General features: G+C 46.1%; 5 protein-coding genes across 23 annotated transcripts in view; 2 read left to right on the top strand and 3 right to left on the bottom strand.

Moving 5' to 3' along the window:
* Positions 1–6,895: 6,895 nt before the first annotated feature.
* On the top strand, positions 6,896–56,266 carry fgfr3 (fibroblast growth factor receptor 3). 11 transcript variants are annotated; one of them, XM_028396325.1, is made up of 18 exons: positions 6,896–7,382; positions 10,751–10,958; positions 25,230–25,493; positions 27,725–27,778; positions 34,765–34,934; positions 40,861–40,984; positions 41,164–41,354; positions 46,225–46,369; positions 46,828–47,003; positions 48,975–49,123; positions 49,203–49,324; positions 49,400–49,510; positions 49,595–49,785; positions 49,889–50,011; positions 50,498–50,568; positions 52,849–52,986; positions 53,061–53,166; positions 53,340–56,266. In XM_028396325.1, the coding sequence occupies exons 2-18, from the start codon at positions 10,817–10,819 to the stop codon at positions 53,502–53,504; spliced, it is 2,442 nt and encodes an 813-aa protein (XP_028252126.1). In that variant the 5' UTR covers positions 6,896–7,382; positions 10,751–10,816; the 3' UTR covers positions 53,505–56,266. The 11 variants fall into 11 exon arrangements, with proteins under 11 accessions (XP_028252126.1, XP_028252125.1, XP_028252127.1 ...); XM_028396324.1 differs by having other exon boundaries at positions 46,828–47,009; positions 48,978–49,123; XM_028396326.1 differs by lacking the exon at positions 46,225–46,369 and adding an exon at positions 44,849–44,993 and having other exon boundaries at positions 46,831–47,003.
* Positions 56,267–82,634: 26,368 nt separating this feature from the next.
* letm1 (leucine zipper-EF-hand containing transmembrane protein 1) lies at positions 82,635–97,029 on the bottom strand. 3 transcript variants are annotated; one of them, XM_028395166.1, is made up of 15 exons: positions 96,696–97,029; positions 93,982–94,039; positions 93,416–93,905; positions 90,730–90,873; positions 90,508–90,645; positions 90,178–90,381; positions 89,977–90,096; positions 89,748–89,879; positions 89,517–89,675; positions 89,209–89,328; positions 88,201–88,335; positions 87,929–88,122; positions 87,275–87,307; positions 86,689–86,845; positions 82,635–86,492 (listed from the first exon to the last, which is right to left on the bottom strand). In XM_028395166.1, the coding sequence occupies exons 1-15, from the start codon at positions 96,778–96,780 to the stop codon at positions 86,340–86,342; spliced, it is 2,322 nt and encodes a 773-aa protein (XP_028250967.1). In that variant the 5' UTR covers positions 96,781–97,029; the 3' UTR covers positions 82,635–86,339. The 3 variants fall into 3 exon arrangements, with proteins under 3 accessions (XP_028250967.1, XP_028250968.1, XP_028250969.1); XM_028395167.1 differs by lacking the exon at positions 87,275–87,307; XM_028395168.1 differs by lacking the exon at positions 87,275–87,307 and having other exon boundaries at positions 86,689–86,827.
* A 1,272-nt stretch (positions 97,030–98,301) lies between these two features.
* Positions 98,302–109,432, top strand: nsd2 (nuclear receptor binding SET domain protein 2). 2 transcript variants are annotated; one of them, XM_028394797.1, is made up of 22 exons: positions 98,302–98,427; positions 99,760–100,409; positions 100,579–100,735; positions 100,859–101,025; positions 101,146–101,418; positions 101,534–101,747; positions 102,072–102,199; positions 102,289–102,463; positions 102,557–102,672; positions 102,777–102,866; positions 102,944–103,070; positions 103,172–103,372; positions 103,455–103,634; positions 104,311–104,467; positions 104,559–104,761; positions 104,837–104,940; positions 105,107–105,376; positions 105,573–105,689; positions 105,937–106,078; positions 106,167–106,273; positions 106,374–106,572; positions 106,716–109,432. In XM_028394797.1, exons 2-22 carry the CDS (start codon positions 99,789–99,791, stop codon positions 107,030–107,032), a joined length of 4,065 nt encoding a protein of 1,354 aa, XP_028250598.1. In that variant the 5' UTR covers positions 98,302–98,427; positions 99,760–99,788; the 3' UTR covers positions 107,033–109,432. The 2 variants fall into 2 exon arrangements, with proteins under 2 accessions (XP_028250598.1, XP_028250599.1); XM_028394798.1 differs by lacking the exon at positions 98,302–98,427 and adding an exon at positions 99,357–99,413.
* Positions 109,433–113,218: 3,786 nt separating this feature from the next.
* On the bottom strand, positions 113,219–120,514 carry jade1 (jade family PHD finger 1). Of its 6 annotated transcripts, none has more exons than XM_028394799.1 (12): positions 120,406–120,514; positions 118,996–119,084; positions 118,743–118,835; positions 118,378–118,445; positions 117,837–117,994; positions 117,544–117,728; positions 116,943–117,154; positions 116,660–116,827; positions 116,390–116,506; positions 115,356–115,970; positions 115,094–115,211; positions 113,219–114,863 (listed from the first exon to the last, which is right to left on the bottom strand). In XM_028394799.1, the coding sequence occupies exons 2-12, from the start codon at positions 119,045–119,047 to the stop codon at positions 113,887–113,889; spliced, it is 2,763 nt and encodes a 920-aa protein (XP_028250600.1). In that variant the 5' UTR covers positions 119,048–119,084; positions 120,406–120,514; the 3' UTR covers positions 113,219–113,886. The 6 variants fall into 6 exon arrangements, with proteins under 6 accessions (XP_028250600.1, XP_028250601.1, XP_028250605.1 ...); XM_028394800.1 differs by lacking the exon at positions 120,406–120,514 and adding an exon at positions 120,166–120,370; XM_028394804.1 differs by lacking the exon at positions 120,406–120,514 and adding an exon at positions 119,258–119,402.
* Positions 120,515–122,186: 1,672 nt separating this feature from the next.
* Positions 122,187–124,000, bottom strand: part of asmt2 (acetylserotonin O-methyltransferase 2) — a 2,780-nt gene continuing 966 nt past the window's right edge. Inside the window, exons 2-8 of the mRNA XM_028395584.1 lie at positions 123,785–123,959; positions 123,260–123,389; positions 123,103–123,171; positions 122,911–123,029; positions 122,693–122,830; positions 122,483–122,605; positions 122,187–122,398 (exon numbers count right to left, since the gene is read on the bottom strand). Of these exons, the coding sequence (XP_028251385.1) occupies positions 122,187–122,398; positions 122,483–122,605; positions 122,693–122,830; positions 122,911–123,029; positions 123,103–123,171; positions 123,260–123,389; positions 123,785–123,959 (966 nt within the window). The remainder of the gene's footprint in view (positions 122,399–122,482; positions 122,606–122,692; positions 122,831–122,910; positions 123,030–123,102; positions 123,172–123,259; positions 123,390–123,784; positions 123,960–124,000) is intronic.

Below are 124,000 nucleotides of genomic sequence, written 5' to 3'. Positions count from 1 at the left end.
TGACGAATTGTAGATAAGAAGGACAAACTTGTCCTCTGAAGCATCATCCATCACATTAGAGTTCATCAAGAACCATGAAATGATTTCTAATGTTCTAACAGGTCATCTGGTCTAACCAGCTTTTGATTCTGTGAGAATGAGTCGTCCTTTTGTGTCTTTGGATGCTGAGCACGTCCTCCAGGACAGGGATGCATTATGAGTCCATACAACAACAATATTGTTGAGAATACACACACAGCTGCCTGGTTGAGACCACGGAGGAGTAGTTCAACAGACCTGTAAGTCTCACGCTGTTTCTCTGAGCTGCAATTTGACACAGTTTGTGCTGAAATGGTTTCTCTGTCCGTCCTGCGGAGGACTCCTCCTCCTCCTACTGTTGCTGCTTCTGTGTGAAGAAAAGCACTAAACAGACATTTCGATCTGAAATGTTGTTTTTACCCGTGCTGATGAGTTTGTGTGTCATACTTTAATGCTACTTTCCTGTAGCTTCTCCTCCTCACCGCAGGCCCTCCGGCTCTCTGTCACTGGACCAGAAGTAGCCCCCAGGTGAACACACTACCCAGATGCCTCAGTGTCATTACCAATGTAGTGTGATCAGAGCGCTGCAGAGATAAATGTGAGACACTCTGATAATATGAGGCCGAGGCACTGCGAGGAGACGCGGCTGAGTTTGTGTAACCTCAATATAAAGAGCTTGTATGCGGTCCTGGCTGTGTGCCGGCGCGCCACTGGGTGCACTGTATGTTTGTGTAGAGAAATGTATAGTCTGCTGTCTGCTGTGCGTGTCTCGGATTGTGCTCTGGAACTGAATACACAGAGTCCTCCAGCCGAGAGGGAACTCAGATCAGTAACAGATTCACAAGAAACAAGATGTACATGCAAACAAAGGTGTGTTCAAAAGTGTGGGAATTTAAGCTGTCATTGCCTCATGTGTTAAAAACAGAAAGGCAACATACTTTATTTTGATTAAACCAAACCTGCACCGGCCTGACCCCCCTTGAGTCCCACCCGGCAGGTTTGAGGTCCTCTGGCTGTGCCGTGCCAGGTGCAGTTGATCACTTGTACACTACTCAATGCATGAGGTCCCACTGTAGCACGTCTGAGAAGTCTCAGAGCGACTCTCTGCTCTGCAAAACACACAGAGACAGAGGACGTGCAAAGGAGGCCTGAAGACCAAAGAAGGGGAGAACAAAGTAAAACTTTAGCTCTGATTTGGATCTAGGCTGCCGTCACTCTGTCATTTTAGCCTTATAGCTATCTGCATGCATTTTCAAGTTATGAATCCTGTAGTTCCTCAAATGGCCGCTTGGTGGCTGGTGCCAAAGGTGAGTCAAACCCATTGACAGTAAAAACTATGTCTGTTTCTGAGGAGCTGTTTTGAGTCTCGGTGGGAGGCTCCGGGACGCTCTGACCGCCGCCATGTTGGCAGCGTCACGTCCGCCAAAACTCCAAATATGGACAAAGAGGGGGAGCACGAGTGGAGTTTAGGGGGGTGCAAGGTCATGGAAGCAGGAAACTCGCGCTGTGACACGTCAACCATCTGTCGCTCAAGCAGCAACGCCCATAATTATGCATAATTTTAAGTCTGAATATAATTAAAACGAGTGAGTTGTAAAAAAATTCACCCCCTGTCCAATTGACACTAGAAGAGAACCTATCATCTGAGACCTGAATGGTTTTTTTGTACCAGGCTGTAAACATGTTCATTTCTGCTGTGAAGTCGGCCATTTTAACATGGGAGTCTATGGGAAATGACTCGCTGCTCAAGTTTGAGCCCTGAAGGTTGCCGCTTGGTCAAACCCCAGACTTTAGAACACATGTAGATCCGCATTCAGTCAGTGCCGAGACTTCAGAAGGAAAAGGACCTGTTTTATAAAAGATTCTCCACATTTCTGTGTCTCCACCGTCTCCACCTTGATCCAATAAAGTTCAATAAAGGCTTTCACACTGTCTGGCTGGCAGCGAGGAACTCTTGAAGCCACCCTGCAGCTGATACACAGCAGGCTGAGTTTTTTTGTTTTTTTTGGACGCTGCATGCTTCTTGCCAAACACTCACAGCTGCCTGCTTAAGCAAGATATCAGTTGACGTTCAGATCTAACAATTAGATAAGGCTGCTTTGTTTGATCAGCCTGAAGTGTTTCAGCCTGCGGCGGAATTAAAAACAACACACCGGGCTACCTGAAGATGTCGCCTCTTTAATCAGAGTCTGATTCAGCTCCCTGTCTGGTTCTCTGGGAGTGGACGGCCGGCTGGTAGAAATTAATCGAGCAGCTTTTTGACTCTTTTTTTTTTTTTTTTTTTAGGTGAGCACAAATGCAAACACAGCTGAGGGCTTGTTTTGTTTGCTCTGTTGACTCTCTGTTTTACACCTCAGCTCATAATCAGAGCAGAAGGGCGGTAAAGCCCGAGTTGGAAATGGAGACGGACAGAGGAGCGTGCCAAGGTCCGGACGTGGAACAACCAACCACTGTGTGCACGGCACAACAGAGAGCAGCTTTTTGTGCCAAACTAGCTTTGAATAGCAGCAAATAATCTTCAACGAGCTTCTTTTAATTTACTCAGAGGGCCATATCTGCAGCTCTTTAATGCAGCGTGATTAAATCTTCAAATTCAGATTCACAGCAGCCTCCTCTGTGATTTAAAAGGATAATTCAGCCTTTTAGAAATAAACTCATTCGCTTTCTTGCCAAGAGTCAGAGGAGAAGATCGATGTGGTAAACATGTCACAGCAACCAGTTAGCTTAGCTTAACATATTGTGAAAGGTTTATCTCCCTGCCAACTTGTCCAGGTTTATTGACAGCTGATAGGCTCCAGCTCCCTGTAGACCCTGTGTCACCATATCAGACATGTAGGAAGCAACATGTGACGAGCAGCTACAGCTCCGTCTGCCTCTCTGAGCAAACACCCCGGAGCTCAGAGTCGAACTGTCGAGCAGTTTTGTCAACAAGCCGTCCTCTCTCACAGCGAGGAAAACATCAAGCCGCAGCATGAAAATGACTCTGTGGTCTTCCAGAGAGGCGTGATGGGTAGTGAATGTGCCGCATGTGCAGGCGGACCGGCTCCCAAAACGCTCCCATTACCGAGGCCGCTGCGCTCAGCAGAGACACACAAACTGTGAGCCGGACACCCTGCTGAGAGCTGCACTCACAACACGAGGAGCTTCAAACCTGCTGCTCGCATTTTGTTCTGAGGTGTGGAGGCTCATCATGGTTATGAGGGAGTCACTGCACACACACACACACACACTGTCTTCAGGGTTTTTGGTGCACAGATCCGACGCTTGCTTACAAATGAGCGCATGTCGGGATGATTATGATGGAAAATATAGTTTCAAACATAATGCTGCCTCAGAACACACTTCTAGTACCTCAATAACTTCCTCTGATGATGCTCCATCGATCCATCTCGGTACTTTTCACATCTAACAGGCTGAATGTGGCTTTAGTGAAGCTTAAAGACGCATTTTTAAAGTGACTGTGTCCAGCAGACGTCTGTGGGTCAGACAGTAAACCATGCACAGGGTCATGTTGACACACAGAGATTTATGCTACAAACACAGCGTGACATGAGGACACACAGGAGGTGCTAAGAGGCTAACACATTTTAGGGTTTTCACACTCATCCATTCGTTCACTGCTCCTGAACTTCAGCATTTACTGGCTGAAAGTGATACCAGCACAGTGGGACAGAGTGAAAGTTTACAGCAGGTGAAAACGAAACAGACACAGTAACACATCAGTACACACCTGGCGGCATTGACAGGAACTTGAACGGCTCATTGAAAGCCGACAGAAACGGCGCCCATGACATCGTGACATGATGCGACAGGTACCTGACGTGACAGATGAGTGTGACACCGTGTTGTTGTCATGGAGGAGTGAACGTGTGTGGAGCTATTTCATGCCAGATTTATGGTTTCATTTGTCCTCTCTCTGTGTGTGTCTCATTGGGACCCTGGTTTACATTAACCTGTGTGTGTGTGTGATTGTGTGTGTGTGTGTGTGTGTGTGTGTTGCCGGTGTGTATACCTGGGTCAGCAGCACGGAGCGCTGGAGTGTGAAGTGGCCTCAGTGATCCTCTCCCTCCCTTTGTGCTGCATCTTTGTCCGGCCCTGGTCCTCGGTGTTAATGATTAGTCCTGCTGCTTTTGTCCACCTCTTGTGCACAAAGCCAGCGAGGAGTCAATTGGCTGTTGCCCACACACACACACACACACACACACACAAGTGGAGAAAACAGTCCGTGCTCCCAGCTCTGAGGGGTTATCAGTGAGAATATGAATGTGCTGCAGGTTTGTAGCGTTTCTGGATGTTTGGATAATCAAACTGTGAGGCTCCTCGTTTCATGTTAACTCATTTTAAATTAAAAGGCTTCACCTTCTATCTCCTGCTGATCTGTCCCCTGGGGGGGTGGGGCAGGAGGAATGTAAGTGGAGTGTGTGTGAATACATGTGTTTGTGTGGGTTCATTAGAAGTTGTGGGGGGTGCTGGGAGGAGTTTTGTTTTTCCTACTAACATGAGCAGTTGTGGAGCCTGTGTGTGTGTGTGTGTGTGTGTGTCTGTCTGACGGGGTCATTTGGTCAGGTTGCCCATCAGTACTGGAGCTGTCTGACTGAGCATTCTCACCATCTGTATGACCTCTCCTCCTGACCGACTGGCTTTTGTTCGGCGTTTCTCACAGAGCACTGTAGTCCAAAGGGTCAGTGAGCCCGGCCTTCATCATCACTCTACCCTCTTCTTCTTCTTCTTCTTCTTCTTCTTCTTTTCTTGGCTTACTTTAATGAGGACCGCTTGTTGTTTCACCGCTTGACTTTCCCATGAGGTCGATGCTTTATCACCTTTTTAAAAAGAGTGGAGACAAAACAAACAACACTTTGAGTTGACTCCCTGCTGAGTGCAGAGTGTTGAATTCTTGCAAAAGGCATTTTTTATTTTGTATATGTAATTAAATTTAGATGATTTTAAAGAAATCTGTCTCAGTCGAACTGTAAAGGAACCAAACGTGAAAACATCCAAGTAGAGGTATGAAAATATCTCGGCAAAGAAACTGACTCACACACAACAACAACAACAACAACAACAACAACAACAACAACAACAGTGACAGAGACAGTGCAAGCTGCAAGAAGAAGAAGAAGAATTCACATAAATCATCATCTGAAGCATCTCCTGCAACCTCTCACATCTGAGTAATACATGGGACTCAACAGTTGTCCTTCTTTGACATAAACACTGACCATGCATCCAAGGAGAATGACCCTCTAAACTGACCTTAAAGATGGAGATAATGTGATGGGATCACCTCACAATGCCTGTTCTAAGGCCAAAGATTTGCACTCGAAAGCATCACGAGGACAGCAGCTAATAACCAGCTAGCACGTACGATCTGCATCTATGTGAGAGGGACTAACTCCACACACCAGCAGGTGGCAGTAGTCTGTATTCGTCATCGTAAAAGTTAATGTTGTGAAAATGTTAAAGAAAGTTCTGAAATGTAGACCGACAGCACAACAGCCTACAGACGCTCGGCTTAGAGTGTCGCGGCTTTTTGTAAATGTCATGAAATGCTCCATGAAGGTTTATAAACCTCTTTTAAGTGTAACTGAATCCATTAGAAAAAAGGAGAGATGTGATATGATGAAGCACTGCTTCTCCTCTTGCTCTTATTTATGATGTGTTGACACAGATTGTCACAAATCACACAGAGGAGCACTCCTCTCCTGGACAAACGACAGCGGCACACTCCTCACAGCCACTTAGCAGAAGGCCGTTGCGCTTTATGGCGTCATAAAGCTGCCCTCTCAAAACGCAGTTGAAGACATGACAGTAATTGGCGTGTTGTTTAAAGCAGCGCTGGGTGCTATCACCTCTGTCCTGATGGCAGTAATTAGCCCGGTGTATGGTGGATTAGATGAGCAGTTAATGGTCATTTAGTCTTTACTCGGCACACTCTGGGTTGTGCAAACATGGCCACAGGCTGGTGTGTAATCTGCTGATGGCTGGAAGGCAGCTGTGACTGAAGAGTACATGATTTACAGTTTAAGGAAATGTATGAAACATAGTCAAACTAAAGATGACATAAAAAAACATATACATTCCTCATGGGCCGCCCTACAGCCTCTCCACGTCCCCCATGAGGCACCCGAGCCCCATATTGGAACCCACAGACTGTAACATGACTTCAGGCTTTTGATTCTGCACTAACGCCCTCGCTTGATTGAGTTTTTTGAACGAAAGGGGGAGAGAGAGAGGTAGGAGGCGCTTGGACCATCAGTGCCTCCAGCAGGCCCGGAGGGGCGGCGCGCCGAAATCTGATCGCCCTCCCCCCGCCGCTGCTGCTGCTGTTTGTCCCGGCGGCGCGCAGCCTGGCGAAGGCAGAGCAGCCAACCAGCCAGGAGGCATCGAAGAGGAGAGAGAGAGAGAGAGAGTGAAGCCTGCAACACACACACATACTGTGGTCCAGCCTTCAAAATAAAAGCATAATCCCTGCTGGTATCAGTGGGCTGGAATGGATTCTTTTGATGGCTTCATTGTGATTTAGCACACTTCTTCTCACTCATTCACCCTCACACTTTGTTTATATTTGGTGACATCATTTCACAACTGTTGCCAAAAATAATTTAAAAAATCAATAATTTTAATAGAGAAAGTCAGGATCAATCAAGCAGAATTAAAAGTTAAAAAAAACACAGTTTACGCATGCGCACAAACATCACGAACCGTGTGAAGCTGTGAGGGTTTAAGTAAGTTATTCTGTCTGTTCTTCACTGGTGTGGATTGGTGCGCAGATGTGAGCGCAGGATTCACAGGAGCATTGCGTCACCACTTCAGCGCCAAGTGGATTTTATTTTGAAAAGGAAACCACGGAAGTCCTCCCTCTTCCGAGCCGGACTGACTTGACGGCAGCACCTTGCAACTCCTACTTCACAGGCAGTCAGAGGAGGAGAGCCACCAGTCCGAGTTGGCTGATCCGAGGCGACGAAACAACAAAAGTGACACCCACGCCGGACGGAGGAGCGCGGAGCCACGGTCACTGCGACCACGCTGCGGCACTGGACACACAGGATGGATGAGCGCTGACTGTGGAGGTTCGGGGGGGGACTTTGGACTCTGGACTCTGTGGACAGCAGCGCGTAGGAACGGAGAACGGGATTTAGTGGAGAAGTTGCGGTGCCACAGTCCTCGGCGTCAGGTCGTGAGGAGGATTTCTGACTTTTTGTGTCTCAGAGCGGAGGACCGGAGGACCGGAGGACCGGAGGATTGTAAAGCGGCGCTGTGGGTTCTGTGAAGTTCACGGGAGAATAAAAGCTGCTTTTCTTCTAATGAATGGTGACATCTGAAATCTGAAGGCTGAGCTTTTCTGTCAAAACGGGACATTTTGGGTAAGAACATGAATTTATTTATGAGACCACATATTTAACATTTTATATTTATTGTAAAACAGTTTGTAAACATTCACAACTTTGAGGTATGAGCGGTGCAGCTTCACTTCCTTGTCGCCTAGATGTGAGTCGGACAGGTTGGAGCGTTCAGCGCTAAGCAGCCGTGTGTGTGTGTCCGTGTGTGTCTGTGTGTGTGTGTGTACAGTGTGTGTGGAGCTCTGGAACCAGCACCGCGCAGTCGTGCCATAGCACAGGTGGCGCAGCTATAGGCAAACGGCTGCCCGGTCGTTCTGTGCGCAATTGGTGCGTCCTGGCTGATGTGTGTGTGTCTCTCTCTTTCTGTGTGTGTGTGTGTGTGTGTTAGTCGAGAAAAGGACGCAGTGTTTTTATCGCCTTGGTTTGGAGCAGGAGCGCAGGCGGTTTCTATTATAGCTCATAAATGCGGTTTGCGCTGTGTGTGGCGCAGGTTTGTGTCTCTTGGTGAAATTACGCACGCTGGGGAAAAATAGCCATATACATATTTTGAGGCTGGAAAATGCGTGTTGCTTTTTACTGGAGCTGAGTCCTCTTGTTTTCAGTGAAAACCAAGTCTCCAAATTAGACGCCAGTCCTCTCATTCTGGCCAGATTTTAAATATTTACTCTTTGGTTTTTCAGAAAAAAAACCGTGAAAGATCTGAATCACAGGGTCTTTAAGACAGAAAAATGAATGAAATTACGCGCGCCTATCCATCCATCAGGTCCCGTTAATGACGCACATTTCTGGCCTTTGAGCTGCTCTCCTTTTCTATCTAATAATATTTTTATCATCACAAAGTAGAATATATACTTGTCACCCTGAGCCTTTTTGGATGAACACGCCTCGTCTCCTCACTGCATTGGTGACGTCTTCTCAGGTTAGAGGAGCTGAAATATGAATCACACGCATCAGCCTGTCGCTCCCTGATGCCTCCCATCATCTCTGAAGTTTCTCCAGAAAGCAGCTCAATCTTCTTCTTTATGATTCCTCCCGTTGAATGCAGGAACTGTGCGGTTCTCTCTCCCTCAGCAGCAGATCAGACACATGCGCTTCATTGGGATTCAGATGGTGATTTTTATTTTCGGGGAGGCCAGCTCTGACTCCCACCATGTCAAAATCACAATTATAGCATCCTATGAGAGAAGCAGGGGGGGCACTGCATTAGCCTGTTACATTTCACAGCGTGCGGATGATAATAGTTGCGCTAATGCTGCAAATTAATTGTATCTGTTGACCCGAGAAATGGCGCATGCCATGTTTTCAATCAGACACTCTCTGATTGCCTCTTTTCATCACTGCGCTCTGGTGTTCTTCTCCTTCTACTTCTTGCATTTATAAACAAGGAAAACACTCCAGAAACTGGCTTTAAGTTGTCTAATTTGGAGAGAGAGTGTGTTTATTTCATAAAAAAACACTAATTTGCTGTTTGTGCCATTAAAAAATGTAACTTAATGAGCTCTCATTCCTGAATGAGCTCATATCCAGGAGAAAAGAAAGCGCGTCTGTGTCTGTTCATATCCCTCTGAAGGTTATTGAATGTCTGAGGCAGTGGGAGCTGAGTTTATAATGATCTTTTTAAGATTTATGACTTTGAATTTTCCCCATATAATCTCAGAGAACGTGTTAAAGTCAGGTTGGGCTTCGTGCAGTGTGTCCTGTTGTCCCCCTGCAGAGGACACATGTATGTATGTATGTCCTACACGGGCGGAGGAGGACACATGATGAGACGCTGCCTGTCTGCCTGAGGTGAGCCGAGTCCAGGCACTTCACACCTGGAGTCTGACTGCTGCTCTGACAGCTTTGAAGTACTGAGCTGATCGATATCTCCTCACCTGAGGGAGCGTTTGTGTGAGGAGAGGGTGGCAGGCAGAAAGACAGAAGACGTCCTTTGATGCAGACTGATGCTGATTTGGATCCACTTGTCTGTGTTCCTCTTCACGGCCCATCGGCTGTTTGCACTTGTGCTCTTCCAAAAAAAAAAAAACTCTAATCCCCTTTTTCCCAAAATGACAAAGTCGATCCGGCCCCGGCTGTTGATTCAGAGGCTTAATTATTAAAGATTACTGACACTGCACGGAGAGGTGTGAGCAGCATGTGACTGCCTCGCATTGATCCCACTGTGGGGAGAGGGATGACAGGGATTTGAACCCTGGTTGAAGCACTTCTCTGCCTCCGAGCGATTACAACGTGAAGATAGTTCTGCATGATTAATGTTCATGTATTATTCACCGCTGTGCTTGTGTTTCCCTTTCATGCTTTAAGAAAATATTAGCATGAAAACACTGTGGAGGCTTTGAACTCCTCACTGGGATCCGCACAATCTCCTGATCTTCTTCTTCTTCTCTGCTTTTAATGAAGTGCTGTTAGCTCATCAGCGTGTCCACCTTGGTGGAAAGTTCTTCTAGTTTCTAGAGGAAATCAGATGCAGTTTAAAGGAAGACGGCGTAGAAACGGCCTCCTGCTCTCACACAGGAGTGTTGTTTGTTTTACTTTGACGCCTCCTCCTTGAATCCAAAGCTGCTGTTGTGTCCTTCACAAGTGGCTCTAGAAGCTGAAAAAAAGAGAGAAAGGAAACAAAGGTTTCAGCCCATAATGAGAAAACTCCAGGCCGGCAGAGCGAAGGCCTTATCATGACGTGTAAACAAACCACAGCAGCAAGGCAAGAGCTCCGATACAGAGCACATTAAAAAGTGTAGCGGCAGTGTGTGTGTGTGTGTGTGCTGCTTTATCTGTGTGTGTCTTGTGAAGCCTTCCTAGCTGGTGCTGAAGAGTGATAATGTGCAGAGCTTGTGCTGAGCAGGGAGCCGCTCACAGGTCCTCCACAGGGAGAGAAAAACAGAAAAGAACACCTCTGTGCGCTCTGAAAGGTTTGCACCTCACAGCCAATGATATTCTGAGGACGGCTGACGGGCGGCGGCGGAGGTTTGATTTTTCCGGCCTTTCTCCTCTCCCCCCTGATGCCACCTCATTCCTCATCCTGTGGGAAGATGAGCAAATCCGTGTCCACTGGTGGGTGAAGCAGAGAGGAGGAGTCCTGAGGAAGGCTGTTTATCACACAACAGTCTGATTTCTTTCTTAATTGACTGCGTCAGTCTACGTTTGGCGCGCTTGTTGTTTTAGCTGCTCCTCTGCTCATATTTCTAAGTGATCAGGTGCTGTGAGAAAGTTTCTGCGAAGAGGGATTTTCACCCTAATCCTTGAAATCTATGTGGAATGTCAGGTCAGAATATGGCTGCATGTGTCCAGACCCAGAGGCACTTCTCTCTCTCTCTCTCTCTCCCCCTCTCTCTCTCTCTGTTATTGCATGTTGGAGAATCTGATGGTGTGTCTCTCTCTTCTGATCCTTCCAGGACTTGTGGGACAGTTTCTCGCGGCGTCCGTGGCCGCCGTTCTGCAGGACAGCATGCGATCGGAGGATGTTGTCTGAGTTGGGCCTCGCTGCTCCACGTCCGGCCTCTCCGTCCAGAGGAATGACGGCCCTGTGGTGCTCACTCTGGCTTTCCTTCCTGCTGCCTGCGTGCGTCGCTCCGGCCAGGCTGCCCACGGCTCAGCCCACAGGTAGGACAGACTTCAAACAAGATCCCTTTAAAAGACACGTTTATTGTTTATGTGGTGTCTTTTCTTTTCTTTTTTTTGTTACCAGCAGTGTTTAATTGAACTCTTCTCAGTTCGCTGAGCTTAGTGTGATTTTCCCTCTTTGTTCTGGAGGCAGAGAAATTCCCAAAGATCAATCCAAAGTAAACGTTGACTGTGTTTGCTTTAATCTCTCCGTATTGTGCAAAAAAAACGAACACAGCAGAGTAATCTTTTTCTGAGGCGTTAGCCAAGAGTTGTTTTTATCCCCCCCCCCCCCCCTCTCTCTCTCTCTTTTCTTTTTTCATGTGAGAGTTATTTAAAATGAGTCTTTCACACACTTTACACGCTACAGTGCATTAAGAAAGACGAGGAGCTGCTTTCTGGAGAGGACCCAGCTGTCTTATGCAAGCTGAGATACACTCTGTGTGTGTGTGTGTGTGTGAGACTCTATATTCATCACATCACACTCCAGAGTCACAGAAGTGATGAAATGTTTTTAAATGTACACACCAGAAATTATGTTGTTTTTTTAAGATTTGGTTCCTAAAATATAAAAAAATACCAAAACGTCATCTTCACCATTCACACACTTTGACACCAGTTTGACCTGCGCTCGCCCCAAACCACTGAAAAACCAGCCCGAGGCTGATCTGACAGCCGTGTGTGTGAATTCCACTCCTCCTCCTCCTCCTCCTCCTCCTCCTGCCCCGCCTGCCCTCTCTCATGTAAAACCCCCTGTGTTAGTGATTCTGTGTGCCTGATTGCCCTCCCTGCTGGGAGCCATCACAGACGATCATGCTTGGCATCATCCAAAAAAAAAAAAAAAAAAGTGTGTTAAATGCTTGTGGGTGACGGCTGCTTCAGGTTGTGATCTACCTGCAGCCGGAGTGCACAGCTCTCAGGGGCTGATGTTTGTCGTGTCAGGGGGTGATGAGGAGGTTTGTAGCCATGACATGTGCAGCTGGAGACGTTGCCTGGTGAGATGGAAGAGATTATTTTTCACCTCTAAAGTTTGTTCTGTAGAAAGCAGCAGAAACAAGATTCACTGTTACCTCTCAGTGCTGAAACTCTTGCAGTTTTCTGCATGTGGTCCTTTGCGCCTGGTCGGCGTGTCCGGCCTGGGTCTCCGGCCTGCGTCCCGTCTCCCCCGTGGCCCTCTGGCCTCCAGCTCAGTTCCCCCACGTCCACAGATGGACGAGCCGTGGGGGTAAAATGACTGTCGTTTGCTGGCAGATGGCATGATTTCCCTTCAGCCGCCACAGTGCCGCGCTTCAAAGTTGTCACTGTGCAGACTGGTGTGTGTGTGTGTCTGTGTGTGTGCTGGTCAGTAATTAGCGGGTGCTAAGGACAGTAATGCCCTTGAAAGTTTACAGCAGGCATGTAAATATTAATTAAAGGTGATCGGTTGTTGGTAGAACTGACCCCTCCGCTTCTGTAGGTATGAAAGAAAGCTCATAGGAAAATCTGCTGTACACTGTCATGCCTCAGATGGAGGGCTTATTTCCCAGAATGCACTGCAAACAGATCATTTCACAGTTTATTAAAAGAACCAAAGTACAAAAACTAAACATGTAATGAAGCAAAAAATGTCACCTAGAATAAATGAAACCCTGCTCTGTGTTTATGCACGTGTGAGGTAAGAAGGCAGTGTGGTCTGTGTGTGTCTGTGTGTGTCTGTGTGTGTCTGTGTGTGTCTGTGTGTGTGTGTGAGAGAGAGAAGTGTAATTCTTGTTTCCATTAAGTCCACCATAATGTTGCCTCAGTGCACCGTGTTGTTTATTTCTCCAAAGGCTGGTGGCATTTCCAAATGTTTGAGAGGCCGAGCTGACTGATGACAAAGAGCAGAGGCTGTGTGTGTGTGTTATTCTTCACCCCTGTGTATTTACTGACCACTCACACACACACACACACAGAGACAGACACCCTGCTGGTACCCAGCACCCTGTGGAGCTCAGATGAAATATGTGGCAGACACACAAACTCAACATAGTCAGTTTCTGTGTGTGTGTGTGTGTGTGTGAGAAGTAGAGCAAGCTTATATGGAGTCTGCATTTAACTGAGTGTTATGTTGGAACAGAGGTGGATTATGAAGGAGAAGCTGAAAAAAGAGAGACTGAAATTAAAGGAGAGAGTGTGTGTGTGTGAGACACTGTGGGAGGAATCAAAGGTGTGTGTGTGGTGCTGTCAGAGTCTCACTGAGTGATGTGTGTGTGTGTGTGTGTGTGTGTGTGTGAGGTCACTGATCTGCAGAGCTGTGTTCGGACACTGCTGCACTAAATTCATCAGCCTGCCTGTGCAGAGTCTGATTGTGAGAGCAGAGCAGGAAACTTAAAAACACTCAGAAGAAAACATTAAAAACATCGATGTAAATCTAAAATCTCTGACCAGAGGCCACAAAGTTCAGGAAAACAACAGCTGACACCAAAACTTTAGATAAGTTAGCCGGGAGTCGATGCTTCAGGACCAAATTCCAGCTGCTTCTATTGGATTTTTCCTGAAAACATCTAAATATAGATCGGCCAGTATTGTTTAACTATAGCTGGAGTTATGTAGTTTTTACCTTTCCAGCTTTGTATTCCACAAAATATTAGAAACCATAAGTGTGAAGCTGTCATGATGTGTGTCATGTATGAAGCTCGTCACAGTGACAGAGAGAAAGCAGCTCGGGACTGTAAATGTCAGTGGGGGTTGTTTGGGTTGTTAAAAGTCTCGTTAAAACCACAGCACTTAGATTTACACTGACACAGTACACACACACACACACACACACACACACAGTGTCACTCTCTCCTCGTCTCTTTCTTCACACACACTTGTCTTTTGAAAACCTCTCGTGTGTTCTGTGAGCCTTTGATGATGGCAGCATTGTCCTGAAGGTGTAGGTGTGTGTGTCTGTGTGTGTGTGTGTGTGTGTCTGTGTGGACCACCAGCTTGTGTTTGAGGCTCTCCACCCTCTGCTATAAAAACATGTGAAGAAAAGTGTTTCATTTGTTCTTATAGTGACAGTAAAGATTTTTGAGCATGATGTGCTGACCTGACGTCTTTTTGGCACCGTCAGCTTGGTGTAGGTGGCCGGCTCCACAGCTGCTCCACCTCTGCCTGCCTGCCCACAGACGCTTCCAAAGGGCACGCTGCTGTTGTGCAGTCCTAGTCCAGCCTCCACCTTAAAGTCCCCTGCCTGGTGGCCTTTGGGCTGTAACGTCCATTAGCGCTGTGATGGAGCTGCACGCAGTGTTTGTGTCCATAAACAGATACTTGTGCCTCCGGTGTGCGTTTATAGGGTTTCCTTCATGGAGTACCGGAGCGGTGTCACTTATACCGCGCAGCACTCCACATCACTACCCTCTAATCATCCCATTATGTAAATGAGGTGCACGCTCCATGTGCGGGCTTAACGTGGCTCTCCCAGGATTGGACTGGAAGCGGCTCCGAGCCGGTTCCTCTGCGGCGTGGATGTTCATTTCCCTGGCAACTTTATCAAGACATCTTTTTTGGCAGGCGTGGGAAACGTGCGGGCCAAACGAGCTGCGTGTGGAGGATGACGATTTGTCGAACAATGGCCGTTCTATGCTCAGTCCATCAAGCACTTAATCCAGCAGACACTTTAGACACTTTTCTGGATGGGGAATTAAGCTCTAAGTGCAGCTCAGTGTCTCATTTAACAAGGATTTCACGATGAATTTGTAATTTGTGTGTATCTGACTTCACTTATTGAGAATCTATAAGAAGAAGTCACGTTTTCAGAGGCTCGTTGTGCTCCGTGTTGTTCTTCTAGGCCGTCTAGACGCACTGTTTATCCAAGGATAACATGCATTAGTGTGGAAAAAGTCTGTTTCTGGAGGTTTTCATATCTGATCACAGACAAAAGATTCTTTATGTTTCAGTGGCAGTGCTGCAGATTTGTCGCTATCTCTCCATCTGTGTGTAGGGAGCCGGAGGTCCAGGTTAAACCTGCTGTGTAGATCAGCGGGTCATTGTCAGGCGGCGGCCTTCATACGAAGCGGGTCTGCAGGCCTCAGCTATGTGTGTGTTAATACACCTCATTAATGCCCTTTGAAATCCTCTGTGCAATGAATTATGGATGAAATACGGACCTGTCTGTGCGCTCGGCTCACATCTTGCACCGACCTGCACACGATGTGACACACAAAAAGACATCCCATGTATTTCCAGTCCTTTGCTCTGCTTGGTGATGTCTCCACACACACACACACACACACACACACACCTGTACACAGCCCAGCTCTGGCTGCGGTTCAGGGCGGTTCTCAGCCCGCTGGCTGACAGTGGCGTTGACATACGGCAGGTTTTTAATTACAAAGCTCCCCTTAAGGAAATTGTTGAGATACTTAAGAGATAAGACAGACATGGAGAGGAACAAAAAGGCCCGTTGTGTTGTAACGCAGGAAGGGGGGGGGGGGGCTGCAGTCATACCTGACAAAATATCTCTGCACTCTGAAGTGACTGGTTGATGGCGCTTTATTGAAAGTTACTCCTCTCTCTCACTGACATGTGGATTTATGGCCGCCGTTGGTTTAACTGCATCTTTTTGGTTAGATTGTTTAGATGGATGAATTTACACCGTGCATGTAAAAACATGCTGTGTGTGTGTCTGTGTGTGTGTCTGTGTGTGTGCCTGTGTGTGTGTGCATGGAGCCAACACTCTATTGGAAGAGTGTGTTTTGTTGCTGGCAGAGGCAAACAGATGGCAGGTTGTGTGCTGTGCTGTCCAACACACACACACACACACACACACACACACACACACACACACACACAGGACCCAGAGAGACAATCCAGGCTTGATCTGTCCCCCCTTGACTCCCCCTCTAAACCTCAAATGGCTCTTCATCCACACGTTGTGCTCCTCCTCTTCCTCCTCCTCCTCTTCCTCCTCCTCCTCCTCCTCGTCTACTTTGTTGTCTCCAGTGTGTGCGCAGGATGCAAGAGTTAAGAGTTAAAAATATTACCATGTTGAATGTGGCTGCATATTAACCCTTTGACCCCCAAATGTATGCTGTCAGATTTTCAACTTTGAAGTGGTCCTTGAACGCATCACATTTGGTGGAAAAGAACCACATCTACGCATCAAATGTCTCAGTTCTAGATGTTACCATGCCAACATGAAGCCATGTTTGACTCGCATGCATCCAGCAGTCATGTTTTCTCACACCTGGATGCTGATTCTAGCTTATTTCTGATATGAATCATACGATTGATCCTGATGATTTCTGTCTTTCGGACAGCACAGAGACATGTTTGACTTCTCTCTGCTTGTAGCCATGATCGTGTTGTTTCGGTGAACGTGTCACAGCAGTAAGAACAGGGCTTAGAGGGTTAAATGACTTATTTAACAGCCGACTTGCTGATATCAGCACATCCTCCACAGTGTTACGATACTTTTGTATGACATCATCCTTTAATCCTTCCTTTTAATCCGACTCTTCCTCATCGGCCCTCCAATCATAATCATAGTTCCGTCTCTGTGTCACACACACACTGACCACTAACCAGGAGCAGAGTCGTCTGGCTCTGCTGCGCCCCATTTACATTTCTGTGAATGGAAGCAGGGAGCCAGCAGACAGTGTCAGAGTGTCTTTCATCTTCCTCTCCTCTCCCTTCTCTGTCTCTTTCACACATCTGCTCACTCTGTCTCTTCATCCTCCTCCTCCTCCTCCTCCTCCTCTTCACTTTACCAAATTCTCATTTGCTTCATCAGCATGGCTGTAATTAAATACAACACATCCATAACATAAAAGTTCACCTCTGTCTTTCTTCTCTCTGCTCTGAAAGCGATCCGAGGTCTCCACTCACGCCCTCACATGCGCTTCTGTTTAAAGCTCCCACACATCCAGGGCAGCTGACACATCTAATATTGAAACCAAACTCCCTCCCACGTCTCCCTCTCTCTCCCTGTCTCTCTGTCTCTCACCCCTCCACTCTCCCTTCATGTTATTTTGCCAGGAGAACTAAAATAATAAACCCTTGTACCGTCTGTGAGCGTAATGGAAGCCTTTTTCTCCCTGGAAAGAAGAGAAGGGGAGCCTTGGTGTTCAGCGGGGCAGTGACAGTAAAGCTGACTCCAGCTTTAGCTTTAGCTATAACCCACGTCAGAAATGTTTCAAAGCTCCCATGCAGTGTTATTTTGGAGCGCGGTATATCTGGTAATTGGCTGCATTTTTTCCACATGTGGCAACTTTCCCCTCGTCGCTTGCACTCGGATACGTATCTGCTGTGTATCATCACTAAAGCATGTCTGCTCTGTGTGAGCATCACCCCGCCTCGCCGCCTTCTTCGGGGTTCGCGCAGTCATTAGTGACCTTCATCGACCTGCATCGCTGACGAGGAGTAACTTTAACAACGCTGATAGAACTCAGTCCTGGCTTCAGTTTTCAGGCTCCCCGCTGACACACAGCAGCCTCTGCAGAGTCAGAGAGCACAGATACAAGAGAAAAATCAAAAAGTATATCATCAAATGCACAGTTATCTCACATGGAAGCTGCACAGTTACACATAACAACACTGACGAATCATGAGAAAAAGAAGTGAGTGATTATTAGTTTTATATTGAAAAGAATGGAAGGTCCACGCTCATCTTTCGTTTCGTTTTTTGACTATTGTGCACAAAAACCTGCAGATGAGCCTCAAACTCACAGAATTTTTGTCACATGACTGCTGCTGTTGAGATAAGGATCGTTGGCTTCATACTTGTGCAGAGTACTGCAGAATTTTTTGCTTTTTACAGAATCTTGTTGATGTAAATGCTTATTTTTTGGAGAATTTTCAAGAGAATTCCAAACTCTTTGCTCAGTATGACAACATTCATTTTTTTTACTGCTTTCCCGAATAGCATTTAAGGCTTTCTGAGAGCCTGCGGGGTCAGGCTACATTGTTAGCAATGCTAACAGTCTCAGCTTGTTTACACTGGGATATAAAAGGTCTTCATGAAGTGGGGTTATTATTTCAGCCTGCTTCCAGAGGCCACCGCGCTCGGGATGTGTTGCTATATAGACGTCTTTGGACAACTGTGCTCCAGTTGTTCTCTCTCCCAAACAGAGGCTCCTCTCTCTGGTCAGTTTTTATGCTCTGAGTGGATTCAGGTCCTGGAGGGGAGGGATGATGGGATTAGAGGCTTTCCTGCTCCTGCCCGGCTCTCATAAGCAAACACGCTTTAACAGTCCTTCATTCAGATGGAGAGCTGCAGGAGGGCTGTGATGCCGATACATACGCTCTGTGACATATTCCTCATTTTTCCTCATCAAGTAAAAAAAAAAAAAAAAAAAAAAATGGAAGGAGAGAGCAGAGGAGGGGAGGCGAGCAGCTCAGGAAGTCTTTGTGGGCGCTCCAGGTGATCAGAAGCACATGGCGGCTGAGACCCGACAGACTGGTGTAGTCCCACCTCACTAATAAACAGCATCATAAACAGAGCTGTAAACGCTTTTACATCCCGCTGATCCCAGCCCATGCACACACACACACACACACACACACCATCAGGTTGCAGAGTAATGCAGCGTTTAGATTTATTTCAGACTCCATGACACTGATGTCTCTGTCACCTCCCACACACCCACTGCCATCACCACGCTGGACATCATCTGTTGGTGGGAGGTCAGTATCACACACACACACATGCACACAGAGGTCGGGGCAACCTCCCTGGTCGGGGTCAGCAGAGGTCAAAGTTTAACGTTTCAATCAGGCGTCTCCTCGTGTGTTCAGAGACAGTTTTCATCAGCTGTTTCTGTTTGTTTGGATGAGGCGCCATCAGACGTCACTTTGAACTTTCTAATCAGGTGAGACTGCAGTTTGAATTCAGGATGGGGCCATGAATGTGCTGTTTGACAACACAGATGTGATGGTAATGTTGGGATGGTAATGTTGGGAATGCATTGGCCTTTCAGTCCCAGCTTAGACCTCCTTTTTTCCTCCAGAACTGGTGTCCAGATTTGTCAGCTGCACATGGATGAAATGAATCTCTGGTTCCACCATCAGAGACACGCCTAGAGACTGTTGGGGCCCAAGGCAAAAATTCACTGGGGGGCCCCCGTTGTGCTACAAATAATGACTCCAACAGTTGCCCGCCTGCCTCTGTCCACCTGAGATCTGGTGACTGTGGAGCACACTGAGCTCATTGTCATGTTCAGCCCATACAATGACTTGTGGTGTACCCCAGGGTTCTATTGTAGGTCCCGGTCTTTTCATTCTGTAGCTGTTGGTAACTTGGAAGATGTTTAGGAGTCCTTTTGTTCCACACTTTGGTAGCTAATCTGGCAAAACTCCTTTTTTACCTTCCCTAATTTCAGCTTTTTTTTTCAATCATTTCCCTGATTCAGCAGGTCTCTCAGGATACAGCAGTGCTGACCAAGTATCATTTTTTCCCTCCATAGTCTGCTGGAAGTCATTTCCCAAAAAAACAACGTGTTGTTGTAAAACCACCTCTGCACTCTTTGTCCAATACGACGCTGCGACGTCCATGTTCGCGGCTCCAAAAGCCACCTTGTAATCAGATTAGTTCCTCCTTGTTGTTTAGGGAAGTGTGATTATGTTGTATCATAGCCACACACACACACAAACACACACACACACACTTCGCAGACATCCTGTCTTTTGTGGGTCCGAGGCTTCTTACACTTGTCTGTTGAATTGAAACTAGGCCAGTTCGTCTTTGGAATGACAATTACTGTGGACCAAACCCAGGCCCTATTCTGAGGCTGGAGGGAGGGATGAGGGCGGAGGCGGGGGGGTGATGATGAGGGTATGAAAGGAGCAAAGACGATTGGCCGCTGCCAAGATGCTCTGCATGTACAGTAGCTTCCGATGCTCGTTAGTGCAGCCGAGCAGCGGGCCAGGCACCGACAGAGGGGGGGCGAGGGAGGCTGGCACAGGCCGGGGCGGGATGTTTAGAGGCAACGTCTATCTTTAACTTGATTTTTCGAGGCTCTTTTGATAGAGTGCGGCTCAGCTCGCTGAAGAATAGAGGCAACAAGCAGGGGGAAGGCCTCCCTCCCCTCCTCTCCTCCTTGATCTCCTTTGGAGCCATCCCTCTTTTCTCTCCATCTCCTGGCAGGCTTCTCTGCAACGGTGTGAGGTTGTCAGGCTGGCCCAGATTAAGGGCATTGTCCGAAAGTATTTACATCCGGCCAAACCATATTAAACAGAGATTAGGAGGGGGAGTTTCACTGCACATTTCAAAAAAAAAAGAGAGAGAGAAAGGGGCTAAAAAGAAGAGGGAGCTTTTCCAGGATGAGCAGGATTTACAATGTAAAATGGAGGAAGAGAAATGTGCTCTTCGTGGCCAGGAGGGTGGTGATGGTGGTGGTGGTTGTTGTTGGGGGGGGCGGGGGTTCCACAGATCCTGTTTGAAGGTCATGTGATGCTGGCTTGTCTGATGGGGTGTTGCCAAACGGTTGGCAGCCGGGGCAGTTTTTTTAGCATAGGAAGCAGAAGTAAAAGAATCTGTTGGCGGGACACAGCGAGCAGACGGGCTGCTGTGAAGGACATCACGGTCTGAACCAGGCTCTGTGTGTGTCTGTCTGTGTGTGAGTGTGTGTGTCTGTGTGTGTGTGTGTGTGTGGCAGTTCAGAAAATCTCTTTAAAGGACAGTTGTGTATTATTTACATCATTTCTATGAGATGCAGCACCATCAAATAAAATTTAATAGTGGCACAAAAGAATGAAAAGTTCACAGTGTGTCAGCTGCACACACACAGACACACACACACACACAGACACACACACACACTTTAATTAAGCACGAGTATTTGCTCTTCATCCTCAATGGGCAAATAGTTCACTTGCCTTCAGTAGTAGAAGCAAACAACAAAAAAACACCCAAAGTACACTGTTCACCATAAAGACGAGTGTAAAACCAAAGGAGGTCTTCACAGTTTAATACAGATTCATACAAAATATATAAAAATTTCATTGAAAACAAAAATGTCTACACCCCTCAAGAAGCCATAACTAAATCACATGACAAAAAAACTGCAGTCTGGTTTGGCTGGTCTGTGGGTTTAGGCTGCACACAGTAGAATATCTTCCTGCAGGGTGAGCTCCTTTTCTTCCATGATCAATGTGTAAAAATTCCAATTAATTGATTTACATTATTATAAAATGAATTGATGATTCATGCTGCACGAAGACATGTTGGAGTTTGCTCTGGTTGTTGCCATGATTGTGCTGTTTACTGCAAAAAAGAGATGAACCCAAATCTACACACCGTCCGTGCTCCCAGACGCACGCACATGCGCGCAGTTAGCCGTGAGTGATCACAATGTGGAAAGTATTTACTCCCCAAAGAAACAACACAGAAGAAGTCCACTCTCTTTCAGTAGCAGAAGCAAACAACTAATTACCTGCAATAAAAAAGGCCATTTGTCGCCGAGTTGTTTGCACATGTTGGAAACGTGGCCTTGTTGTATTATTAGCTAAGTGTAGTGAGGAGGAGGAGGAGGAGGAGGGGGAGGAAGAGGGGGAGGAGGAGGAGGGGGGAGCTTGATAAAGATAAATGTCTCCCCGGCCCATCTGGAATCCATCACTTTCAAAAGCGCTTTAAAGGCAGTATGAGAAGGTATGTGCTCCTGCTCCTTCTACCAGACTCAATAAAAGTACCTGTTAAGCCCCGCTAAAGACGGAGAGTCCTGTAATCTGTTCCTGTTTATAATCCGTCCCGTCAGCCTGCTCGAACCCGCTCGGATGCTGCTTCATGCAAAGCAGAAGACATCATCCGAGCGGCGTCATCAATCAGCCCGGAGGCCCGGCAGAAAAGCGAGAGGGACGCTTAATTCATTCAACTTTTTATTTAATTTCTTTTCTAAGAGAAAGATTTCAGCAGAGCAGAGATGGAACTCGCTGCTGTTTGTTTCCTGCAGAGTAGAAAACGAATTCATCAAACTGCCACAACACTGATGCTACAATTTAGTTGTTCAGTGACAGGTGGGGAAATTCAGAAAGAGGCTGAATTTTAAAAAGGAAACATCACACACACGCACGCAGATACAAAACAGCCTTTTAAACAACTTTTGTTGTGCGGTTTTCCTTTTTTCTTTTCAAACTTTGATGTCAGAAGCTCCGACAGCGATGATCAGAGTGAAAAATATGTTTGGTGACAGTCCAAGCTGGCAAATGTAGATTTGCTCTTAAAGGAAGGAAAACCCCCAAACAGCCAAAGTCACGTCTTTAACACTGCACGGAACATGTGTTCAAGGATCCGAGTAAAACCCCTGTTACAATACACACTTATGCTTTGAAACCAGGGATTTTCAGGATGATGGAACAAAGTAAAAATGTGCAAAAAAATAAAGTTTTTGAAGTAACAGAATTTTGCAAAAATCAAAAAATTCTTCAGTCTTCAGCGCAATCAGGAAGCCATCATTTGCACTCGTGTGACCAGCGGTCATGTGACAAAAAAATCAATGAGTTTTTGGCTGATCTGCAGGATTTAATGTGCAGAGTTGAGTAAACTGCTGTGTAAAGTGCAAATAGTTAAATAAGTGTGGAAACTTTCAGGGTTCAGACAAATTTGACTAAAATCCTTAAAGCGAGGTGAACGTCATCCCTCCTGTGACCTGATACGACGGCAGCCGTGGAGACGGCTCCTTCCTGTTCCTCCAGGATCCTTCGCTCAGTCCCCTGCTCTGGGTGTGTGTGTGGGTGTGTGTGTTTGAGAGGCAGGCGTGGAAAGGCTTCCCACATAAAGAGGCCTTTTCATCCCTGGGGCCGCAGCCTGCCCGCTGGCCCCTGGAGAAGTTTGTAGAGGATAAATAAACCTCTTCAGACGCACAGAAAAGATGGAGTCTGTGCGCTTTAACGGACGACGCGCCGCAGCATCTCAAAGACACACTTTATGTTATTCTGAAGGGCTATTTGTTATGATATGGAGCCGAGAGGCTAAGAAGGGCCAGGAGGGCAGGGGCCTCTTGATTTATGTCCAGCCTGTACACACACACACACACACACACAGTTTACAATCACATTACATATCAGACTCCACACACACACACACATACACACTCAGAAGTATATATCACACATTGCTTCCAGCTGGCTCCAGGTTCCGGCGACAGCTCTCCAACCTCCCCCTCCCACACACACACCCACTCCGGGCAGCTGATAGCACACACATGCTGCACCGGACGACGAAGCAGCGGGAATGTGTAGATGTTGATATCAGAGTGGACGCCACCAGAACGCCAGCGCAGGGCGAACACTTCCTGGATGTGGTTCAGGATCAGGATTTAAAGAACCAGATCTGCAGAAGAAGGTGGCTCCAATCAGGAAGTCTAGTCCACATATTAGCTGCTCAGACCGGGCCTGCCTCGTGTCAGCGTGATCAAACCTATGACCTCATGGTGCCGGGCGCCGCCTCAGTCCCTCCACCGAAGGGCAAATGTTTCAAAGCGCGGCGCGTTTTCTCTCGCTGACCAGCAGAGACACGTGTGGGTCTGTGCTCGTCTGTGGAGCACCTGAGGATTCTTTTTAATGCATCTTTGTTTTGTTCTTTCTGTAAATTGCATTTGTTTCGCCTCTGGCGGTGTAAACATGGGAGCAGAGCACCAATGTTCCTCCTATCTTGTATTTTCCCAGCATCAAAGGAGAAGCAGTGTTTTTGCAATAGGATCACACACACACACACACACACTGCTATTAACCAATCCTAATTATACAAACTGCAGTGTCTAATGTATGTATTCTCCACAGAGAGCACCAGCAGAGGTGTATAATGAGAAATGTATGCAAATGATGCAGATTCATGTAGAGAAAGTCTGTTTGTAGCCCGTGTTCAGATTTTGAGTGAATGAACCCTTTAAGAAGGAAGAAAAGCACTCAGTGCTGTATCAGAGCTGTCAGTGGAGGCTTAAGTGCTCCATAAAGCCACAGTGAGCTACGAGCCTCTGGAGATTATTACATCTACCTCATAAAGACCAAATGTTTGAGCTGCTCCGCGGCTCGTTCCCTGCCTGTCTATGCGCCTCTCCCAGGTAGCGCGCCGTTCACGCTGGGCTCGAATTTATGTTGCTTCTGTTTTTCTTTTTCTTCTGCTGAATGGGCCTTTTTGTTTGAACAAAAACTGCTGTAAATATGGCTGTCAAAGCCAGAGGCCGTGCACAGACCCTCACACTGACTGACTGACTCCACTCTGACTCCACTGCTTTTAATGGATGTAATAAGGCAGAGAAAACAATTCACAATTCATCTGCTCCATTCACAGAGAAAGGCTTCATGTCTAAGGACGGATTTCCTTCAGGTTCTTTTCATATTTCATTTGATTCTTTGGACGTTTGTCCAAACAGGGACAGTCCACCATAAACATATTTTAGATTGGACCACTTGTTTGTAGCTCTCCTCAGCCCTCTCAGTGGATGAATCCTCTGTCTTTACGTAACCTTTTCAGTCAATGGGTGCTTCATTTGTCCCTAAGACCGCCAGCCTCATATCTAAAGAACCCATTTATAATTTAGAGCACCTATTACGTATTCCCCGGGAAGACTGTCATTGTCTGGGCTCCGCTCCTTGCCTCTCAACTCTAATTTACTGATGTCGGTTTTGAGGCTGCGTTCATATTCGCCGCCGTCAGCGAGCCTCTGCAACGCCCCCTACAGCAAGATTGGGTGTGTTTGCAGCCATAAATCTCGCCTCGTCCTGCGCTTCCCATGGGTGGGTGTGTGCGTGCAAACAAGTGTCTGAGCAGCACAGACTTTTACGGTGTGCGTGTGTGTGTGTGTGTGTGTGTGTCAGGACGTTCCCTTGAATGGTTGCCAGAGCAACCAGAGTGATGTGCATGTGGCCGTCTCGCTCCCCTGTCTCTCCCTGATGGCCATGATGTGTAATTGAGGTCTGAATAACAGGACACCTCAGACGAAAAGACACAAGGAGAGCCAGTGTTTATTTATCCAGACGTGCCGCTCCATCTCGCCTCCATCCTCAGCGGAGGCCGGCATCCTTAGCCGAGTTAGTAAACATGTTGATTTTTCCTTGGCTCTAAGCGAGCTGGCACTGGGAGCTGCTGGAGTAAATGAGCTGGTGTTTGACAGGGAAGGAGGGGTTCGTTTCCACACAGCCCAGATCTGTCGTCTTCTCCATGCTGGGATAGAAAGCTGCAGTCCTCTGACGTTCAGATCAGCTGATAGCTGGCGGTGAACTCTGCATCGCTGCCTCTTCATTACAAAAAGGAACTCCTGATTCTTGCATGTCTTGTGTATTTTCTTTGTTTGTTAACGCTAACAGACCGTCTCCTCTTCCTGTGTGCAGACTCTGTATCCAGCGAGACAGCCTTCCTGGAGGACTATGTTCTGGGCGTAGGGGACCCCCTGGAAATGTCATGTGACCTCGAAGACCCCTCGGAGCCCGTGGTCTGGTTCAAAGATGGCATCGTGCTCGTGCCTAGCAACAGGACGCGGCTGGGCCAGAGGATGCTGCGCATCATCAACGTGTCGTACGAGGACTCCGGAGTCTACTCGTGCCGGCTCGCCCACAGCAACACGCTGCTCAGCAACTACACCATCAGGGTGACAGGTGAGAGCGCGCTTTCAATAAGACATTAAACCCAAAACACAACCGTTCTTAAGACGCCTGCGTCTGTAGCTAGAGATCCAGTAGAAGCAGGCGCCCCGCGGAGCGCTCTGAAATCCGACCCGTCTCGCTTTCCTTGCCTGTCTGACAGACTCGGAGTGTTTCCCATCAATAAACAGTTACACAAGTGACGTCTCAACATGACAGCTTTTTACAACACGTCATAGAAAACCTGTGAAAAGTTGTATCGTTTTCTCCTCCTGCTCACTTTCATTTCTGCCTGCCAAGCTACACACACACACACACACACACACACACAGCATCACACCGGTAGAGACTTGCATAGCCTAACACTCAGCCAAGTTTCACACAGATTCCTCCTCCTGATGCACAGTCAGAGGTGAAAGTCATTATCATATGAGGGGATGAATGCAAGCAGAGCTTTAATAGGAATGCAGAGTGTGTGTGTGTGTGTGTGTGTGTGTGTGTGTGTGTGTGTGTGTGTGTGTGTGTGTGTGTGTGTGTGTGTGTGTGTGTGTGTGTGTGTGTGTGTGTGTGTGTGTGTGTGTGTGTGTGTGTGTGTGTGTGTGTGTGTGTGTGTGTGTGTGTGTGTGTGTGTGTGTGTGTGTGTGTGTGTGTGTGTGTGTGTGTGTTGGGTCAAAAGGCAGCGAGCAGTAGCTTAAAAGCTGTGCTGGATTTTCCCATAAAACTCATGGACACCAGCTGAGCCTGTTATTGACAACTAATTAGAAAGCAATTAGCTCGAAACATTTCATCATTGAAAACAGATGGGGTGGCAAGAAATGAGAGCCACGCTCCCACCTCCTCACACACACACACACACACACACACACACACACACACACACACACACACACACACACACACACACACACACACATACACACACACACACACTCTCTCCCTACATCACTGATTTGAACTGGAGATTCTTGCTAAGTCACGCTCTGCTTCACACTGAGCTACATTCATAAAGTGAGTTAACTGACTTTGCGTCCAGCAGCTGTCGAAGCTACACAGGAGTCACACATTTCAATATCCAGGTCTCCTCCCTCTACTTTAAACACACACACTACCTAAAACACACACACACACGAACACACTATTGTGTTTTCCCTCAAATATTTGAGTAAGGTGTCAGATATTTAGGAGCGGTATCAGATTTAGCACCTGGATGGTGTCCAGACAGCAGAAAGCAGCCAAATCATACAGTACACACACACACACACACACACACACACATGTTGGAAGCAGACATGTGTGAAAGAATCTGAAGTGAATGGAAGTGTGAAAATGAGATGCAGCATAAATCTCCAGAGGGCTGTCTGAAGATCGCTACACCACAAAAAAAGTGTGTAAAGCTGTTAGCAGCAAGAAGCTAACAGTCTGCTAACAGAATGCAGTCACAAATGAGCGTCCTGTGTGGGAATACTGGCTGTTATGGCCACATTTCAGGTGTGACAGCAGTGAGAAACGACTCCCACTGGATTTTATTGTGAGCTTAATTTTGAAAACCACAATTTTTTTTTTTTTTTTTTTTTTGAAGCTTCGTGTTTACAATGACAGGACCCGTCCAGTCTGTTAACCAGAGTCAGAACTGCTCGTTCTGCTGAGCTGTGGACTGAGGTGTCGGATAAAACAAAAACCTGCTAGTCAGGACTTCCAGGAGCAGATTTAGCTCACCGTGGGTTGTGGAGGTAACAGCTGGCTCTCATTAACCAGACCTGTGGAGCTGAACCAGAAAACTTCAAGGTCAGATGGAAAATAATTACAGCGGCGCGGCGAGAATGTGTGATACAGCGAATCTAAACAGTCGTATCTGCGGCTGGAGAATAATTCAGCTGACACGCTAACTGTTAGCAAGAGTTGGTGTGTCAGTGTGTGTTGTTTGTGTGTGTGTGTCTGCACATGTGCACTCACTAATGACCCGCTCATTTGTAACGTCTGTGGAAATGTTTAGGTTGTGATATGTGAGCGAGCCGGCGCGCTGCAGAGAGTTCATTCAGGACTTTCTCAATGAAAACACATGTGTGTGTGTGTGTGTGTCTGAGAACACACACCATTTCATCTAAGAGTGTGTAACACGCACACAGTTCCAGATTCTTGGCTGCAAACCTCAGATGTGATTTCCTTCGTATCTGATCACATTTTATGTGTGAATAAACACAGTCCGCCATTTTGTTAATTTGTAGTTTTTTTCCCTTTTGTTTCAGATTCTCTGTCGTCTGGTGATGATGAAGACGACGATGAAGACCCAGAAGATGCAGGTAAAGGAAATGGTGAATCTTTTCTTTGACCACTTCATGTTTAATGCTGGAGGCTGTAAAATATAAAATATCATGAATCACATCTGTGAGTTTTACAAAGCCTGATTTTAAATTGAATGGAGGAAAGTGGGACCCTGAGCTTCAGGTGGTGGTCTCCAGTATTCCTGGTCCTCCTTGAACACACAGCGTTTGGTTTGGTTTGGTGTTCTTGTGTAAAAAGAACCTGATACTGATTAGAGCAGCTTGCGCAGCGTGGTTAAGCTTAACGAGCAGCACCTGCCACACAGAGCGGGCCCGGTGCTGGCGGGTCGTCACGGTGCAGCTCTGTTCAGCAGGATTGTTGTTTTGTTTCAGTTTCAAATTTGAGGTTTTTAAAGATCCTCAGCCGCTTGCTATGTGTCTCTTTTCTTGGATTTTGTTGATCTGATCGGTAACGTGAGCTCATGATAGGTGACGATTAACATCTGTTCAATCACCTGAGAGCAGCAGCTGCCCTCTCACAGGGCTGTGGCATCAATGGGCACCGGCTACACGTGTGACAGGCTGCAGATTTGATTTTAAAAAGTGCATTTTGATTAGAGTTAGAGCAAAAGATGCTACGGGGGAAACGAACATCACGTCATCTGTTATGTCTTAAAGGTTCGGTAGGAGATTTCATTCTGATGCACTTTGTGTTAAATTAGTGTAACTTCTCTTTACAATCCGATAGCAACCAATTAGTTCGGCAGTTTCGCTTTAAAATGAAGAATATGAATCATCTGTGGAAGCTATAAAACGCTAAAAACATCAGCCAATCCTCCGGGTGGACCCTGCGTGGAGTATTGGCTGGTTGTCACTCTCTTCCTGCTCTGTGCACCAGAGAGGTACGTGCATGATGGCCGAAGTCACAGACCGCAGCTCGTCTTCAGGTGATGCGCGTCCATGTGATTGGAGGCGTGGCTTCGGGGTGAGCTCCGAGAGAAAGGGCCGTGTGTTTACTTTCCTGCCCCACCTTTTATATAGTACACAAATTCTCACTTCTTATTATCAGGGCTGCACTGAGCTGCAGTTAATCTGTGTTCTGTAGTTCGGACTGCTTTCAGTTGTCACTCTGATGAAAGATTCTGTCCGCCACACTTCCTCAGAGAGCTGCTTTTATGGCCCGCTGTGTTCCGATCAGCAGATTTATGCAGGTGATTAGATTTCTGTGAGCACATTCTGACTTTTATATCAGTAATTGGAATTCTATGACTCTTATAAGCGCTCGCTGTCCCGCTGTGCTCGAATTAAACCTTCTCCCCGGAGCACTTAACTTAAATGCCACCGTCACGCAGATGGCAGGTAACTCCCCTCTGTTGTGATGTGAGCTGTTTTGGCATTCGGAGACGTGCCGAGTTCAGGTGTAGGTGAACGAGGGGGAGCGATGAGGGATGGCTTCTGCTGGCTGCGCACACTTTACACGCTCTGTTCTGTCAGCCGGCGCGACTCCGGGGAGACAGAAAGCGTCTCCACCCCTCGGCACGCTCGCCACCAGCCAGGCGCCGCACTGTGCTGCCTTTGTTGTGCCCATACGGTGGAGGAGAGGCGCAGAGAGAATCAGGAAAATAAGAGCGATGAAATGATGGAAACATTGTGAAGGTGGGGAGCCGAGGGGATTGGAAGTGACGGCAGGAAGGCGATAGAGCGCGGGACACGACTGAGAAACCATTCCTCGAAAAATTAGAAACAACCAGACGCAAAATATGATCTTTTTGTAAAATCCATCACACCCAGAGTAAGACGTCCTTTGTCTAAGGAAGAGATAGACACATGAAAAGATGGGGAACCTCAAAGGTTACAGTTGATGACATGTAGACATCAGTGGTTTGCTAAAATCTGCAGAGTTAAAGCAGTTCTAAAACATTTATTTACATTTTTAACATCTGTCAAAAGATGATTGTGGAAGTCTGGAATAAAAAAAACTTGGTTTTAAGGAGAGACAGCAACTTTTGTTCTGGAAAAGCTTTGGTGTAAAAACCTGTTTGAATGCACAGAGTGGCAGCAGCTTACTGCAGACATCCTGAATGCCAGTAAATAGCCTCAGACTGCCAGCCCTAATCTCTGGATCTAAGTCTACCTCATGACATATGAGGCTCCGATTTCCCGGCCAAAAGAAGGAGGATTAGCCCAGAAACATTAAACCCCTATCGCTGCTTAATGTCCGCTAAGCCACAGCTAATTAGCCGACTGTAGCAGGAAGGAACCATGTGACGAGCCACACAGCCAGACGGAGAGTCCCCGTCGGTGAGCGGAAGAACATCCGTGTCCACACGCGGAGAGGACGATAACAGAGGGATGAGGGGAACGAGTCAGGCTGGTAATGAGGAGGAGAGGGAACACAAATGTCTGCAGATTGACAGCGAGAGAGGGGAAATGATGGGACGAAAAGATGTGAAATAATGCTGCCGACAGCAGCCTGCTGTTCTCAGAGGAGACACAGGGAGACACTTCATCCTAAGTTCCTCAGACAGCAGACCAGTGTGGTCAAAATACGTCTGATACTTAATATTAAACCAGGAAAATGTGGATTTAATAGACGCGCTGCAAGCGTCTGACAGACTTTTCAGGTTTTTAAGATGGAACAAAAGTGTCAGTAAACAAAATATTTGGACTCTGTATGAGTATGAGAAGCTGCACTGATAGATGGTCCAGCTGTTACACACACACACACACACACACACACACACACACACACACACACACACACACACACAGTGAACATGAGTTATTAAAGTGTGACTTTCTCGCAGCAGTCCGAGCCTGTGCGAAGTGAAAGGGCAGAGTGTGTGTGTGTGTGTGTGTGTGTGTGTGTGTGTGTGTGAGTGTGTGTGTGAGTGTGTGTGTGTGAGTGTGTGGACTAAGGGGGGAGGAATGTTAACAGAGTCTAATCTGTGCTGTGCTGTGCTCCTGAGCTATGCAGCCTCCTTGTTTACCCTGGCAGGAGAGCAGAGAGCCGGACGCCGGGCCACGCTACGCTGCTCCACAGCCGCCGTTCCTCCAGCTCTGTTTGCCTTGAGTCCCTGCAGGCCCTCCGGGGCAGCGCGCCTTCAAAGAGCCCCAGTGTAATCTGTAATGAAATCTGCCTGTGTGCTCGCAGGCGTCAGTAAGGGCAAATTATACACAATTAGACCTCAACCCCCCCTTTCCCTCACTCACTCCCCCCCCCCCCCCCGCCGCCACCTCGTTCCCCCGATCGGTGTCTGAGCGCTGAAGGGCCGTGGGCCGTGTCGATCGGCACCGTGTCCTGCGCCAACTAATTGCTGTTGCGCTGAAGTTGGAGCCACAGTCACGCTTCTCCAGCCGGCAGCACAGTGAACATAAAGCTGCAGGGGTGTGTGTCTGTGTGTGTGCATACGACACTTGTAACAGCAGGACACAGTCCAAATACAGACAGAGCTACATATGCTCACAGATAACACAAAGTTTACACTGGATGGACAGAGCGGCACATCTGGACGTGTGGCCTGATGTCTGATGATGATCTGACCAAAGTCCACAGGTTGAATGTGTGGATGGCTTCGAACCCTGACCCTGAGCTGGACTTTCAGTCCCCTGTGGCACCGTTTGGGCGCTTCATTTTTTCTGGTTTACTACTTGAGATTAACACAAATCCCACAAAACGTGTCTCTTTGCACGGCAGCAGTAATTGTAAATCTGCAGAGTTTCTCCTCCTCGTTCACTCTGAAGGAGCAGATCGTGGAGTTTTGTCAACAGCTGTCTTGTTGGCTGCCTTCTGTTGTCAGGCTTTTGCATTGTGGAGACAAAATGGAATAAAAAACACAATTTAGAGCCTTTTTTACATTTAGATTGTGCCATTAAGACTGACTGATGTAATGCTGCTGCGTTCAACAGGACACAGACAGAGGTTTGCTTCCTGCAGGAATCTGCTTGAATCAAATAACATAGCACTTCTATTCTCTGCTTTTAATCTGTCTTTGTTGGTGTCAGACATTAGATCACTGCACAGTGGAGAGACAATCTGACCGTTTTAACGCATGAAAGAGCCAAAAGTTTTCTTTCTGCGCTTCAAAAATGTGACAGATGTGATCTGCTGGCTCTTAGCGGCTCACATTAGGCAGCAGATTCACTTGGTTTCCACTCAGAAAGTGAAAATTCGCAGCCTTTTCCAGCTCAGCAGCAGCCGTCAGTGTTTCTGATTTACTGTGCAGTCCTGCTCTGTATGCTCAGCAACGCGCAGGAATCCCATCCCATGTCTAATTGGCTGGATGGTATTTCCTCAGCAGAGGGAGGTGAGGCAGGCGACCGGAGCAGAAACCCCCCCCTCCACCTCCACCTCCACAGGGACGGACTCGCCGCAGATAGAGCCTGCCCTGTGGTGGAACGTGGTTTACCGTGACATCCTCCCTCCGCTCTGCAGTTACATGTCACGTCCACCTGTCAGCTGCGGAGGTTACCCGCCTAAAAATACCCGCCCCCTGTTCCTCCGCCGGGCTGTTTGTTTGCTTCATGCCTGATAACAGGTCAGTCGCAGAGCGCAGCGTGTCTCCTTCTCTGCTTCTACAGCAGCAGGATGTATACTTCAGGTTTTCATACAAGCACGAGCTCTGCATATTTCACAACACCTGCTGCTACTTAAACAGCTGTTTGATTTTCCTTTGACTCCTTCCAGTGTTTGGAGAGAAAAACCACAAGTGCTTGAAGTGGAGGAGGTGTTTTAGAAAGCATCTTAAAATCCTGGATAATTAAAATGAGATTTGTGTGATTTTCTACATAGTTAAAGGACATATTTTTGGTAAACATGATTAAATTAGATTAGATTCGATGTTTTCTGGGGAATCATCTGTGATATTTCAGAGTTTTGAAAATGATTGATGTGAATCTGCTGGTCTAACGTGAATGGTGCAGGCTGTTTGATATGAATTATGAATTATAAGCATGCTTTAACCACAGACTTCTAAATAACTTTGGACGAACCTTCTGAGACGTCACTGTCACCATGTGGGCATCCATCAAACTCCCAAATACATGCAAACAGGTGGAGCATTGGTGGAGATGAGCTGGTTAGAGTTAAAGCATGTATGCCCTTTATTATGACAGCTACAGGTTCCTATCTACTAAAAGCAGAATGATTAGCCATAGCTAAAATTAGCAGATATATATATGTAGGTAGAAAAAGGGGGACGGACTTCTCCTGGTGCAGCGTGAAGGCCTCTCAGAGCCACATGTTAGTGGGTCTAAGAGTGCAGTCGGTGTGAACTGAGCGGAGACTCTTCAGGGTGATGATGTTGTGTCTGAGGTGGAATGAGGAGAAACTCTTTGACAGACGGGGACCGTGCAGCAGCTACGAACCACCTCTCAGTGTGTTATGGGGACAAAACCATGGAGACACCTCAGCGTGTCTATTTTGGGTTAAAAACGTCACTGTGGCTGAAGGATCGACCACACAGTGTGTGTGTCTGTGTTTGTGTGTGTGAGAGAGAGAGAGAGAGAGAGAGAGATGCCAAGAAAACAATGTGTTCAGGCTCCTCAGAGGGTCCCGCGCTGCAGGAGTGTCGCTCCAAATATGCCGAGACAGATGAGAGATGGAGGGAGAGAAGTAATGAAATCTAACAGATATGTGTGTGTGTGTGTGTGTGTGTGTGTGTGGTGTGTCTCTGTGTGTGTGTGTGTGAGTGTGTGGCTGCACGTGGAGAGTGTTTGTCTGAGCAAGCTGGGGAGTCTTTAACTCAAGCAGCAAGCCGTGTGCTCCATTAACACACATACAGTTTACAGTCTGTTGAATACAGTTTGGTCTCACACACACACACACACACACACACACACTTGTTTGTTTGCTTTCTACACAGATACGTCTGTGTGTCTTTTATCATCTGTCTCTCTGTCTGGTTGTGATTACTTTTCTGAAGCTGAAGCCAGAGTATGATGGCAGGAGCCGAAGAAGTGTGTGTGTGTGTGTGTGTGTGTGTGTGTGTGTGTGTGTGTCAGAGTTACTGTAAATCACACACACACACACACACACACACACACACACACACATACAAGCAAAAACATGATTGACATCTCACCTGAGTCGTCCTGATGAGATAAAAACCTGCCTGTGTGCTGCCCAAGGGGGAGAATTACTTTTTAACTATGGATCTATCCTGATAACACACACACACTCACACACACACACACTCTTTCACACACAAACACACACAACCATTGAGATGGTAATTAGCTCCTCTCTCTCCTCCTGCATTTAGAGAAAGTAAAAAGAGACATCTGATGACCGGTCAGCCACCTCCCCGGCTTTTGTCCTTGGCAACACACACACACACACACACACACACACACACACACACACAGACACAGAGTGAGCCATGCCTCAGTGCTCTCCACCTCCACACCCACACAGCCGGAACAATGAGCCTCTCTGACCGGCTACACTCTCTTTGTCCACCGTCTCCTCAATACAACTCAATAAATCGCCCTGACAGGTTTCCAAACTCCGTCTGTGTCTAGCAGCAGCAGCAGAAGAAGAAGATGATGAGTTCAGTTTGTGCCGCTTCATGCGCCTTATTTTAGGATTCTTTCAGCGTATGTCAAACTGTGTTTTACAGCGTTTGGACAGCAGGGTGGGCTGGACGTCATTGTGTCTTTTTGTGCTCAGAGCTCAGGCTACATGCTGAAAGGTGTCACTGTAGTCCAAACGAAGCACAGAACAGTGCATGTGAGTGTGTGTAAACAGTGCAGGTACACGAGGGAAGACCTCTGCTCACACCACAAGCTCACATCTGTTCTGACAAAGTGCTTAACTCGTCCAACATGATCCACTTAAAGACAGGGCAGAGGAGCAAGTTGTCCCATCTGTGCCATCTTTTAGCAATTTTACAAACATGAAACTATAAATTCCTGGAGGGTTTTTCCTCTAAAAAATGTATGACCTCAGAATGCACCATGGAAAAAAAACGCTGCCTGTCCTCAGAGGACAACGTGACTGACCCTGTTCTGTTTTCTGCCAACAGACGCGCCACGTTGGACGCGGCCTGACCGGATGGACAAGAAGCTTTTGGCCGTTCCCGCCGCCAACACGGTCAAGTTCCGCTGCGCCGCAACCGGGAACCCGACACCGACCATCCACTGGCTGAAGAACGGGAAAGAGTTCAAGGGAGAGCAGAGGATGGGCGGCATCAAGGTGAGAGGAGTAACACGTTCACACCTCAAAGGTTAGAGGAGCAGAGCTGTGATTTATGGAGTCCGATCTTTATGCTAGTGCCAAAAAACTCACACTGGAGGTGTTCCGCTCCCTCTGAGCTACTATCAGCATGCCTTTTAGCAAGGCATTTTAATCCCTCCGCTGGAGCCGCTGTGTGTCCATCAGTGGACGAGTGCTGCGATGCTCCCCGGTGTGAGTTTCTATAACTGGAAGAGTGCTGAAAGAAACTCGTGCTCGCCGCATCTTCCCACAATAAGTAAAGGTCAGGAAGCAGCGCTCTCTGCCGACCTGTGCCAAACTGCGGCGCTGAAATCAGAGTGGCGCACGGATACGTGCTTGCTTGCGTGATAGTTCAGTGTTGACAGTAATGCAGCGCAGCAAACAGCTGTTGTGCTCAGTTTTGTCATCGGATTCTGTCTAAACACTGGGCTCTCGTGTGGAACGGCACCGCTTAAAGTAACAGGGCTGGGTTTACGTTTGTGCTCCTTTAATGGCCCCGAGCTGTGAGATTAAAAGACGAACTCGCTGGGTAAGAACATCGGAATTCAAACAGTCAAAATGTGTGTTTTGGTTCAATATAAACTTCAACTGAACGGCATATAAATTCTAACATTATGCCCAGAGGTGTAAATTCTTGGAGGATCCTTCAGTCTTTTCTCCTCTATTCAGTCACTGAGGGCTCAGTTTTTACAGTACTGTAAAGTCCTGCACCTCTATGGAGACAACACAGTCATGGCTACAAGTAGTGAGAACTAGTAACACAATTAGAAAGACGCAAACTTAATTTTTAGGATTGCAACAGAATAAAGCCTGCAGATCAAGCATACATGAGAGTTCAATCATTTCAGCAGAATAAACAAACATGTCAGGCAGTGAAGGACGAGCTCTCCCCCGTGGAGGTTTTGGCCTTTAAAGAGTTAAATGTAATGAGATCCTGCAGCTATTAACAGTTTACAGAGATCTCCAACATCTGCTCCCAGCAGACCAACAGCAGTTGTCTCCCTCCCTCTGTCCCCACTAACACACACACACACACACACACACACACACACGCACACCTGTCACCAGCCCTCAGGACGATCCGACTCGGATCCAGAGCGGAACTTTTAGCAAACTGTGCTGGTGATAACGTGTAGTTCTTGCGTATGGCTGGGTTGACTCGTGGTCTTCTTCACTTCCTGTTTTATCACATGTCCCCCTATGAGATGTTACATGTATAATTAGCGGGTGGTGTGTTAGCGGGCTCTTCACAGTAATCCTCTACAGAGTGTGTGAGATGCTGCTGACCTTGTGGCGGTGAAGTCATCAGAAAGCCACCAGGACAGAGACTCCTGCATGTTTTCAGCTCAGCGCCACCACTCGTGGTTAAATCCCAGACCGTGGCCGCTCATACAGGAAAACCTGGACGAGACACATGCCACACATCTGTAGTAGCATCGTGTCAGAAACACAAACTCGTCTCATCCATTTGTTTGTGGGTTAAAAGGTGTTTCTGTGCCGTGGCACCAGCTTTATTTCACTATTAACCCACGGTATGGACGTGTTGGATGATTATGAAGACGTTCCTCTGTGTGTCTTCATCACCCGCTCCTCCCCTCCTGTTCTGGAGCTTGTTTTAAAATCCAGTTAGCCAGTCACCATGTGGCCACTGTTGGCCTCAGAGGTCATCCTCTATAGAATCACTGACAGACAAGGCTGTGACACGGGCCGGCTTCAGGCAGGTCAGGGGCACCAGCGTCACTCCATCCTGATGTCAGAAACCTTTTCACTCCCTCTGCACGCTGAAAAAAATTATCATCATTAGCATCTCTTTAAAAAAAAAAAAAAAAAAAACAGCTTCACATAGTGGCTCATGTTAAGGTATTTACTCTGAAAATCACGTCGCATTATCGCCAATTAAGCTGAGTGATGTTCCTCACGCTGGTTGATAACGTGGTTACCTTTTCAGCCACATGTTTCTGCTGAGGTCAGATAACTGCTGGATCTATGGGACATGTTCTTTGTCCTCCTGGCTAATGCTAGCTAATGCTAACAGCTATATTTTATGACTTTTTGTTGCCATTGTGCAGAAGTTCCAGGAAGAGGAAAATGAGCCAAATTAAGGTATTTTTTTTTACCAAAAAAGTAGAGAGATTTAAGTCAGACTTAAGGATAAACAAAAGAATTAAAGTTTTTAATTAAAGTCAGAGGTGAGTGAGAGTGAAAAGTCACATTTTTGTAGAAAGAAAAACCGACAAACGTGGGAATAAAGTAATTTAAAAAAAAAAAGAAATTAAAATTGAAATGAAATTAATGAATTGAAATTAAAGTTGTTTCAAACATGACCTTGATCCTCTTCTGTGCATTTTTAAGCTACAGACTTTTAAAAATAAATGTTTGATTGACTCGTCAGTGACTTTTTGTCACGGGCCTCACATCTGTGATGCGCTCATCTGCAGGGTCAGAGGGCTGGGGGGATAGCCCTGACAGCCTGACAATGGCCTTCCAAAGACTCTATTCCACCATCGGGGTCCTGGAGGTGAAGCAGCCTTCTCGCTGCATCCGCCCTGAAATGACAAGATCATCTTAAGGTTTGACAGGCGTGCTGAATTTCGGCCAGTGTGACGGATCGGGACGGGCTTTTGTCACACGTCTCTCTGAAGGTTTGGGGGCATTTGTTGCTGACTTTTTCCAGCACTCTGCACTGCCGAGCAGCCGGCGTGTCACTCACTCCAAGTGCCCTCAGAGCGAACGTCACTGAGCGAGCCGACCATTAAGGTCCATTACACACCTCCAAAAACATCCCACCTGCCTTTATGCTGGAGGGGTCAGAAGTGGTCTTTGTGAAGATGCAGAGTGTTCCTGAAAGACGCCATTTTAACAAGACGATTCATCACGTTTCGTTTTGTAAAATATGAACAAAGAACATCTTTGTTCTTTCTGAGTAAAAATGTAAAATGCAGGAGGAGCTCATGGTGAAGAGATTCATGCTGTTGTCATGTAAGAAAAGGAGGCGTTTCATGTTCCTTTAAGGCAGCAAAGCTTCCTAAAAATGGCTCCTGTTGGTCTTTGGAATGTGTTTGTTCCTCCGACACGCAGCAACTAAACGCTGCGTTTGTTGAAACTAAATGAATCGGTAAATAGGATGTGTGGCTCATTTGTAAAATGAAAAGAAAATCAAATTCCAGCGGAGCGCCTTCCCAGACAAACTGTGGCGCTCCACTATGATTGGAGGGGCGAGGGCCTGGGGGGGTCAAAGTTCACCTCTCTATTGAGCCATCAGACGGAGGTGGTAAGACGTGGGCGTGTCGCCGGGGCTATTGAGACGGCCTGTGTGCTGCCACATATGGCGGAAGGGATTTTATTGTGTTGATGCTGAACTGTGGCGGCACAAGCGAGGCTAAATTTGACAATGTAATTATTGTGTTCCACTCGGCTCCGAACTGATTTCTCAATCCCTGTTTTGACATCTTTCCAAGGCTCTTAAACTGTTACTTTTTAAGACTTTAAGCACTTTAAATCCTTGTTTTTGTCCAGATTCTTAGTCCCTGTAGGCCACGAAGGAATGTTTGCACTTTGCAAGATTATTTTTGGATTTAATTTTAGACCTGCCACTCGGTTATTCTCTTTCCTCCCCTGTCGTTTTACACAAACACACCACATGTATGTCAAAATAGGATTATCCCATTTATTTTTTTGCTGCTTTGAACTTCCATACTTCCAATTTTACAGTCCTCTCCTCTGTGTTGATGCAACATGGTGCAGAGCCAAACTCGGGCAGCAGACCCACAGACTTGGCGGGCTTTAATAGCGCGCCCTCAGGGCCGCGTCTATCTGTTTCCGACTTCTCTGTGGGTCAAATTAGACGGTAGCAGAGATCCGGGCCGCTGGTCCGCTCTGACACAGTCATAAATTCTGGTAACTGGCCCCGGTGGTTCTGACAGGGCTATTTTGTGAGGTGAGGACGGAGGGTTTTGGACTATAAAGGGAACAGGGCTTCCTGTGTTTTCGCAGACAACTGCTACACTGTAAAAAATGTCTCTACAAGTCCTTTAACCCGGCAGTGTTAGTGTGGAGGCCCGAATGCTTGTTTTGATTGAATTAAGGGAAAGAATCAGCCAATATGATGAGGTCACTTTGCAGAAATACCTCCAAATAAAGACGATTACACTGTCCCGACATATTCCAACCCGTATGAAGAAGGTTTTTTTGCAGTGTAAAGCCGCCTGTCCATTCCCATGGCCTGTGGCGGTCTGTACATCCGCAGCCAAAGCCCTAAAACCTTTAAAGCCTCGTATGACTCTAACGTAAGCTGCTTAATAATTTAATTCTGCTTGGAATCTGCCGTGATTGGAATGGATGGGATTATCACGTTTGGGGACTAATGCTGCAGGTTCAACAGGGGTTAGCCAGTGTAACATGGTAATAAAAGCAAGCGGCCTGCATGTAGAGAAATAATGAAGTGTGCCGGGGGAGCGTCAGTCAAAGTTTAATAATAACCACAAACTAGATGCTCAATAAATGTCTGTGAAAATATCTAAAATGGACGTTTCCCTGGACCAAAATAAAGCTGATTATAGCCTCTCTCTCTGCTTCTGTTGGTGGTCTTGGCCTCTTCTGACTTCATCTCATATTTTACCACCTTTTAGTCTCCCTCCTCCTCCTCCTCCTCTCCACTCAGCTTCAGGCTCAGCGACCGCAGCACAAGGCGTCACTCATCTGCTCATGAGAGCAGCTATTGACTCCAGTTTGACTCTGAGATTTGGGTGGTGGTGGTGGTGGAGGGGGGTTTAGACGGGGTGGAGCCAGCCGCGCTGAAAAAGGATTTTGCCAGTGCAGAGCGGGCGGCCTGCTCTATGTTACCATGCAACTGCAAAAAGCACACTCAGGCATAATATTTATACTGTTACATTATTTTCCACGTGCGCCTCCAAGAGAGAGAGAGAGTGGAGAGGCGTGGAGGAGAGAAGCAGCAGGGCAGCGTGACGCTCATACATACATACATGCATACATGCTGTGTGAATGGCTGGCTGCGGCTCCAAACCTGTGGGGTTAAATGTTTGTCAAAGCCGCTCTGGGTCGGCACATTTTCCTACGCAGGTGATGTTAAGCGTTCCACCCTGAAAAGCCTCCTTGTTGACATCACTCACTGCCGTCGCTGGTAATTCTGACCTCTCTCTGAGGAGTTCACCGTGCTCGCCGCTGCAAGACGAGAGCGGCGGCGGTGGCGGCGCACATTTCCACTTAAACTGTGGAGGTCGTCCCTGTTGGCCCATGGAGGCACAGACCTATTGATGCGTAGCAGGTTCTCTGTTCTTACTTAGATACTTAGTATCTGTCTGCCGCAGCTGCACCTGGTTTGAATTACCACACAGAATTTACTCTACTACTCTTCAGGGACGGATCGCTCCTGAGTGCCACAGTGGAACCAATTTCAGAGGTGCAAAGAAATCCAGACAGGAGGGAGTTTAGGGAGAGCTCCACTCCACCACAGCTATGACTTTGCAGTGTTGTGTTTTTGTGTTTTGTCTGTAATCACACTCAGAGTCTGAGGTAGCGCTCACATCTTCAGACTCTTTGTCAGCATCTTGAAGATGGGCTTCGTCTAAAATATGATCATTGTGTTTTTCTCACCCGCTGCGTAATAAAAGGAGGTTAAAGTTGCATTTTCATTTTAAATGTTTCTCCAAAAGGTAAACAGTTCAGCAGCTCTCTGCTGTTGCATTTATATCCCAATTTTTCATACGTCTCCAGCAATTTTTCTTGCATTAGCAGCAGATGATCTGAACCCCTGTGAGAGCAGCCTGTAATTTCGGTTTGTCGTCTCGAACGGCGCCGCGAATATGATGCTGAATAACCCCCCTGTGAATTGTTAAAATAGTATCCTCATGATTTACATATCCTCTATTTTTTCTCTCCCCCTCAGCTGAGACACCAGCAGTGGAGCCTGGTGATGGAGAGCGCCGTGCCGTCGGACCGGGGAAACTACACCTGCGTGGTGCAGAACAAGTACGGCACCATCAGCCACACCTACCAGCTGGACGTGCTCGGTGAGCAGCGGGGAAACATTTACTCTGTGTAAACAAGGAATAAATTAACATGCACAAGTGGTTTAAAAACCCACAAGTGGAGGAGAGAAAAGATGTTTTAGCACCACCTTATTTCCTGAAGCACATCATCTCCATGCATAACTAATGACTCCATGTTTTTTTTTTTTTCTTATTCTCAGAGCGCTCCCCACACAGGCCCATCCTGCAGGCCGGCCTGCCGGCCAATCAGACGGTGGTTTTGGGCAGCGACGTGGAGTTTCACTGTAAGGTGTACAGCGACGCCCAGCCGCACATCCAGTGGCTCAAACACATCGAGGTGAACGGCAGCCGCTACGGCCCCGACGGCGTCCCCTACGTCAACATCCTGAAGGTGGGTCTGGCTGCCTGCAGTGGATGGTTTTACTCATAATTAATCTCTCCTAAACATCTTGTTTAATGAGCTTCTTACAGCAGGGGGGTCTGCGGGCCTGCAGGCTCCTTCCAGCACCTCCTCATTGTGAGGAAGAAAAACCTCATCTGCACTGCAGCAAATAGGAGCTCATTAACCCAATCACAGTACATCTAAAGTCAGTGCTGAACAATGATTGGCAGCTGGTGCAGGCAGATTTAATCCAATTATAATTAAAGGTGGAGTTTTCCTTCAAGGTGCTTCCACTGTAGCTCACTGTGGGGTTTTACCCAGTAATTGCCAACACTGTAAACCTCTGAATGTGCTCAGCACACTGCAGGTTGACAAAAACAACTTCATGAAACTTTGCTCCAAAAATATGCCACATTATTTCTATTTTATTGTTATGTATCTTTCAGCTCATCTATAATCCACAAAAATTGAGTCCCAGTTCAAGGTCTTAGTCCATGGAACACCAGGCTTCAGAGGTGTGTCACATCAGTAGTTGGTAAACAAGATGGACCGGTCTCTGGAGGACTTCCTGTTCAGTCACGACGCACCGCTCCTGTTACTTAGTAACCTGCAGTTGATGCATTCGGCCATTTTTGTTTAGTTTGTGGTTGCTGGGGGCGACAGGAGCCGCACATCAGGAGGTCGTGTACAGACTGGATATTTGAGCTCTGTGAAGGCCGCTGAAAGAGTCTTCCAGGCAGGTCTGTCACTTTTCAGGGTCCCCCTGCTGCAGCCAACCTAAAGGAGGCTGAAGACAACTTTAAAGCATTATTGAAGAGCTTAACTTGACCGTAAACACATTAAAGATCATAAAGTTGCCTCAATGAAAAACCAACTTCAAAATCATTATGCAGCTTGTGTAATCAAGGTTAAATAAACGCAGTAGGTGTCAGATAGTCCCCTCCCCAGGCAGCGTTGCTGTCAAGAGTAGAGTAGAAAACATTCCCCACCAGCAGAGGACAACACCCCAGACCCACTGTGAGGCTTTTTTTTTTTTAAGAGAGGAAGACTCCCATAGAAAAAACCAGGAGGGCTTTTTGCTTTCTCATTTGGCCTCCTATACTTTTTTCTGCCTCCAGAGAGAGAGGGGGGGGATAAAACAAACATCTGGTTTGGACTAAGTTAACTGCTGTGGTGGCGGCATTGCAGGGAGAGAGACGGGCTCTGTTAACCACCGCTGCCGTCAGATGTGCTGCGTCGCATGGTTTCAGGAGGAGGAGGAGGAGAGAGAGGGAAGAGGCACCCAAAAAAGCCATGGAAAAAATGAGTGGAGGAACACGAGGAAGGGCAAAGTCAGCAGGGAGAGAGAATGTGTGACAGAGCGGTGGGTTAAGATGGAGGGCGAGAGAGGAGAAGAAAGACAGAAATGAGACAAAAGAAAAGCGAGAGCGACTGGAGCTGAGAGGGAGGAGAGAGATGAGGAAGAGTGACGGCAGACGGGGCTCTAACTGAGCTGTCTGTCAGCCGCTGATGAATCTTTGACTTTAAAACTCAGGACTTGTGTATTCAGGGTCCTCAGGCTGCTGACACGATTTTTTTACAGCTGAAGCCATCATAACCTGTTCAGGGCCCAACTTCAGACCATCTTTATTTAATATGATTTTATATCAAATAAATAATTCTAAAATTATTATTATAAAATTTATTTATTTTATTGTTTAATATTATATACATTAAAAAATAGTACACTATATATATATATATATATATATATATATATATATATATATATATATATATATATATATATATATAATATTAATTAATTAATTAAATATAATATTAAAAAATATTACTATATATATATATAGTAATATTTTTTAATATATATATATTTATTTGTAATTTAAATTATATAAATAATTTAATATGTGTATTTTGTTTTCTATTTCTATTTATGAAAAAATATTTTAAATAATGCAATTATTTATATTATTTAAATTATTAATATTAAATAATGAATAAATTGTAAAATATATTTTTTAAATTATACATTAAAATGTCTACATAATTAATTAAAACATATTTTAATTAATTAATATATGATGTTTTTTCTTTCTTTTCATGTATTTTTAAGTGTAAAAAAACTGAAAACTGAGTTTAATCCATTTTAATGATTGATTTCTTGGTCTTGGACTTTTTGGATACATAGTACAGTGTTCTGTTGACAGAGTAAGTTTCTGTTTATTTAACCAGTTGTAGTTGCAAAACACTCTGCACTGTGTGTACATTGTCCTGCACGTTCGAAGATCTGAGAAATCAGTGGCAGACAGAAAAAGAGGATGACTGAGATAACCAGAGGAGAGAGAGGAGAGAGCGAGGAGAGAGCGAGGAGAGAGCGAGGCCTACCGAAACAGAGAGACAGAAAGGGAGAGAGGGTGGGGGTGAAGCCAGACCGCGGCTCCACGCTCTATTTTCGACTACCACATAATTGAAACAGTATTTACAGAGATTTGTGTGTGTGTATGTGTGTGTGTGTGTGTGTGTGTGTGTGTGTGTCCTGGCCCACCACAGTTCATTCAGACATAATATGCTCTTTCTCATGTGTGGTATATATTGCAGGAGTTAAACACAGATGAGGGGGGGGGTCATGCAAGCTTTTTTTTTTTTTTGCCTCAATCGCTCTTTTGATGCCTGGAAAAAGAGTTAACAACGAGCGACTCTCCCTGCATGGGGAGGGAGAGGGAGGCGTCTGGAGCCGAGCCCTGGATGTTCATTAAGCAACTATAAAACATGATATGTTTTCTCCTTTATGTGCTTTGCCCGTTTAATTATTCAGTTTCTCTGCTCAGGAGCCTGTCACAAGCAATGTGTGTGTGTGTGTGTGTGTGTGTATACATGCTTTAAGAAGACTGACACACTGCACACTGTAGTGCCTTTAATCTACCAGCAGACAGCATGTGGTCCTGTGACGATGTTGTGTACGGTGTGTGTGTTTATTCCTTTAATCTGAAGAAAAACAGACAGTATGTGCATGTGAACATTAAAGCTCTAATGTCCGTGCAGGATTAGCTTAGCTTAGCATAAGTATAGACATGTTCTAAAAGTCAATGGACTCAAATTTTCAGGTAAAAAAAATTGGTATTAGCACTGGAAAAATGTCTTTGGTTGGGGACCCAGGATAGATCCCTGAGGAACTCCTAGAAGTTAAAACTGATCGGAAGTTTTCCATGATTATTTCTGCAGATAAGACCCTGATTCTGAGATTAACAGTCAACTGTTTTGATTTAAACTAGATTTAAGACGAAGAATCCAGAAATTCCCTCATTTCGGCCTCAAAAAAACAGAAATGACTGATAAAACTAAAGATCTCTCAGTGATTGAGTGCATGGAGTCGGCCTGTTTAATGTATACTTTATATTTGTGCTAGCTTAGCTTAGCTTAGCATGCTCTAAGATGTGTGGAATGATGTGTTTTCACGAGGTGTGACTGTGCCCCTCTTGATTTCTTTTTCCCCTCTGCAGAGTGTGGTCAGTAAACACACTGAGGCCCACAGTAAGTTGAAACTGTCCAACGTGACAGAGAAAGATGCCGGGAAGTACTGGTGTCGCGCCTCAAACTTTGTAGGCAAGTCGGAAAACGGTTTCTGGCTTAAGATACACACACCAGGTAAATCCTGAGCTCGGAGCCAGATCACCACATCTGATCTCCTGCTGTGCCTCCTCCTCCTCCTCCTCCTCCTTTCTGCAGTCATGCTCTTGGTTATGGGTTTCATTGGTTTTACTATCCTGCTTCAGCAACAGGACACACACACACACACACACACATTTCTTTGCTCATATTTTGTTATCTGGTAGCTATCATCCATTCTAACTCCCAGCGCCACTTCTCTTCCTCCCCGATCAATATCAAACACACTATTGGCCCATTAATTACTGCTATGACTTCAGAAGTCTCACCCTCACACTCCTACAGTCCGTTACCCAGAAATACACACACACACACACACACACGCCCCTGACCAAATCTCCCAGAAAACACACAAACCCGTATTGATTTCCCCGAGAGTGCATTCTCCAGCGATATTAATGTGCTTTTGTATGAAAGCTTGCAGCAGGACTCTGATTCATAACTCGGTCTGGATGTCAGTGTTCATTACTGAGGCACGGGGAACCGGTCCTGCACCTCACCCTCTTCTACCAAACCACATCACACGCTGGCTTTGAAACACACACTCCCCCGCTGGTCATCACAGAAAACATTAGTGGAAAGAGAAAAACCACCAAGTGCAGTGCTGCTCTTTTATTTTTTAAAGCTTTATTTATAAGCAGCAGCTCTGCTTGGATAACATGCTGCAGTCAGTCTGAAGCCTGTGCAGCTGAAATGACATGTTAATGATATTTTGCATCAGTGAGCTCAGACTTGAAGTTTCTTCAAACAACAGTAGTGAAACGACTTTGAGAGTGGACCCAGAATGTTTCCCTGAGGCACTCCTGGAATAGAAACTGATGATAAAACATATTTCTGTGTATTTCCAGCAGATACTGTGGTATCTGTGGTTCCTTCATGTTAGCCGGCCTTTGTCTGCAGCTTTTGCGATGTGTTCAGGTACAATTCTATCGTGTTAGCACTTAAAAAAAAAAAAAATGTTTCCACACACAGACCCATCACAGCGCCTGCAGCTCCACTCTGAACTCTCCAGCTTTTCATTGCAGTGTGGTGAAGGTGCTGTGCTTGGGTGTTTTCAGGTGATGGTGGCGGCGCTGTCAGCAGAAACAAACCTTCAGTCCTGCTCTTTCCTCCAGGGTTTATTTCCTCTGAGAAGCTTTGGGCTCATGACACCTCTCTCTCTCTCTCTCTCTCTCTCTCTCTTCTCTCCATCCTATCCCTTCCTTCACAGACGGCCGGTATTAACACTACCGATAAGGAGCTAGAGGTTCTCCTCTTAACCAATGTGTCTTTTGAGGATGCGGGCGAGTACACTTGTCTGGCAGGGAACTCTATCGGCTATGCTTACCACTCTGCTTGGCTGACGGTGCTTCCAGGTAGATTCCTTTTCACTCTGAGGTTCTTCCACCTGTACTTGTTTCATGTTTTGCTCAGTAGCAGTAGCAGTAGTAGTGTTTTCTGATTATTATAGACTGTTAACACATTTGAAGTGCATTAAAACCTGTTATTGGCCCTTTAATTGAACATGGTGCGATCCCTCCTTCACAGAAAGACACTGTTTAATCAGAGCAGATCGTCTCAAGGCTACGAGGCAATTTAGAGACGACTCTGTGTTCAGCGTTGAAGACAATAATTACCTCCCCTGGGGAGATGCATAGCACAGGTGCAATTACCTGCTGCAGGATAAAACTACAAGCTGATTGCTTTGTCGTCTCAACCCTCAGAGCGGATGCAGTGGTTCATGTTTCAGAGACGCTACTGAACAAAACACATCTTCACTGTACAGTTTTGTGACCTGTGTGTTTTTCATGGTTTTTCTCCCTCCTTCCTGAAGCAGTGAGCCCAGAGAAAGAAGACGAATACGCCGACATCCTCATCTACGTCACAGGCTGCGTCCTCTTCATCCTCGCCGTGGTCATTGTGGTACTCTGCCGCACGAGGATGACGGCGCAGAAAACTCTTCCCACGCCGCCCGTGCAAAAGCTGTCCAAGTTCCCCCTCAAGAGACAGGTAACAGAAAGTAGATACAAGATTAGCACAAGCCTTTTCCCTTTCACGATCTCTCCTCGCGTCTTTATTTAGCATTTAAATTCTGCTGCAACGTATACAAAGTCTTATTGGTCCTCTGGTCTAAACGCTGCAGTGCGGACGCTGGAAGGCATCACACTGGTGACATGTGTTCACATTTATCTTGGAGCAGGTTCAGCTCGGGGATATTTATGCCCTCCTGTGACTGTCAGTGTTAGTTTTAGATTTCACTCTCTGTGTAACACACACTCGCCCCTCAACTGTTGGGAGAGAAACATAAAGTGGAGCAGCTGCTTCGCCACAGCCTGAAGATGTCCTCACGTCATTGTCTCTAAAGGGCTGCGTTCAAGACCGCCCCTCCGTCAAGTCCAAGATCCACTTTGGACACAAACAACAGGAAGGATATTTATGACTACATCTGAGCTGAAAACTGAAAACTGTTCTTGAGGACACAAGGGAAAGAAAGATTTGTAGCTTAGCTTAGCACTAAGACATGGAGGGCGAATGGCAAACCAGGCTTAAACCGGGTTCAAACAGATCTTTTCATAATGGTAAACAAGCCGAATAAACAGATTTTAGCATCCAGTGTCTATCATTTAATATCAGTCAGGAGTTAGCTGACATAAACACATTGGATGTATGAGGCCTCGCTCTGTTGGCTCCATTCTCTTGGGTCTCTTGGATTAATTATAATCCAGGCAGCGATGGTTTCCTCATTACAAATATTGTCTGAAGATGTAGATGAGGGTGTCGTTATCCGGCCGATCACGCCCTGTGCGGTTGTTCTGTGCAGATTCCAGCCTTTGGGTTCCATAATTGAAGGGTTGTGCTGCATTTTTTTTACATGAGATTACCTAAAAGTCAGAGTTCTGTTCCTTGGAACAACTCCTAAAAGCCAGGGAACCGTGTGTTTCTTGTTGCATAAAGAGGTCTAGAAAGCTCATTTTGTGAAAATGCTTTAATTGTGTTGCCTCGGAGTCCTTTCTTCTCCTGCTCCTTCATATAAATGCTCTTATAAGGCCGTGCTGGGAAGGTTCTTATTGCATTTTTTGTAATCTTTGCTTCGTTTTTGTAAAGCTAATCTCCAGCTTCTCTCCTTTCTTTTTCATAACTCTGAGTAAATCTCCTGTAAACCTTCTGGCATGTTCTATCAGATATTACTTTTCATGCCTCTGAAATTGTGGTGGGGTTGGGGCTTGTTTTTTTTCCACACAGCATTTTTCTCATTTTCCTGAAGTCAGAGAAGTCTGGTAAGTGGACATGTTTGTTTCAGGACCCCACCTGAAGGGGCTGAGCCGGCCGACACAAACAGATCCATCAAAAAGCAGCAGTCAGATAAATGGTGGGGGGGGGGACATGGAGCCCACGGGCTCAGCGGCGGCACCGCCGATCTGGAAATGGAGCTGGGTGATGGATAGAGATGTCCATCCCGCCTCTGCGTCCCAGCTTCATTCGTCTTTGTTACTTCCTGCTTCTTCCTGTGTGCTGCCACGGGCCAGCTGTTTGTAAAAGTCACTGCAGGTGTCACTGCTGAGAGAGCTCTGACATCGGCCCTGCTCAGAGTCAACAGCTGTTTTAAACTTCAAAGTTAACTCTGTCACCTTCATCAGACTTATTTTACTTTTCTGATAATTAAAGAAGTCTGTCGTCACGGCCTAAAAACAGAAGAACGATCAGACGTTGAACTTTCCGTTGGTCCTTGAATACATCATGTGGGATGTATAGTCCCATCAGAAATATAGTCATAGCTACATGCCTTTAAAATTCACCAAAAATAAAGCGTTTGCACTGAAAAGATTCTGTAAAAAACTAAAACTTACCTAGAAAGCAGTGTGATAAATCTGTTAGACCTTCCTGCATCAAACCTCTAACCTCTCTGTCAGGGCCCAGTCTTTTCTGTCTCCTCTCTCTTTGCAGAGACGATAACAGTTTTTTTTTTTTTTTGCACCCAAGCAGGTGTCCTTGGATTCCAACTCCTCCATGAACTCCAACACCCCGCTGGTCAGGATCGCCCGCCTGTCGTCCAGCGACGGGCCAATGCTGGCTAACGTCTCAGAGCTCGAGTTGCCCTCCGACCCCAAGTGGGAGTTCCCTCGGACGCGGTAAGAGAGCTGCACACGTGCAAATGTTGTTTTCAACGTGCAGGCAGATCATTCGTTTGCAATATCTTTTCTGTTTCAGGCTCACTCTGGGTAAACCTCTGGGTGAGGGCTGCTTCGGTCAGGTGGTTATGGCCGAGGCGGTTGGCATCGACAAGGAGAAGCCCAACAAGCCGCTGACCGTAGCTGTGAAAATGCTGAAAGGTAACGCATGACGCATGACGGCTTGTCTCCATATTCCACAAGAGAAGAGCCTCATGGAGTTTTGCTTCTTCTCAGATGACGCCACAGATAAAGATTTGTCCGACCTGGTGTCAGAAATGGAGATGATGAAGATGATCGGCAAACACAAAAACATTATCAACCTGCTCGGAGCTTGCACACAGGACGGTGAGTCCACATCATGAAGGAGGAGATGAATAAGACAGGAAGTGGCCGCATACTGACGGCGTCTCTGTGTGTGTGTGTCTGCAGGGCCGCTGTACGTGCTGGTGGAATACGCCTCCAAAGGAAACCTGAGGGAGTACCTGCGGGCGCGGCGGCCGCCCGGCATGGACTACTCCTTCGACACCTGCAAAATCCCCGACGAGCAGCTCACGTTCAAAGACCTGGTGTCCTGCGCCTACCAGGTCGCCCGAGGGATGGAGTACCTCGCCTCTCAGAAGGTCAGCACAGCGTTCCTTCAGCGCACAGCAAACGATGCCTCTGAAGTGTAAACGTGCGTTGTGTGGAGGATGGCGCTTAGTGTGTGTTCTCTGCTTCCCGTAGTGTATCCACAGAGACCTGGCTGCCAGAAATGTCCTTGTGACGGAGGACAACGTTATGAAGATCGCCGACTTCGGTCTCGCCAGAGATGTGCACAATATAGACTACTACAAAAAGACCACAAACGTGAGTCCCAGCCCATCTCTGTCAGGAAATCATTATTTATTTATCATTTATTTGAAGAATATCACATATTCAGTGCCTGTTCTGTCCCATTTAACCTTCTGTAGTGGTCCCTGAATGCATCATGTGTAATGTGGAGTTCTAGCTGAAAAACTTATGAAAGCGCAGCTTAAACAATGACATTTCACCACTGACAATTCTCCAAAAATAAGGCATTAGCACTGTAAAAAACAAAAAATTCCGCACACTTTAGGGCAGCTAGGAAGTCATGGTTGACTCACAGGCGATCGGCTGATCTGCAGAGTTGTTAAAAAGTTGAAAATGTTGCCATCAAACAACAAATAATTTCATGTTTCATGTTTGTTCTGATGCCACTCAGAGTTCAGGGAGTCAGGTGTTGAACTTCCGATTCCACGTTTTTTTGCCGTGTGTTCAGTACAGAATGGTTCTGCTGACCGATGCGGTTCTGCTGTGCCTCTTTTGTTCCAGGGTCGTCTCCCCGTGAAATGGATGGCTCCGGAGGCTCTGTTCGACCGGGTCTACACGCACCAGAGCGATGTGTGAGTTTGCACAATCTAACCGCCACATGCCGACTGTCCGCTCATGTGGAGATGCTGTACGCTGCAGGAATCCGGCTGTTGAAATATTATGACTGAGCACATTAGCATCAAGTGCAGAATTTGTGCGTGTGAATATGAAATCGTAGCGTTCCCTCTCCAAATATCTGCCGCTCGCTGTCGACCCCAACTCGCCAGATAATCCTGAGCTTCTTGTGTATCAGCAGCTCCGCATTCCTTGCTGCGTTTGTTCTTTAATCTCCCAACACGACATCAGAGGGAGACAGAAACTCAACATCTTACTGTTGTTTTATCAGCACAAATCCAACCTGCCCCAGAACAGAAGGAGATAAGGCGGCCAGTGGATTTATCACAAGGTCTTCCCTCGGGGTGTTTTTTTTTTTCCTGCAGCGGTTCAAAGGAGTCGGGGCGGCGGAGACAAACACACCTTTTACGACCTCTGATTGCTTCCGTGTTGGCTGCGATCAGCAGAAGAAAGACGAGTTTAGACGAAGAGGTCACAAAGTCAATCTGTCTCCCCACCCCCCACCCCCCACTAAACCACTTCTCAGCCCCCCCCCCCCCCCCCCCTCCCCCGCCCGCTGGCTTCAGCCAGACGCTGTGTCCCCAGCACAGCCATCCAAGCCAAACACGGGCCCCTGTCAACACTGGCTCGCCGTGTGATTACACCAGACTGGGAACGGGCCGAGGGGAGAATCAGCCCGCTCTGTTATTTCAGCAGGTCTGGATTACAGAGTCACTCCGCCCGCCGAACCTCCTCCTCCTCCTCCCTTCATACAGTAGTCGCTCTGAAGCCAGTTTACTCTCACACACCCTGAGGGACCGTGACGTCTGACCTGTGATGGTTTTTCCTCAAGTGCAGCAGAAAAACAATTAAAACACAACTAAACAGTAAAACCTAGCTGTCTGAAGAGAGGGAGGCCCGGCACAGATGACGTTCAGTAGCCGTTTTTATTGGATTGGATAATGGATAATTATGTATTTCAGGCCTGCGTCACTTTATCGCAGTTTTGAGTGCCGCTGCAGACCCCCTCCTTCCTCAGCCTGTACGTGTTTTTTTCTCCCAGTCAGGGTCATGAAGGTGAGGATTTTATTTTGAGCAGCTTCAGAGGTGTCACCTCATAAAAGCAGCAGTGAACAAATCTTACTGCACCTTCACAGTGACGCACAAACCTGGTGGACGAGGTGTGGGCCAAACACACAGTCAGAGGACGGGTTTATATCGGAGAGAACCTAATGTATCGGTTGATGACTCTGTGGGATGGCAGATTTTTATGCAGAGGGTTTGGGGAGGTGAGAAATCTCATGCTCAGGGGGACAAAAACACCTGATTGTTGCGTCTTCAGCTGCACCACTGACCGTTGATGTCTTTCTTTCACCGCCGTCCTCCCTCTGGCGTCCCTCCCTCTGTTCGGACCAGCCGGCTCGGGCCAGGACCAGCGGCTGTTTTCCAGCCTCTGGACCGGAGCGTGGATAATTCGATTAGAGCCCTCAGAGCGGCACTGTGGGACGAGGAGGAGGAGGAGGAGGGGGTCTGATTCTGAATTCACTGGACGAAGAGGCGGACAATAGTACGCTGGGTTAATAGACCGCCCATTATCTGATTACCTTTCCCTCGTTTCTTTAGACATTTAGGAATAATGCAGCCGTTGAGCCGAGCCGCTGCCACAGGGAGAGAAAGGACCAGAGATGATGGCTTGGTTTACAGGCTGCAAATGTGGATGCTGTATAATACGTTTTTCCATTCATGTCTGGAGCTCGCTTCAGGTCCGGGCGTGTTGCTGTTCTGGAGATTTCCATCCACACTGAGCCGTCAAAACAAGGAATCGATTACATTTCCTTTATTTGGCGTGCTGAAGAATCCCAGTGCAAAGTTTCTAAAGGATTGAAAGCAGCAAAAATAACAGACATACATACATCCTGGAGCAGTCGGACACTTTGAATTGTCCTTATTTATAATAAAACAGATACATAATGAGACCTGTGTTGGACATGTTCTCATGAGGACGAAGCGCCCGGCCCGAATCAATATTCAGCCTCTCCAAACAGGATAAAACCGGCTTCTCGTTGCTGTCTGTGTCGTCTCATTTCTGGCTTGATGGAAGAGTTGTTGATTTTTACAGATTGATTTTTAAATCGTCTGTTAGCCTGTTAGCATTATTTAAAGCCGATACCTCCCCTAAACAGATCGATTGATGCCTACAGCCTCCTGCTGCAGGCTGTGAGTGATGTGTTCATCGTGTGTGTGTGTGTGTGTTCAAGGTGGTCGTACGGCGTGCTGCTGTGGGAGATCTTCACCCTGGGAGGCTCGCCGTACCCGGGGATCCCCGTCGAAGAGCTCTTCAAACTGCTGAAGGAGGGACATCGGATGGACAAACCTGCCAACTGCACCCACGAGCTGTAGGTGTCAGAACATGAGTGATGTTAAAGTGATGGCGCTGCAGAGCGATGACAAGCTGACGCTGTGTTTACAGGTACATGATCATGAGGGAGTGCTGGCATGCGGTGCCGTCGCAGAGGCCGACCTTCAGACAGCTGGTAGAAGATCACGACCGGATTTTATCAATGACCTCCACAGATGTAAGTCCGACTGCACGGCTGCATATAAATGTTTTAGCCAAAGCAGCTACACAAGCTTAAACCAGAAAGCCCCGAAAACCAGAAAAAAACACACTATTTCTTCCTAAATATTCAACCACAGACGAGTTCTGACATTGACACCTGAGCTTGACCTCTGACCTCTCCTCTGACAGGAGTACCTGGACCTTTCGGTGCCCTTCGAGCAGTACTCGCCCACCTGTCAGGACTCCAACAGCACCTGCTCCTCAGGAGACGACTCGGTGTTCGCCCACGACCCTCTGCCTGACGAGCCCTGTCTTCCCAAACAGCTTCCCAGCAACGGCGTGATTAGGACATAAAAGGACCGAGGTCACGCCGCCTGTGACAAAACAATCACCTCTCAGTGACTCCTAAAAACAAACAACAAACTCAGCATGCAATACTTCCACAGCTCTTCGATTCGTCTTAAACTCCCCCAGACTCCTCCGGAACAGTGAAGGATTATTTTTTTGCCGTGTTTCTTCTTTTCACAAATGAAATTATATTTTTGTACTCGGGCCAGTCTTTTTTCTTACGGACAACCATTCCGTGCCTACTGGGATTAAAACCTCCTGAGACTGAGTTTAAAAAAAGGAAATAAGAGGAGGACGTGAAGGGCATTGACGAGCGACTGGTAGGCAAGAAACCGAAAGACAAGAAACCAGCAACGGATGTTGATGATGGAGATGATGATGATGATAATGATGATGATGGTGATGATGATGATGGTGATGGGACTCGTTCTTCCAGAGGAGGTGTTTCAGCAGCTGCAGCAACCATCGTCACAGTTTTGTGATAATCGTGGAACAAACTCAAAGTTTCAGGGCCATTCAGTAATAAGAACAATGAGGTTTGGAAGGTTTTTTATGTATCTTTAAAAAAAAAAGTGATTTATTGTAAATATATAAATGCAAATATGTATGATATTGGTGTCCACAGCCATGTACTTAAAAGACAAAAAATGACATTTTTTAAGATATTGTTTTAGGATGGAAGCGTCGCAAGACACTGTCACGAACGTGTAAAACATTTAATCAGAAAAGGTTTATTTGAATAATTAACGTGTATATTTGTAAAGATATTTATAGACTTAACATGTGGTTCTTACGTTCAAAAGGTTTAGTTTAGATTTTAGTACTGTACGCAAAGATTTTTATTTCTTTTTGTTTTGTTTTTGTAACTTATTTTATGATGTTTATTCTCACAGCTCCTCTGGTTTTGGATCCATCTTTTTTTTTTATTATTGGTTTGTTTACAGCTATGAAAAAAAACAAATACGAATGTATGATGTGTGGAGGAGGAGGAGGAGGAGGAGGAGGAGGAAGGGCTCTCCTGAGTCCTGAGAAAGCAGTGAAGAAGTCAAGAAAGCAGCGGCGTGCCAGAGAGACCGTTTAGGGCTTCGTTAGAAACAAGCAGCTGTGAATCGTACGATGCCTTCAGAGACCCTGATCAGCTTTTTAATGGAAACATCCTCCCGATGCTCAATGAAGGTTATTTATTGGTAAAAACAGTGAAGAAAAATCCACAGAATTATAGATTTTAAACTACATTTTATGAGTGAACTACATTTCCCAGCATGCTTCTGTTATTAAGAAATATGCTTGGAGTATTTGGAAAAATGTTTCTCCCAAACCTGCTTCCTGTTTTAGCTGCAATGCATGCTGGGATTTTGAGTTCCCTCTTAAATGATGGCCCATTAATCTGGTAGATTAAAAATTAAAGGAACCCACCTCCATCTTGGCAGCAACATATATGGGCTGCTGTGGGCGATGGCTGCATCAATTTAAGACCAGCTCCACCTGCCACTCAAATCACTTTAAACAGACATTTTAATCGACTCACTTTTGGAGCCACCCTCTAGTGGTCATTTGAGGAACTGCAGCCCCCAGCGTGGCCCTCCTCACTCGACTGTTTCCTCTTAAAGGTGCTCCTGAAGGCTTCACTCATTCTTAAAGGTCACAGGGTCGATGCTAACGGCGTCAAAATGTGCTACAAGTCTGCCCAGAGATTTTATCGCTGCTCTGTAGTATTAATACTGACATGAAGGCAAGCTGTGCAGCCTACGGGTCATACAGCAAAACAAAAAAGAATATATATATATATATATATATATATACAGTATATAAATATAAATGTGTGTTAAAGGAGACTCTGAGGTTTGTGGTGGGTCTTTCTGAGAAACGTGCCAAATTAGTCTTAAAAAATCTGTTTCACCGACATCTCGGCACCAAAGGCCTGCACGGTGGAATGTAGGCGGCGCGTGCAGCAAAGGATCATGGGATTGCCAAATGGATATCTCCACCTTTTCTTTTTTAATTGTCTCTCTAGCTGACCCCAAAAAGTACACGTTTACAGCGAAAGAGAAAAAAAGGGAAATTGACACGGAAGGGTTCAGAAACACTCGCTGCTACGAGGGCTCTCTGCAGAGGCCTGAGTCAGTGTGAGCTGAGTCAGCGCTTCATGAAACTCCCCCCACACAGTATTTAAAGTACTTAAAAGTGTTCAAATTGGTGTTTAAATGTGCACTGAAACAAGGCCTTTGTAAAGTCAATGTTTATGTTTTCCAGCTTTGGCCCGAGTCTATAAAGTGCCTGCAAACAAAACGGAGATTTATTCTGAATGTACGAGCAGTCGGGGTTCGAATCAGCATCGCTTCTCTAAATCAGACATAAAAAGGCACTTCTGTAAAGGTTGGCGGGATCTGATGGGTTTATTTATTCTTCCATGCTGGGTAAAAGCTTTCCCTATGGTGAGAGTATTTTTATTCATTCTGCTTTTCAGTGTTGTTTCCTCATTAAAGAGCCGGAGGGCGGTGCAGAGCGGCCATCTTTACGTCAGGCTCATCCTGGATGATCACTTCTCTAAATGTTTTTTTTTTTTTTTTAAACATCTTGTCTGGTTTTTCAGCAGCTTAAAAAAATGGAAGCTCAGTATCAAACTGGAGATCAATGTCAAAATATACATTTAATGTGTATTTTTAGTTCAAAGCTCAGCAGCTCTGATGTGAAATCCTCCGTTCCTGCCTCGAAACCTCGACACAGATGTTGAACGCGGCTTCAGAATCCGCTTCTTTTCTTTGTTTTTTATTTGATAAACAAACAGCACAGCCTCAGAGCAGGGGGAGGGACTACATTACTGTATGTACAGTCGCGCGCTGACCTCCACCCGCCTGCAGTCTTCTCCCATCGATCTTTATTTATTCTGCGTTCCCACCAGATAATCAGGATGTGGAGATGGCGCTCGCTTCCACAGACATCACATCTACTCTTACCTCCTCACGTTCGTGCATGTGTGTGTGTGTGTGTTTCTGTTTTCACACAGCTCTTCCTCGTCCCCACTGTGCCCCTTTTTAGTCCAGATTAATTTATAGTTGTGTAGTTTTGTGTAGCTGTGTGAGCTCTGAAATGATTTTCTTTATTTTGCATTCCACATCAGGTTTTTTTTTTTCAGCCCCTCATAATTTATTTTTCCTCCCCTTGTATTCATGTTTCTAACATAGAAAGGTGGAACTAACCATTTGGCATTATGTGATGATGTTTTGTTTTTGTAATTCACAGCTTGTTTGTTGCATTGTACCTGTTTTGATCATGATGAATCCTCTGTAACATTCCACCACAACATCCCCTCTGGGCAAACATCTCCCACTGGGAGGAAAAATACAGCTATTTCACAGCTCTCTCTCTCTCTCGCTCTCTCTCTCTCTCTCTCTCTGTGCCTGACAAACTATGCTGTCAAAAAAGGTTTTCAATAAACATGTTATAATGGCGTTTTCTGTCTGTCACTGGCAAAACAAACCAAAACAGGATTCTCTAAAGTTTTTATGTTAATGACATGGAACCCAAACACCACAGAGTACACATGTCAGCGTGTTTGTTTGCCCGCTGTCTCAGTCTGTGTCGTCTGAACGCTGTCAGTGCCGTCACAGTTATCGGAAGATGTTTTCTTTCTGCACAAACAAACCGAACTGAACACAAACAAGCAGCAGAGCGGCCGCGGTGTGACGCTCTGCCAGGCTGCAGACCGGTGACGACGCACCTACGTAATAATCGAGAAGAAAATAGGAACCAGGGTGCACACATGGACTTAGCCCTCAAGTGGCCATTTGAGGAACTGCAGCACCTCCTTGTTGACTTGTTGAGCATCCAGCATAGAGGCTCAACCTATCATTAAACTAATGCCCGCACTTAAACACAGTAAATGAGTCTTTAAATCTAGAGGCAACCTGCAGGGTCCATAAACGCAGCACACACAAACTGCAGTCCAGATAAACGCCAGGAAACCTGAGTCCACGTCAGAGTTTGCACATTTATTTGAGTGCAGAATCAAGGCTTCAGATTCAGCCCCCATCACTTATACTTCACTGCCACACCTCTTCCTCTCCAGCTCCTCCTCCTCCTCCTCCTGGTGAGAGGTGGTTTAAAGGACGTACAGAAGCCCAAAGTGGGAGTTTGATGAACTGCAGCTGAGAGGGTAGTTAGCAGAGGGCAGGGGGGAGGAGGGGGGGAGGAGATTAAGGGGGAATAAGAAGGAGGAGGAGAACAGGGGGAGCAATGGAAAGCGTCCACCAGCGCAAACACCTCTGAAACAGAAACATCCATTTAGCAGTGAAAACAAGCCCCCCTCACAAGACCTCCGTGAATGGACCACTTCAGCCGGCCGAGGAAGTTCCAACGAGGGGCAGGATGTTCCCCTCAGGACGCACTTGAGACGGGCTGAGGGCCAAAAGCCTGAATACATAGACCCCTCTCTCTCTCTCTCTCTCCCTCTCTCTCTCTCCCCTCTGTCACTGTCCAGCTTTGCCCTCCCACCTTGGCTGACTGGCTTCAGTACCCCTCCAGCCTCCCCTGCCTGCCTGGCCGCCTGCTTTCCCTCCTCAGCAGCCGTTTACTGAGCTGCAGCCAGCGAGGCGGCGAGGGAGGGCGTGGAACTGGAGCTCGACAAACAAAGACAGAGGGGCAAAGACTTTCCGTGATTAAACAGCAGTTAAGATGCTATGAGAGGCTAATTTGTTCACTGTGTGACAGAATCAACAGGAACTGGGGGCAGAACTCACAGCTGCCTGCGTCTCCTGCTGGAGAACACTGCTGCTGTCCAGAGGGTGACCTCCCTGCATCCCACAGACCACCAACAACTGCACTGAACTGTAAATAAAGGCGGACAGATCCATCCTGATGGTTTTAAAGCTCTTTGAAGGCTCCCGCCATCTTGGCAGTGCCTCAAAAAAGGCGACTAGTTCATGTTTCGGGACGGGCCTGGGCTCCCCCAGCTCAGACACCACTGCAGGGACGTTTCTGTTTTCCTACGAAGCCTGTCCTCTCTCTAGGTTATGGCTGACTTCCCCATATGATACAACATGAAATATGATGACAAAGAGAGCAGAGACTGACCACGGAGGGAAGTTTTCTGGATGATTCTCATGACTCCAGGCAGCAGGCCGCACTGAGAGACCTCGCCCGCGCTGAGGAGCCATTTTTATCGCCGTCTGGTTTCATCTGCTGCCAAAAAGCACTTTAATTGTTCCCCATTCAGTCAAAGCCACAAGGCGTCGAGCTTTCCAGTACATACACATTCTGCCCCCCCACCCCTCTTGTTTTTTTGCAGACAACTGAAAATAATTCTCTTTGAAAACACAGCCTTATGTGTTTTGCACAGTTTGAAGTTATTTTGGTGAGTCAACAGGAGGAAGAAAAAAATCAAAGATGGCTGCCGAGACTGTGTGTGTGTTACTGTAGCTCTAACACAACATGTTTAAGTGCAAGTGTGTTTGTCAGAGGCCTGAAGTGATACTATCTGTGTGTGTGTGTGCATACTAAGTTCCTGAAACTGGACCTTGGTATGTTGTCACTGTAAGTGTGCCAAATCAGCGATTAACTGCGCTCCCTCTGAGACAGGCGTGTAGCCGAGTGATGTTCAGCAACAGGTGTGTGTAAAACAATCCGGTTTCAGCGCTCCTTGGAGAACTGCGGTCCCACCGAGCGGCAGGAATAGACCTGATGATAGTCTGGGGACCGGCGTGGGTTTGTTTGTTGCTGAGGTCGTAGATGCAGGGTTCCTCTCGAGTGTCCGTCAGAGCAGCAACAATCACTCCTAAAGCTCTGTAAACATTGTGCATGATGGTGCAAATAAATGACGAGAGGAATTAAATCCTCAGCAAACATCGTCCTCCAAAATGGCGCCAAATAAGCTGTTGATTCACTCCGAACAACAAATAATGTAAATAACATAATGAGTGTTAGAGCCATGTGTGTGGTTCGTAGTGTTTATTTACTGGCTTTACACACATTAGGCTACATAGATACAAAAAAAGGTAATAAAGTCTTAACTGTGAAAACATTGTTATATTGTTATGCTTTAAAGAGGCCGTGCTCTAGTGTGCAGTTCCACTCCAAACCACATGGGGGCGCTGCACAAATCCTCACCATCCACAGACCAGACTGATTTGAGATTTAAGATGGCTGACCTGGACAGCATGTAAGTCTGTCTGTGAAGTATGTTGTGTTTGGATTGAACTGGTTTGACTTGGGGGACAGTCCTCACTCTTGGTGGACTAATATTTTGAAGTAAGAACGACCAGTAAGCCTTTTTTAAACTCTTCTTCTGTCACCTACCAGCCAGACTTGTTAGCTGTTAACATGGCTGCAGGTCCTCTTCTGTGTGTGTTTTTTTGTGTTGTGTAAGCTGCTGTGTAGAACATTTTTACATAAAAAAACAGATGTGTGTACATCTCTTTGTATCCCACGGTATGTTTGTGTTGGGATAGTTGTGTCTCTGGGATGCCTTGGCTTTGTAGAGAGACAATAATCCACTACCTATGTAGAGAGAGTGTGCATTTTGGCCACTAGGAAACATGATACATATTCATATTTCTTAGTGTTTCTCTTTGGTTGGATCCAACAGTCACTTTATTTGAAGCACTGTGACCCCTAAATAGTTAAACCCCACCCTTCTGCTTGAAACAAGCCCTATGAATTATTAGCAGAGCACCACCTGACCTCAGTCTGCGCTGCTGCAGCATGGCTGCTCTCTTCCCCTCCTCGGTCATCCTCCTTGGAGAGATTAGGAATACCATGGATGGCCAGGACTCCCTGTGCCATTCCCATTTATGGACCATCTGTTCCATCTCTCTGGCCTTTTCTCTAATTGCTGGATTAGAGGGTGACGGGAAGGGCCTGGTTCTCGGGAGTCGTCTCTGAGCTGTTTTGACATGTTCGTCCATGATGTGCGATCACGCCGTGTAGGTCATGGTGTCTCCGTGTTCAATAGCAGTTTTCAGAGTGAGTCAAGGCAGAGGAGGGCACGGTGTGTTTATGGATCCCCGTGGACGTTTTCTGAGAGTGTCCTTGGTGATTTGGAGAGAGAAAGGTTACGCAAACAAATCATTACTCGAGTGCAGTGTGGACTACAGGAGGCATATCCATCTGTAGCATCACTTCAGTGTTTACACACAGCACACCAGATACAACAAATACTCATCTGAAGTTAGCATGAGGCTCCCAGAATGCTAAAGCAGCAGTAGCAGTTCTTCTACGCTCTTCTGCCGGCCTTCTGGTCAATGAAGTTCACAATAAGAGAAGAAGCTGAAGGCTAGAGTGCAATGGTCAAAGTTCTTGAAGAGCAGGAATAATGGGAGTTCTGACTAGCTCTGGTTTGTTTTCAGCTGTTAGCACCTGGCCACTGGCTTCAGGTCACACTGAGGGCTGGAGGGGGCTGGAGGCCTGGTCCCCACAGCAACCATCAAACAGGTCGTCATGCTGGTCAGCTGTCAGAGTCTGAACGTTCTGATATTTATGTGGCGTAAAAATTTAAATCTAAGGCCTAAGAAACCAAAAATAAAAATCGCCAGACAGAATCCAGACAACAACAACATCACGGTGTGGCTCCAACAGCAGACCTTAGACTTAAACCTCAGTGCACTCTCAGGTCACTGACTAGATAAGAACGGAACATTAAGCTGCACTTTAACTGGAAAAGAATGTGATGTTGTCTTGTAGCAGTGCTCCACAAATGAAGCGAGGCTCAAAGGCATCATTGTTTCGTTTATTTGCCGTGAAATTAGGAGTCATTAGTGCCGAGGAAAATGGTTCCACATGCAAAAAACCTTCAAGGTAAACAACAAAGAAAGACCACTCTCTCTCTCTCTCTCTCTCTCGCTCGCTCTCGATCGACCCCACTTCTTTATCTTTATAACCCTCAGCTTGTTGCAGGTTGCCCCACTGTGAGCACCAATCACCCCCCCCCCCCCCCCCCCCCCCAGTCGTCTGACCTAGAAAGTAGCATCAATGACAAACTTAACAACTTCCAGCGCCGACGATTCATCTCGTCTTCTCGCCCACGCTCTTAGTGTGACCTTGCAGAGTGTTTTGATCATCCACAGCAACGCACACATACACAGAAACACTCACACACACTTCCTCCTGTTTCTTTTTTTGTCAGACAGAAATGAACATGACTGATGACACTGAGGCAACACAGTGCTACCAATGTGGAATTTAAAGTGGGCCTGTGAAACTTAGCCGCTACCGCCAAGACAGAGCTGAGGGAGCGAGTGCACAGCGCGATGGACGGGAGGGCGTGAACGGGACGTTTGTCTCCGGACGCTGATGGAGGATGTTTCCACCGAGTCTGACGCACGGTGAAATCATCAGGGTAAGTCGCAGCACACCTCGACGTGGTTGATCGTCATGTGGGGGTGCATTTTTGACACCAAAAGGTTAAAAGTGGAAAACCACACACATGTGGCGTCTTCTGCTTTATGACAGAAACTTTATGAACTCAGAAGTAACATGTGGTCAAAACTCACAGATCACAGCAGAAAAACAAATAGATGAGGTAAAGTCTCACACACTAATGAGGTCAAATCTGTGAAGCACAACTCGCAGACTAATGAGGAAAAACTCCTGAAGCAATGAGGTAAACATCACAGATCTCCAAGGAAATATCTTGCAAGTCTATGAGGTAAAAAGTCAGCAGTGAAAGAGGTCTGAAACTCACTGATTGATTAGGTAAAAATTAGATATGTCCCAATCTGATCACATGATCGGAAATCAGGCCCGATTACGTGGTTTCAAACTCGATCGGAATCGGACATTACCTCCCGATCAGGACTCGGATATATATATATTTATTAGGGCTGTCAACGTTAAGGAATTTCTGCGGATTAATCCAGTGTAGTGCTGCGCACCATGGCTCTCTGGCTTGTAGTGTAGGGGTGTGACTGTTGGTTCAGGTGTGAGAGGTTGCTTGCTGTTTTGCATTTTTGTAACATTTATATGCCTGGGGACAGCACGAATGCGCAGGACATAACAGCAATGTAACGCAAATGAGCGCAATGAGTGACCTGCCATTCGTCCTTTTTTTGTGGCGGATCAGGACTCTGTATCGGCAGATACTCAAGATCAAATGACTCGGACTCAGAAAAAACCTGATCGGGACATGCCTGGAAAAATGTCGCAAACCCTCACAAATCTACAAGCTAAAAGTAAAACTTACAAAAAACTCCACAAACCTACTTTAAATAATCTTCTTACATATGTGAGGTTAAAAAGTCACAAATGTATGAGTTAATAACTCAACTTTATGAGGTGAAAAGTAGGACAGAACTATCACAAGGTGCCACAACTAACATGGAATTCTTTATTAAATTTAACTTAAAATCTCAGAATGTCTGATTGTTTCCTTATACCCCATTCACACTGGGGAAAAAATGTGGCTTAAGCAGGATTCGGCCGCATCCAGATCAATCCAGATGTGTTTTTTTCCGAGTGTGAACACCTTGAATCCGGCTGTATCCAGTTTGATTTCAATGCGGAATGCGGATTGGCTCAAATGTGGCTCAGGTGGGAACGCAAATGTGGCAAGCGAATCCGGCTAGCGACATGCTACTTCCGGTTAGCGATGTGCTACTTCCGGTTCACGGGGCGCGACACGGGACAAAAAACTGCATGACGCATGTGCACACGCGGTCCTACTGCGGCGTGAACGGACTCTGTATATTACGAGGCGCCACCTAGTGGTTTGGAGGTCAGCAAACATGCTGGATGAAGCCGGATTGAGTGCGGACACAAGTGTGTGCTAGCCAGATTTGAAAATAGGTGTGAACGCATCCAGCTTAAAGGCTGTCTGGGCTCAATCCTACTCTAGCTGGAATGACTTTCTCCAGTGTGAACGGGGCCTTAAAGCCGTGCACCTCTAGTCATCTCTGTGCCAGGCCGGCCTCTGTATCTGTTGTTCACCTGAGCTGCTGTTTAATGTACCGTATGTATTATGTGCTGGCCTGCTTGGACCCACAGGTATCATCCAGGTTAAGCTGCCAGACCTTTGCATGACCCTTTGATACCGTGGGATTGAAAACACTTAATATTCCGTTCTTCTCTGCGCCCGCTGGTCCGGCGGCCGGCTCCCTCTGTGACTGAAGCTTCAGGGGAAATAAACAGAGGAGGATTCCCCTCGTAGGCAGGCTGCTGCTCACTTTCCATGCTGATTTATTGACGTCCAAAGCTGACCCACAATGAAGTTATAAAGCTGCATGGACACAAAGAGTCCCACAGATCCTATCTGCTTTTACTTTCACATATTTCTCACTAAAACCGTCCCTGAGACTCTGAATCGATCATGGTCGAGTAAGTAGGTTACTCAGGAGTGAATGCCATGTGCATGTAAACATAGCTGCTGTCTCCTGTGCTGTCAGGGTGTGATGGATGAGCTGTGGTGGAGATTAAACACTGTGCAGTGTGCAGTGACAGGTGAGTCCGGCGGCTCTGTGCTCCACCGACGCTCTCTGTTAAGAACCGGACTACAAAGGCCCCTCTGGGTCTCCATTGTTCTCCACGATCAATACAGAGGTGCAGCGTTGGAGAGCAACCACTGGCACTGTCTGGGAAGTTCAATTAAAGCGATGCTGGAATGTAGTGAACGGTGGCGGAGGGCGTTTGAGGTGTCTAATTTGGACTGCACAACAGAAAGATTAACAATAAATGTCATAGGACATGCTTTCCCTTCTTGTTTCCATGTCAGAATATCCCCAGAATGTGTCCTCTTCATGCGTTTGGAGGCTGCAGGTCTCATTGGATGCTTTGTTCAGTGTTTTAAACCCATTACCGTGCATGTTAACAGCTTCAGCTCTTGTGCAGTTTGTCCTTTTTTTTTTTCACGGCCGTTTGATGTGTTTTCCGTCATCGCCGACATTCTTCCAGAGCACGCCTAAATAAAAGCGTCAACAACAGAGGCAGCTACTGCGGTTTGTGGTGTAGATGCCGTATAGTGTTACATGCTTGCATATTATATTTGCACTGCAAGATAAACACACGGAGAAATGTTGACTTTTTCCTGTACAAATGACAGACGCAGCGCAGCCGGGTCGGGCCGGATATAATTATACAGTACGTGTATGTGTGTATACGCTTGCATTCTTAGATACGTTTACAGTGTGGTTTTCTACATTTACAACAGCTTCTGACCTACATAAGGTCTAAATATGTAATAATAAAAGAGATCTTAGGCGGAAGGTTCGATCAAACAGTGCCTGAATCGACTTATCTGCAGCCTCTGACCCCTCTGAATACACACACACACACAGTGTGTGCAGGCTAACTGTTTCCAGGGAAGGTGAGTGTGAGGCTCTCCTCCCTTCACAGCTGCATGCCAAAGAAGACCAAAGTCTTTTTTTTTCCCTCAACAACAGCCTCCGTTGTTGAAAGAAACCTCAGCCTGTGGTCGATGGTGTAATTACACTCTGTATGTACATTGTGTAATTATAGTATCACATGAGCTCAAACAGTTGCAGCGTGTTTTCCTACATCGAGCCAACGAATAGTCAAATAAAATCACAGAAACGTCCCGCCGCTCGCTTCGAGCAGCGCCGGCCACAGCTGCGGCTCACAGCACAGCTTCTGAAACATGTCATGAGCCGATCACATTTTATTTATAAAGCACATTTAAACATGATTTAATGGAATCTATAGGGGAAGCTTATAAAGAAAACACAATCGGGCTGAGGATGGAGCCCTGAGGGACGCCGTGTTAGCTCTGAGCCTGAGCCAAGACATGTGGACCCCCCCTTCCTGGAGCTTAGATCTGTGGACTCAGGGAGGACTGCCACACTTAAGGCCCTGTTCACACTGGAGAAAGCCAATCCAGCTAGAGTAGGATTGAATCCTGCTGGATACGTTCAGACCTATTTTCAAATCTAGCTATCACACACGTGTGTCCGCGCTCAATCCAGCTTAACCCGGCTTGTTTGTTGTCCTCCAAATCACTAGGTGGCACCTCGTAATATACAGAGTCCGTTCAGGCCGCAGTAGGACCACGTGCGAGCATGCATCGTGCATTTTTTTTTTGTCCCGTGTCGCTCGTGTCTGCTGAGCCAGATGTAAGCCAATCCGGCTAGATCCACTTCCGAGAGGTGTATCCGGCTAGTATCTGGATTTATCCGGATTGATTTCCCCAGTGTGTCCCCATTCGTTCTGTGGGTATTGTCTCATCCTATAATGTTGTAAATTTGACACAAACCATTTTGTGACAACACAACAACCTACAATTTTATGCCTTAAACCTTAAGCAGTAGAGTTTTAACCCTTAACTCATTATGGTCAAATTATGCGGTATATTCATCTTTTTATCTTGTCCACGGTCACTCAGGGAAGAAAATATGCCTCACGTGTGTACATTAAACATGTAATTATGGGATAGTCGGAGCAGAATCTGGTCGAGTTACAGAAGGTTTGGTTTCAGTTTAATGTGTTTTCTTCGTCGTATCGACCGTGCAGGAAAGAAGATGTCTTGTTGCTTCCTCTTGAAGGTTCTTTGTGCTCACACACACACATTCACTCATTTCCTCTACCAGCAGCTCCACCGCTGCTTCTGGATCATTCTGTTTTTGTGGGGGCGGCCCGGCAGCTCCAGGGCCCGGTGCCGGGTCCAAGAAGCGCAGTGGGAGGACGGCCAGCTCTGGCGGCCGCTGTCCCTCTCCAAGACAACTGTTGACAGGCCTGAGAGGCCCCAACTGGGCCTAAACCGGGCACGCTCAATAGTCCCTATTGACAAGGCACTTCCTGGAGGCAGCAGGGAAAAAGCAGAGAAGAAGAAGAAGACCGGAGAAGAGGAAGAGGATGAGAAGAAAGGCGGAGGAGAAGGCTGTCAGAAACAGGGGGAAGGACGGACGGAGGTCATCGGGAGTCGTCTCTTTCTTCTTGTTGTTTGTTTTTCCTCCTCCGTCCTTGTTTCTGTGAACGATTATCACATCTGGACCATTATCTCCCGACGTCCTCGTTCTTCTATCAACAAACATCCACCACCTGCTCCACCTTTCATCTGACCACCATTAAACAGCCACATCTGGAACTTTCAGATGCCGAAAAACTGGAGGTAATGGTTTGTTTATCGTCAGTTTAAAGGAGCAAACGTTGAGCTGCTGTTGCATCACTCCTGCAGCAACATGCACTCCGCTGTTAATTTAATCACATGTTGCTGCACATCACCCTCACACAAAGGAGGTTATTTATGATATGTAACAGAGTGTGTGGTGTAGCATGCAGGTGCAGGTAGATCCTGATTCAGCCTGCTCAGCTGTTCCCTGTCGGCTCATCAGGCTGAAGGCATGAAGGCGGCTCAGTGCTGCCGGGCTTCTTACCCCTCACCTGGCTGCTTTGTTGCTGCTTTACCTTGATTGTCTGTTTTAACATACACAAACTGCTGCTGGCTTTTTGAAATCAGGACTTATATTCTGCCTGAGACGCTGCGACATGAGTCGCTCGCAGTGTGAAGTGAAAAGCAGTTGTGGGTGTCTGCTTCAGTGAAAGACCAGCTCCATATCTTCCCCACTGTTTAGACTGAATTGCTTTTTGAATAATTCCATGCCTGATTTCTCATGGCTGTTAGCGCCTTGCTGTTCAACCCCTAAGAAAAGAGGCTGAGGGTGAGAGAGAGAGAGCGAGGGAGAGAAACACTTTGGTCCCAAACCTAGTTAGCCTCGGCGCTAAACTTTGTCCACGTGCACCGTGGCGGCGAACGCAGCACCCCTCCCCGCGGTAATGTGAAGCTCTTTGCTAAGCAGAGAGCTGTAGGTTCAGCTTTTTACTGTGTGTGTGTGAGAGAGCGAGGGAGAGAGAGAGGCAGAGAGGAAAAAAAATCAGGATCAGGAAAGTGGAGGAGAGGGGAGCTGTTGCCTAGCAACGGGCAGGCCTGATAGGTGCTTCTGTGGGCTGTTGAGTTCATCCAGTTGTTGTCGTTCCTCTGGTGCTCCACTCTTAAAGGAAACTCAAATACTGTAGAAACGTCAGAAGGAGGAGTTCAGGTGGAAACGACACCTTGACGTCATCCTAGTTTTAAGAACGGCCTGCAAAGGATTGTGTGAAACTTTCTGTGCTGTCAACATATTTCAGTAGCATTGATTTTCTTTCTGGAACTCCTGTGTTCTCTTTTGTTGCTGAGTTTGTTGTTTGTTTTTTATGCACATTCCGAAGTATGACAGCCACAGAGTGAGACGGAAATGCTAATTTACCATGCTAGCTTAAACTTCAAAAAGATTTCCTCCATGTTTAGATTGAAATCAGGCTGTTGTCGCTCATGTCTGTAGTTTGTGTTAAAACACATCATTTTCCAGCACTAAACAAACTTCTCTGCCTTTTTTTTAATTTACCGTACCTGCATGCACACATACAAGTGACCACAAGAGAGCGCTATATGCTTCAATATGCTTTCAGGTGAAAACCAGAATGCATTTATAGTCAGTATTTAAATGAAATTGATTATTTTAATGATTATTTGTCTTTTCTTCATCACAACGAGGGGTTAAAGTGCTGCCTAAATCTGCTGGAACACCTTTATAACATGTCCTGTGTCATTGTGGTCAAAGGCTCTTAGAAAAGTGCCCTGATAGACGGAGGTCAGTGTTTATCCACCGGTGAAATCACATCTCTTTGTGGGGCGCTGACACGCCTCCGTCTCATATCCATAATGCAGGTTTCCATTATTCCATCATGCTTACACTGCACACTGTCACTTCCCTGCGTGTATCCAAAGGTGACCGCAGGTTTTATTCAACCTTTTAGAAGCGCTGCTCCCCAGCCTCCCAATAATCTGATCCTCTTTCCTTATCAGCCAAAGGATAAAAGCTAAAATAAGACCTGTAACACTTAATATCCTCCTGTGATTAACCACACTGTACTGTGAGAGGGGGGCTGGCTGAACTGCTGGGACTCCCTCCGGAGTAAAAGCCGGAGAAAGATGGGATGATGGAGTTTTAGTCACCCCCCCCCCCTCCATCAAACTTCTCAATCCCACCCATAGACATGGAGGAGAGGTTTTGGGGCAGGGAGGGGGGAGCAGATGGGCATTAGGAAGGAGAGATGGAGGCTTTACAGGTGAAAAAGGTGGGAGGATGGGGATTAAAAAGTGCAGGGGAGAGAGGAGAAAAGCCTGGAGGTCAACTTGACTGCCAAGACTCTGCCTTTCATGCTCGCTCGGGCTTTCCTTTCATCTGCCGCTGCAGCCGGAGGACGGAGAGGACGGGTGGGGAGGGTGGAGTGGCACAATGCAGAGACAGAGAGGTATTAAATCGGCTTTAATGCAGTGTTTTTTTATTCACTAATTAATATTCACTGCAGATTGAACGTGTCAAAGTGCATTTTTATGACGTGAACCTCACATCACATGTCTGTACAGTAGCTGCTGTGATGTCAGGGCTTTGGTGAGAGGCTGGAGGGTGGTCAGGAGCAGTTGGAGGGCGGGTGGGTGGGTTTGGAGGGAGGTGGGGGGACAGTTGACAAGGGGCACAGCTGGGCAGCTGCTGGGGAGAGCCAAGGGTCCCTCAGGTCCTTTTTTAAATAGGCCTTTTCATACAACACCCACTCCAAGTACTCCAAGAAACAAAGAGGAGGGAGAAGAGCCGGCCTGAGAGGAGGTGGAGGTGGAGGTGGAGGACGGACGGGGATGGGGGGGGGGCGTATGTGCCATAAACAAACCTCGGCGTGTAGAAGCTGATCTGTTTGTTTATGGAGCGTGCACATAAACTGTAGATCCCCGTGTGTTCCCGGCGGTTTCATTTCAGTTACACGATTGTTATTTCAGGCTGTCAGCGCCGCTGGACGGGCGGGAAGAGAGAGCGGGACAATCAGGCTGTAAACAACTCAGTGCAAAGACATCATGTTTGGTTAAAGTTGAACAAAGTTGACCAGATTCAACATTTTAAAGCCTCACTACTGACCTCTAGAGGCTGCAGGGTGTATTACAGCCAGAATATGAGGCCAAACAAAGTCCATGGTTCACTTCAAATCAATATTCTGTGCAAAGTTATTGTTTCCTTCGGTCGTTAGCTGTGTGTGGGGATTATATGATGTTAACTGTCTAACTAAACACAATCACAACTGCAATTAAAGAACAGCTGTGAGTCCAGATCCATATGGTCAAATATGCGAAGCCAGCGGGGGGTGGTGGGAAACGGATCCAGGAGGTGAGCCTGTGCTGAAGGTGACATGGAGGGAAGAGGAAGGGGAAAAGGAAGCAGAGATTATGTTTATGAAGAGCCCTCATTATGTAACCTTATCGCACCGCGTTACAATCGCGGCTCATTCCAGGAATTTCTCACGAGTTCACATGGAGTAAAATGGCGTCCCTTGTTTTTCTGGCTCGGCAGCTGTCGCCCGCCCGGCCCTGCGGTCACTGAGGGATTGTGGCCTCGATGAGGCACGACATTGTTGAGGGGAGCATAAGTGCAGCAAAATGCAATACCCCAAGAATGTAAACCCCCAACCCTCACCCACCCTCACCCCCACCCCCACCCCTCAGTGCTGCTCCTACAATTATCACTCTCCCATGTTCATCTTATATATTTAGACGTGGTTTCCTAGTGATGGAAGACTTTTGGGAAGTGTTGAGACAATGAGTAATTGACAGACTCTACACTGTGCGATTTTTAGCGATCTTATAAGACCACTGCATGACACACTACACGACGTGAATCTAATAAACTTTGGTACGACGTCAAGTTTGATGCGTGCAGATTGTACGATGACCATTCACTGAATCGCAGGCGACCACAGGTTACGTCGTACGTCAACATGCGAGGAGGAGGAGGACGTGGAGTGACAGATCGTAGCAGCTGTCGCACTGTGAGACAGTCATCCTACATTTCTGACACCGCTAGAATATTATCTCAGCTCGTCTTTGCTCGCAAGATGCTGACAACGGCCGTCGTGGAACCTGCCTCACAGTGCGACCTAAGACCACCGATTTAGAGCCACGACCAACGATGTCTCCACGATTCTCCTACGATGGTCGTCTTTTGTCTGCGACAGCCCAAGATCGCACAGTGTAAACCGGGCATTAGAGTGGTCCTCCATTCACAACCAAGACTGAACTTAATGGAACCGTTTGTGGTCAAGTTAAAGAATATCCTTCTGAAGCTGGGGCACTATTAGTTTAAATAACAAATACACAGATACAAAGTCAAAACGAGTAGGACACACTGTCAGGAATATCATGCATCATGCACTCCCTTTATTTCAGGTGAATCAGTTTAGAAGTACACAAACCACTGCTCCACCAGTGACAGGAAGTAACTAGAAACTAGTCCAAAGGGTCATTACATCAGCGGAGAAGCCGACGAATGATCAGTGGAGTCGATCCACTATACTCACCAAACAACATGAATAAGTAACTAGAAACTTGGGCTGAGTTGATGTAAATATAGCAGCCACCACTTAAAGACCTGTGGGAGGGCTGATGTAGCTAGTATGCTAACTTTTATAGCACAATATAAAGATGTTTAGAGGCATCATTGAAGAAAACAAGCAGCTAATTCACCAGCAACAAGAAGCAAAACTACATGATAGCACAGAGGTGATGTAAACACACGAGCCACCACTGTGAGCTAACAGCTAACCAGATAAATGGAGACATCAGGATCAGTCTGACCTCAAACCTCTGAACGGTCCAGGTGATTCCAGGTGTCTCAGTCTGGCTGGTGGTCCTCCTCCTCAGACACCTCTGTGGTTGAAGCAGATCATGATTCAGGTTCATTTGTAGATGATCTCCATATAAAACTCTGATTCTTCCTCTCTGGTTGGATCGAGTTGCCACCAACTCCATCCAGTGGTCTAAAGTGGTATTGCACAAAGCTACAATCGGTGACTAGCTAGTTAGCATGATGCAGGCGTTGCTTGTCTACATATTCCTTCAGGTTTCTTCTAAATGCTACAAAGTGTGCACTTTGAGCTACCTGCACAATGATTTATTCCCTTTTTTACCATTTCTGGAAGCTGCTTCCATCATATGCAGACTTGTTTCTTTCATATTTTCTCATATGAGGTACACACTGCATCCAGTCCAAGTGATTTATGTGCCGACATCTTTACAAACTCAAAATTTGATCTCCAAAAATAAGTAGTTGTTAAAGACACCATTGAGCTTTTATCCGTGTGGTCTGCAGCCAAAGCAGCAACTTTTCATGTCGTAATGTGAAAACCACATTACCCTGAACCCGGGGCTTTGCTACGTCATTAATTTCCCTCCATCGACTGCATAAGCAAAGGCGAGCCTGTAATTTAGCCGTGAGTGATCCGTGAGTCGATGCAGAACGCATTAATGAGGCTCCTGTGAGAGGGATCGCCCGCTCAACACCACCCACAGCAAATGTTTACCCTGCTGGTTCATTTATCACGCTGCACTTTTAACCGCATCATTTGTCCACTGTGACGCCTCCAAACCCAGTTTTTGCTGTTTGGTTTATCTCCTGTAAATGAAAGGTTTATTTTCTTCCCTCTGTACTGCACAGTGTAGCAGAAGTTTTAAAGGAATATTCGACAAAAAAAAAAAAAGTTCTGGGTAAACCTTGTGTCTCTGTGGGATTTCACATGAAACCCTGAAACACTGGACATGAGAGCTGAATATATCCCACACCCCACCCACCCAAAAAGTCACAGCTAATCCTGCCCCTGCAGCCCCGCGTCAGCTGTCTGCACCCCCTTCCAGCTGTCTCCCTAATGATATAGCTAATGAGACATCTGGGGGGTCTCTCTCTCACACTGTGAGACAGTATGAGCTAACCGAAGTCGGAGCGCCGTCCACTTTCCCACATGTCCCAGTATAGCAGTGTGACTAACTCCTCGCTGCTCTTTCATGAAATTTCATCAACTGCTCCTTGAGCTTTTCCTGACCTGTAGTAGCACAATTCCTCAGAGGGAGATAAAGCTGAGCGTGACGTTGGAGCCGGAGTGTCGGGGTTATCCGTGAAATCAACCAATATTTGAGATTCATAAGTGCCCGCATACATGAAAGGATAAAGCCCGAGCCGATCAATCACGACCATTCCAGTAGTTCTGCAAAATGTCATGGCAAATAAGTTAAGCCTCGGGCTTTAATTCTTATTTCAGCTGAAATCTTTTCATTCTTGCCCCTCTGAGTATTTAAAGTCAGGCGGTAAGAGAATAATTCTACTGTACTGCTGTCCTGCTGAGCTGGGAGCAGGTTTAAATGCTCACAAGGCTTCAGCTGCATTAAACGTTCGCTGTAAATTCCCATCATGCTGATTGAGCAGCAGGAATCTCACGGTGTTTAAAATCCGAGGATGATTATGCACCGCTGCTAGCTGCTAGCTGCTAGCTGCCATCGATCGTCCAGCAGCGCCTGCTTTAAGAGACGCTGCAGTGACAGAGATGTAGCGTAGACATGGACAGAACCGCAGGTTTAAGCTGAGCTAGTTTAGCACATGATCATAATCTGTGACCAATCAGAGCACAGCTCAGCTTTATGCAAAGATGTCAAATTGGAAAGAGGCAGTCATGGCTTCCATAATCCAGAAATCGTATAACAAGGTGTTCCACTTTGTCCTGATTGCTGGTGTCATTGCTTGTTTGTGTGGATAATGGGAGGAGTGAGTGCTACCGTAACATCTTTTACAGCAATCATCTGAAAGAATTCAAGGATTTTAGATACACATCTATACAAGGCGTTACGGTATTATTCATAGAATAACTGTGTTAAACTGTCAGTAGATCACTGTTCCATATAGTCAGCCATTTTTGCACATTTGACTCGTCTCCACCCTCAGTTTCAGTTGTGGGCTGCTGCTGCACATCAGGGTCTAGTTGAAGTGTTTGACCCACAAATAGGTGAAACTTATTCTTGAAATAATGTTCAATTGATTCATTTGTATGTGTTTATGTAGTACTTTTCACAGCCAGAAGGGGGAGACAAAAGTCTTAGATTGTGCCTTTAAACATCCACGTCAGCAGCTGGTTACCAGAGCTGGTTAATTTGGATCTGGCACAGAAAAACTGAGCATTGTACTGTAAAATCTGCCACCGTTTGTGTTTTTGCACCAAATACTAATTAAAACGTACATTTAAATCTGTATTTCTGGCCTACTTGTTTTAAATGAAGGATAATTATAGCAACCCTCCGTCACTACAGGGCTGTTTTCAGTCTGACAGCATGTAAATGTGGCTCAAATCTGAGGCCTCATCCTGTTCATGTGTTTGAAGCTCTTGTCTGACACCTCAGGGGAATATTGTCTCAACATGCAGGTGAGGGCTTCTAAATCTTGTGTTTGTGTGTGAATAAAACAACTGTCACATTTTTCCACTCGAGTGTGTGTCTGCCCGAGGATAAGGAAAAGAAAACCCTCCTCCTGAGGCTTTAACTGCAAAACAGAGCCTGTCCACAGACAACAGAACACATTACTGTGAGGAGGACATGCGTCAGCCTGATGGCGGAGCGATCACACAGCTCTGTGTGGAGCGGACTCTCAGCTGTCATCCAGCCCAGTTTAACCTGCACGTCGGCGGCTTGGTGGCTCAATCCTTCATACATGTTTGGGTGAAACTTGTAGGGGACAGAGCACAGACACCCACACTGCGCCCGCCCACCGTCTCTCCATCCGGTGCTGGCTGCCTAATGAAAATAAATGGTGATGTATCCGCGCCGCAGCAGCTCGCCGCGCCGCCTCATCCATCCCCATCCCGCTGAGATCTATTCGCCATCACAGACGGAGGACGCAGAGTTCCCCCGAGCCGTCGCTGCAGTTACGCCTCCAGACCGGGCCCCGGCTTCCTAAATGTGTTTAATCCAATTGATGTGAAAAGTTTGCTCTAAACTCTGAACCTCAGGGCCGACTAATGCGATCTGACAGAGGGAGGCAGTGGGATCGATCAGGGGCGTTATTTTAAGACCCCTCAGCACACCGTGTTCAGATTTCTCACTTTATTTCCTGTAAGAGTTCCTGCTTTTTTTCTCCTCAGCCTTGAAATTCAAACAGCTGCATTCTGGACTGCAGAAAAGAGAAGTGTTATTAAAAAATGATCTTCGGGGACTCATGGAAGCTCCGACAACCTGTTCTGTGGAAGCCAGTCTCACACTCAGACAGAGAGCCCTCTCCAGAGGGGAGGCAATTAGACGCTAATTCACCCAGGCCGAAGCAATCTGATGCAAAGCGGCGTCTGCTGCAGCGAAAGATTCTGCACCTCACTCCCAGCTCATGAATCAAACAGGAAAGGAGGCAGAGATGTGTTCTAAGATCAGTCAGATCGTCTGGAACTGGGCTGTGTGGAAGAGGTCTGAAGGATCAGACTGATCCTGCTTATAGCCAGAAATAAACCCAGACTCTGTGGCAGCAGGTAGAAACCTGGTGCATGAAGGCCACACCTCATACATTCATGATAAGTCCAATCTGTCCTCACCAGAAATACTCTGGCCAAATCTCTGTGTCCATGGGGAAAAGGGGTTAATGTTCTGAATCTGTGTGTTTTAAGACAAACCTGGATCTTTAGCTAATCCCAACTAAGAGTGAAAACAAAATAACCCGCGGTGTCAGCGGGAGCCAAACCCTGGAACATGCAGAGGACCTGGGGCAACATGGTCGTATGTAGCTTGAGATATAGGACCCAAGTGCAGACCACAACCAAGGTATCCAAGGTTATTGAAAGTAAAGCCACAGACTAGTCCAAATAATATCAAACGAAAACTGCTAAACCAAGAAACTTGAAACACAAGAGCCAACAGAACAGGAATAAACCAGCAGAAGGAGACGAAAACCTGATAGGAAAACCACGAGGAGAGCACGGGGGTGCACGACATGTGACAAGGACAAGAGGAGCACAGGACTTAAATACACAAAGGGAACCAAGACACAGGTGCACACAATCAGGGCGGGGCAGGTCATCACAAAGAGGGAAACACAGAGAGACGTGAGGAAGTCCAACAGAACACCAGAATGAACTACAAAAACCACACATTAGCCGCACTAAAATGTGAACTTCTTCGTCTTTGTGTCACATTTCTGCAGTCCAAAAACACAACAGCAGAGTTTAATCAGTGAAACGTCAGTGCGGCTGTTTTGTGGCAGCATGTTTGCATCAGAATGCCCAACACAGCAGCAGAGACGGTTCACTGACGTGGTCCTCGTCCTCCGGTCTGGATCGGATATTGTCAGGGTCTCTGCGTACGCAGCTCTCGCCTGACTCCATCAGAGCCCGAGGAGGGCTGTAAATTGGTTCATTTTGCTGCTCACACTCAACGCTCACTTTAAAATGACCAATCAGCAACATGCAAAACAAAACATCAACACGAGAATGAGCACAGAACGCATGTGTTCATGTATTTATGTATATGTTTAGTATGCTGGCTGTCTGTATATGGCTGGAAACAAACAAAGAGCAGCAGCAGCATCAGTCAGTGTAAAGGCTTCTCATCAGCAGCAGCAGCAGCAGCCTGGCAGCACTCCATCGTGTGTGTGTGTGTGTGTGAGAATGCCCTTCAAACACACTGGTCTTGGCCATACAAATGAAAATGCAGTTACACTGAGAGGGGAGGGAGGAGGAGGCTCCACCTGTGTGTGTGTGTGTGTGTGTGTGTGTGTGTGTGTGTGTGTGTGTGTGTGTGTGTGTGGGTGTGTGTGTGTGTGTGTGTGTCTTCCTCACTCCTCTTCCTGCTTTTTAAATCAGCTCAGACTGAGGAGGTCTGAAGGGTGTGTTAAGGTGTTTTGCAAAGAAGACAGAGCTCCAGGTGTGATGGAGAGGATGGACACACACACACACACACACACTGAGGTCTGTCAGAGAATCAGCTGATCCCTCTGGTTTCCTTTACCTGTGAACACATGCTAGTAGCATGTTGGGATTGTGGTGTTTGATTGACGACCTGCTGGTGTGAAAGACTTTTATGGCCAAACGATCAGTAAAGTTTGTTTGTGTTTAACTTTGTCTTTTCACTAATGATGCATCTGTTTTTTGTTTGAGCCTGGTCTTTGTGTCAGACGCCCAATCAGCAGGGACCTCCTCCTGATCAGCTGCACCTGGTCATGTGATGAGGCTATAAGGATGCCCTTCCTCTCTGTTTCTCTGTTTCTCTGTTTCTCTCAGCCAGCAGGCGGTGCAGGAGCAGAGCTCCTGTTCTTTACTTCTGTTCTTTCCTTTTTTGTCATCTTTCTACCTCCTGAGTCAGAGTCTAACATGTGAGGGGCTTGTCTCGGGTATTTGGAGCTGGTGCTTGTTACTTCCTCAGACATGTGGTGTGTAGTTTGTCCCTCCCTCTGTCTGTTGTGGTAAACCCTGCTGATGTTAGGCACTTCCTCCGTCGGCTCACTGCTTTATTGTTTTGCTTTTTGTTAGTTAGTTTGTTTGTTCAGAGGTAATCCTGGGTGGGAGCACCAGCTCCTGTTGGGGGTATGCTGCGCAGAGCCCGGCTCGCTCGCTATCAGTCAGGATGGGCTGCTATATGAGAAATTTGAGAGAATGTTTAACTTGTTTCTGGAAAAGATTACATGTCTTGCTTCTCTTTTATGGGGGGAGGTGTTATGTCCACTGGGGTGTCGGTTTTTGTTTGAATCCTGGTCTTTGTTTCACATACCCAATCAGATGGGACCTGATCAGCTGCACCTGGTCATCTGATGAGGCTGTAAGGATGCTCTTCCTCCACAGCTCTGCAGGAGCAGAGCCACAGCACAGTGCCCATGTTCTTTAGTTGTGTTGTAGATAGACTTAGAATTAGGATCATAATACTAATTAAATCTCCTGTTTTGGATCTTTTGTGTGTGTGTGTGTTGCGTTTTTGATCACAACCTTTCAGAGAAAATGTTTTCACCATCAAAGCGACCTCACATTCTTCCTCAGCTTCTCACTCCTGCCGCTCTCTAATTTCAAAGTGATCGGGGGAGGACGGCCTCTCCTCGTCTTGCGTCTGTCGTCATCGCCGAAGTCAAACACATCAATCGCACATTTGTTTTCCATTTAACAGAGAGAGCGCTTTTAAGAAAGATGGAAATATCCTCTTGGCAGCGTGTCGGTGCACTCTTCCTCTTTCAAGCGGGTCTTATTGAGCTGGTTTTACTTTCACCCCCCCCTCCTCCTCAGCAGAGCTCCCGCCACATCTGTGCTGTGGTTTGGTTTGCAGAGGAGGGAGGTGTATGTGTCTGAGGCGACAAACAGTCCTCCAGCTCCATCACGTCTCCCCTGATAACCTGAGCAGCGGACTGCACTGAGCACGCTCCGTGAGAGATGATGAAACCCCCTCATTAGCATGAAGGAAGATACAGGCGTCTTATCACACCGGGAAACTGCAGAGAGGAGATCAGACTGTGTTTCTGAGGGCGATGTGGAGACACACTCGGCCAGCAGGAGGAGGAAGCGTTTGTTTCCTGGCCTGTCGGCTAAAGCACAGTTTAAAGCACCGTCTCATGTCCTACCTGCAAACTGCACACACACGTGTCACAGCAACTAAACTACCTGCTGTCCTAGGACCCCCAAAAATCCACTCCGGCTGTGAACCATCCATCTGATGCCAGCATTAATTGTGTCATTCCTGCTGCATGCATGCTGTCAGCAGTCAGGATGACCAGAGGCTCAGATCAGAAAGGATCAAATATCAGCCGATACGGGTGAAAACACAGGCCCGGCACATCCTCACAAATCCTACCTGGACACAGCCGGTCACCAGAGGAGTTTTCCTGTCAGCCCAGCAGCAGCAGCAGTTTGCTCATGAAGATGCCACCACACACCGGGACCTGCTGGAACTCCTAATGAGTCTCTGGGGAACAGCCAGCTGTGTGGCCGCCAGGGAAGCCCATTTAAACGCCATCTTTCCACCGCTCCAACCTGCATCAGGCTGCGACACCTGCTGCATGCTGCCTCCACGTCTCTAAACTCTGAACACGATCAGCCGGCCAGACGGCTGACCTGCAGTCACCTGAAATCATCATCTGCATATAAAGAGGAGTCTGGCTGTGTTTCTAATCTAAAGCAGCGCGTTTTCACTGCTCTCATTCCAGGGGCATTAAGCCACGCCTCCTGGTCACGCTGTATTCAGGCACTCCCGCTCCAGAACCTCCCACAGACTCCTGAAGCAAAGAGAAGTTTTATTGCATCTTTTAAAACCTCAAGCTCACGTTCATCATCTCCCTCTAACACTGATTCCTGTGAGTGACCACAGAGGCCAGTGGGCGGGTGGGTGGCCTCCCACGACGAGCCAGTTCATGGACGCCAGAGTGAAGGTTAACACGACGCCAGATCGCAGAGGTCACGGGCAGACCGGGAGACAGAGATGGATGTGTGTTTGGTCTGGAGGGGAGACAGGCCTGCAGTGTGTGTGTGTGTGTGTGTGTGTGTGTCTCTCTGTAGCTGAACCATCAACAAAGATGACGACTTAGAAATAATTTCTGGTCTGATCGTTCATCAGACTGATGTCTCTGTTTGTCTGCTTCTACATAAAGATCTAGGCAACGGTGCTGTGTGATGACCAAAGGAGGAGCAGTCAGGAGCACTTTCTAACTAAACTAGACTTTTCTTATCCCACATTTTGATAGTGTTTGTGTACTTCCTCTTACTGGTCACCAGGGGGCGATCCAGATGTTTTGGCTTCACTTTAGTGGAGCTGCTATGTCCTCTATCATTAAAGGTGCTATTGAAGTAGAACTAGTGTAATGGTCACTTTATATTTATTTACCAAAAGAGATGATTAAATGTTCAGCAGCTGATCCTGTGACTGGTTGTTTTATAATATGTGCTGGATTTCCATTTCTTAGACAAGGATCTGACCCTATTTTCAAAAAATCTAATTTGTGTATTAAACAGCTAACATCATGTATTAAATGTTTCCAGACCTTTAAAAAAATCCTCCTTCTAGTTCCATAAGGCTTTAAATGATTGTTTACTGATCCCTCAGTGAGAGCTGTTTATGCAGGCAGAGCATTAAAACACTGTCACACCCTGCCATCTAGTGGTGAGACTTGGAATGAGGGTCAAACATTCATTTTATATGATGGAAAAAAGTGACTTAATGTTGAGAAGAGGAGCCATCTGAAACAGAGACAGGACTGCAGAGAGAAGCTGTGTTTATTGTGAGTTGTTTCAAGCGTTGTGATCACAGAGTATCACTGTGTGTGTTAATACAGCAGCAGCAGACAACAGTGTGCTTTCACTAAACAGGTTTACAGAGGTTTACATCGATACTTCTATTTCTACGAGTGTGTAAATGTCCACATTTCCCCCCTTTGTGTGACTGAAACATTCAGCTGTGGAGAACAGTACTGACCATGAATGGCTTTGAACTGCAGACACCTGAAAGAATGACAACATGTACATTCTGTGCATCTTTATAATACTGCAACGGTGTAAGAAAAGGGTTTAAACCACCTCTGGGAGAGTTTAAAAATATCACCATTCAGCACCAGTGGTGTGTGTGTTTACAGTAATGTGACGTAAAAACACCATAAAGCTGCATTAATCAATAGTTCATCAACAGAATACTGCCACCTGCTGGCGTGGAGGTGTTACTTCATCTCACGCAAACCTATATGTTAAATTTTGTGATGCGTTCAAGTGCAATACGGACAGTGGGAGGCGATGCCAGTTCTTTAATTTTAATCAAATGTAGCCCGAAGTGCCAAACAAGAGCTGGAGGAGAACAAAACGGAGCTAAAAGGGACGAACGTTGGAGTGTTTTCAGCTCATCTCCACTGCCGCCAAGTGGCTAAAAGTATCAATTAATGCAGCTTTCTGTGGTGTGTAGAGTGTGTGACTGTTTTCACCGTCAGCCTGCTTACTGAAGGTCAAAGGTCAGCTGTCTACAATTTATTTATTCTATTTTATTTGCATTTATTTCTGTTTTAAATGTTCTGTTGACTCACAAAGTGATTTAAGTCTTGTGTGTGTGCGCATTGTGAAAGCCTTTGCTTGAGTTGTGGACTGTGCTCTAATTATTTCAAGAAATCATCCTTCTTCTCACAGTTGTTTTTAACAAGAGTCTGTCTAAACAGCTTCAAAGTACAAACATGATGAGTATAAAATGAGTTTTTTTATGAAACTGTAATTTCTAAAATGACATTTAATCCTCAAAACAAACATCATCTCCTGTTCTCTTCTGTTCTGGAGGAAATGAGTGATTAACATAAAAGTTACCACAATCTCCAAACAACAAGATGTTAACAATTAATGTGTTTACAACAATAAAAGCTGCTGAAATGAGCTCCAGGCACTGATGTTAGTGAGACGTTACAGTACAGCAGCATGAAGCACCACGGGTCTGATGAGAGGAGCCGGTCCGTGCAGATGCTGCTGCTGATGAGGAGACGGTGAGTGTTGTTGTTCAGCGGCAGAGGAGCATGTTGCATTTACAGGTGTTCAGAGTTGGGATTACGCTGCATGTCAGATTACACTGCATCTGTAATCTGACACGCAGCTCGATGAACTGGGATTGTTTCTTCTGCAGCATGCAGTCAGACCGCTGCACAAGATATTTACAGTTTATACAGCAGGTTCAACAGCCCATCAGCTGTCTGCGGGTCCAAAACTCTTAAAGGTGATTCAGTTAGAGCCAAACAGTGGATTAGATACCAGAGGGTTTTTTTTAAGAATTCATCTTAAACTCTGCACATATGTTCAGAAATTACTGAAAATCGATTCCTCTCAGAATCTTATCTTTCCTCAGAATTCAGACGTTTTCATGACTTTTTCCAGAATTCAGACTTTTTCACGACTTTTACCAGAATTCACTTTTTCACGACTTTTACCAGGATTCAGACTTTTTCACGACTTTTACCAGGATTCAGACTTTTTCACGACTTTTACCAGGATTCAGATTTTCTAGTTTAACGTTAATGTTTAATTCAGACATCTAAGAAGACCCACAGGAATTTTGTAGAAACATTTTGTGCAAACTGAGTTTAAACTCTTAACTTTAAGGGAATTAAGAAGTCTTAAAGGTTTTTTTCAGAATTCTGTCAAGATTGATATCTGAGCTTTTGTCAGTGTCAATAAACTTTATTATATTAATTTAATCGTGTGTGTTCTTAAATATTATTGGACATTGTAACAAATGTGACCTGTAACTTCGAACACACTGCTGTGAACATTTAAGTGACAGATTTCTATCCTGCAGATTTAATGTGGAGGAAGGTCTGGAGGGGCCAGCCGCGTTTTTTTTTTTTTTTTTTTTTTTATTAAACGTTGCCTTCTGTGCAGTGATTCTGTTGGCCGGTGTGCTCTGGTAGAAAATAGTTCCTACATGAAGCCGGTCACAACAAAGTCTGTGGATTTTCCGTCACAGCGCCTGTGTCAGCTGACAAGCGGCTCGTCTCAGACCTGAACAACCTGTCGCGCATCGACTGTTTCTGTCTCGGTGTGTGTGATGAGCAAATGGCTCCACATGTCCACCAGCCTGGCACTACATCCGAAATCTGTGAAGTATAAAACCTAAGAACCTGCAAACTTCTAAATCCTGCTCCTAATGGAGCTGATCAGTGATCAGAAATCTGTCCCTCTAACAGGAACACGCATTGATGGCGGTGCGATGGATGATGATAATGATGATGATGATGATGATGATGATGCCATCAAATAACAGCTTCATGATAAATAAACCCTCTCAGGAGATGGAGGCTATGAGCAACACACGATGAGATAAAACAAAACCAAACCAATCACGATGATTGATGATTGATTTATTCAACATGTATGATCCATTGATGTGAACTGACATAAATATTTGCGTTAAAAAGAAAATGTGATGCTGGTTATACATTTGAGATTCAATTTCAGCTAATGCAGACGTCCTGAACAACATCAACGTCTCCACATCCCAATGAAAAAAAAAAAAAAAAGATTAAATAAATAAATAAATAACATCAAAATTACTTCAAACAAACTCCAGCAGGCTAATTTTTTTTTAACTCTAAGTGAAGTCAATCAATACTATTAATATCTTTTTTTTATATAGCACAATGTCATCAAGTAAGATATTACACTGCAGCTGCACTGTTGGTTTGTTGGTTTGTTTGTTTGTTTGTGGGCTTTAATGTTTTTTTGTGTGTTCAGAAAGAAAAGAAAGTGTGTTTTTTTTTTTTTTTTAGTGGCGACAAAAGACAGCTTTAAGCTTAGATTTAGTGATATTCTCCACCACACATGATGCGTTTAATGACCATCAGAAATTTGATACCTTGACTCTTCCTGTTTTCACAATTTCTGGCCGAGATGAACAGAATTTGTTTATTTATTATCTAATCTACATCCTGTCATATAATACATGCACATGAACCTGCTGTGGTTTTTGGGGTTCAGAGGGAGTTAAATATGTGCATTTGATATGAGACAAAAAAAAACACTTTCATTTCCTTCATGAACACACTTTTTCATGTCATACTATGATGGTGGCTGCATTACTGTAATTCATATAAATGAGAACATCCTAACTGTTTCCAGCTGCCCCCTTTTCTCTCCGCAAATACAAAAAAACTCATCTTTTCATCTATATTCTACAAAAAGTAGCATCTGTCTATAGTGATAAAAAGGGCTGGTGCAAAAAATACTTAAAGAATAAAGAGTGGGTACATCTGTTCAGAAGAAACTGTACAACAATCACACACATCAACCTGATATCAAAGAGGAATCCACAGATCGCCTCTGTGGGTTTAGTCCCCCGTGGGTTCAGTCCCCCGTGGGTTTAGTCCCCTGTGGGTTCAGTCCCCCGTGGGTTCAGTCCCCCATGGGTTCAGTCCCCCGTGGGTTCAGTCCCCTGTGGGTTCAGTCCCCCGTGGGTTCAGTCCCCTGTGGGTTCAGTCCCCCGTGGGTTCAGTCCCCTGTGGGTTCAGTCCCCCGTGGGTTCAGTCCCCCATGGGTTCAGTCCCCCGTGGGTTCAGTCCCCTGTGGGTTCAGTCCCCCGTGGGTTCAGTCCCCGTGGGTTCAGTCCCCCGTGGGTTCAGTCCCCCATGGGTTCAGTCCCCCGTGGGTTCAGTCCCGTGCTTCGTTGCAGACAGCACGCAGACGTTCCTAAAGAATTTAATCTTAGAGTGTTGACGAGTTAAACTTGTTCCAAAAACTAAGCTCAGATATTGATGCATAACTGACTTATTGCTTTAAATACTTGTTCTTCTAGTAAAAAACTAAAATCCACAGCTCCTTTAACAGGAATCTTTCCGAGGACGGCTCGTTGATTGCAACACGCAGCTACCCTGCTGTGACCACATTCACCCCTGAGTCCATCACACAAAATGAATAGTGCATCTACACAGTGGCAATACTTCTCCACGGGATTACAGCTCACTGTCTACAGAATTTCCCTCTCCCTATAAGGTAGATTTATTTTTAAAGACAGCAGCTTAAACACACACACACACACACACAGCGACACTGATGAAGCTGTGAACTCCGCTCGACTCCACACACTGCAGCCAACGACGATGAGGACGCACAGTCAGCTGCGAGGCTGCAGGAACCCGTCAGTGATGGAAAAATGAGTGATTTCACCTTCTGAGGTGTGAGGATTGTCTGGTTTTCTCGGCTGTTTATTGTCCATTTTTGGACCATAAGTGGACACACAGCCATTTGAAGGTGTCCGTTTTATAACTGAGCTTTAGTTTTTGGACTTGGTTGCACAAAAAGAGATGATTCTCCAGACTCTGAAAAGACCTGCAGTCTTTACCTCAGCCAGTGTTGCCACCTGCTGCCTGTGCTTATTTGTCTTTTATTTTGAAAGGTAACAAACCTTAAAGTTACATGTGAGCTAACCTAAAGTCCCTAAGGAAGTTTTAAATGATTATTTATGTGCAGCAAAAAATCCCAAACATGCGGAGAAACACTTCAGATCCTCACACGGCTGAAGGAGGAACCTCACAATCGCTCTCAGCTCCTCCTGAACTGCACACTGAGCACTGATTTCAGTGCTGACCTTCGACCCCTCCTACACGGCTGATCCTGCCGGGCACAGCGGCGGCACAAACCCCGCTCTCTCTCTCTCTGCTGCCGAGTGTATTCGTGAAGCTGTCACAGCGTTCCTGCGGCCTGTTTACACTGACCGCTGATTAATGCAGCAGACGGCGTGCCGCGTCCCCGCCGGAGCGTCTCTAACCTAAACACAACCCTCCACCGGAGCTGGCTCTGGCCCATGTATGGGGCGAGTGTTTACCCAGCACCCATCATTCTTGACTGCTTCAAGAACCGAGCCGGTCCTGACTGGGTCTGAGTCAGGGGCTGCGCCTGATGGAGGGAAAGCTACATCATCTGCGTGTATGACAGCGCATTCCGGGAACGGGATTAAGTGGAGCGTCGTCCACTCAGCATCATCTCAAGGACTACTCTGTCACCCGGCCTCTCTGGTTACCGCGGAGGAACAGCAGCAGGTTCAACTGTGGGTTCACACTGCAACAAGCGACCAGTGATTCCACGTCTGGATTTTACTTGATGCTCATATGATAACCTATTTAATTTGGATTATTTCTGTATTTATTTTAATATTTTTACTTACTTGTATTATTTTTTTATTATTAAATTAAATTTTTTTTATCAATTTAAAGACTTTTGTGATTTTTTTTCATATCACTGAATTAAATTAATGACTAAAGTCCAAATGATGGCAGCTTTTGGCACTGATGATCTGTCCAAATTAGTTGCCACATTTTTTTTTACTGCATGTTTTCTGCCTCCTGTGCAACTTTATTTTTATTTTTCCTGCATTTGAAATGAAAATATTCACTGGAATATGCTGTCAGAGGCCATGATGTGACAGCTTGCAGTGTGGGGGGGGGAGAACAATCATTAGATCTAATCAGAACTCCTGAGGAATCCACATTTACACCCTGTCCACACACACACACACACACACACATTCATGGCTGCAGTGCAGAGAACAAAAGTTAAGAAAACAAAACCGAGGTCTCATCATGTACCTAAAATTAAATCTACCTGCTCTACACATAAATCCAAAACAAAATGATAAGAGATCTATTCTCTCCTTTATAATACTCAAATAATAAATATACAACAGTATATGAAGCATAATATCTGTGTCATGAGAAGGCCACTTTGCATTTAATTAATCCTCATGTGCACAAACATTCACGAAACGTCACGTTCGACCTCCAAACAGCTTCTTCTGTGAAGCATCTCTGTGGGTTGGTGGGCTGATAACATGTCAGCGTGCATCTGTTCTGTGTTTGCTCGTTTGTTTTGACTTTCAGGATTAACCTGGATTATTATTATTACAAGTGATTAAATGTGCCACAGTGCAACTTTTTGGCTTTTTAAATATCTATTTAAATGAGAAGCTGTAATAAATGCTGAACACTGTTTCAGAACCTGCACTAAACCACCTCTTTGGTTACAGCCTCCATTTTACCCACGCTGCCTCCAGCCACACGCTACTAATTTATCCGACTCGACATCATGACGGACGAACGAAGTGGAATGACGGTGATGACGACAATGTTTACTGTGCAAATTCTAGAAATGATCCCTCTCATTTTTTCTCTGAGATGATGACATGAATGAAATGAAAGGCAAGACGGTTCACTTCAAACTCTAAATATTACGTCTCCTAAATATATTCCTTTTTTTTTTTCCAACCACACTTCCACGTGTTCCCTGCATCAATAAATAATTAGTGTAAAATCAAAATGCAATATCAGTGCAGAAATATAATTAGCTAGGGTTCACCTTGAATTTGTGCATTTTTAATTGCGCTCATTTTTTGAGTTTGTTTTTAAATCATACTTTAGGAGCTCATTTTACATTTGGAGAAGGCCGCTGTTACCTTGTGATTTCCCCTCGACTCTTCCAGATCGAGCTGGTGTCCGATTAGTTTCCATCACAAACTTCTCTTCTCTTTTTTTTTTTTTCTTAGTACTCTCTCTCTCTCTCTCTCTCTCTCTCTCTCTGTCTGTCTCTGTTTGGGGAAACCAGTTAGCTGTTCAGAGTGGCTGCCTGCTCCTTCTCCACCTTCTCTTTGGCCTTCTCCTTCTCCATCAGCTTCTCCTCCTTCTGCAGCATCACCATGATGTCGGCCACCTGAGAGGTGGAGATGTCGATGTCCTCCTTGTCAATCAGCTCCACGACCTGGGAAGGACAGGACGGGATTCAGCTTGACTAACATGACAAAGGAATCTTTATTCTTGGGAACATTTTCAAACATATGTCCTACTATGCAGACCAGTCCCAACACCCCTGACCCTCCGCCCCTGTGTTGTGTGTGATGAGGAGTCACATGTCATACAGCCAATTGAAACACATCGTGTTCCTCCGGTGAACGTACTTTGATGACGTCGTCGATGTCGATCTTTCCGTCCTTGTTGTCGTCGAGGGCCTCGGCGATGCTCTGCAGCTTGTGCTCTGGAATGTTCTGGATCTGCCGCATGACGCCGATGAGCTCGTCGATGCTGATCAGGTTCTCCCTGAAGGCGTAGAACAGACTGCATACAGGAAACGGTTACCAGGTTTGACCGGACGTAAAATGTGGTGGAGAACATGCTGCAGTCAAGGTTCCCAGAGGCACACCAATCAAACTGAGTTCTCTGTTCACAGCTGGTTAAATCTGATGAACATGTTAGTTCATGCTGAAACACAATGCAGCCCACTTCGTTTGGAATGATTGTTTTTAAAACTGACTTTACACAGACAAATAAATTACTCATATTAGACGTGTGCATTGATACGTTCACAGAGAAATGTTCATTTTTCCCACTTTAGGTCGAGACGGTCCTTATTGAAGAAGTGATTGATTAAAGCTGAGCGGAGCAGCAGTGGGCAGCACTGAGGCGGAAATGAAAGCTCCAATTCTCAACAACCACGATGCAATGTTAGCAAGCAAGCAAATGGCGGTTTACCACAGCGGAGCTTACCTTGTGGCATCATTATATTTAGTAAAGAATAATCTGTAAAATTTTACATTAGTTAGGATTTAATTTTTTTTACAATTGCAAACTAAAAAAATGAAACATTTAAAATTTTGGGGGGGGAACCTTTTGTTTTGTTTTGTTTTGAATCTCCACCACCATTTTACAATGGAAGTAATGATGATGATGAAGATGAGGATGATGACGATAGTGATTGTTAATGATGATCTAAGAGGTGATGATGTCATGGAGAACTGAAGTAAATGTGAGAAAAATAACAACAGCTGTAGATGACGGCGCATTCTCCACCTGAAGTTAATCTGCCTGATTCGCTGCGCTAACGGCGATGATCCAGACGTTGCCTTTTCATTGTTAACTTTTAGAAGCTTCAGCTTGTTAAATGAAGCATGAGAGCCAAGTTTAAAGGAACAATTCAACATTTTTAGGAGGCATGAGAAGCTTAGCTTGTACGTTGTTGTGATGCTAAGCTAGCTTCAGGATAACTTTTTTGATTGATGATTATGTCGCCTGCACTCTGATGGGTCTATAATGTGGCATGTAGTTCTGCGTTTTACAGATCTGGAGCTGGTGTGTTTCGTCACTGTGACGTTTTTACTCATTGAAAATATGTTGTGCTAAAATGGCGTATCCGGCTCTTACCCTACAGGCGGGGTCACTCCACTGTCCACCTGTCCGTCCAGGATGACCTTGTCCTTCTCCAGCTCCAGGATGATCTTGTCGATGCGGCCGATCATGCGGTTCACTCTCTTAGACAGCCTCTTGCTGGCCTTTGATTCCTCTATGGCCTTCTCCTGACCAGTCTTAGAGAGCTCCTTCTTTATCTCCTCCAAATCCTGAAAACCATGACGATCATATTAAGATATATACCTTTAATTTGACTATCAATGAAGCGTGATTTAAAAGAACAGTACCTCGTTGTATTCCTGGACGTCATCCTTCAGATCTTCCAGCTCCTCCTTCTCCAGCGTCAGCAGTCTCTTCTGCTCCTTCAGCTTCGAGCAGGCGTCGCTTAACAGGTCGATCTCCTCTTTGGTGATCTCTTCGCCCTGGAACACACAATTACAAGTGAATAAATCTGCACGTCAAAGCTTTAAAACCCCTTAAATGTAGCTGTTTATGGCCTTGTTTTCCTTAAGGAGAAGTAGGTCACCATGTGCATTTAATATAAACCCACATAAGAGACCAACCCAACAACACTAAATTGGTAAAGGAGGGGAAGCTAAAGAGGAAACTCCCCTTAACCCAACAACACATTACCACATGATGGAAGGGGCTCTGCTGGGCTGCAAAGGTTAGTTAGTGGGGGAAGGAGAGGCTCAGTCGGTTACTCTGTTTGGAGGACTGACATGGGAATGAGAAGGAAAAGTCCAAATAGATGTGGGCCGAACAGAATCTGCACATCACGAGCATTTCTTTGACAAAAGCGGAGAAGAGAAAGTGAGGAAACGATGGAAAATGTCTCTCCTCAGTTTGGTCTTAACTGGACAACACGTCCCCTCGCTGTAATTCACTTTGTCTGCTTTTCATCCCAGAGCTGAATATGAGCATCTGTGGTGAGTGTTTGCCGACTGATGTCAACATCCATCTCCCCGTTCCCATAATCCCTCTTATTTCCTGTAATTCTGATTATGTTCTCACTACTGAAATGCTTAGAAGAAACCCCATAATTACATGCAAGTGCTGTTTAACCCACATCTGGGTCTGCTCAGAGGAAAAGGCCAGATAATACTGGTACGTGCTGGGATGAACCGAGGGAGTGAGGGGGGTCAGGAGCGGGAGGGTTATCGTTAAACCTGACCTGGAAGCGCAGAAAGGCCTGCCACTGTTCAAACTGTTGTGGTACAGCACAAAACAATCACTTATTACATTATTGCTGTGGTCAAAGAGGGAAGAGAACTCAGTAATCAGTTTATCGCTACCTTGACTCCCTCGATGACAGGTGCCGTGTCCCTTAGTGTCTCTGAGTGAGCAGCCATGTTAGCCTTCGCTAAAGCTGGATCCAGCTCGCTGTGCTTCGCCTCAAGCTCCAACTCTTCTTCCTGTGGATGGTGGTGAAACAAACGAGTTATATAAGTGTACTTATTGTGATCTGATTTAGGGAGCAACCTTGCCGTTGCCGTCTTTATTTGATTGACAATATTCGCTCCAATTGTAGTTTGTACTGTCAAATTCGGGTCCAGTAACAAAGTCCTTAAACCATGACAAAGACCTCAGAGGTGGTCATTACCCTGGCAGCCTTCTCTGCAGCGTCAGCCAACCTCTCCATCTCTCTGTCCTGGTTGTCCTGGCGTATGGCTGCCTCCTCCTTCAGCGTCGTCTCCAGTTTGGTCTTGTTGTCCACCTGGGAGAGCTCCATCTCTGCCACCATTAACTGGGCCTCTTTGGTCTGCAGAGGAAAGGAGAGAATGGTCAGCCAACCCATCTTACTGCATATCTCAGCACTGGCTCGGTCACGTACCATAATTTCAGGAAGTGTCTGCAGTGTAGTCTTCAGCTGGTCTGCAGGAGACAAGGTGTCGGGGAGGTACATGGCTCGGGACAGAAGCAGCAGAGAGGTGGGGATCTGCTGGTTCAGGTGCAGCTCCAACCACTGCAGCAGTCAAATATGACACAGAAACACACATACAGTTTGTGTTCGAGTCATTTCAAAGCAAATAAAATGATCCTCCGGATCTGTTTGTCGTTACCTGGCTCAGCTGCTCCCTCAGTCGCTCCTCTGTGACTCCGAGAGACCTCATCCCTCTGTGACGACAGGCTGCCTGCACTTCATTCACATTCAGGCTCTCCACCCCCTCCTCTGCTATCAGCTGCACAGACAGAGCACAGAACGAGTCTTAAAGCGCTTCTCATGACCAGATCATTTCCACCCTATCAGGTGTAGTTCCAACCTTGTCGTCAGCACGGATGGCCCTCAGCTTCATGATGAGCTGGAAGCGCAAGAAGTTGTTGGTCCCGATGGACTGGAGCTCCAGGAGACGGCACAGAGCCACCAGCTGCGGTCGGGTCAGGTTGTCCAAAGTCAGCTCGTCCTCGAACAGTTTGGAGAACTTTATGATCTGCTCGTTGCTGGGACGCTCCCCAGAGTCCCGAATCTACAGCAGAGAAGAAGACGAAGATTTTTACATTAAAGAACTAGAAAGCTGTTCCTGATTCTGCCAGCAGAGGGCAGTGCTTCGCCTGCTTTCATGCTGCCTCAGTCAGCACTCGCTGACACAAACCTTCTGGAAGAAGGTGGAGAACTCCTCGGTCACGTTGCCTTGGGCAGCTTTGTTCCTCAGAGCGATCTCCTCGATGGTGTCCTGCAAGAACTTGGCCATCTCCAGTTTGACCCTCAGCTCCTTTTTCAGTCTCTCCTCCTAAAAAAAACACAACAATTAGCTGAGAAAGCATTTAACTTGTCTGCACCATGCAGCCCACAGAAAATACTGCAGTCTGTGTACCTTCTTTGACTGTGTCTCAAAGGTGGACGGCAGCATGTTGGGAAAGAGTTTTAAAGCTACGGGAAGCAGGAACTCCATGAAGGGGACAATGATGAAGACCAGGAAGGGGAGAAGTCTGAAGACATCTGCGCACGTTCTGAGAAACTGGGGAGAAAAGTTTGAAAAATTCAGAACATCTGTGGAAACTCCGACTCCTTTTCTGACTTTAGACACAGGCTGCAGTTTGCTCTTTCCTCCAGCAGGGAGCAGCATAGGGGAGGACAAGCCACTGCTGAAATGTGTGAAAATGTTTACCTCATCTTCCTTTGTCTCTTTTGTACAATCGCCCCACTCTCCCTCTTATAACAGTTTCAACAGTCAGCGCTTTTTAACCCTGTGCCCATACATCCCCTCCTGATTCACGGACACATTATCTGAACAGACCAAAGTGAACATTCTGCCTCAGAAACCGTCCGCTTGCTCCAACAGGAAGCGCATTTGTTCAGCACACGGACCTGAACAATCCTCAGAGTACAGAAGCACCAGGCCAACACTGGTCGACTTTATTGTACAGCTGTCCGACTGTGGCTTACTGACCGTGCTGGGACACAATCCCAAACAGCCTTTCTACAGAAGCAGCTCTGAGGGGAGAAGGCCAAAACACGAGTCCTTCTTTCTCCGCCCTTTCCACCTGCATGTCACTGGGCCAGTAGGGTGAAGGATTTAAGCCAGCGTGAGTGAAAAGGCCTTTGTCCGCAGGCCCATTGACATGTATATCATCTCCCAGAGTTCCACATCAAAGAGGGGAGGAGGGGGGGGGGTGACACGTTAAAATAGAAGAAGCCTTAAACTGGAGGCCTGAGTATTGTAAGTGACTATGAAAGAAGGAGATTAAGGAGGCAAAGCCAGCCCAGGTTAGATGAATGGGGTGCAGATGGGTTGGGAACATGCACTCAGAGGGAGCCTGCTGCATTTGAAAAGGTGCAGATGAGGTCTTGGGGAGGGAGGCTGAGGCCATCGGGAGCCATCAGGACCTGCATCCACCAGCTCTGCAGTTAGGCTTCTGTATGTCCTGTGTTTTTAAGAGCTGCTTAAATGTGTAGAGTCTGTGCATGGTGCACGGGAGTGACAGGAGAGGTACCCGGCAGGTTGCATTTCTTTGCAAAGTTATAATAGGTCCCATTGTGAGTCACAATGACAGAAAGACACTGCACATAGCTAACATGCCTTTGCAGGGAGGTCTGCAGGAATAACACCCGTATACGCCCTATAGACTCCAGTGCATGATCATATAGATATAGATATAATCACAAGTCGGGATTGGAAGTAAAGTGGGAAAAACAAAACACACAGACTCCCAGCATGGGTCAGCCGAGGCCTGATCAACCACAACTACACCTCAGTGCATCACACATTAGCAACCTGCCATGTCAGCTAAATCTGTACTATCCTGTGTGATGTGGAAGGTAACCTGAGGTGACCTGCTCACCGTCCCTGAAGTAACACCTGTGTGCCAGAACCATCATCAGATTACTGCACTGGGAACTGGGCCTGAGTCCAGACGGACTGCTGGACAGTAAGACAGCAGGCCGCCATCATGAGGGGAAACAATACATGTTTATCTCTGTTAACTGTGAATAATTGTGTTTGAAGTGAGAAAAAAAACAGATTTCTTTCTCCTGTTTCTGAAGTTAAGTTTCAGTCAGGTGACATCATACAGAAGCCACTGTCACCAGCTGCTGCAGACATGTTAGAAAGGGAAGTGACATTGTTTCCAGGTCTGTTTTGCAACAACGACTGGAAGAAATGATGGGAAGCGTGTGTGTGAAGGCGGTGTTTATAAATGAGGAAATTTTCTGGTCACCGCTACGACACGTAAAGCTTCTTCCTGTAGAGCTTTAATCAAGCAGCTCAATCTGCTGAACGCCTGGTGAGTAAACACTCAGCGTGCAGCCAGTTTCTATAATTGATCCCATTAGGTTTGAGAGGATATGGATTAAACAGCATAGAACACGATGTCTGTCAGACCAATAGATCCTCACTCAGTCCTCCCTGATGCTCATGCTGGTTATCCACTGTGTAATCTCTGAGCCTGATTTGGACTGGGAGAAAAAATGGCTTCCTTTTTCTGGAAAGGATTCTGTCATGGTGCATACTGAGAATGTAGCCCTGCGGTTTGGCAGACATACTTGATGAGGTGGACAAAGACGTGTTAAACATTAACTAGCACCAAGCTAATTAACCTAATTCTAACCCAAGTGATTGGCCAAACGTCAGCTGACATGTTTTTCATCCAGAATGTTGTATAAAACATTTGAAAATCCATTTGATAGCTACTATCTACTACGAACTATCATGCTTAAGGCAAACAGGAGGCTAGGCCAGAAGTCTACTCACAGTAAAGTCGTAAATTTAGAAGAAAAACCACAGGAAATGAGGAAAAAACAGCTACTTTTAGACATTAATGGTGTAAAAAAGTGACCACATCACAGATTTCTGGCAATAAACTTGAATATTATCTGAAAATAAAGCTGTAATTTCTGGGAAAAATAAGTTAGGAGAAGAATAAGAAACTATTTTCTGACATTATAAAGTTCAAATTGCCATTTTTGCTATCCTTTATTTTCAATGTAAGTCTTTAAAGTTGTCAGTCTCTTACTGTGAGCAGAAATGTAGGCCAGCCCTGCATCTACATGTCGCTCCTCACCTGTCTCCTCTCACGCCGAGATAGCGGATTTCCATTGAGCACCCTCCACAGCATTCGGCCGGCAATGGTGGTGTCAATCCACAGCAGCCTAAAGCCGTGGTAGTAGTGCTTGATTTCATCTATAACCCGCTGCCGAATCGTCAGTCTGACAGGTTCTGCGTCCAGCGTTGGGCTGTACACCGGCCCTCCTTCCTCCAGCTTCTTCTTGTCCTTTATCGACCGCAGTGACTTCTCCACCTTCGAGTCGTCCCATCTCCTCCTCGAGGTGTGTATCCACCTGACGCCAGCGATGTCATGCGGCCGCGCTATCGTCCACTGCGGCCCTGCTCTGATCGCAGGGTACAGAGAGTTGGAGGAGCCCAACACGAAAGCGCAGTAGAGCCGCTGTGAGTCTGAGCTCTGACTGGGACCCACAAACTCATCTGACGACAGGAGGGAAGGAGCGAACGAGGAGACCGGGGACAAGCTGCCAAGACGGAGCCCATCAAGACTGAGGAGACAACCAGAGTAAGAGCCTCAGAACACCATATTTATTTCACACATTATTTTGTCCCACATTGACTTACTTCTGACTGGAGAGTCTGAGGGTTGTGCAGTTGAAACAGGGCCCGTCCTGTAGTTTCCCTGACAGGAAGAACAAAAACATGAGCATCTGTGTTCTGAGCCATTAGGCAAACAGGGCAGGGACACAAACATACACACTGATGGCACATCAGCAGCTATTCAGGCTCTGATGCAGCTTATTTCTTAGTGTTTCTGATCATACTGAAGCGCACAGTGCTGCAATAACTGAATATAAAGTGACATCAATCCCAGTGTCTTATATAATTGTTTGCTAACAGTCCGCTGAGACCTCGAGCTGTGTTTCTTCTCACTTTTGGGCTGAGCTCATCATTCATCTGATACGCACAGACACTTTTAAAAGACAGAAAACTATACTCTCTTTCTATAGTAATAGTAATATATTTTTTTTATTGCTTATCAACAAATACTAAGTGTTAATATGGTCACACTGGTCTCTCTGGGTGGCCGGGATATTCACACCCTTCAGAGAGGCCCACAGTGGGGGCTTACAAACATTAATGTGCATGCAGAGAGAAGGCGGAGTGGCGAGACACTTCCAACCAATCGCATCGGGGCTGACAGTTAAACTCCACCCTCCCTCTGGCTCTCACATGGCCTGCTGGAGTGAATCCAGTAAGGCCCAGTGGTTCAAAAACATGATGGACTAGGACACAGAGTTTACTGGAACAGTTTAACCTTTGTGGGTGAGTGGTCATGTACTGTAGCTGAGGGGCGGGAGGGGGGGGAAGCCCCTAGAAATACAGTAGGTTACTCACCTCTGCACCACCGGGGGTTGTTGTAGTTTTGGTTTAACATTTTCACTACTTTCAGTTCACGATAAGTCACGTGGAATAAAGACAAAGTGTAAACACAGTAACTCTTTCTACCAGTATGTAAATATAATATAGAAGTAAGCAGAGAGGTGTGCTCCACCAAAGTCTTTGTAATGTTTATTTTACACACAGACACTCCCTGACATGACAAACGAACTTTGCCTTACACAGCGTGTAACATATTGTGATTTTCCCATCTCCGACCAGATTACTCTAAATTACATGTAAATGCAAAACTGCTCTGTCTACAAAGCCGCTAACTAAATATGCACCCAGAAACCTGACTTAGTATTGTGGAATATCGCAGAGTTGGGATCCATGTGTGCACCCTATGACAAGAAAAAAACACCTTTTAGTGCAACAGCTAGCTCCTGTGTGACCCACAGCCTGCAGCTGTCTGGCTATAAAGTGCTAAAACTGCAGACTAACTAGTGGCATTTCTTTACAAGCTCTCCAGTTAGCATTCAATGTTGTTGTTATATAGTGACTACAGGCCAGTTCCTCCACTCTAACTGTGTGTAAACAAACTTGGAAGCTTGGAAACAGAGCTGACATGGATTCAAAATAAGCTTGTTTATTGGAAAGCGTGCTACCTTTTGGAATGACTGGTGCTCGTACTATGCGGCTCACTGTGTCATCACATCACCCATAAAACGAGACATTTCTAGGTCAGGTCTTCTGGAGTCATTCTGATAATAGTGCAGAGAAAACGGAGACCCACACACTCACGTGCCTCGGTGCAAACTAAGTTCAAATATCATCCAACCCCCCAGACACATGAAATAAATACACTGTGGGATATTTTGTTGCAGGAGTTTGCAGTTCAGTATCTGTGCACGTGTGAAACTTCTTTCTCATAGTATACTGATGCTGTGTTAGGTAACACACTAATCTTTACCACTTCAGGCAGCACACTGGTCAATGTTCAGTTGCCACAGTAGAAATGAAAGCTCAGTTCGGACACTGTTATGATGCATGCACAGTGTGCGTCTGTTGCAGTTATAAGAGGTACTGACCTTTCCTCATGGAAGCCCAGCAATTTGTCTGATAGTCTAGGCCTAAAGCCAAGAGCGCACTTTCAGTCTGTCCACAGCAGACAGACAAATCCCCATTATGACCCTCTCATCTATTTATAAGACCAGCCTCAATGCATTAAAGGAAACACAGCTCCTCAATGTACAGACGATCAATGCTGCTCACTGACATCTGTAATACACATATCATTAATTGAACTACCAAAGTACGGAGAGGCTTACCAGTAACGTCAAAGGCTTATCAAAAACACGCAGTGATATGGAGTTATTGTGTTGGCATTAAGCCACTTTCAACTTGAGAGCAGCTTGAGACCAGCTAGTGGGCAGATAACATTTTTAAAGAAACACATTCTGCTCAATGAGTCTCTGAATAGTCTTTAATTTGTTACATGTCTTTGCAAAGGGCTTACTGTCACCTTCCTTTGTGCTAAGGTAAAGATATCTGGTGGATGCTGGATAATCGGAGGGGAATCTGTGCGTCATGGCAACAGCATCCTCTCAGACTGCAGTGGAAGGGAAAACTAAACCAGGTTATCCACAGATAAGATAGATGCCTGGATCTTCACTTATGTCCAGCCCCTGTTTTAATTCTCGTTGAGGTGATGAACCTGTTGAAGTATTATAGAATCCTATGACATAGAAGTGACTTGAACTAAAGAATAATAAACTGTTTGAAATGTGATCCCTGATTACCTGATGTCACCTTGAGTATTCCTGAAACCAAAACCGGGAGGACCACCTACATGACTCCTCTAGATGCTAACAGGACTAAGCTAATCGCTAGTTTTATTACATCGGTATTAACCATAATAATAAACCGTAACCTAAGCAACAACGTATGTATCTTACCTTTGCTTTTCCGGAATTCGTTCTTTAGTGATCGAGACGTTTTCATTAAAGGTGCCCGGGACCTCGTAAACAGGATTAACGCCATGCTCTTAAAGTCGCTACCTTTAACAGTTATTGGAAGTTACACGCTAGCTAGCCGGTTAGCTAGGATTTGTTAATTTACGATGAGGAAACAGAAGAGCCGCGGTACGTGGTACATAGAAAAACCAAATCCCGGAAGGCTTTTCAACAATCTACGGCGCGTATATTACTGTACATCGGAAAATGTAGCTCCATGTCATGTCCTTCCCTATTGTGCGGATGACAGCTAGCCGGGCCAGGCTCCCCTCTGACGTCAAACCGAGGGTGGTTAAGCGGCTGGTTGTAGTGGGGCGAGGGGGGAACTTCCGCTTTACAAAATAAAAGCCGAATTTCATGTCACCGCGTCGATTCAATGCAATAACCGTGAATATATTAAACCAAGCCATCACTTAAAGAGTTAAAATACAATGACCAATAAAATTAGATTATTATTGATCCAACAATGGCTAAATTTGCAGCATCACTGCAGCAAAAATAATGAAGGGGAACATCCTATCCTTTATAATCAGTCAGATCAGATTATACAGATGTGTGTTCTAGTATGCAAACAGCTGTGTTGAGCTAGCTGTTTGACAATTTATATTTTATCATTAATATGAACCAAAGCCATGACCTATCAGCAACAAACAAACAAACAAAGTTTTAATTATGAAATAAAAGACTTAATTTTATGGATTAACACGTTATTTAAGTTAGATTAGTTTGTATCCTACGTTAAAGACCTTGTTGCTAAAATAATGTTTTTTATTTTGAAAGGAAAACGGTTGCCGGAAGTCAGTTTTATTACGGTATTAGGGAAAGTTCCACGCCCTCTAGCGACTACTGTAGGTACTGGATATATTTGAGCTTAATTTACTGTACAGTGTTTTATATAAAGAATGGGTCTTTGTCAGGTCCAATTAGGAACTGATAAATAATCATTTGAATCAGAGGTCACGTGACTAAAAACAACTTTACTTATTTTAAGGAAACCAGGTGGGATGTATATCATCCTGTAACTACAGTAAGTTATGCTTAAATTTAAATAAAAATGATATTAAATAACCGTGGACCTCGGTTGCTTTATTATCCTCTCAGGGAATATAGAGATTATTTTTATTTTTCAGTATTTTTTTTTATTAACTATAGCCTCATAACAAGCCCTTATACCTTAAAAAAAAAACCTTTGTGGTTGAATATTATGCAGAAAAACAATGTTTTTCCTTCACATACATAAGATAAGATAAAATAAGATAAAACTTTATTAATCCCGAAGGAACATACATATTTTAACCCCTTTTCCGACTGTACCAATAATGTATTAAAGGATATAAACTTCCAGATATGATTTTATTATAGTTGTGAAGAAAAAAACACACAAAGTAACTGTAGGCGCTAATGACTCCATAATAACACAGAAGAATGTGTGAAGTGGCGTGAGAGGACACGGGAGACACCGGGTCAGCCACTTCCTACGGTTGGTTTTTTGAAAGGACCGGTTGGATCCTCTCTCCGCTCCCGACCAATCGGAAGTGAGTATTTTTCGCGCTGATCGGCCGGAGAGTTTGAGTTTCCCGCAAGCTTTTTTTGATTCGACTTGAATGAAAACCTTCGCTCTACAGGATGAATACGGGCATCTTTTCCCTTTAACCACCGAGAGGCGATTCCACAGGTAACCGGACAGAAAGTCCCTTTCATGTTATTGTCAGTTCTGGGTTGAACTTGTTTTGTGAGGCACGACCATCCATTTTAGCAAGAGAGAGAGAGAGAGAGAGCTTGTTAGCTAGTTAGCAAGCCAGCTAACTATGCTATTTGCAATTTGACTTAGCTCCAATGGTACGGCTGGTTAGCTTTGGCTAGCACGGTTAGCTTACTTTTTCAAAACGAGCTGTCATGGCGCCTACAAATTGAATTTATCTGTGAAACAAAAGCAAAACAGTTTAAGGAAGCTACCACATCCGTTGAGTTGTTTATTCACCGGTGTGTTCGCATATTAGCTTTAGCTGGTTAGCTAGTATTTTAGCTGCATATAGCGCTTGGGTGGCGGCTTTGTCTATTTGCTGGAATCCGGCGTAATGGCTGACTGTACCGATGACAGAGATGATGCTGGATGGGGAAAGTGCTTGTCCCCCTGCCCGTGACTGGGATCCAGAGGATTCCCTTATCACGGCTTCCTCTTCAGATAATAGTCGGAGCCTCTTTTCTTGTGTGTGTCAAGATATGGAAACCACTTCCTAATGATGGTGTTGTTCTGTGTTAGCCGGCAGGAATACGCTGCAATGTGAATGTGAACGCGAAGCGGCTGCAACAACGTCACTTGGAACTATTTTGTTGAAGTGAAGTTGTTATGCTATAAATAAGCGAACTAACATTGCCTTATAAAACGCAGCGCGATGTGCACGTTCAGTCGGTAATTCCAGCAATTACTCGCACTCCAGTTGCATCGCTCCACTTGTCAGCTGCTTCCATTTCCGCGGCTTTTCTTACCCGGTAATGCGGTGGTTACGCGGCACAGCTAGCCACCCACTCATTGGGCATTCGCTGCATGCGGTGGAGCCTGCAGGCTGCCTTCTCCACACCGCCTTAAACCACACAATCTGCAGCTAGCAGCTAGCTCGTCCACTCCCAGAATTAAGGCAACTTATTAAAATTGTCGTGGTAAGACTTTTTTTTTCCTTGACCTCATTTACACGAGTTGTGCTCAGTGTGCAGGTCCAGATTTCACTACTGGCTATAGGTATTACTTGGTTATACAGATGTTTTGTGTGTGTGTTTCTTCCGACTTTTGGTGAAAAACATCCCAAACTACGCGGTTAGATCGGTCCATGACAGGTGCAGTGTTCAGTGTGGCTTGCAGGCAGTCGGGTGTTCGTGCTCCGCTGGAACTGAGTGCCATTTTGTAAAATGTGTGTAACGATATATCCTCACAGGATTCATATCCCAGAATACCAGTTTTGCAAATGTGTGTGGAGTGATAAGTTTCTCTGTGTTTCTTGTCCTGTAGCTCAGTGAGCCTGGAGGGGCTTAGATGGGATGGATAGCAAAGGGAGCTCCTTGCCTTCAATGCCTGAACCAGCCAACCCCATCAGCATGAAGCAGCCCCCGGAGTCCCTGAGTGTACGCAAAGGCCGGGGGGACATGAGCAGTGACCCAGCTCTGCTAATGGACAAAGCTGCTGCACAGCTGGCTGCCACACTACAAGACAGCGTTCTGCAGAAGATGGCTGGCCACAGTCATAATAACCACAACCACGAGAGACTCAAAGACCTCACCTCCCGTGTGCTAAACGGCGATCAAGACGCCCTGCCCAAGCTTTGTGCTCCGGAGCCACCCATGCTTAAAGGCGCTGAAGCCCCGGCGACGAATGGCACCCATCAGCACAACTGCACTCCTCACACTGAGCACGAACTGAAGGTGACCATACCACAGGCGGTCCAGCAGCAGCCGCCGTTTGAGCAATGCTGTGCCAACGGGACCAGTTTGGCCACAGCCACTGAAGGTACTATATCTGGGTCTGATGAGAGGCAGGACATGAAGAAGAGGAGGGGCAGAATTCACAAACCAAAACCTCAAGCAAGCTTCAGTTCCTCTGTGATCCCTGTGGAGCCACTTGACCACATGAATGCTGGAGAGGAAAGAGAAGCAGCCAATGAGGTTTGACTCCTATTCCTGTTTCTAACCTTTAATACAATTTAACTTGACAGATGTGACTTTGTTTATATGTGATTGTATTTAAAATGTTCATTAGGAAAAGACAAAAACACAAACGTGCACCTCTAGGAAAAATTAATCAGTTATTAATTATTCATTGATATTTTTTTAGCCTGATATTGTGCCAGAATCAAAGGAAGAGGCAGCAGCAAAGGTCCAATTCTCTGTGGGGGATATGGTTTGGACCAAGGTGTCAGGGTACCCCTGGTGGCCTTGTATGGTGACCACAGACCCAGAATACAGTATTCACTTCAAGCAGAAGCATAAAGGTGAAGATTTGTGGTCAATTCCATATTTTTAGTAACCACAGACTGCATGTTTGAGCTCATGTATGGATCATATTCTGTGTTTAAATGTTTTTATTTTTATTTTTTGGGCGGTGGTTTCTTTAGCAACCAACAGCAGGCTGGGCCTCCTTTACCATGTGCAGTATTTTGGGGATGCCCCAGAGAGAGGCTACATCTTTGAGAAGAACATGGTGTCCTTCACTGGCGAGGATCAGTACCAGGAACTGAGCCAGGGCAACAAACAGTCAACCTCTCGTGTCATCCATAGAAAGGTATGACTTGACATTTATTTAATGTTAAATGCAAGTTTTACTTTTTCTGTGCAGGCAGTATTTGTATTTGCACTCTCCTCCTAGTTGTTTTATAACATTTTTTCCCTCTTTGTCTTGCAGACGGCTCCCTCTGTACCCCGTAAACTCCAGGCCCAGTGGAACATGGGCATCATTCAGGCCAAGGAGGCACTTAACATGTCACTGGATAATCGCATCGCAAACTTCACGTTTCTGTACGACGATGACGGGCCACATCTGAACCCCCACATCTTGGAGAGGCTGAAGCCAGACCAGAGTAAAGAACAGGACCAGGAGACGGAGTCTCGGCTGGACCTCCCTTCTCTGTTGGTGGATGCAGTTGGTGCAGCTGTGCCTCAGTCCAGCACTTCAACAGTGAGAAAAGTTTAATATCTAGTAGTAGTTTTACAACCTTTGGCTGCCATCATTAAACACATCTGTTTTTGCATCTGTGTGTGTGTTTTGTCTCTCTTCCCCCCCCCCCCCCCAGAATCCCTCAACGTCTTCACCAGATCTACAAGCTTCTGTTGTACCTCAGAAGAAAAAGAGGAGACCCAAAGAGGCGAAGTCCCCCACGAAGACAGTGAGGAGAAGGAAGAAATCTGCAGCAGACAACACTGGTGACCCAGTGAGGAAAAGGAAAAAGAAGCTGCCTCCAGCAGATGACGTTGCTGAGGCAGCATCACTTCAAGTTTCACTTCCAGGTTGGTTGAAAGTGGATTTGTGCTCGCCTTCTAGTCAGCTGGTGGTTAAATCTGACCACATGTGTGGTACGTGTGGAGTCCCCTGCTCTGTATTTTTATAAGTGGATTTATTATCGCTCTTTTGTGGCCACTATATTTTATTTTCGCAGGAGAAAGTCGATTTTTCCACCTGTATTAACTCAGTAATTAGAGGTTGCAGGTTTATAGGCTCCGTTCTCATGTTTTCTTCACTATCCTGTTGGACTCAGTCAATCCTTGAGCTCCTCAAAAAGCTGTCGGCATGTCGGAAGTTTAAGCGTGTATCCTGTACTGTTTGTTTTTTAGTGAAAAGGGTGAAAAAGAAGGTGAATAAAAGGCCACTAACAGACACCCCGACAGACAAGGACCAGCAGCTTGATCAATACCAGTTATGTGTCAAAAGGCAAAAAACGAGCAAAAAGGCAGAAAACCAGGTGAGTGTCATTCTGACGTTATTTTCCTCAGGTTCACCCGATAGATGAGATTTAAGTGTTGTGTATATATACTATATGTTGTCATACAGGCCTCCACCTCAGAAGGAACAGAGAAAAAGCAGAGAAGAAGAAGAAGAAAGAAAACTGACCTAGAGGCCTCGGAGGGAACTGAGAAAAAGCAGAGGAGAAGAAGAAAGAAAATGGACGTACAAGAAGCAAAAGAAACCAAGAAATGGCCGAAGAAGTCAAAAGATCTTCTTACTGGTAAATGACCCAGTTCCACGTTGTTCTGTGCAGTTGTTTAGCTGCTTAATTGACGCTTGGAGATAATGGTCCACACATTCTGACTGTACACAGATGAGCCTGATGCAGAGAAACCAAAGCGTAGGAGGAAAAGGAAACAGGATGGAGAGAATCAGCCTGCAGCTTCCAAGGCAAAGAGGAGGCGGTCCTCCCCGTGTCCTGATACTGAGGTGATTTCTTTTTCTCTAATTCTCAGATGTGAAGGAAAGAGAAAGGATGTTTGTGCATTATTAAGCACTTGTTACTGAAGTTCATGACACACCGTTTGCTCCAGGGTTCTGGTAGTGAAGGGCGTCCTGAATCTCCCAGCGACAGCTTAGACGGGACAAAGAAGGGCGAACGGAAGAAGGAGTTCGTCTGTCAGGTATCATCTGTTGTGATCTGACGTTTTGTCCTTAATTAGAATTGTGGTTTGATCTGTGTGGTTGTGTGGGTCTGCAGAAGTGCGAGCAGGCCGGCGAGGACCTGGTGCCCTGCGAAGGCCAGTGTTGTGGGATGTTTCACCTCCACTGCTTCGGCCTGTCCTTCAACCCTGACGACAAGCTGCTGTGTCAGGAGTGCAGCACAGGTGCAGAACCCGACTGCCTTTTATAATAACGACAAAGGAAATGTTTAAATTGGAGACTTTAGCTAACGGAGGTTATCTTCTGACCTCGTTTGTCTTCCTAGGAATCCACTCGTGTTTCAGCTGTAAGCAGTCGGACGGTGAGGTCCGCCGCTGCCACGTCCCACACTGCGGGAAGTTTTACCACGAGGCGTGCGTCCGCCTCAACCCCCTCACAGTTTTTGACAACAAGGGCTTCCGCTGCCCCCTCCACTCCTGCCTGAGCTGCCACTATGGCTTACGAAACAACCTCAAGTCCACCAAAGGTGAGGCGATCCTTCACGAATGGTCTCCTTCCTCCTCTCTGCTTCATTTGATGTAATCCGGTGGTCATCGTTTGTGCTACAGGCAGGTTGATGCGCTGCTTGCGATGCCCGGTAGCGTACCACATCGGTGACCTGTGCGTGGCTGCAGGAAGCGAGATGATCACCAACACCGCCATTGTCTGCACCAATCACTTCAACGCCAAGAAGGGCTACAGCCACCACAGTCACGTCAATGTCAGCTGGTGCTTCGTCTGCTCCAAAGGTTTGTTACTAATCGCTATATATATGTTGACCTTGTTTGTTTTCTTCAGGTGAAGTCGGGGCTAGTTTAAATGGTTGGCGTTACAGCTTTAGTGCCTGTGTTGGTCTTTTTATTTGCATCTTTGCTGCTCATGCACGGTTTGGCTGGGTTGATTTACAATGAGGGAAATCACATTACAGTCTAAACTAGACGGCCTCTGTTTCCTGTTTGAAAAAACTGGTTATTTATCAGAGCTGCATCATTTATTCATGGTTTTAATGATGGCAATATGTTGTGTCCAGTTTCAGAGGTGTTAGGCCAAACTTTCTTCTAGGGTCTGAATATTATCTCAGTGATTTGTGCAAAGAAAATGTTTCATTTTTGGCACTGACGCTGGCTGAAGGCTGTTCACACACTCGATGCTGGAAATCGAAGTGCAGCAGTTCCTATTTTTCAGTTGAAATCAGAGTTGTGGAGACAGCTGTGATATAATGTGGGTGTGTGAGATGATACTGAAGCACAGAACGAAGGCTAGTCTTTGCCTGCTGTGTGGCGTTCTGCAGCATGTGTGAGCACTTTCTTTTTGGCTGTAAGTCAGATGCAACATTTATTGTGCGTTTTTTTATCACCCTCGTTCAGACTGGCTGCCAACTTTGTTGCCTCTGGGGTTTAATTAGATTCCCGTTTGTGTTTGCAGGAGGGCAGTTGCTCTGCTGCGAGTCTTGTCCTGCAGCTTTTCACCCCGACTGCCTGAACATCGCAATGCCTGATGGGAGCTGGTTCTGCAACGACTGCCGGGCCGGAAAGAAACCCAAATACAGAGACATCATATGGGTCAAACTGGGAACATACAGGTAGGAGGTTGTTCTGTTTAACTCCACCTGATGTGTCTATGAACTCAAGTCACTCAGTGTGTTCCTACTCGTTTTTTTTTTCCTCCTTTAGATGGTGGCCAGCGGAAATCCACCACCCGAGAAATATCCCCACCAACATTCAGCACCTTCGTCACGAGATTGGAGAGTTCCCAGTCTTCTTCTTTGGCTCCAAGGATTACTTCTGGACCCACCAGGGAAGAGTATTTCCCTACATGGAGGGCGACAGAGGCAGCAAACACCAGAGGACCGGCATCGGCAAAGTGTTTAAGAACGGTAAAGAGATCTCTGCGGTTATTTTAGATATTTTCCTGACACAAATAATCGCTCATTAAAATGTTCTGTTCTCAGCACTGCTGGAGGCTGAAGCTCGATTCAAGGAGATAAAAATGAAGCGAGAAGCCAAGGAAGCTCAAGAGAACAGCCGGAAACCTCCACCATACAAATTTATCAAGGTCAGATTTATCTCCACCACATTTTCAGTCACTGTATGCTCATTGTTCACTGTCGTACTTTATATCTGATGCTTTCAAGGACCATCAGAAAACGGAGAAATCTCACCATTACTGCCTTTTTAAAAAAAAGCAGGCCCTCAGTGACATGGAGTATTTTAACTTTCAGGTTAACAAACCTTTTGGCAAGGTTCAGGTCTACACTGCCGACGTTTCCGAGATCCCCAAATGCAACTGCAAGCCGACAGATGAGAGGCCGTGCAGCTTCGAGTCGGAGTGCCTGAACCGCATGCTGCTGTACGAGTGCCACCCTCAGGTGTGTCCCAGCGGGGAGCGCTGCTGCAACCAGGACTTCACCAAGCGTCTCTACCCAGAGACCAAGATTATCAAGACGCCCGGCAAAGGCTGGGGCCTCATCGCTCTGCGGGACATCAAGAAGGTAAGAGAGAGGGATCAATACAGAATGCCGGATTGACCCTTATTTTCAATAATCATCTAGCTTTAGCAGCTCATCTAGCCATCTTGTGTACGTTGCCTGTAACAGTTGTAAAAGTTTGTACTTTAACTTGTCACCAAAACTCAACCTGGTTTCCTGGGGAAACTTCACTGGTCTAATGACGGCATCTCTCCAACAGGGAGAGTTTGTCAATGAGTATATTGGTGAGCTGATTGACGAGGAGGAGTGCAGGGCGAGGATCAAGTACGCACAGGAAAACAACATTTCCAACTTCTACATGCTCACAATCGACAAGGTGAGTGCCAGCACTGTGTGGATGTCTTTGCTCCGCAGAGCGTTGGGGTGCTGCCTCCTCAGCAGCAGTCCCTTTTCTCCTGGGAGCTACATAAACAGAGTGGTATTGCATTGGGAATGTTGCACGAGGGGTAACTGTAACATTACAGTTGTCAATACTACAAATGCAAATGATTAATCATTTATAGAAATAAAAGCAGTTCTGAGTCTGAAGTGCTTCCTGTTTTTTTTTTTTTTTTGTCTTGAAGGACCGCATCATTGACGCCGGTCCAAAAGGAAACTACTCTCGCTTTATGAACCACAGCTGTCAGCCCAACTGTGAGACACAGAAGTGGACGGTGAACGGTGACACACGCGTTGGCCTGTTTGCCGTATGTGACATCCCCGCAGGTGAAAATAACTCACAGGTTTTTATTTCATATGTGGCAAAAATCATGTAGTAAAGAGTCTCACCTGTTTAACTCACTTTGAATTCCAGGAACCGAGTTGACCTTTAACTACAACCTCGACTGTCTCGGCAACGAGAAGACCGTCTGTCGCTGCGGGGCTCCAAACTGTAGCGGTTTCCTTGGTGATCGACCGAAGGTGAGCTGTCATTACGTCGCTTGTATCTTTTGGAGCGGTCGGGTTTGTCTTATGATACAAATCTTGTTTTTTTTTTTTTTTTTTTTTACATCCATCACAGAACTCAAATGGCCAAACAGCTGACCCGAAGGGAAAGAGGCTGAAGAGGAAATATAAGAGGAGGAAAACTGAGGGGAAGAAGAAGTCTGAGGACGACTGTTTCCGCTGCGGAGACGGGGGGCAGCTGGTGCTCTGTGACAAGAAGACCTGCACCAAAGCGTACCACCTGACCTGCCTGAACCTCACCAAGAGACCCTTCGGTAAGAAAAGACACAATCGGCAGCTGGCAGATCTTTAAATCAAGCTATTTAGTTGTTTTTAAGTAGAAATCCCCTTAAAATGCTGGTTCCCAACTCTCTGCTCATCTCTGATTCTAAACACGATTCGTCCTCGCCCCCTGCAGGCCGCTGGGACTGCCCCTGGCATCACTGTGACGTCTGTGGCAAAAACTCAGAGGCCTTCTGCCAGCTGTGTCCCAACTCCTTCTGCAAGGCTCACCAAGAGGGGGCGCTGCGGCCCTGGCCCCCCACGGGACAGCTCTGCTGCATGGAGCACGAGGAGCTGGAGGGAACAGACGCCAACAACCAGGAACAGCACGTCAGCTCGGAGGCAAGCGTGGACGTCCCCGCCGTCGCCGCTCGTCCCTCTAAAGGCTCCAAGAAGACGGAGGGGGCGGAGGCCAAAACGAAGGGCTCAAAGAGGAAAGCCGCAGAGGCCTGAAGTGACCTTTTAGAGAGCCAAAAAAGACCAAACCAGACTCTGACACCTCCTTCCCCATGTCAACACCATGTAGTGTTTTCAAGGCACTGTACATCTTCGTCATCAGGGAACGCTGCTGAGCTCTCACACGCTCGCCTTCAGCTCGCCGCTCTTTCATTGTTTTTTTGTTTGTTTTAAACTTCTGCACTGAGGCGAACCACCTGTGGTAAAGCACAAATCAGCAGAGCAAGCACAGGGCAGGAAACTTCAGCTACTGGGTTCATTCTTTCTCCAACCTAACTGCCTTTTTTTTAATCTGCTCTGTTGTTTTTTTGTTATTATTAGAATCACAAACTAAGCCGGTGAGTTCCTGCAGACAAACGGAGAAGCAGCACCGCCGTCTTAACTTGAATCTCAGTCAGCACCCCTTAACTCACTGCGGAATATCTTGAACAGCAGAGTTTTATACCTATATCTATATATGTTTATATCAAAGACCAAAACTATGATTACTGGAAGACATCAAACAGGTTGCCAAATGGATTTTTATTTTTATATATATATATATATAGTATATATATGCCAGATGTAATATCAAACACCAAGACACTATGGGTTAGGCTTCAGACGACCTTGTTTTCGTAGCCATAGATCACATTTAACCGTAGACATCTTTGCTATTTTACAACCTGTTACTTTGATTTAGCTTTTAGTTTTGTTTTAAACAGAGATGCTGATTGATGATGCTGCAAGATCATCTCCAGAAAACAAGGGATTACGTATGCTGTTTAAAAAAAAAAACGAGAGCACTCTGTAAATTGACGTGAAAACACTACTGGGAGGATCTTGCTGCTCCGCTTGGCGATAAATGACACAACAAATGAAGGAATGAGGGAGATTCTCTGAGGTGCTTTTTAACTGTCCACTGTAGTGTGTAAAATCTGAGGTGCTGGTCAGGCTGTTTGTTTTGTTTTTTTTTTTAATCCTCAGGAGGCTTGGTTTTTTTTTTTCTTCTCAGAACTGCATTCAGGTATGTTCAGTACTTTGACACTGGCTCAGCTTTATCGTCGTTTAACACAGGAGGATTACAGGGCGCGCGACTCGGCTCTGTCCGGTTAGATGCTTGTTCTTTAAATGTCATCGCCTGCCTGCGTCCTCGAGCTTCTAAACAACTTCCTCCAGGGAATCTGCAACAGCGCACACGTGCTTTCAGCTGCTGAACTAAGCAGATCTGGTGTACTAGTTTGTAACTCTGCCAAATGAATCATTAGTCATTAGCAAGACTCAGCTCTGTCAGGAGGACATAAATGTCATCACCTCCCCACATCCTCCAGCTTCCAAACGGCTTCCTGCCAGGAATTCATAACAGACCTTTGTGTCTGCGTTTTGAAAAGGTCCCTGTACTTCAGCTTGACTCATAGCAGAGCTAACCTGACACACACACACCTTTCTACCTCTGGTCTGTTTAGCTGCTTGGAATTTCCTCCGATGTTTTTATGGCTGCTGAGCTGAGCAGGATGCATTTTATTTGGAGCAGCAAGTCTTCAAGTCTACCACATTCTTCTGCCACCTCTTTAGCAAACATCCACTCAGGTTCTGTTGCTGTTGTCTGTACAGAAAGTAAACAAAGACAGCTGCATGTTTGTAAGTCCTGAGGAGGTTTAATTACAGCCGTTAGCATTTTAAAAGTGTGCTGGCATGCTGATGAGGTTCAGGCTTGTCAGTTATGAATATATTCATATGTTTACATGCAGAGTAAAAGGACTAAATAACAGCTTTACTATTGAAATCCTGGTGTGAAGCTCTCTCGTCCATCTCTGGGTGCAGGTGTGAAGTTTTGAAGTTTTCAGGTGATGGATTCATAGAATCATCTCCTGTTCCAAACGCTTCATATGGATATATTTCAAAGTGATGGTCTGTCCACACAGAGCTGAGTCTTGAAGTTCTAGCCGTTTTACTTTTAATCCCTGTTTTGTTTTCTGTTGTCTGAAACCAGATTTGATGTGTAGATGCAGCAGGAAGCGTTTTTTCTTTTAATATGTGCACATTGTTTCCCCTCGTGTAAGTGTCAGGAAGTGCAGCCAATCTCATATTTTTCTATCACCATCCTAACATTGTGTTGAGTGAATGTAGTCCAGCCAGTTTTGTGTTTTTTTTTTTCCTTTTTTAAAGCACTGTAATTCCCTGTAGAGCTGAAGTGTAACGTGCACGTAGGGGTTTCATTCTGTAACTACTGTCATAGTAAACCAGAGACTAATATGTACATACTGTATAAGTGGTAATAGTGATGCATCTATTGTAAATATCATACAATTTCTTAACATTGTATGTTGTTTTTTTCCCCTTGATGCAGTGCTGAAACACTTTTGTGCAGGATTTCACACCAGCTGTGTCATGCAATAAAAAGTGGTCAAACTTGCATCCACTGTCTGTGCTCTGCTGAGTTTTATTACTACCTGCAGTGACGTATGCATCTAAAGTACTGCTGTTAATAGACTTATATAGACTTCATATTTTTATCTAAATATTTTTCATGTTTCCATGAGAACTTTTTTTACTCCCAGCATTAAGTTTAAATAACTTTAGAATCATGTTATTTTCTGATTTCTAAATCTTCGTCTGTTTAAATGTATTTTTTGTTCAGTTTATTGTATAAAACGAATTAGATTTGGATTAAGTGGTGTATATGTTAAGATTTTTATGTTACTTTTCACTTTTTAAATTGATTTTAAAGCCTAAATACGATCACCAGAAGTATGGTAAAAAGCGTATGTTACGCCAATAGACCTGATAAAGCGCAGTCGCATAAATAAGACGTCATCAACACGTTTGTCGCTTTGATGACGTTTGAGGCATAGTACCGCTTGTTAGCCACCACGTTTTTTAAGACACGTTAAATAAATCATGACTGATTTACTGACTGAGTTGCTGGTGTATTATATGATAGAGGATAAAACACGAATGTCTCCCGTGCGTTTGTTAACTACAGACGTTTTTCTGCCATCTTGCCCAAAACCACGTTTTAAAGTTCGTCTTCGTGCCAAGGGAACCGGAAGTGCTAGCATGCTAACATGCTAGACCGCTTTCCCGAGTTGAAGGAGTCCTGCGGCACGTTGTCGGGGGAAGACTGCACAAAAACTCAGGTAACGTTATGTAAACTTTTAACATTTTAATGAAGTAACAAAGTGAAAAAGTGGAAATATAGACTTTGGAATGCAGCTTATGTGCATGATGATAACTCACGGAGACGCGGATGTTTATATGGTCAAAGACTGTCAAAATAAAAGCATTTTATGTTCAGTTGTAGCACATTGACTGAAATAGCAGCTTTGACCTGATTTAAAAAAAAATCGTTTTTCAAAATTTCCAAGAGTTTAAATCGAGGCAACTGGACTCAAGGATTGTTTTTTGAAGACGTTCTGCTACTATTCTGGTTGGGAATCTGAGTTTTATGTGTTCAGGACCTCTGTGGGTGGATCTTGCAGGACCTCACAAGACCCTATAGTTGGTTAATGGTCAGTTAACGACCAGAAGCTGTGTCCGGGCCTTGTGCAGGACCAGTCGACGGCCCTTCGTTAGAGTTTGTCTGTCCCTGGGAGTTTTGTCCTTGAGGTGGACCCGTTTCTGTCTCAGTGTAGAGCTGGGTTTAAAGTGTACTGGGATCTGATGTGCATTGAAAATCCTTCTGAGTTTCTCAGAAACTCCTGATATATATGGGATGACAATGTTTGTCCGGTGTGACTGGTCCTGTTCTGGTTGTGCTGTCCTTTTGCCAGCTTTCACCAGGGCCCAGTTTGGGTCGCCACAGGTTCTGAGTGCTGTGTTTACATGTTTTTGCTCCTTGGTTCTACCTCCTGTCTCTGTGGGGATTGTTTGTGCCCGGTGTTGTAGGGTCCTGATGACCCCCCGCTCATGCTCCAGTGGGTGGTGTGAGTCAAACAGTAGACATTGGTCTGTGTGGGTTGGTTTCCTGTAGACCTCGATGCTGAGGCCCCTGTCTGCTTCAGTGTGAACAAGGACTGTTGTCTTTGACATCCTCCCAAGTGAACTGGATGTTTCTGTCCACTGCATTTATGTGTCTGGTGAAGTGCTCCACTTCACTAGCTCGGATCTTCACCCATGTGTCATCCACATATCTAAACCAGTGGGATGGAGCTGTTCCTGGGAAGGAAGCTAGAGCTCTAGCCTCCACCACTTCCATGTAGAGGTTGGCCACAATTGGGGATACAGCTGACCCCATGGCTCAGCCAAGTTTCTGTCTGTAGAAGTTTTCATTGTACTTGAAATATGTGGTGTTTAGGCCGATGTCCAGTAGATCACATATGTGGACTGGTGTTAAGAGGGTTCTGTCTGTGTTGTCCCGGGCCAGCTGTTCTCTCACCAGTTCCCTCACATCTGTGGTGGGGATGCATGTGAAAAGCGAAGTCACATCATAAGAGACCATGGTGTCGTCTCTGTCCATTTTGATCTGTTTAAGTTTGTCTGCAAAGTCCTGTGAGTTGGATGGCTGCTAGATGTTTGGCCACATTATATGTGAACCGAATTAGTTCTGCTTATGATGGGTCTAAGAGGAACCCCGTCTTTGTGTATCTTAGGAAGTCCATAGATACATGGAATGGATTCTCCAGGGTAGAGCTGGTAGTACAGCTTCCTGTTAGTTACTTTCTCTTTTTCCAATGTCTGTAGACAGTTGACCAGTTTCTTCTTATATTGATTAGTTGGATCCCTCTAAGTGACTCATAGGTGTTTGTGTCATTGAGGAGGTCCGTGATTTTGGAGCGGTAGTCCTCTGTGTTTAATACCACTGTGCATCTGCCTTTGTCTGGATAGTGATGTCTTTGTCTCTTTTTAGGCTTGTTGCAGCTTTTCTTTTGCTCAAAAGTGAGATTTTTCAAAATTTCTATCACCACATTTTTTTATTCTTGTAATGATAAAATATTGAAACTCAATTATTTTTAAATCAGACATAAGTTCCTCCTCCTCACTTCCCCTCAATCGCTTAATAACACTTTGTGTCAGCCTGCATGCATTTATATACTCACTATGTCTGTAAAGCTGCATTCATTCTGACATCATTAGTTTAGAAACAATCAGAGATGAACATTAAAACAAATGTCTAAGTATTAAATTTGAAATTTCATTCTGTCGGTTTTTGTCTTACACTGATTTTTGTAGCTGTACATTAAATGTGTTCCAGGCCGCTGCTTCCTCAGAATATTCTGAATATTCTTGGAGGCGCTGTTGAGCCACTGAGAAGAAGAAGTATTTTTTATTTGATTCTCCTTTTTTTTTTATTTCTTGCCTTTTATAGTTAAAACAACACAATTTATAATTTTATTAAAAAAAATAAATATTTTACAGCATGTTCACTGTAGTTTTACTGTTTAACACAAAGCTGGCCTGTGTCTTTTGTTGAACTGCTGAGCTGAATGTCTGGGAACTGGTCAGGAGGCCCGGGTAGCACAGGTTAGAACCAGTGCTTGGTTGCAGTCTGTCACCTCTGGCATGTGCTTCTGGTTGTGAATCCTCAGTGTCATCAGGTCCGAGGTAGCTTAGACACTCATTTGTCAGCTTCTGATGCAGTTTCACTCCACAGACTTCTCCTGCTGCCATCACTGATGCTCCTCTCCCCTTTTCTTTTTAGCCGTTTGTCATCACGCAAGTCTGAAAGGCCGCCGAGCAGCAGTTCATCCATGCGGTTAATTGATGTGACGTAGCGGTTGAAGTACAGGTGACGTCCTGCAGGAACAGCTGCTGCAGCAACTCCCATCCTTTGACAAACATCAGACCATCTGAAGGGGCGAGTACAAGTACTTTAACCCTGCAGTGTCTGGAACAAAGCCCTTAAATTGAGTGTTTATCATTTTTAAATTCATACTCAAAACTGATAAAAGCTAAGTGTAGTTGCCCCGATTTTTTTCAACTGTATTTCGACTTTTTAAGATTTTTTTTTCTCTCAACTTTAAGCGAACATTTTCAAATTTTAGCATTAAGTTTTAAAAAGAAGCAACTTTTTTTTTTGAGTGCTAATTTGTCCTAAAAACATTTTTCATCTAAAAAGCATCTTTAAAAAAATCGGATATTTTTATTTGAGACACTTTGATTTAAAAGAAAAACCAAAATATGTGCCGTTAGTCTAATTAATAAAATTAGCATTTCCTTTATATATGTATAAAAGCTATAAATAAGATGAATGAGACCCAGACGTAACATAAGGAGAATTTTATTCCTCTTTAAGACAGCGACAAAGACACATTTTGCATAACAGTAGTACAGCAGCGGCCGAGGGTAAAAAACGCTTTGTCAGTGTAAAAATAACTCTACTCATACCTCACACCTGTGCCGTCCTCTCGTAGTGCAAACAAATAAAAGGTTAGGCACATGATGGATACGATAAGATCGCAGTCCGATTACACTTCGAAACATCATTCTGAGTCTGAACTCTCGGTTTATCTGGAACAATCGCAGCCTGAAGATAAATAGCCATTAAAAAGACGTCCTTTTTTGTAGCCGTTAACATCCAATAAAACGAAAAGAGCTTCATCAACTAAGTGCAACCAACTCATGGCCAAGTTTAATACTATCAAAACAAATGACATTGCAAGCTTATGGTCCCAAGCAACAATCGCAGCTTCTCCCTATTGATGCTTGTAAATGTCTGAGCAGGCGTTTAAGTGGCAACTTGACATCTTTCTACTCAAAGAAAAAAAAACTCTAGCTCAAAATAAAGTATTTCCCAGGTTTACATATGTTACAGATAAAAAATAAATATCAGCTCTGCCATTTTATGATTTAGTCAGAAAAATAAAAAGAGCGACTGTCGTTCTTTTCAGACTGACACAGTGCAGCTTATTTTCCCAGGTGTTGTTCTGCCATCAGGAGGCCAGCACGCCTCGGCGGATGATGTCAGACCCGTAGCGGCGGCTGAGTGACGAGTCGCCCCTCAGCTTGTGGGAGTGGCATCGCTTCAAGCACGGCTCCAGCTCGCCATCGCCTGCTTTGGTGTCGGGGGTGTAGTCGCCGTGGTCGGTCCCTGTGCGATGCCGCGTCCTCGGGTACGTTGTCTCTGGCGTGTTGGTAAGCGGGCGGAGCAGAGGCTTCCGCTGCCCCGCCTCCCCCTCTGGGACACTCGGGGGTTTCTCGTTCCGCCTGGGGATCTTGAACCTGCCCCAGGGCTTCAGGTGTCCGTTGGGCGTGTGCGCGCCGTTCACCTGGGCTTTCCTCAGCCAGCTGCTAGCTCTGTTAGTGTTGGCAGTGACGGCCACAGAGATTCGCTTCCTCGCCCCTTCTAAAAAGTAGTCGTCCGAGTCGGAGCTCCTGATGTCCACCAGCCTGATGGACACCGTCTTCTCCAGGTGTTTGGACACAAGCCTGTTGTTGGTCAGGCTGTCCGTGTCGTCTCTCTTCCTCTTCCGTCGCTCCTGATCAGGCTCGTTCTCTCGTCTCTGCTCTGCCAGCTCTTCCTGTCGGGGCCCCGGGGCCTCCCTCCAGGACCCTTTCCTGCAATCAATTCTGTGCAGCCTGATGGCAGCCGTGTCCTGAATGACCTCTGGCCTCTGAAGCTTTGGGACCGACGTCTGCTGGCTGATGACAGAGTTTTGGACCTTGGTGTCGCCTGTGGGCTCGGCCTCTTTGATTTGGGAGCTCCTGCCGTCCTTCGTCTCTGGCGTCCTGCTCAGACTGTCCCTCCTGTGCGGAGAGTCGGAGAGACTTCTTCTGGCGCTCTTCCTTTTTTCCAGCTTCAGAGACCCTCGTTTGGTCTTCGGTCCAGAGTGGCTGGAAGAGGGGTTTGACTGGGAGGACAACCAGCTGAGAGAGACGAGCTTCTCCAGGTCCTTGGCCAAGGGGTCACCTGAAAAACACACAGAAGGAATGTAGAGCCTCAGTCAGATGATCACTGTGCCCTCATTTACACAGGACAAAAATCAGTCTGCTAAGACTCCTGCACCTCTTTAATTAACTTCAGGTCAAACAGAGGAACGTAGTCACGTCCTGGGACTGAGGTGGAAACTGACTCCTGTTGACACTGTTCATGTCTTTTTGTCTGTTTTTAGGTGTTAAGCGAGAAGCTTTGTGACTCACCACTGAGCAGCTCATGGTCGAGCAGCTGGGCTTGGTGCTGGAAGATCTGTTCCTGGACTCTCCACAGAGACCGCTTCAACTTCTCCCTCCGGGTCACCATGTAGGTCAGGTTACGGACCTGAAGAACAACAGGTTAGATTAACATTTAAATCTACAAGTAGGCACACCTCTGTATTCCTATCAACATTTATTCAATGTTCCTCCTACAGCTGATCCCTCTGCTCCTCCTGTGTGTCTTGATGCAGGTGGCGTGAACACCTACCCTCTCCAAGTCCTGTCGGAGGTGAGTGAAGAGCTGGAGGCGTCGCAGCAGCACCTCCTGCTCGCGGCGTGCCAGACTCTCCTCCTCGTCCTTCTTTGGCGTGAGAAGTGGCTGGTTGAAGTTGGCTTTACGTTTTAGCTTCCAGTACTGGAACAGGAAGTCCGCCACGTCCGGCAGCAGCTTCAGGTGACCGGCCACCTCCTCTACCTCCACAAACTGGTAGAACTCCTCCTCCATCTCCTGCAGCTTCAGCTTGCGGAGGTTGACTCTCTTCTCCTGCCGGCTGCTGAGCTCCTCTGGACCGCCGGGTCCTCTGCCGAGAAGCTGAGGAGCGATGCAGGAAGATGAAGACGAAGAGGAGGAGACGCCGCCTTCGTCCCCTCTCAGCCTGCCTCTCCTCCGGCCCTTCTGGTCTCTGGCACTCTGCTGCTCCTTCTCCTCCTCCTCGCCGCCCGAGTCTCTGTCCCTGGACTCGGCTCCTTCGAGCCCGGAGTGTTTGGGGCAGTACGACTTGAATTTGACCTCGTCGTCCTCTGTGAGGAGAGTGTTCATTTCAAGGCTGGCGTGGAGGGCGCACGTCACATGGAAGGCAGTCCAGCAGTTTTTCGCTGAGCACTGCAGAAACAAACACGACAACGTCAGAAACGCTGACACAAATAATTCAGAGGTTTAGACCACTTCCTGGTCTTACAGTTGTGCTTTAAATATTTGATACATTTAGGAAAGGAGCTTTAGAAGAACTATTATGATTATTATGTATACCCATGTTTACATCCTGCATACTGTCTGCTTTCACACTGTCACCGTCTTTGCTCTGAGCATTATGTTTAATCCAACTTATGAAAAGACATTCCACTGACTGATCCTCTGCGTCTTCCTCCTCCTCCTCACCGAGCTGTGAAATCAATACGCTTCCACCTCCCACGTCTGTTTGGTTGAGAAGCAGCGGAAACAGACGCTCCGAGTGTTTCTAACAGACTGCTTTTTGCTTTTCACGTCTCATTAAGCGTGTGTAATGTGAGCGGCGTCTCTACCTGTATGCACGCTCCAGTTTTGTCTTTGCACAGGCAGCACATCAGAGCCCATCTGTTGCTGGGGATGTGGGACACGTTGGTGATTGGTTCCATCTTCTCCGGATTCCCGATGCTCACCTACACAGAAGGTGAAACGGAAAGCTTCACAGGCTGCTGATCGAATGCTAATAAAACCTTTTCCCACCAGGAGTTGTCTTTTTTTATTCAACTTGTGTGCAAAAAGAATGATGTGAGAAACAAAAATAAAAGCAGAATTGGGACTGAACTGACCTCTGGAATCCACAAGGCACAGCTGACGTGGACCCACTTGGTTCCACTCCGGGTCGGTTTCATGGCTCCGCCCTTCTTGGGGCACAACTGGCACTTTGGCAGGATGCCGAGGGCACAGATTCGGCACAGCCAGCTGCCCTCTGGAACTTTCTGGATGCCGTAACATGCCTGATGTGAGAAAGAAACCGAAAAAGGAGCTCAGCGGACAAGAAAGTGTGTGTGTGTGAGATTCATGAACGACAAATTAATTCTGGATAAAAGCTGGTGTGTTGTGACCTCTGACCTGGTGGACGCAGATGTTGCATTTGTCACAGAAGACCATCTCGTTGTTGTCCTCCCCGTCAGGCGACTGACAGACGTCACACACCACGTCCTCGTCGTACTCGATGCCCAGCCCCTCCTCCGTCTCCATGGCGTGCGTCATGTTTTCGTGGCAGCAGTGTTCGAACTCCTCCATCACACGCTCCATGGTCATCTCATCCAGAGGTGGCAGGGCTGGAGAAGTAAACAGATAAACGATTGTCTTTACAATTTAAGTATCAGTGCTCCTCTAAAAAAAAAAAAATGACAATAATTATCAGGTTTTTAAAATCACAGTAATCAAAGTGGAAGTGCTCACACACCCAGCAGAGACAGCTAGAGATGGACTCCTTTCAGCCCACAACAACCACAAAAAATGCATAATTACAGGTCCAACTATGACGTTTACTGTGTGAGTCATCCCCCCACAAACTGCAGCTAATGTTTCAAAGCAAAAATCTGGTGAAAGTGACACAAGCGTCCTGAAATAAATCCAGAGGGAAACAACCCGAGTCCTGAAAACTGAATACAAACAGATTCTGGAGGAGTTGGAGGGGCGGAAATACAAACAGGGAGAGACTCACCCATCTCTGCAAACTCCTTGTTTATGTTCTGCAGCCAGGCCACGTCCACCTCGTCCAGGTCGTATCGACACATCCCTTCTGCCAGTGTCCGGATGTCCACGTAGCCCAAAGCCTCGCTGCCTGACGTCCTGATCAGCTTTTTTGGTCTGACAAACGTGACCTCTTTCCCTTTATCCACCAACACCCTACAACACACACACACACACATTTAAATCTACTATCACAGTTCACACCTTATAACCAGTGTGATCTCATTGTTCTGTGTGTGAATGCTGTCCTCTCTGCAGTCCTACCTGGCCACAGGCTGTGGGATGGACTGTGGGCTGACAGGGACCTGGACGCCTTTCTCCCACTCCTGCCTCCATTGGTCAGCAAGGATGTAATAGTCCTCAGGGTTCAGCTGGTACGAGTCGTGCAGCTTCATGGCTGTGATCAGGTCCGTCCTGAACACCTGCAGCACATCATCAACAGAATGCTCAAGTGCCAAAGGACCAAGGATTCAGCTCTGAATAAACTGTGCTTATTATTTTTGTACAGACATTTTATTAAAATGCATTTTCTTCTAATAGCAAAGCTTGGATGGGTTAAAACATGAACAGCTGTGAAGCAGCCAATCAGGATCCTGCTTTGACTGGACTAATGTGATTGGCTCCCTGATAAAAGGGAGTGTACAGCGGTGCCTGCAGGGCACCAAGTCCACAGACTGTGCAGTAGATAACAGCTGAATGTTTGCATCTCAAGGACTCGCTGTTGACTGTGGTGGTTAGATAAAGGTGCATTTCACAGATTAACAAGCGACCTATACGTGTCAAAATACAACAAACACAGACATACCTCCGAGGGCTTCTGTCCCGTCCCCCTCCTGGCCTGTGACGAATGTTGTGACCAGCAGGTAGAGTTACCTGTAGGAGGAACACGACGGAGTGTTACGAGTCCCTGCATTTCTTCCAAGGCTCGTCTCTGCAGCTCTAATAATGTCACATCCTCGAAAATACCCACAGAGTGAAACTCATTTGTGTCGTCAAGCTGGTGCAACCGACACTTTCTGTCTTCTGTTTTCAGTTTAGTCACAAAAATCAACTTAATTAACTGGCCACCATTTCTCTTATGACGCCAAAGCAATGATCCAGCAAGTGAAGATGAAACAAGCCAAGGTCAGATTTGTTCCTGTCCAAAGGTCCAAATACACCTGTCCCTACCCTCTCTCAGACTGCAGGCATTCTTTTGCTTATCTTCCTTAACTTCTGTCCTTCTGCCTTCCTTCCCCCTCGTTCTCTTTCTTCGTTTACTTCCTGAACATGACATAAAAACGTATTCAAACCCACAATAACAAATCAACTGAAATGTACAGACTTCTTGTTAGGAAGGAGGCCTGGATTTACAGACCTCCTTTTTTTTCATGTCTATATTTAGAGCTGGTATGAGTGAGTCAGCACAGACTATTTTGCTTACTTCCATTGTCCGAGTCATCGCTGCTGCTGCTGGGGTGTCTGCGCCTCTTCATCTCTGTCGTCTGTCTGCGGGGCTCCAGCTTAGTGACACTTCACACACAAAGACAGAGAAAACAAACCGTTAAACCTTCACACCTTAATTAAGTTTCAAACATTTAGAAATACTATCATACAGTACAGTACTTGCTGCAAAAGCAATATACTAATACAACTTCTTCACAGTAAATATAAGATATAATATGCACAGAATATTTTCCTGTCACCTTTCCACCTCTTTCTCTGCTGATCTGACAGCCCTGTGTACACACACACACACACACACACACTGTTTCCAGCGATGACAACAAGAAGTTAACCACAAGCAGGAAACGCCGCCGCAGTGTTGTGATCTCTGCGGCGTGCACGAAAACACCAGCGTGGACTCTAAACTCTAAACTCTCAACAGGTGTAGAAATATCTCTGGGTCTTAACTGTCAGCATGCACAGAAAAAAAGAATTGCTAACCCAAACTTAGCAGGCTAAGCTAACAGCAGGCTAGTTCCTGTGACGCCCCTTGTATCCCAACAGAAAGTAGTAGCTAGTATCTTAGCATCCATTTCAAAACAAATACCAGGAAGTGTTGCTCTAGCAACTAACACATGAAAGAGAACAGTGGGCGTGATCACCACTCTTAAACAGACCATACAGTGTTGCCTTTTTTTTAAAAAAAACAAATTAGACTGTGTACTCTTGCTGGCTAATGTTAGCCCGGTTGCTAATCTCTCATTGCCGTTATGCAACAAGCAGGCCCACCCATACCCGGCGCCTCGAGTGGAAATGTTGTTTATGTTAACCATATTATTCGCTAGTTTTCACGACCATATGTCCGTCACAGTAAAAAAAAACACACACGATTGGACAAATGTGTCTCTCTAGTAACGAGTTTATAGCAGCCTTAAATCTATTAATCTAATTTAGCTGACGCTAGCAGTTAGCTAGCTCTAGCTAGCTGGAGCTACTGTTTGTGTTTAGCATTAGCCTACGCTGCTAACGTAACGTTGCGTTCTATGGAGCCCCCCGTGTACACACCACAGCCACAGCCAGCTAACTGTCAAAGGTTAGGGGTCAATTATTGATTCAAACAAACTACATCAAACCAACACAAACACGTGGATTAAAACGGCTACTTTACACCGGAGTGCAGCGGAGCTATCGCTGCGGCTAACCAGCAGGATGCAGAGCGGCAGCTTTAACCAGCGATCCGCTGGCTGAGGTTAATCTTTGGCGCCATTTTAAATGACGATGTCGCGTTTTCCTACCGCGTCCATACTAGAGACACAAACTCCCCCAAAATATCCCGTCAAGCGCATTTTTGTAGCCGCGCACAAGCTTGAACCCCGCGGAGAGTTTCCGTAAACTGCGCGGTACATACAGGGTGAATCAGGCCGATGGAAGCCGGTGTTTGAGTTTGATGAGAAGCGCAGTTTTTGCCGTGAGTTCCGCTTGACCCGCATTCCACATACACAAACACGGCGCGGAGGAGGGGGGGAGGAGGGAGCCCAGCCCGGGCTGCAGCGGCGCCTGTCCGCCGCTGGGGGGCAGCACCGTCCTCCTTTAATCACCACCAAAAACACCGCGGATGTTTTTTTTTTACTTTCTGCCAGGATCAATGCAGGAAATAAAGTTCCCAATAACTTATTGATAACTTACGTTACTTACCCACGTTTCCCGATTGATGATTCAAGTGTCAGAATATAATAATATAAACATTAATCTGTCCTCCGTGACTCACTCCTTTTTTTGGCACGTACGCACGCCTTTATCTATTAAAGGGACACAAACCACCGGTTTTCTGCCCCCTGAACAAAAAATATTTTTTAAGAAATATATTAGAAATATTCATTCAGAATGTTTTATTCACACTTTTGTTTACGATATTTTAAAATAATGTTGTTTATTAGTTTGGTTGCCTAGCAACCAACCTTATTGTTATTCTTACTCTGCTGCTTACACAGGTGGATTACTGATTTTTTTTTTATTTGAAATTGTGCCAGATTATGCATGTTTCATGTTGAAAAATGTGGGAGCATCAGTCTCACTTAAGGTTTGCTTCAACATTTTTAATTCTCCCTTTTAGATTAAGAAACAACATCAGTATGTACAGAAACATCAGGGATATAAAGGTCATGAATACTTCAGCATTGTTTGAATATTACAAGAAAAAACAAGTTGTTCATATGACGGATGCATGCTGCCGGGTATAAAAGCAGTTTATGCTTCTATTGCACATGTAAACAAAAAATAATCCCAAAACCAGGCGGGAAGGGACAGACATCACCAGCAACATGTTCTCAGACAGCAGCAGAGGGAATCACAGTGTTTTAACACCAGCGGAGGAAGCTGAACACACATGAACACACAGCACAACACACTGCTATAAATCTGCATCCATCCATTAACAGTATAAAAATGGACTTCGTACAGTGGAAGATGGACTGTAATCCTCAGAATAACAGGAAATAATGCTCCGCGGTGAGTTATTTTATTGATAATCAAATGTAAATTATGTAATTTGTTATTTATTTAAAGACTTCAGTAAATATTTGACACAGACTGACCATTTCTCATTATCATAATTATTATTATTATTATTTTATGACTAAATTAAAGGTAATAAAACAAATTACAGGATTATAAACAGAACATTTCCTCAAAACATCTTTACGTCACATTATTCCAGATTTTTGGGTGCATAGTCCCGGACACATGATGTGTCAGTGATGAACCTATAATACTGGTCCTGATGTCAGAAACGTGGATCCCTGTGCAGCCTCACACGTTTAGAGACGTTTGCCTGATCTAAGCTAACAAGCTAGTGTTGGTGTTAGCTTCATATTTGGCATTCTGACATCTAATTCCTCCATGACATCATAATATGTTACATTAAGAGGCATCAGATGTAAATGTTTGTTTTGGAATGATCCTTCTTGCAGAACCTGCATCTCAGTTCAGGGGCTGCATCCTTCAAAGATGACGATGACCCACGATGACCCGCTAACCTCTTCAGTCTGGTCTCTGTGGATTCAAGGTGACAACCTTTGACGGATGCAGGCCTTGACGCTGAGACGCGGCTACAGTACATGACCACAACGTAAAGTCCATGAGTGAGTCCGCTTCAGAGATATTTTCTCTGTAGTTCCTTTAATTCATCCCTCATCTGACCGCCAAGATGGTGTCGTACGACTTCCCGGTCCGACACACCTGAACGTTGCTGAAGCCGCTCTTACTGAGCATGTGCGTGTACTCAGACGGCGGGCGCTCCCGGCCCTCCGCCTGCACCAGCATGTTGAGGGAGTAAATCTGCGCCATGACGGGCCCCCGCCTGTTCTCAAACAGCATCGCCTCCACCAGCAGGACGCCACCGCCTGACGGGGAGGGGGGGGCGAAGACACAAGTGAACAAAATCCGAGTCTACAACAACAAAAAACAGACAGAACAGGAAGTCTGACCTGGTTTACAGGTGTCGTAGATCTTCTTCAGCAGCGTCAGACACTTCTCCTCCGGCCAGTCGTGGATGATTCGAGCCAGAACGTACAAGTCGGCCGCAGGAATTTCACCACTGAAGAAATCTCCTGCAAATCAAAAAGCAAGCTGGCGCTTTGACCTCATGTTCATCCTGACCTTTGACCTCATTCGTGTGATTGATCGGTGAGACTCACCCGTCTGGAACGTCACAGCATCGTCCTCCTGACAGAAATGTTTCTGCGCTGTCTCCACCACCTGCGGGAGGTCAAACACCGTGACGGAGGCTGATGGATACGCCTTCGCCATCTCACGGGCCAGAGCGCCAGTGCAGCCTGGGAGTCGTTCAGACGGGACAAACAGATTAGACCTGAATGAGGGACGACGCCTCTGACTCCACCTCACGACCTCTCACCTCCTAGATCCACTACCGTCTGAAAGCCGGAGAGGTTGAACGCCGTCACTATGTCGTGTCCGTCGAGAACCCAGGAGGAGTTCATGAGCCCCATGAATTTCAGCATCTCTTCCTCCGACCTGCAAAGTAGATTTCAGGATCAGACGCAGGATCCGAACCACAAACACACATGAAAACGTCTGAAGCACTCACCTGTAAATGGCCTGGAACACCTCCTCGGGCGGAAGGCCGAAGGTCTTCTCATTCTGGTTCCTGCCCTCCCTGCAGGACACAGACACACGTTAGTCAGCCTCCACCCGACTTTATCTGCTCCAAGTCTGCCTGTGCGACATCCCCACCCCCCACCGACCTGATGGCGTCCACCATGTTGTTCCACAGCGGGTAGATGGTCTGTGATTGGTAGATGATCATATCATGGAGGGACTTGGCGCTGCCTTTGGCCAGGTAGAGGTTGGCCACGTCGGTGCTGCTGTACGACGCTGTGTCAACACAACAGCTTCAGTATCCAGACAAACACGTTTCCACACAGGTGAAAAAACAGGAGCTCCAGATGCTACAGATATGAAACCTTTAGCACTTCTGGGAATTCTCTGAATGTTTGTCACATGACTGCTGGTCAGAGGTCAGTCAGTCATGGCTTCCTAGTTGCAACAAGGAGGGGTTAACAGCCTCCAACATGCAGAACTATCAGCGTGATGTTTCAGGACTACAGTGTTTCTGCAGAGCTAAAAATAGAAAATAGTGGAAGCATGTATTTTTTATTACACCTGTGCTCCGTGCACTGCAGGGCAGATTCAGTCTGATGCCTCTACATGGTTAAATTTATTATTTAAAGGGAACCAAACATCGGTTACATCTGGAGGACAATCTTCACCTTTCCCATCCGCCGTCTCCACCTCCAGGATCTCGATGCCCACCAGGGCGTCCAGCAGCCTCTCCATCCCGTCCACGCTGGTGCCCAGCTCCTGGGCCACGTGTTGGGCACTCAGAGGCTCCGGAGACTTCAGCAGGAGGTCGAAGACTCCCAGCTCACAGGCGGAAAATATCACCTGAGACAAACGCCACATCAACACCTCTGCACCGACACCAG

Source organism: Parambassis ranga, chromosome 22 (assembly GCF_900634625.1).
Source record: "Parambassis ranga chromosome 22, fParRan2.1, whole genome shotgun sequence".
Classification (NCBI taxonomy): Eukaryota; Metazoa; Chordata; class Actinopteri; family Ambassidae; genus Parambassis; species Parambassis ranga.
Note: the sequence above shows the minus strand (reverse complement) of the source record. Positions and strands in the feature narration are given on the sequence as shown.

Excerpts from the sequence above, each read along its gene's own strand:
- fgfr3 (XM_028396315.1), top strand. The coding sequence starts at position 10,817 with ATGTTGTCTGAGTTGGGCCTCGCTGCTCCACGTCCGGCCTCTCCGTCC. Across the intron at positions 50,012-50,497 it reads ACTACAAAAAGACCACAAAC|GGTCGTCTCCCCGTGAAATG; the intron begins GTGAGTCCCAGC and ends CTTTTGTTCCAG. Across the intron at positions 53,167-53,339 it reads TATCAATGACCTCCACAGAT|GAGTACCTGGACCTTTCGGT; the intron begins GTAAGTCCGACT and ends CTCCTCTGACAG.
- letm1 (XM_028395166.1), bottom strand. The coding sequence starts at position 96,780 with ATGGCGTTAATCCTGTTTACGAGGTCCCGGGCACCTTTAATGAAAACG. Across the intron at positions 93,906-93,981 it reads CTCAGACTCTCCAGTCAGAA|TCTTGATGGGCTCCGTCTTG; the intron begins GTAAGTCAATGT and ends TTGTCTCCTCAG. Across the intron at positions 87,308-87,928 it reads GGAGTGACCCCGCCTGTAGG|ATTATTCTTTACTAAATATA; the intron begins GTAAGAGCCGGA and ends AAAATTTTACAG.
- nsd2 (XM_028394797.1), top strand. The coding sequence starts at position 99,789 with ATGGATAGCAAAGGGAGCTCCTTGCCTTCAATGCCTGAACCAGCCAAC. Across the intron at positions 102,464-102,556 it reads GTCAAAAGATCTTCTTACTG|ATGAGCCTGATGCAGAGAAA; the intron begins GTAAATGACCCA and ends GACTGTACACAG. Across the intron at positions 106,079-106,166 it reads CGTATGTGACATCCCCGCAG|GAACCGAGTTGACCTTTAAC; the intron begins GTGAAAATAACT and ends TTTGAATTCCAG.
- jade1 (XM_028394799.1), bottom strand. The coding sequence starts at position 119,047 with ATGAAGAGGCGCAGACACCCCAGCAGCAGCAGCGATGACTCGGACAAT. Across the intron at positions 118,446-118,742 it reads TGCCTGCAGTCTGAGAGAGG|GTAACTCTACCTGCTGGTCA; the intron begins GTAGGGACAGGT and ends TTCCTCCTACAG. Across the intron at positions 117,155-117,543 it reads CAAGGAGTTTGCAGAGATGG|CCCTGCCACCTCTGGATGAG; the intron begins GTGAGTCTCTCC and ends TTACTTCTCCAG.